This window comes from Caretta caretta, chromosome 24 (assembly GCF_965140235.1).
Source record: "Caretta caretta isolate rCarCar2 chromosome 24, rCarCar1.hap1, whole genome shotgun sequence".
Taxonomy (NCBI): Eukaryota; Metazoa; Chordata; order Testudines; family Cheloniidae; genus Caretta; species Caretta caretta.
In genome coordinates this window covers 4602003-4719258 of record NC_134229.1, presented here as the reverse complement: position 1 = coordinate 4719258, position 117256 = coordinate 4602003, and the positions used below count along the sequence as shown (strand labels likewise).

General features: G+C 51.9%; 2 protein-coding genes across 6 annotated transcripts; one reads left to right on the top strand and one right to left on the bottom strand.

Moving 5' to 3' along the window:
• Positions 1 to 3417: 3417 nt before the first annotated feature.
• On the bottom strand, positions 3418 to 57828 carry BCAN (brevican). 5 transcript variants are annotated; one of them, XM_048828065.2, is made up of 15 exons: positions 57762 to 57828; positions 57121 to 57261; positions 40716 to 40802; positions 36745 to 37137; positions 34308 to 34482; positions 33180 to 33307; positions 30418 to 30711; positions 26765 to 27187; positions 24030 to 25331; positions 18034 to 18141; positions 15356 to 15514; positions 8440 to 8522; positions 6821 to 6965; positions 5467 to 5649; positions 3418 to 3671 (listed from the first exon to the last, which is right to left on the bottom strand). In XM_048828065.2, exons 3-15 carry the CDS (start codon positions 40792 to 40794, stop codon positions 3655 to 3657), a joined length of 3489 nt encoding a protein of 1162 aa, XP_048684022.2. In that variant the 5' UTR covers positions 40795 to 40802; positions 57121 to 57261; positions 57762 to 57828; the 3' UTR covers positions 3418 to 3654. The 5 variants fall into 5 exon arrangements, with proteins under 5 accessions (XP_048684022.2, XP_048684023.2, XP_048684024.2 ...); XM_048828066.2 differs by lacking the exon at positions 57762 to 57828 and adding an exon at positions 57729 to 57747; XM_048828067.2 differs by lacking the exon at positions 57762 to 57828 and adding an exon at positions 41161 to 41211 and having other exon boundaries at positions 57121 to 57369.
• Positions 57829 to 78612: 20784 nt separating this feature from the next.
• NES (nestin) lies at positions 78613 to 100781 on the top strand. The gene is made up of 4 exons (XM_048828443.2): positions 78613 to 79501; positions 86862 to 86986; positions 92012 to 92085; positions 94452 to 100781. Exons 1-4 carry the CDS (start codon positions 78698 to 78700, stop codon positions 98732 to 98734), a joined length of 5286 nt encoding a protein of 1761 aa, XP_048684400.2. The 5' UTR covers positions 78613 to 78697; the 3' UTR covers positions 98735 to 100781.
• The last annotated feature ends 16475 nt before the right edge of the window (positions 100782 to 117256 follow it).

Sequence of the window (117256 nt, the reverse complement as noted above, 5' to 3'; positions counted from 1 at the left end):
GTTGACTCACTAACTTTGTATGTGGAGGTCCTGGCACCCGGACCGCGGCCCCCGCTCCACCTGTGCGCCACCCTGAGGCCCCGCCCCCGGCTGAATCTCTTCCGGTGAGGCTCCGCCCACTGCTGCGCCCTGAGGCCCCGCCCCCCACTTGGCCTCTTGGCCTCTCCCGCCCTCCCCCCCCCAAGGCCCCACTCCCCCACTCAGCCTCTTTACCCCTGAGCCCCCTGCCTGCTGCTTGCATGGGCAGGAGAGGGCAGAGAGGAGCACCCACCGGCAAAACCCAAAACAGAGGAGCCGCTACCGCGGGGCAAAGGAGGGCTAAGCCCACGAAAAGGGAACGTGTGCTGACGCAGGGGCTCTGGCTTGGGGTCCGCAACGGAAGGCTCTGCAGTCTCCTCCGCTGGGTCCTTTGGTTTAATATCAACCGCAGCGTACGAGGCGGGGTCAGAAAAATAATCCCCGTCGAGCAGGGTGTGTGGCCCCAGCGGCACTTGCCGCCTTGAGCTCCAGGAAAGGTTTTGCTTATGCTGCAGCTGGGGTGCTGGCGGGACCACCCCTTTCAGAGGCAGGGCCCTGCTCCTCCGTCCCCAGCAACGCGGAAGTGAAGGTGAAACACCTGAGAGCCAGGTCTCAGGTAAGCGAACATCAGGTAAGCGCTGGTAGCATAAAGGCGGCTTAAGATGGGTGGAGAAGGCGCCCTTCCTGCGCCTTGCACCCGTCCTGTTCCCAGTGTCGGGAGGCAGATTGGGATGTGGCTGGGCGGATTAGCCAGCGGGCCGATGGGGCCCGTGTCTAGCGGTCCCTGGCCAACTGGAGGGCCCCGGCGCCCCGACCTGCTCCGCCCGGCCGGCTCCCCAGCAGGAGCACCAGGTGGGCGGAGCGGGGCAACCCCCGGTGCCCCGAGCCCATTTCCTTGGCAGGAGGGTGGGGTGGGGGGCCCCCACTTGCTCAGGCCCAGGGACATAGGGAAGCAGAATGTAAGCCCTGAGACTGGAGGCTGAAAAGAATATGGGAAGCCTGGCCCCGCCCTCCCCACGCACCCACTCTGTGCCTGCCCCAAGCCTGGGAAGCATTGCCAGGCTCCAGCAATTTTATCACGAGTCTCATGAGAATTGCTCTGATTTTTCTTAAAGCTCCAGCTCCTGGAGTCTAAGAACCATAGAAATGTCGGGCTGGAAGGGACCTCGAGAGGTCATCTAGTCCAGTCCCCTGCGCTGAGGCAGGGCTAAGTATTATCTAGACCATCCCTGACAGGGGTTTGTCCAACCTGCTCTTAAAAATCCCCAATGTTGGAGATTCCACAACCTCCCTCGGCAACTTATTCCAGTGCTTCACCACCCTGACTGTTAGGAAGCTTTTCCTAATGTCCAATCTAATGTTCATCCCTTGCTGCAATTTAAGCCCATTAGTTCGTGTCCTGTCCTCAGTGGTTAAGGAGAACAATTCAACCTCTCTCTCTCTTGTTGGCTAGAGCTGGGTAGGAACTAGATTTCCCTTTTTTGTGAGAAATTCAACAATGTAGACACTTTTGGGGGGTGGGGGTGTTCCCAAATGGAACAAAAAAAAAGAAATTCAAAAGTTCCCATGAAACCAAATTCAGAAAAATATTAATTAATGTTTTGGTCGATTGAACCATTTCATTCTGATGTTAGCCTTTTTAAGATTTTGGGGCGGGGGGGGGAATTACACACACGGAATTTCATTTCAAAACATCATTTTGAAGCAAAACCAAAAATGTTTTGTTCCCAAAATGTCAAACCAGCATGTTTGGACGTGATCAAAATGCTTCTAAACGTTTCAATTTGAGAAAAGCGGTATTTTTCATCGAAAACCTGTTTTGACCAAAAAATCCCCAACCAGCTCCAATGTTAAAGATCTATTGAGAGCGATATCCCTTACTTTGGGGGAGTTGAGACCTTACATAACAACTTGACAAGGTGCCTTAGAAATAACTAAGGTAGACAGGTCAATCCAGATGTATAGTTCACAGGTGGCTTGTTTCTCTACAATGGGTTTGTCGAAGGCCGGCTGGCCCTTTAATGGGAGAAAGTGCCTGCAATGCAGCAGCCAATTCTGATCTGGTGACTCTGTTATTAGTGATCCCAGCTGTGAAAGAGCCAGGGAGGATTACCTAGAGAGGGACGAGAACCCAGTGTGGGAGAGACCCAGGATAGAGGAGCAGTGCTGAGCCAAAGGAACAATGGAGGAACTCTGCAGGGTCCGAGAGCACGGGTGGAGAGCAGCGAACCCCAGCCTAGCAGGTGAGGGGTAGAAGGATCTTTTCTTTGCATATGGGGTGGCTTCTGTACTGGGGCTTTTGTTAGCCCAGAATGGGACGGAGCTGGAAAGAGGGGACCTGACCGGAGGGCTGGGCCACGGAAGACGCAGCCAGAGACAGGCCAACGCAAAGCCAAAGGAGTGGTCAAGAGGGATGCTGGAGAAGACTCCTGAAACACCCATGTTCCAGCACCGAGAGGCGCTGGAGAGGAAGATCCATGCAAGGCCCCACACGCTACGGCAGTGAGTACAATGGCATATGGGGCTGAAACCCAAATTGCAAACCTCCTCAAACTCCAGGCATATCCCGGTCATATCTGATTCTGGAGCCCGATGTGGGGCCTATCCCTAGTTCAAACAAGCTCCCACAGCTGGGTGAAACCAGGGAATGTCTTTTCCAAGATGGGGAAAATACAAAGGGGTGCATTTTGGAGAGACGTCACTCCTCCCAGATACAGATTTTTTTTTCCATGAAATGGGCTGAAGTTTTTTGCAGCAGGAACCTGAGAAGATTTGGAATTTTGGAGCTACCTTCCATTTGGGAGCAGGTCCCTTCTTCTCTGGAAAAGGGAGCCGGGTTTCAGGTAAATGTGGCCAAGTCAGGTCATTTTTGACCTCACGAAGAAATGCCAGAAAAATAAAAACAAAAAAAGTCCTAAGCTGAAGGAGTTTTGTCTCTTTGTGCAAATATTTCACACACCCCACTCTAAACCCCCTCACATCAATTCACCCAGAACCTGCATGCAATGGAGTTTGGTGCCAAGCAACTTATTGCAGTGACAAATTCCCAGCCTCCTGTCGTCATGTCCTTGGCGGAGGAAATGAGGTCACTTCATTTCATGATGTCACTTCATTTTCCAGGCACGTCCCCCACTTGTTTTCTTCTCACACTTAAGCATTTTGATTCTACAGAGCAAAGCAAGAGATTACAAACACAGAGAGCAGTTAAGGAACAACTTCCTTGTATAAAGGTGCGGGTGGAGGGCACGAATCCACTGGCCAATGGTAGGAGAGAGGTTCACCACACCCATAGTGACATCATGTGGCTCTGCCCATAGGTCGAAGGTCACACGGTCTTTGGCTCCCACATTGATTTCAATTCAGTTTCAATTTCAATAACAAAATACTCCTGACACAAAGTGAAAAGTTACATTTTATGTTGTTCTCGATTTTGTTTTGTTTTTTTAAAGGGAATATTTAGTCATTAGAATTTCTTTATACATACATAAAAAATATGACGGGGAGAAAGGCATCGTTGCTTTTCCTGCTGGTTTTCAGACTGTTTTACAAAAAAATATTCCCAGCTCCCTTTCCATTCAGAACCGGCCCCAGTGCCCTGGGAAGGGATGTCTTCCATCTTGGGTCCATCCTCAGCCATCAAGGGTTTGGTCCAACTTTTCAGAGAGAAATATACAAGGAGCAAAAGCATCAGTCAAATGCCAGCACGTTTGGATTCATAGATTATAAAGCCAAAAGGAACCATTAGATCATCCATTCTCCCCTCCTGTATAACACAGCCGAGAGAATTTCACCCAGTTACTTCCGTATTGAACCCAATAACTTGGGTTTGACTCAAGCATCTTTCAGAAAGGCAACCAGTCTGGATGTGAAGACATCACGAGCTGGAGAAGCGGTTCTCAACCTGCGGCCCGCAGGCCGCTTGCAGCCCAATTAGCACACAGCTGCAGCCCATGTGACATCCTCAGGGCCATACAGATAGTATTGGATGCGGCCACAATGGTAAATAGGTTGAGACCCACTGAGCTAGAGAGTCCACCACTTCCCTTGGTGGTTTATTCCAGTGGTCAGCCACCCTCACTGTTAAAAATATGTGCCTTATTTCTAATTTGAATTTTTCTGGCTTCAACTTCCAGCCATTGGTTCTTGTCCTGCCTTTCTGCACCAGATTAAAAACCCCTTCCGTATCTGCTGTTTTTACAACGTATTTAGGCATTGGAATCTAGTCACCCCTTGCTCTTTTTGGCCAATTAAACAGATTGAGCTCTTTAAATCTCCCACCATAAGATGTCTTTTCCAGCCCTCAAATGAATGTTGTGGCACTTCTCTGCATCCTTTCCAATTTTTCAACTTTTTTTTTTTTTTAAATCATGGATACAGAACTGGGCGCAGCATCCCAGGATTGGTCTCACCAATGCTGTATACACAGGTGAAATCACTCCCCCCACTCCTACTCACTCGTCCCCTTTACACATCCAAGGATTGCATTGCCCTTTTAGCCAACCCATCGCACTGGGAGTTCATTAGTTGCTTGTCCAGCATTATCCCACATCAAGCTCACACGTGCATGTCCTCGAGCTGTCTGTCATGCGCTAGGATTTTCGACGACACACGGATGGGATCAATTATTTGCTATACACATTTTGCTCCGGCTCTCGCAAGTTTCCAGGTATGCTCAAACAGATCACCACATGCAGCCCCAAGGCTTTGCAGTAGCCCTCCCACGTATACGTCACTTCCTGCTCCCCGTTCAGCCAAATATACACCCGGGACTCAGGACACGGCATATTTGCTTGGTTTGGGTTAGCTCACCCATTGCCATAGGGAATTGGACAACTGATCTGTTTAGCCCAATACGCCACCGACGGCCATCTTGTAGCAGACCACGCAAGCTCAGCATCCCACCTCCTCCCAGCGCAGATCAGAGCATTGGTCCATCCCGTTCTGTGTCCAGCCTCCAGCCCAGGACAATAGCTGCTCTTTCATCAGCTGTTGGAAAGCTCCCACAGTGCATCTAATTGACTTTAAGTGACACATGGGAGGCAAATCCCTTCCTGATCCTGCAGGCAATGATGTCACGCTGTAGAACATGGCATCTAATGACCCTTCTTAGTGTCTCACCGTGCCCATCTGGAAACAGCTGGCCCGAACCTGTATTTGTGCACACCCATTGAAATCACCTGACCTTTGGGGGGCACGAGCAATGCAAAAACCCGCCCTCTGCCAGCACTGGTGAAAGGAGCCCGTGTTCCAGCCTATGCAGAACTGTCACCTCGGCTGCTCTTTAGCCAGCTGAGATACTAGGAACCAGACCCTCAACTTGTGTAAAGTGGCACAGATCCATTGGAGTTGAGGGGCCAGATCCCCTGCTGGTCTGAGTCAGCATCATTTCATTGAAATCAAAGGCACGAGGTGGCTAGGGACTCAGCCCTGCGTTTGCCAAGCACTCACTTGGAACGCAGCTGAGCTGCGGCCACTCCCACCGGCCGTCCTCCTGGCACCGAACCACGGGTGAGTGGCGCTGGGTGAAGCCGTCCAGGCATTGATACAGTACAATGGAGTTGATCTCATAGCGCTGCTTTGGTTTGCCAAACCGGTGGGCGTTTGTTATCTCGGGCGGGGAGGTACAAGACACTGGGGGGACGATGGAAAGGGAGACAAAGGGTTAAAGGTCATGCAGGATGTGACACTGTCTTGGCCGGGGTAGACATGATGTAAGCCCCACAAGTACACCCTAGCAAGATGACCCCTCTCCCTTCCCCGCCAAGTAGCCCTTCTGCAAGACGATTCCCCCCTCCATTGCCTCAGGGAACCCAGAGACATTAGAGGTCAGGGGAGGAACCTTTCAAAATTTCACTGAAACTTTTCACCAACATTTCTCATTTCCACCAAAAAAAAAGTGGGGGGGGGGACCTCAGAATTTTAGTCTAAATGTTTGTCATTTTTTTCTTATCCCCTTCTATTTTTCAATCCGATTTAGGGTTTGCATCATTTCCACCCAGTTCTCTTGGTGGTATACATGGAAAAATGTGTCTCCTGCTTTCTTCTTATGTTGCAGTAAAGTCTGGCAGCTCCAGTCATGGCCTCCTGGCTGTACAAACACCGAACCAAAAAACCAGTCCCCACCCCAAAGAGACTGGCTTGATTCTCTGCACCTTGTGCCGTTATCGACCCCAGTGCAAAATGGGTGTAAAATGCTCCCAGGCTGGCTGGTAACATGTTGCACGGATGGAAATTCCTGCAGCAGGTGCAATGCAACAGAGAATCAGGCACCCGAATTAGAAGCTGGTTAGTGTTGCTTTTGTATAGTGCTGCAGGCTAGCACAGGCAGTTGGGGATGTTTTGTGCAAAAGTTACATGAAAACTTTTTGGTTTGTTTTTGTCAAAATGTTTCTACACCATTTGGGGCTCCCCCCCGCCCCGAAAAACCCAAACCTGACAAATGTTCGTTTTCAGCAACCCAACGTTTTTTGAAAAATGCTGAGTTTTCGGCACCCGAAAACCAGAACGCTCCTGCCGTGTGAGCAAAAAGGATCAGTAAAATCAAATCTATTGCCCGACTGGCCACGCTGTTTGGTGGTTTTGTATTTGTTTTTAAGTTACCAAAAACCAACAGAACGTCAGTTTAGGGGATGAAAACCTCAAAAATGGACAATTCCAATGTCTGTTTTGGACACGGGGCCCGTTTTCCATTGAAAAAACCTGTTGAATGTCCAACTGTCCTCCCCACCCGCCCCCGTGCTAACACCTGGGTCTCAGAGCGGAAGGCGGCACCGGTGGAAGATGTGGTACAACTGAGGCTTACCTAGACCCATTTTACAGGTGTAGGACAGGTGGTAGTTGCAAGGCACATCACTCCACTGCCCCCCGTTATGCCACACTATGACCACGCAGTCTTCTCCGGACAGGAAATGGCTGTCGGGCTGCCCATGGTGCCAGTTCTCATAGAGCTGCCAAGAAAAGGAGCATGAGTGAGCTCTGCAGCGGGGAATACACTGCCGAAAAAGCTAGGGCTCCAACACAAAAAGGTCATCCGGATGCCATCAGATATAGGAGACAGGACCGGGCCTGGGGAAATTCATAGATGTATTTATTTTTTTAAGGCCAGAAGTGGCCATTGGGATCATCAAGTCTGACCTCCTGTGTTGCACAGGCCAGAGAATTTCATCTTGTGTTGGATGCATAACTTGTGACTGAGCTAGACGGTGTCTTTTAGCAAGAGGCAGCGAGTCTTGAACTCAAGACCCCAAGTGATGGAGAATCCACTGTGCCACTTAGGAAGCTGTTCCAAGGTCCATTTCACGCGCTGGGTTGGGTTTAGCTAGTCGTAGCATCAGTAGCAACTGTAAAGGATGATAACCTGCAGGCCTGCTCTGGAAAGGATAATAGGACCAACCCAAGGTTACCATGGAAAACCTTCAGGACGTCAGACAGTAACCCTGAAAGTCTCTACCCCCTCCCCTTAGATGCAGCCACCTCTGGGGTGGAAAGTTTAACCGCCCACGGCAACAGAAAGGGAAGAATACTACATCCCCCCTGAAACTGCACAGGGAATTGAAAGAGGTGCAGCAAAAGGGAATTTAATCTGAATTAGCTCCCCCCTCCCTCTGCTTTGGAAAAAATACCACGAGGGCTTAAGGCCAAGAATTCTTGCAAGGTTTCAGCACCCATAATTGGGAGCAGGCTTTCAGCCGGTCTTAGCTCCCATTGAGAGCACACACACACACAGAGCCGTAGGTTGAATCTGATCCCAAGTGTGGGTGCTGAGCACCTGAAGGTCCAGGCCTGGATTCTTTGACAGTCAACGGGATTAAGGCTGAGAAGTGCCTAAATCACTTTTGAAAAACAGGTGCCAGTTCCTAAATCAGTGAAGCGCTGCAATGCTGAATGCAGCGACGCCTAAGTGCCTTTTAATATCCTGGGCCCTGGCCCTGAACAACAAAGGGGCGGGGGCGTTCCTGCAAAGATCCCTGCAGTAGCCCGGTGCCCTCTACCTATGCCCAGCACAGACTCGGAGAAGAAAAACACCTATAACTGAATCACTGATACCAGTGCCTGGGTTTTCATCAGAGGCCTCCCAGCCAAATCACGCGTAGCTTGTCCAAGCTCAAGGTGGTCTGGCACAAGGTTACAGCCTGCCTTCCAGGGCAGTGCTACCATGTAACCAGCAGCCTATCGATGCAAAGTATGATTCAAGTGTCTGATTCATACCCACAGCTGTAGAATATTTTCCGAGTGATTGTGAAGAACAAAAGGCCATTGACAGGGGTTTTCCCCTCGCCCTTTACTGTGTATGATTTGAAATGGCCATGCTAAGCCAGTGTTTGTGTGCCTGGTAAGTCTGTGTCCGGTTAACTGAGCTCTCACACTGACTCAAAGGGGCCTTTGCACTGAAGAGCAGAGCGCTGACCCCCTGTGACTTACCACGGGGCTCCCATCGGACCACTGGAAATCTCCTTCGATGGTTCGATCATTCAGGCCGATCCACTGATATTCCTTGTACTGATCTGGAATCCAAAGGGGGATTGGAATCCAAAGGGTGGTTAGTGCAGGGCGAATTAAACCAACAGGAACCGCCAGATTGGCAGAAGCATGGCCCATCTAGGTCGGTATCCTGTCTCACGTCAGCGGAAGGGGCAAAAATCCCCCAATGGTTAAGGAGGGAATTACCTGGACACAGGGCACCTGACTCTCATCTGTGCCCTGGTGCAGGAGAACTGACTTCCCTGCCAAGACGGCTGGTTATATTTTCAGCCTGTGATTTTCAAGGACACGTATGGGAGGCTGACTGAATTCCTGTGGCATTTAGACAAAAGAGGAAAACTCCCAAGCAACTGCGACCAGCTCTAAGGTCCGAGGTGTTCGTCGTGATTTGGTAGCGTTTGGTAACCCCTGTGCCCTGAGGTAAATGCACAGAGTGCAGGGCAGCCCAGAGTCAAGCTCAAGGTATTTCGTTTAAAGGGGGCTCGTTCTTGGGTCCTTCCAGGAGAGGGCAGCAGAGTCCATCCATTTCCCCATCCTCTCATCCCGCACTCCAAGCTGCAGCCGCTCCCCACCGCCTCTGTGCAGGCCCACTGCTCACACTGCAAGTGACAGCCCTGCCAGGTTAGGGCGGCAACCTTCGGCACACAATCCCCCTTTCCCCTCCCCTGTCTCACACCTTCCCTTCCTCCTGCCCTGGACTGCTTTTTGCCCCACTACGGCATCCGCTTTCTCTCTGATCCTCTGTCCCTTTCTCCCTGTGTCCCACTGTACGGCCTTCTTTCCCTCCCTGGGTTTTTCATGAGTGCTCTTTGTTTTTCTTTAAACTTTAGTATCTATCTATCCATCTATCCCCATACATCCTAGCTAGCTAGCTAGCTATCCTTGAGTTTTCCATGATCATTTACCTCTGTGTCTCGCACCACTTTCAGTGAGGTGAGCCTCCTTCACGCACATGCACGCACCCACGTGAACGTTCGTGCACACCTCAGACAGGTGTGTACACGTGATACGTGCGTGCACCCACACACAGAGCAGCTCTCTCTAATCTGCAGGTTGTTGCTGCCACCACCATGGCTTAGCTAATGCATCAGGGGAGGAAGGCAAGGGAGCGGCGCTCCACACCGGCTGCAAGGAACAGCAGGGAATGCTGCCGGGAGAGGGGAGAAAAGTTCACAGGCTACAGAGGGAGTTCCCTGCTTTGAAACAGGAGTAGATTAAAGTGCGCTAGGGAATTTTCAGTGCACAGCCGCAGGATCCAGACGCACATGTGCGTGGCAGGCGAGAGCGGTGTAGATTTATACCCCATTTTTATCCTGAATTAACTTGTTCATCTAGACAAGCCCTCAGCTTTCACTGAAAAACTAAAAGTAAGTTTCTAACTGTCGTGGTTGCAGAGAAAAGCTCAAAAATGTGTAGGGTCTGTCTACGCTGCGCGGCAAGGCTGGGCTCTGACTCAGGTTTGAACCCAGCCCCGCCCCACCCTCTTCTGTCCACACACAAATCAGTTGACTCAGGTCAGCGAGCACTTGGGGCCTGAGTCCTAGGATCCTGCTAGGGGTTGGGTCAGAGCCTGAGTCCCACTGTGACTTGGGGCCAAGCCCTGTCAGTGTGGATGCAGCTCAAGCCACAGATCTGAGTCAGAAGGTCGGTGTAGTGCAGCGTGGACGCATTAGCCCAGCTGTGAGACCCAGGCCCAGCAATTGTACACCCAGGTTTACAATGCAGTGAGAACGCTCAAGCACACTCTTGGAAACACCGAGTGTACAAACCCAGGTCCCACAGACGTTGGTTTATTTTGTATCTGAGCCCCTGTGCGGAAGACTTGGGAAGCTAGAGAACAGCAAAGGTAAGTTTTATTCCCCTTGCTCCTTCACAGCGCTCAAATGATTGACCAGTATTGGTCTGGTCGAGCCAAGCCTGGCATGGTGAATAGAATTGAAAGAGGTTTGTGGTCAGATCTCAAGATAAATCTCCTACCCACAGGTAGGTTCTGAAGTGTCTTACTGCCCAGAAACATGCCAGACTTTCTTTCTCAATGACACAATCTGTTTTTTCTGGAGCACTCAGGGCTCTGGACCCGAATGCAATAATGACTTCTTGTCCATTTCTTAGCCGAGTCAAGACAGCACCACGACCGCACTCACAAGCATCCGTGGTGACAATCGTTAGCTCTTTTGCGTTTGAGCTGCAAAGAGTCGGGCCGGTGGCAATTGCGGGTTTTGGGTCATTAAAGCTGTTCTTGTGCACTTCATCCCATTCAAGCCATGCATTCGTTTTTAGGCGACAACACAAAGGAACTACTTTCAGAGCAAACTGCCGCACAAACGTTGAATAGTATTCGCACAGTCCCAAGAAGGATCAAAGTTTGTCCTTATTGTCCAACTCTGGTGCTTCGCAAAGGGCTTTCACGCGGTCTGGTTTTGGTTGTAGGCCATTCCAAGAGTTAATATGACCTAGACATGACACTGAGTCAGTACAGAATTGCCTTTTTGTGTGTGTGCGCTGCTAGTAAGTCCATGTTGTTGGAGTTTTTCCAGAACCCTTGTTAGGATGACATCATGTTCAGAATCATCTTTGCCGTACACCACACTGTGCTCTTGAAAGGACACCCGTATCTCTCTAACGATCACATGCATCATTCTCTGGAATACAGATGCTGCAGAGGCTAACCCAAATGGCATCCGTTTGAATTGGAACAAGCCTTCTGGAGTGATGAAAGCTGTGTACATGTGGAATACTTCCACTGAGGGGATCTGGTGGTACACTGAGGATAAATCAAGGGTCATAAAGATTCTTGCTTCCTTCAAGGTGAGCAGCTTTTCACTGACGTTGGTTAGAGGATGACAATCCACCACTCTGTTGGAATTTAGAGCTCTCAAGTCCACACGTGCAGATGGCACCATTAGGTTTCCTTGCAAGAATGATAGGAGAAACCCATTCAGATGAGTCAACCGGTTCAATGATGTCTACTTAGCATAGTTTCAGACAGTCTTGGAATCTTGGAACTGTCATGATGATTTGATCCTGAGCATCTCATCTGTGAAAATGGCAAATTCACAGGTTGCACTCAACTCACATAAGGCAGCCATGCAGTAGTCGATGGGCTCATGAGGCATCTATACACGGGAACAGAACGTGAAGCATCCAGCAGTAACATTGAGTAAAGGATTAAAATGATCCTCCGGGGCGGAGAGAGTCACATTTTGCAGTATGTCAGGAAAAGGAGGAAGATGTTTGAAGATTTGTTGCCCTTTGGGACCAAGGCAATGAAGCAGTAAGTCTTTCTGCTTTTCTGGAGAGTATAGAGAAGTTTCTACAGAAAGCACATAGTTGCTGAAGTAAGACCTCCACTGTTCCCATGGGAGTGACGGATGTCCTGAGGGGAAGGCATGAAGAACAGTGGAAACAGGACATGCGTCATGGTAATAAGTGTGGAAGCAAGTTGGAGGAGTCAGGAAGAAAGGTGGAGAACAATCAGCTGGTAAGATTTTCTGGTCACAGAATTGCTGACTAGCCCTGTAAAAGTCTGTTCGTGGTGCAGCTGAGTACTCGGAACTGCAGGGGAACGTGCCACCTGGAGAAAAGGAGCACGTTGAAAAATAGATAGTGCTCCTTCAAATTTCTCTTCTCAGCAAGCTGCAATTGCCGGCAGCAGCAGGCTTTTAGGCCAGTGTGGAGTTTTCCTGGGAGTAGCAACAGCAGGTAACAGCAGCAAGGATTATGAGGCACTTGGATAGCCCTAAAACAGTTAAATTAGAATAAAAGAGTATAAAAATATTGCTCGGGCATGTAGGAATGATATCAGGAGGGCCAAATCGCACCTGGAGCTGCAGCTAGCAAGAGATGTTAAGAGTAACAAGAAGGGTTTTTTCAGGTATGTTGGCAACAAGAAGAAAGCCAAGGAAAGTGTGGGCCCCTTACTGAATGAGGGAGGCAACCTAGTGACAGAGGATGTGGAAAAAGCTAATGTACTCAATGCTTTTTTTGCCTCTGTTTTCACTAACAAGGTCAGCTCCCAGACTGCTGCGCTGGGCATCACAAAATGGGGAAGAGATGGCCAGCCCTCTGTGGAGATAGAGGTGGTTAGGGACTATTTAGAAAAGCTGGACGTGCACAAGTCCATGGGGCCGGACGAGTTGCATCCGAGAGTGCTGAAGGAATTGGCGGCTGTGATTGCAGAGCCATTGGCCATTATCTTTGAAAACTCGTGGCGAACCGGGGAAGTCCCGGATGACTGGAAAAAGGCTAATGTAGTGCCAATCTTTAAAAAAGGGAAGAAGGAGGATCCTGGGAACTACAGGCCAGTCAGCCTCACCTCAGTCCCTGGAAAAATCATGGAGCAGGTCCTCAAAGAATCAATCCTGAAGCACTTGCATGAGAGGAAAGTGATCAGGAACAGCCAGCATGGATTCACCAAGGGAAGGTCATGCCTGACTAATCTAATCGCCTTTTATGATGAGATTACTGGTTCTGTGGATGAAGGGAAAGCAGTGGATGTATTGTTTCTTGACTTTAGCAAAGCTTTTGACACGGTCTCCCACAGTATTCTTGTCAGCAAGTTAAGGAAGTACGGGCTGGATGAATGCACTATAAGGTGGGTAGAAAGCTGGCTAGATTGTTGGGCTCAACAGGTAGTGATCAATGGCTCCATGTCTAGTTGGCAGCCGGTATCAAGTGGAGTGCCCCAAGGGTCGGTCCTGGGGCCGGTTTTGTTCAATATCTTCATAAATGATCTGGAGGATGGTGTGGATTGCACTCTCAGCAAATTTGCGGATGATACTAAACTGGGAGGAGTGGTAGATACGCTGGAGAGGAGGGATAGGATACAGAAGGACCTAGACAAATTGGAGGATTGGGCCAAAAGAAATCTGATGAGGTTCAATAAGGATAAGTGCAGGGTCCTGCACTTAGGATGGAAGAATCCAATGCACCGCTACAGACTAGGGACCGAATGGCTAGGCAGCAGTTCTGCGGAAAAGGACCTAGGGGTGACAGTGGACGAGAAGCTGGATATGAGTCAGCAGTGTGCCCTTGTTGCCAAGAAGGCCAATGGCATTTTGGGATGTATAAGTAGGGGCATAGCGAGCAGATCGAGGGACGTGATCGTTCCCCTCTATTCGACATTGGTGAGGCCTCATCTGGAGTACTGTGTCCAGTTTTGGGCCCCACACTACAAGAAGGATGTGGATAAATTGGAGAGAGTCCAGCGAAGGGCAACAAAAATGATTAGGGGTCTAGAACACATGAGTTATGAGGAGAGGCTGAGGGAGCTGGGATTGTTTAGCCTGCAGAAGAGAAGAATGAGGGGGGATTTGATAGCTGCTTTCAACTACCTGAAAGGGGGTTCCAAAGAGGATGGCTCTAGACTGTTCTCAATGGTAGCAGATGACAGAACGAGGAGTAATGGTCTCAAGTTGCAGTGGGGGAGGTTTAGATTGGATATTAGGAAAAACTTTTTCACTAAGAGGGTGGTGAAACACTGGAATGCGTTACCTAGGGAGGTGGTAGAATCTCCTTCCTTAGAGGTTTTTAAGGTCAGGCTTGACAAAGCCCTGGCTGGGATGATTTAACTGGGAATTGGTCCTGCTTCGAGCAGGGGGTTGGACTAGATGACCTTCTGGGGTCCCTTCCAACCCTGATATTCTATGATTCTATGAATTTCGGTTTCGCTGGGGGGTTTTAGTGCTCATCACCAATTTGTTTTGTACCTCAACAGCTGTGAGGAAGACTCAGGAAGCTAGATAACCGCAAAGGTAAGGTTTATTCCCCTCGCTTCTTCCCGCAGCTCATATTCTCATTTTTCCTTCTCTTCCTCTCTCTCTCCTTCCCCAACGCCCTCACACTCTCTGCAGTGCATCCTGGGAATTGTAGTTCCTGGACCCAAGGCTACAGAAACTACCTAGGAACAAACTTACAAACACAAATGTGTGTTGCTATCTGCACATAGCTAGTGTGACAGGGCCAGGCCAGATGGCTACAGGAAAGTGCTAGAAGGTAGATACATTAGCCCCAGATTAAGCAGGTCCCTTTTCCCTGAGTAAGATAACAGGGACTATTCCAGAACAATCAGGAACCTGGTAGAACCAATTAAGGCAAGCAGGCTAATCAGGGCACCTGGTTTTAAAAAAAAAGACCTCCCTTCACTTAGAGAGAGGTGGGCAAGGAGCTGGGAGCAAGAGGACGTGCTGCTGGAGGACTGAGGACTTATCAGACATCAGGAAGAAGGTCCTGCCGTGAGCATAAAGAAGGTGCTGGGGGAAGGCCATGGGGAAGTGGCCCAGGGAGTTGTAGCTGTCACGCAGCTATTACAGGAGACATTATAGACAGCTACTATCCACAGGGCCCTTGGCTGGAACCCGGAGTAGAGGATGGGCCCGGGTTCCCCCATCCCCCCATCCACTATTTGACATAGGAGGAGTTGAGCTGGACTGAAAGTCACATCAGAGGGGAAGGTCTAATTTGGAGAGGGATCTGCTCAGTCCTCAACCCACTAGGTGGGATAACAGAGACTGCAGAGATTGTTCTCCCTTTCCCCCATGCTGGCCAGTGATGAGGTGAGCTGAGTGAAAGGCAGGTTTGAGCCTCTAGCAAAAACGGCCAAACTGAGGGCTGCCGGGAACCTCTGAGGTGAGCAAATCCACCAGAAAGCGCAGGATCCACCAAGGCAGAGGAGGAACTTTGTCACACTAGATACAACAGTTTGCAATGCAGTGTGGGCATGTTCCCTAGCCTCTGGAACCTGAAGGCAAATAAAAAGGAGCTCAAAAGTATTTTTTTTTAACTCATGATTTTGAAGCCCCCAGCTCATGATTCTAGGGAGGCCTTGCTCCCGATATTTGAAGGCAATGCCACTTACTGTTGATGAAGTTCTGCTCTTCGGGGGTCATGATGTTGGCCAGGTGGCCACCATAACGCCGGCACTGAGTTTCTGCATCCTCCCAGCTCCTTCGGGTGGCGAAATGTTTATAGCAGGAACCCTGGAAGCTGTCCCAGCCTAGGCTGCACTTCTCCAGATCTGGAGGGAAGGAAAGAGGACAAACAAGAGAGCCAATGAGAGGAGAAAGTGACAAGATGACTGGAGAAGCGAGAGAAACAAGCGTGTCCGTACAGAGACGGATCAGCTACGCCCAGCAACTGTCGCTCATTTCAAAAGAAACATCAAGAGAGAACCTCGTTCCGCAAAAATCCGCTTCCCATAACGTGTTTTGGTTGATAAGGGCCTTGCATTATTATGAACCATGGGCCAAATGCTCAGCTGATGTAAACTGGATGAAGTCAATGGAGCCAGTTTATACAGCTGAGGATCTGGCCCTATATTTTGGTTAGAGTCAGATTCACACCTGGTGTGACTCTGGATCTTCCAGAAATACACCCTGGGGGTCTGGTAGATCACGCATCTCCATCAGTGACTATTGTACAGCTCCCCTTGAGTACAAAGACCTGGTTCTCTCAGTTGCACTATGCGTCCTTTACCCTGCTGGGGCAGCGTAAAGAGGATTTAAAGTGAGCATGACTGTACTTCTCGGCCAGAACTGGGTAAAGGGATGTTAATATAAATGTGCATGAATTCCAGAGTTGTCTCTGAACAGAACCATTCTCCACGCAGCCCACTTTTCTATTGCATTTTATAGGCCTGATTCTCCATTGCTTTGCACCTTGCTCAGTCATTTACACCAGATCAAAATAGCAATGTTTTGCACTCAGATTGCACTGGTTTAAATGACCACCCAAGGTAGAAAGCAATGGAGACACAGGCATTATAGCTCTTATCCGTTCATTGTCTTTCCTTCTTGCTTCCCTCCAACCTTGGGTCTTAGATGATTATTTATTGGATTTTCTTTAACCTTTAACTGGTCTGGTGAGCCTTAATTATTCAAATAGCTTATTCCATCGTGTTATTTCTGGGTACGTTTTGCCCCAGTTCATAGACACCTTAACATTCTTTTAACAGGCTTGCTCCACTTTAGGTGTTTAAGTGTTTGTCACTAGGATTGTGGTTGTGTGTCTTTGTGTCTCTTTGAGAAATGTGGGTCCTACATAGTGTTCATTGGAGAAACTCTGATGGATCCACATTCCATTGTACTATGCCAGTGATACTCGGACTAAGGCTCATGAGCTGCAAGTGGCTCTTCAATGTGTCTCCTGTGGCTCATTGCAGCACGTGATATTAAAACATTGTGGGATTTAATTATTAACCAATCAGGATGCTTTTACTGTTTTAACCAATTGTAGTTGGTAATATAATACTTGATCAGTCATTTTGCTGTGAGAATATTTTATATATATATAAAATATGTAAATGAAACAATGAATTCGCACTACTGGGGCTCTTTTGGGTAATGTTGATCACTGACTTGGCTCCTGAACCACTGAAGTTTGACTATCACTGAACTATGCAGTTCCGTCGAAAGGCGAACACTTTGCAAAACTGGGTCTGTTTACTGGAATTTCGTTTAGGAAGAAAACCGGAGAGAAAAAGTTCTGACAATGTCAGAACATCCCATTTCGATATTTGTGGAACAAAATGTTTCAATTTTTCCTTTAAATTTTTTTTATTTTGTATTATATATTGTAATGGTATTATAATACTATATTGTGTATATGTGTGTGTGTGTATATATATAAAAAATACAAAATTAAATAAAAATCAAAGCAAAACATTTCGATGGACCCAAAACAAAATTATTGTGGACTTTTTCATTGTGGAGAATTTTGAAACGTTTAGGTTTTGCTCCAATTCAGAACAAAGCCATATTTCAAAATCTTGGAATCCTTCACGAAATGGAACTTCCATCCTTCCCATAGCGCTAGTCATTTGTCCCAGGGCGTGAGCTCTGGACACTTTTTATCCTGATTTGTCTCTAGCTGTGTTATTCAGCAGTGAAGCCCTGTAGTCTACAGGAGGGCTCGGGGGGGCCGTATGGAGCCATGCATCTTTGAGCTGAAGCCCCACAAGACGGGTGGTGGCCTACATGAATTGAATTGTTGGGTCGTGATCCAATTGAAAAGATGTCCACATAACAAAAGCACCTTCTTGGCTGGCATTAAATTTGCCCCCTTCTTGGCTTTCTTAGCAGAGAGGTCATGGATAGATGGGGTCAGGTAGACCTGAGGTCCTCTCTCTCTGCTAGCATGAGGTCCCTGCAGCTCTGGGGCTATACAAGGGCTATGTTTTATGCACTGCAGCAGAGTTAGAGTCCACCAGTTCTGCCACTGAACTCCATTGAAATTAAAAACAAGGTCTCATCGTTGGTTTGAAGACCAGGGACTTATTATTATTAAACTGGTGTGTGCGTGCCACTGCCCTCTCCTGGACAGAATCAGAACTACTCAACTGTGTGTCATAGGCCCCTCCACCACTTGAGCTCAGGTGGCTGTTAGAGCTGGAGGATCTGGGTTCTATCCCAGCTGCTGCCCTGAAATTGCCTGTGGCACGCAGGACAATTAGCAGCCTAAGCGGGCTGTGAGTTTGTTCTGTTTCCTCAAAATACAACAGCCTTTCAGGCTGTGTCTGTGGTGCCCGCCTGGACTCACCTGTTTCACAGATGTCTCCTCCATAGCCTGGCAGACATATACAGCTGATGCGGTATTCTTCTTCGCTGCAGGTCCCTCCATTCATACAAGGGTTTGGGATGCAGTCATCTGAAAGCACATTCAAAGAGTGAAGCTGGGAGCTGAGCCCTGGGATCCCAGGTGACATTAATCGTGGGAGCAAATCTGAGCAGCACCCTGAGAGATCGGGCTTGGCTGCAACTGTTCCAGACTTCTCCAGGAGCCAGCAATGGGGTCTCAGAGCCAGCTGCCAGGGAGACAGCAGGCAGCCCTCTCTCCTGCTCATGCCGAATCTGTGAAATGCCCAGAATGCAGTGTAAATCGAGGTGGACTCCAAGCCTCAGATCTGCCAACCCGCAGTTCCCTCTCAAGTGTTGGGAAAGGGCAGGATTCAAACCTCACTGCAAGACCTGAGCATACCCCCTAAAGTTCTGGCTCTGTGTCAGATCTTAAACCAGAGGAGGCCTGCTTTGTCTAGGCCTAAGGCTCGCAAGAGATGCAGAGCAACGAGCCAGTCTTATGGCAGCATGAAGAATCGAATGCCCCAGTCCTCTTGGAGAGCCGAGCGTGACCAGACACCCCCATGTTGGGGGCTCCACTGCGGGTAAAGAAGCAGCACCGGTGTTTAAGGTTCCATCTCATGAAGCTCAGTCATGTTGGGAGACCCACGTGCAGCAGCCCCCCCCAGACGCAGCGAGCCCTCTCGGACACTGTTACAAATGGGGTTCCATCCCACAGAGCCGACGGGACAGACCTGAGTGGTGGTGGCGATTTGACCTTTCAAAGGAACCCTAGAGAAGGTAAGTGCTGGGCAGGGGGTGAGGAGGGGCATTCAATAAAACCCTAATAATTGTCTTTGTGTGAGCTCAGTACTGGCCATTGGATTTGTGGGCCCCGGGGATGGAGTGCTGTAGTGGACTCTAGGGAGAAGGGGGATTCTTTCAGAGCAAGAGGATCTACTGCACGTTCCGTTCGCACTGGGAGGATTGTCTGAGAAGCCATGAGGGGGAGGAGGTGGAGACATGCATCTCAGGAAGGGATTGCTGTCTCCCAAGGAATAGGAATGAGTTCTGGTGGTGGGTCCCCTCCTGCTAGATAGGACTGAGCTAAGAGTCAGACTTATCCGGGGATAGAGAATGGCGTTGGCTGGGAAATACCCGCGGGGGATGGCGGCCTGGGCTAATGATCCAAGCACTCGCCCCCCAGTAAATCTGAGTCCCGTTCTCAGCTCCGCTATTCCCATGCTCTGTAGCCTTGTATTAGTTGAAGTATTCTGTGCTTCAGTTTCCCCGTTTATCAAACAGGGAAGAATTACAGTGATCTCACTAACGGACTTGGAAGGATGTGATTTTTACTGGTGAATGTTGATAAGTGTCAATTGCACCGTAGGCACAGGCAAACCCATGGAAAAATATTTCCATCAATTACAATTGAAATTTACAGCTAGGCAAAGGAAGCAATCGGCAGCTCGAGAACTTCTTAGAGTTCGGTTTAAGGATATGCCCTTTGTATATTTTGGCATGTGATGGTGACAATTTGTGTTATACCGGTTATAAAGCATTAACTTTTTGAATCTGAACATCTCCTGCCATAATCTTTGCCTGATCCCTCCCCCTCTCCCATATTGCCTGACCTTCCCATAATTTCCTGCAACTGTGAAAATGTAAAACAATAAAAATTGTGGGGGAAATGCACAAAATTATGGGGCTTAAGTCACCGGGAAACTTTAAATCGATTAAAAATTGAAAAAATGCTTAAAAATAAACATCAATATTATATAAAAAAAATTAAAATCACATTCCTCCAAGGGGTTAGAGTGTTCACGGCATTCTGAACACGCAGGTGAAGATTTTAATTTGAGTGGCAAATGGGCATCCAAATCTTTTATTTGGCTTTGAAAATTTCACCCCTAACGAACATCAGCAGACAGCATTGTCCAGAGTCGCACTCCTGAGCTCCAATCCCCCTCGCCCGAATCTGCTGTCTTATAGGTAGACTTCAAGCTCTTTGGAGGAAGGACTGTAGTTTTGGTCTGTGTTTGCACAGCACCCAGCACCATAGGGTCTTGGTCCATGATACAAATATGTACTTATCTATCTCCCATCCCCATAGCATCCAAGCATCTCGCTAATCTTTAATGTACTTATCCTCTCTGCTGTCTGGGAGGCAGGGCCGTGCTGTTTTCTCCCTTAGACAGAAAGGGAACTGGGCCCTAGAGAGGCCAGGTGAGTTGCCCAAACTCACAGTGGAAGCCCATGGTAGAGCAGGGACTTGTATGCAGGTCTCCCAAGTGATAGGCGAGGGCCCTTACCACTGCACCATCTTTCCTACGTGGTACTGACACACCAGGCTTTCAAACCAGATTGAGGCTCTCCTCTCCACAGGAAGTCATTGAGGCCGAGAACTGAGAAGGAGTCAAAGAGGTTTGAGAGGTTGATGTGGTTAACAAGAAGATCCAGACATAGAAGAGTAAATGCTAAAAAAACAGAGGTTTGCAATAGATATAAAGTAAAAACCTCCTCAAGGCTTAAGAGGATCTCTGCTAGGGCTTAGGCCGGCTGCCTATCCCGAATCTAGCCACTGCAGGGGTTCTTTTGCATCTTCCTCTGAAGCACCTCTAGTGATCAATACTGGGGACAGGATGCTGCGTGAAGTAATGAAGGACAGTCCCGTGGTTATAGGCTGCTAGGCTGAGACTTAGGAGTCCTGAGTTTCATCCCTTGCTGCAGACTTGATGTGTGATATTAGGCCCAGATCCTCAAACGGATTTTGGTGCCTAACTCCCACTAAAATCAGTGTCCTCTTCCATAAAGACAGTGTCTCTGCCTTTGACCTTGGGTTAGGGATTAAAAAGGGGGAATGCGCAGTGCATACAGTATTTATAATCACGGCAGCGTTTGCTTTAATAAGACCAATAACGGATGCAGGGCTTGGGGAGACCAGACTGGTTCACGTCAGAGTCAGCCCGTGCTTTCTGCTGGGAGCATCGCAAGATTTTGGATCAGTGGGAGTTTCTCAGTGAGGAGATCAGGGCCTCTGTGAGCTTCTTAAAGAGGAAAAGGACCTAGGAGGTCATCCGGTCCCACCCTACCACAGATCATGTGTAAGGATCATTTCCCCATTCTAATCTCAAAGTGCTTTGTCTGGTCCCACCTAAAATGCCCCCATGTGATGGATACCTCCCTTAGGGAGACTGTTCTGCTCTGAGCAACAGGAAACATGTCTTGATCTGCAGCCCAAATTTCTCTTTGTGCCTGGTGAGGCTTCCTTAAAGCCACCCTAAACAATCCCTGTCTCCCGTTGGTCCTGGTCTACACTGCAAATGTTGCTGTTAGCGTAGCTAACGTCATCCGGGGAGGCAGTATTCCTATGTCGGCAGAAGATCTCCTTCTGTCGGGGTACGCGGCACCTTCACTCAGGGCCTATGCACAATTGATCGGACCCTGGAAACCCAGGTCAGCTACCCCAATACAGGGTGCGTTGCACGGCTTAAATTGCACATCTGACTCTACTGCAGCTCCACCAGAGGCTACAATCCCAGAGTCGGCACTCCCTTCGACAGCCTAAGGGATAAGGACAAAGCCTTCTCCGCAGAAGCACAACGCTGAAGCGGGTTCTAACCCACGAAAGCTTACGCCCAAATAAATCTGTTCGTCTCTAAGGTGCCACAAGGACTCCTCGTTATTTTTGCTGATACAGACTAACACGGCTACCACTCGGAAATCTGAGCGCTGACTAGGGTGACCGGATAGCAAGTGTAAAAAATCGGGACAGGAGGTGGGGGAGGTAATAGGTGCCTATATAAGAAAAAGCCCCCAAAATCGGGACAGTCCCTATAAAATCAGGACCTCTGGTCACCCTAGCGCTAACTCATTTCCCTCTCTCCGCCTGCCATCTGAATGAACTGGGCTATATCAGCTGAGCGGAATCAGGCTAGGTCGGTGAGTAGATGGGAGATGTCTGAGGTTGCTGCAGGAGGTTGTGTTTCTGTGACAGCAGAGGGCGCTCTTCCCTATGATTCAGCACTGACCCACAATGCTGTGCTGCCAGAGGCCTTCTCTTTCATCTGAAATGTGACATGGAAGCCTATCATAGAATCATAGGGTTGGAAGGGACCTCAGGAGGTCACCTAGTCCAACCCCCTGCTTGAAGCAGGACCAATCCCCAATTTTTTGCCCCAGATCCCTAAATGGCCCCCTCAAGGATTGAACTCACAACGCTGGGTTTAGCAGGCCAATGCTCAAACCACTGAGCTATCCCTCCCCCTAACCTATTAGGGGTCATAATTGCATTTCATTCTTAATTCACTACTACAATGGTTTGGGCTATTATTTGCAATATACTAGTTTAATTAAGAGTAGCCTTCTTTATTGGATTGTAAGCTCTCTGGCAAGGGACTGGGTCTTTCCTGTGGGTTTGTACCGCTCCTAGCACCAGAGGCCCGATCAGAGTTGGGCAAATGACATTTTTCGGTTCTTGGCCATTCAGAAAAATCGAGGGAAAAATTGGTTCGAATTAAACTGAAAATGAAATTTTTCAAAATGTTGGGCAAATTGAAAAGTTTGAAAAAACTTTGTTTTGGGTCACATGAAACACTTTGTTCAACCTGGAGCAAAATGCACTTGAATTTTGAGCATTTTTAAAGTGTTCTTTAAAAAACTGAAATGTATTTAAAAATTTAAATAATTTAAACAAAGTAGCTCTGAACCAAAAAATCAAAAAGTTTCATTCTGAAACTCGCAGAACGGAACACCTGGGCTTTTTTTCTTTTTTTTTTTTTTTTGCAATTTTGGTTTTCTTTTTTACATGAATTCGCCAGTGTTTTGGTGTGGCTGAACCTGCAGCGTTCAGTGAAAAAAAGTTTTGGATGAAAATTTTCACTCCATTCTTGCCCTGATCCCTGACTGGGGGCCCCCCCAGACACAACTGTAGCTCACTGGTGAACGTAGGTTCCAGGCCCCCCTCTTTGCCAATTCACAGAGGAGATGAATCTGTTGCAGCCCCAGCGAGAGAAGCTGAGCCCAAGCAACAGCAGCTAGAACTAGTCAGGAATTTCTGACGAAATGGTTTTCTCACCAACGCATGCCGATTTGGTCAAAACTGAAACTGTTCACGGGAGAGGGGCAATTTCAGCGAATTTCCGGGCTCAAACCAATGTGGAAAAAGAAACATTCTGTTTCGGCATTTTCTAAAGGAAAAGTTTTGGGGTGGGTTTTTGTTTTTGTTTTTTTCCAGTTCAAGCAACTTGAAAGGTTGAAAAAGGGGTGGTCTATGGTCAAAATCCAAATGAAATATTTCAAAAGTGCTCCAAATGTTTCCATTCACCGAAGCTGAATTTTTTTTCCAGTTTGTCAGTTTGCAAAACTCTTCAAGACACCATCACAATGCAAACAGTAACAAGCTACACCGGCAGAGCTGTGCAAAGGGGCCTCGGGGTAAATGAGAATCAGGCCCACTATACATAAAGGGTTTATAATTTGGCCCACAGTTCTTAGGCCAGGTGTAAAGAGAATTAGTTCATCAGTGGGAAAGACACACCTGCACACACACACACACACACACACACGCACGAGGAAAATTGCAATAAGACACAAGGCAATGGACCAATCAGGACAAAGGGAAGCACAGATCTAGCCAAGGTGGTTTTGTTCTAGAAAGCTTTTAATTCGCTTTATTAGTACCGTTGTTAGTCATAGTACGTTGGGGTTTTTTTTCATCGAAACAGTCGTTAAAAACACTTCATAGAAGTAGCAAGAGATTTAAAGTGCATGCACAGTTGAGACTAATTTGTTTGACAAATATGTGCTTCTCCGGACCCTTAAACTTCCCTGATCCAGCTGAAGAGGGGAGGGGAGAGAAAGACAGACAGACAAATGGAGAGACAGAGGAAAGCACAGTGTGCAAGCGAGGTTTTTAGTGCGAGAGGCCGGTGTATATGGCTGCCCAGAGGGCCAAGGCAGCAGAGCCGTACGGGTTACCTGAAATGTTCACCCCTGCTCCCAGGCTGGCGCTGTCTGTTGGCAGGACGGGGAGAGGGCTGGTGGTGGTCAAAGGGGCGTCTGTGAAAGGGATCCCGTCCAACGCTGGGCCCGATGCTTCTCTGAAGACGTCTGCAGTGGGGGAGGTGAGGCCGTGCTTGGCGCTGGATGAGCATCCTTCCCCTTCTGGTTCTCCAGTACCCGTGGGGGAGATGGCCGCCATTGCTGGGGTCGCGGAGGGAACAGTTTGCTCTTCAATGGCCTTCTCCTCCTCAGATGATTCACCTGACAACGGGCCGCTCGCGTCGGAGTCGGGCGGCTCCACGCTCTTGCGTCCCACCGTCTGGCTGTCGTCCTCTGCTGAAGACTCCCCGCTGGGTGGCAGCATTGTGTGGACCTGGCCTACTTCGGTGTGCGAAATGGTGAGGGCAACCATCGTCCCCTCCGGTCGGGAGGCAGAGCGGATGTCCCCCGTCTGGGAGCGGGGGGTGGCGGGCTGCAGAAGCCAGGTAGAACCCGAGTGCTCCTCGTTCTCCTGGAGGCTGGATGTTCCCATACCAGGGGATGCAGACAGCGGGGTATCCTGAATCGTTGAGGTCCCTTCTGGCCACACTGGGCCAAGAGTCACATCTCCAGACAGCTCTGTATCTTCAGAAGAACCCGGGCGTCTGCCCGGGTCAGGGAAGCGTGTGCTGCTCATCCCGGAAACAAGCCCACTTGGAGGTGTGGCGTAGGTCTGGGCACGTTCCGTAAAGAGCCGCTGACCTGGTTCTTTGAGATCTTCTGCCTTCCACCCCACAGTTGGGGCAGCAGAAGCAGCGACGGTAGGAGAGTGCTCTTGCACCCCAGAGTCCTCCTTGATGCCCCTGGAGCTGGTGGTGCGAGCTAGCTGCTCCAGAGCATCCACCTTCTTCGTGGCAACGACCTCTAGGTCCAGGGATGAACCAGGGATGAAATCCACTCCTAAGCCATCAGCAGAGCTGCCTTCTGCTGTGGGCTCCTCTCTGCGTTCTTGGTGGGAACTGACAGGGACGTGAGACATATTGGGTTTGATTGCATCACCGGATCCGGCTAGTTTCGGTGAGATTTCCGCTGGCGCATTTGTAGGGCTGGCGGTCATGTCTCCACCAGTCATTTCTACCTCTGCGTGGGGGACCATGGACTGGGGCTCTCCTGGAGTCATCTCAGTGGGAAGAACTAGATTCACCCCATCTGATCCCTGGTGGCTGCTGCCTGGAGTCTGCTTCTCTTCAGCAGTCCTCACGTTCTCTCCCTCCAACGGGTCAGTTCCACGTTCTTCCTCTGCAAAATTCAAATGAAAAAGACAGCAATCAAACTACCTCCTGCCTCCTTCAGGACAAACAACCAGAGCTGCTCGGAAACAGGGGTTTTCATCCCCCAGGGAAAACGTCAACATTTCAAATTAAGTTACCATTCCGCAAAAGTTGAAATATTGAAACTTCTCGTGGAATGAAAAGTTTCTAAGCGGAAATGTCGGAGCTAAATATTTCAGCATTTTTAATCAAAATGAAATGATTCAACATGACGAAACCACAGTTTTAATTTCAAACCAATATTTCAGAACACAAATGTCGTCATTGATCATCACGACATCTCTCTAACATTTGTCCTTAAGTTGATCATCCATATTATATCTATCTTAGGTATTTATATTGCCCTCTTACCATTATATCTCAAGCACCTCACAGTCTTCAATGTATTTATCCTTACAACAACCCTGTGAGATAGGGCAATGGTATTATACCCAATTTACAGATGGGAAACCGAGGCACAAGAGGCTAACTGACTTGGCCACGTTTACACAGGAAGTCTGTGCAGAAAAGATAATTTAATGCAGATCTCCTGTATCCCAGGCTAGTGCCCTAACCACTAGACTATCCAGCCTCCTTGTTTTGCTAACTTAACATCAAACTTTACTCCATTTTAACAGTGTTTTTTGTCTGAGAATTATAAACCAGATTCCTCAGCTGGTGTGAACTCCCATTTAAATGAATTGAGTGAGGCCATTTACACGAGGTGAAGAGCTGGTTCCGAGTCCTTTGTTGCCAGAACTACAAAATGAACTGGCTCTGTGCACATTTTACTTTTCATAAATATGTGAATTCCCCTCTCTTTTCACCCCTTTTATTTTATTAAAAGTGGAAGGAAGGAGCCAGCAGCCAAATTGGGTTCTGGATCCAGGTTCTGAACCTGCCATGAATTTCGTGGGATTTCAGCACCAAACCCAACACTAGTTTGAGCTAATGGGACTTTTGCAAATTTTGATTCTTCATTTAATTTCAACTGGGGGAAAAAGAAGTTGAACGTTTCTGACAAATGTTTTTCAGTTTTTTGATCCCCTGGATAGAAAAATGTTGAAACATTTTTTCAAAGTTTCAAAGAAACAGTTTAAAAATCCAAAAATGTTCATTACATTTTGTCTTACTGGTTCTTCAACCAGCTCTCTCCATAAATATTGCCTGTGAAAGTATTTGGAGAGATTCTGACAAGGGGGCCAACTGACACGAGCCACCTGTAGGAGAGACTGGATTAGCCTGTGATTGTCAAAGGTGCCCAACTCTCATTGTAACGTGGGCATCTAAATCCCTTTGGCTTCTTTGACAATACCAGCCCTACGGACTCTGGAGTTTGGGCACATGCTGCGTTTGTGACCCCATTCCAGCCATTGCCCTAAAAACGTTCCCTGATCACACTACAGAGGATTCTCTACCTACCATTCCTGGGTGTCTCTGTGCAATTTCCAATTCTCCCCTTTTCCCCTTCCTCAGCTGGAGGGGCAGGGCTCCCTGGTTTTACATCGCTGCTAATCAGACCTGCCTCGGGACTGGCTTGGCTCTCGGGGAAACGTGATGGCGGGTGAAGTCCTAGATCTGAGGATACGGAGTTATCTAGCAGGGCTTCCCGGGAGATAGGAATTGATGCCTCTTCGGGGGCACTGCTCGGCTTTTGCTGCTCAGCATCACTCATGTCCTGAAAAAGAGGGACGGCGTATATAGCCCCTCTCGACTCATTCTCCACTTCCGCTCTGGGCAGCTGCAGCTCCTCCATCTTGTCTGTCACTGTAACAATCTCCTTGACCCCCTCGGGCTCAGTGGCTCGGTATTTTTCTGGAGACTCCGTGAAAGAGTCTGTCTCTTCTGTGAGCAAAAAGAAAGCGGGAGATTACTGCCTTGGCCTGTCCCCGGGGTGTCAGGCAGCGACACCTTCCAATCAATACCCTTTCAAAGCAGGACTGCCCTCACTCTCCGTCTGAGGCATGGTTCAAGCAGGGCAGAGAAGATGAGCCAGATTCACCCTGGTGAACTCCAGTGACTCCCGTGGAGTTTCCTCAGGGATAAATCCAGCCCATGTCAAGCTTTGGGGCCTGATTCTCATTGACACCGAGGTTCCTTGCAGTGCAAAAGGACCTCCAAATGGGTGTCATGGCATCCAGGTTAAGGGTCCCTTTACACCACCGGAGAAGGGTGTAGAGGGGACCAAGCATAACTGAGAATCAGGCCCTTCGAGTTTATATCCGAGCAAGGCCTGAGAACGCCCTGGCGATTTAGATCCAGTCCCAGCTCCAGAGCTGAACAGTGAAGCTAAATCTTGGCCCGGACGCTCAGCTGGGCCTACCTCCATTAAAGCCACCCAGATTTACACCTGCTGAGGAGCTGGGCCTCCCTGCTTTACAATAAACCAAAGCAAAACTCCCTGGCTCTGACCCGTCCCTCCACCCCCATAACTTCGAGTGAATTCGACCCCACCTCTCAGTCCGAACCTTGCAGCTAAAATGGGTGTCCAGTTGGCATCGATTTTTACACTTGCATCATTTTAGCTCTTCTTTTCTCTGGCCTGAGCTTATTTTATCCCCTTTCTATTTAATTTGTGAGATCCTGAACCAAACAGCTTAAAAGCCCGGGGAGTGTGTAACCCAGCGGGGAACATGTTATAGAGTCAGCCCTGCAGAAATCCAGAGGATATGAGTCTGCTACAGCCCCGTCTACACCAGCTTAGTGCTGTAGCCAAGATGGCGGCCATCCCAAGGGGATTTATGGGTAGCTTCAGAAACTGAAGCCCTGGAATTAGCCACAGCAGAGAGTGTAGGTGGTAAAAGCTTCTTCCATCTCCCCCCAAAGGGGAACTGCGGCCTCTTTAAACACTGCCAACGAGGGGGCTGAAGGGGCCAGGATTCTCAGATTTGGGAGGGGGCCAACTTGAAACCCCATAAGCCCTCTGAAAACCAGGTCCCTTTTGAAGGCCTCTCCTGTTAGGCATCCACAGGAACTAGTTCCTTTTGAAAATTGTGGCCTGTTTCATGATGTGGAGAGCTCCTTGCCCAATGGGACATGGACTCAGACGGGAGCTGGTCAACATGTTTTCTTCAAAGAGTTTTTCTAACTAAAAATGGGCTTTCTAGTCACCAAAAAAAAAGAGAGCAAGAGAGAGAGAAAAATTCTCATGGGAACTTAAGTTTTTCACTAAACAGTTTGAGTTTTCTTGAAAAAAGATTAAAATTTTTTTGTTAATGAGAACCCCCCCAAAAAAGCTTTGGAAGAAAAATATTAACGGAAATGACATTATTAATTTTGGTCAAAATTTGTCACCGGAATGAAAAAAACCTTTCCAGATCCGGACTGAGACCTTCTGAGTTATCACACAGGTGGCTCAGAGGCATCAGCGTGTTACAAGGAGCTTTGGCCATCACTGATCAATCATTGAACCAGCAGCCAAGAGGGGAAAGTGTCCATACTATCCCATTCCCAATCCCCTGAGAAATCCATTCCCAATCCTGCCTGTTTTGTCTCAGAATATTGTCACTCCGGCCCCATGGCTACAAGGAAAGACCCTGCGGCATTTTGCAGTGTTGTTATGTTTAATAATATTTAATAAAATGAAAACAGGCCAGATCTTTATCTGGGGATGATAGTGTAGCTTCAATGAGGCCAACAGAACTATGCCAAATGATGCCAGCTGGGGGTCTGGCCCACTGACTTCAATAGAGTGACACCCATTGACACCAATTGTGATTCCAAAGGAGTGACACTGATTTATACCAACCGGGGTTCTGGCTCTGATATATGTCAGGCAACTAATTTCTGTCTAAACCAGAAAAAGTCTTTCTTTTTTTCTCTCTCTCTCAGCTTCTACTTCTCGCCTCTTAAGCCGAGCTGTTCTGCCCTGCTCTAGCTTCACACACACACGGGCCAGGAGCGTCCTTGTGACAAGGGACAAGCTGTGAAGCAGAGACATTCAGTTCACAGCATTTTTTTCTCTGGCGGGATCCTGTCATTCAGTCTGAATCCACATCTCCTGCAGAAAACCCATCGGGCTGAGTGGCTCCGCGAACCCAGCTCACATGGTACCAGGTGGGTTCGGATGATATCAAAAGCCAGGGTTAGTATCACTGTCCCTAAGGGATTCCTGCCAGAATCCAGAAGCATGCCCAGTCCCCAAGACCTAGGCACCATGCCTAATAACCAACATAAAATAGCCAGCAAGATATATTTTGGGCAACCCCCTTGGCTAAGTCTCAGCGGTCACACAACGCCGTGTTGTGTCCCATGCTGTCATGTAAGGGAAAGTCACGCTGCCCTTCTTACGCAGCACAGTGAAGGACATGCAATAGGAACAGGAGACCAACTGCAGTTCTGTGGCTCTGGACCCTAGGAAGTCAGGGTCTGATTCCCAACTCTGCTACAGACTTGCTTTAAAAAAAAATCTCTGTGTCTCAGTTTCCTTCCTGTAAAGTGAGGGCAATAGGGGTACGGCACTTCAATACCTTCAGTGCAGGTGCCTAGCGCGGATCACCAGGCTGCCGCTGTCTCTGGTGAGGGCAGAACAGGAAACACCCAAAACAGATGGGAATGTGAGAAAACTGAGGCCTATTTGGGGAAACGCCCACCGTGCACTCCTCTTTCAAGGGTGAAATCCAGGCTCCGTTGACTGGAACCAGGATTACGCCCCAAGGGTTTGCTCTCTGGCTACAAGCCCAGGTAAGTAACTGTAAGGTCCATCAACAGCTATTAGCCAAGACGGTCAGGGATGTAACCCCATGCTCCGGGTGTCCCCAAACCTCGGCCAGAAGCTGGAACTGGACGGTGGATCACTCGCTAATTTGCCCTGTTCTGCTCATTCCCTCTGAAGCAGCTGGCGCCGGAAGACAGGGTTCTGGGCTAAACGGACCATTGGTCTGATCCAGTCTGGCCATTCTTATGTAAGGTCGTAATCTGCAGAAGTGCTCAGCGCCCAAAACTTCAGCTGCAGGCAGAGGCAGCTGTGGGAGTTCAGCACCTCTGTAAAATCAGGCCCTCGGCAGCTAAGGACTGAAAGACTGATGGCAGCCTGCGGGCCAATCTCTCTGCGACCCCGGAGACGGGTTCCTTACCTCGAAAGCAGTACACATCGTATCTGCTCTGGGCATTGGGGAATCCAGTCTGGTTCCGGAACTGGAAGACGGTTTTGACTCCCGGCTGGCTCCCTCCGCACCGTTCCCGCGGGGTGACAATGGGGTAGCGGACGCTGCCGTCAGCCAGCCAGCCCGAGCTGCAGTGGTCCAGCCCTTCGTTCCAGGCCGCGTACAGCTGGCCCGGCGTCGCTATCTCCGCTCCCAGATCCTGACAGTGAGCCTTGGCCTCCTCCAGGGTGAATTTGTCTGGGGCGGTCCCCAAAACGAGTTCTCCTGCAATCACAGATGAAGGGGGGAGGAATCAGAGCCCAGAGGGTCTCGGCCAGTCCAGGAAAGAGGGCTCTTTCAGCCTCCCCGACCCTTTCCTATGGCTGCATGACCCACCCCACCCTTCTAATTACAATATCGAACAAACTCCCAGTGGATCCATTAGCTGCCATCTATCTCCAAGCACTATCTAAGACAGGGGTGGGCAAACTACGGCCCATATCCGGCCCATGAGCCATTTTAAGCTGGCCCGCGAGCCGCACCACGCAGCTCGGCCCCGATCCTGCCGGAGTACTGGGTTGGGGCCGCTCCTACGCGCTCCAATGGGAGCTGCAGGGACGGTGCCTGTGGATGGGGCAGCATGGAGACCCGCCTGGCCGTGCCTCTGCAGAGGAGCCGGAAAAGGGACATGCCACTGCTTCCAGGAGCCGCTTGAGGTAAGCGCCGCTTGGAGCCTGCACCTCTGAGCCTCTCCCCATGGCCCACCCCATTCCCCAACCCTGATCCTCCTCCTGCTCTCCAAACCCCTTGATCCCAGCCCAGAGCACCCTCCTGCACCCCAAACCTCTCATCCCCAGCCCCACCTTATAGCCCGCAACGCCAGCTGGAACCTGCACCCCTTCCCGCACCCCTGCCCCAGCCCTGATCCCCCTTCTGGCCTCCAAACCCCTCGATCCCAGCCCAGAGCACCCTCCTGCACCCCAAACTCCTCATCCCCAGCCCCACCCGAGAGCCCGCACCCCAACCCCAATTCTGTGAGCATTCATGGCCCACCATACAATTTCTATTCCCCGATGTGGCCCTCGGGCCAAAAAGTTTGCCCACCCGATCAAAGAGGTAGGTCAGTCGCCTCGTTATGCAGACGGGGAAACTGAGGCACAGCAACCAGCCGCAACCCCACAGCTCAGTGCCGGAGGCTGAACTAGACTGCCGCTCACCGGGTTCCCAGGTAAGTACACTGGCCCCTGCATTATGCTATGGCTGAAGGGCTAGCACTTAGGAATAGCCAGCGGGAAGAGCAAGACTGCACACTCCCACAATTTCCCGCTCACATGGCAGCGAATGTCAATAGCCCATATCACGTAAGTCAGCTCATCCGTGTAGTGACCCATCAGGGCAGGACATGTGACGCTTCACCACCTCTGTGTCATACCTGTGCGGATCAGCTCACCACCAGGATCGTAATGACCCGCCAGAGCAGCCTGGGCGACAGTGCTCTAGGGTCTGACACATGCCAGTCCCCCAGCATAGGACATGTGACAATCCTTCAGGGCAGTGCCGTGATATGTGCAGTGGTTAGGGCATCACCAGTGATCTAATGACACACCAGGGCTAGATATGTGACAGTCCAGCAGGTCAGCACCATGCATGTAATAGTCAGGCAGAGCCATACATGTAATGACACACGAGGGCAGGACATGCAATGATGTCCTAGAAAAGGACATGTGACAATCCACCAGGACAGAACATGCAACCATCCACCAGCCAAGGATATGCAATGACACAGGAGGATATGCACTCAGACTCATATACCCAGGATTTAAGGTTTGTTTCCAGGATATATGTATGTATCTCCCAGCCTCTGGGATGTGTACCAATAATCCAAGCCATTTTCTAGTCTCTAGACATTCACCAACCAAAACTATCTTCCAGAATCCTGACACGCACACCGAATCCAAGCTATGGCGTGAGATGCTTAGCCCTATAACAGAATCTGAGATATTCCACCTGAAGACTAGAATATGCTTTCATAAGGTCAGATAATATGCTCGTAACCTAGGATCATCTATGAGTTTAGGAGGTAAGTGTGGAACAAAGGGCATGGACTTTGTGTTCACAGTCCACCCAAGATCCCAGAATACAAGGCAAAATCCCCAGCATACATTGTACATTCAGGCCTTGGGGCATGGGCCCAGATTTAGGACAGTTTCCCCATTAACTCTAGGCATCTCCCAGACCTTAATCAAGAGATGGACCAGAAAATGGGACACGTGCCCAAAACTTGGGACACTGTATGCGTCTAGACCCTGAACATGTCCCATAACTCCTGGAAACCAGGTTATATAGAGAAAACTCTAGAGTACGTCTGCTTTTGTGCTTTGGTCCCATGTGCTAGATTCTCAACTTGCATCTAGGATGTTTTCCAGTAGCCAGGACTGAGGGCTCAGTTCTGCAATGCGCTTAGCGCCTTCCACACCTGTTGAAGTCAATGGGAGCAAAGGGTGCTCAGCACCTCAGTAGATCAGGTGCATACTGCAGGACATAGAACTTATGTCTGACATGCTTCTTCAAAGCTACTGCAAGGCTTCAGGGCCAAAGCCAAGCCATGTGTGTAGTTTGTTCCTCTGTTGACCTTTACAGGGTTTATTGGACCCTGAACTGGCAGCTGTCAAAGACAGGAAACTGGACTGGATTGATCCAGCATGGGCCATTAAGGCAGATAAGGACGCAATGCACTTTGGTGTCATAATTACCGTGCAGATCTTCAACGTAACAGTATACATCGTACATGTCTTCTGGGTCCACTACTCCATAGTTACGGACCCCTGGCAACCCATCCATGTCTCCATAACAGGCCTCACGAGGGGTGTGGATTGGGTACCTGGAATGAGAAAACAAGAGTACTGATTTTCCACAGAGAGAAAAGGACTGCTGGAGCCAGCCGGTCAGATGCTGTGCTAAACCCTTGGGTGGCTCCCAGCAGAGGGCTTAGGTGACCCTGGCAAAGTAGCCCCACCCCAAGTGGCCACTGATTTTTGGATGCCACTGTTTTCTGGAACACCCCCTTCGTGACCACCCTGGCAGCTTGATTTCCAAAAGCACCTGCAGCTCCAGCTGACTTTGAGGGGAGCCAGCACTTTCTAAAAATCCAAGGTGAGGCAACCAAGACCCCGGCATTCAAAGCCAGTGGCCACATTTGGAAATGTTAGCCCATTTAGGGCCCGTTGATTAGGTGACCAGCAACTCTGCTCTGAAGTTCATTGAAATCAATGGGAGCCTTTCCTTTGACAACCATGGGGTTTCAATCAGGCTCCTAGAGCAGTGGTTTTCAACCTTTCCCTTTCCAGGAATCTCCTCCAAGCCAACCACCTGTCCCATTTAGCTACATGGGAAGAACAGGGTGGTGATGACCTCCTGATGCTTGCTTGCAATCTCTAGGTTAAAGAGATTGAAAACTGTGCCCAAGAGCTCCTCCAAACTCCAGACAGCTTTGGAATCGTTGCAGGTGGAAAATTTCAGCCTGCTCTAATCAGTGTTTAATTTGGAGAAAAGTTCACCAAAGCCATGTACATTGTCTTAGACTGCAAGCTCTTTGGCACGCGGGCCATCTTTTCCTTAGGGATGTGTACAGTGCCTAGCACAATGGGGTCCCAGTCCAGTACTGGGGTCTCAAGGCACTGTTGTAATACATATCATATCATCATCACTGTACAGTGGCATAGGAAGAATTCCATTTTGGTACTGGGGAAGTGGATTGCCCCGTATTGGAACTTATCATTATTCATCTCCTTAATATCCAGTGGCGGTGAGTTCCACAGGTGAACAATGTGTCATGTGAGTTCCGCATCCACCTGAATCTATCCTCTGCGTGAGTTGCCCACCTGACCGTCTGGTCTGCGATCCAGCCCGCGTCGCATTGCTCGTAGCCACTGAAATAGGCGGCGTACAGCTGTTCGGGGGTGGCGATCTGTGCCCCTATCCTGGCGCAGGCCTCCCGAGCCTTGGCAAAGGTGAAGGCGTAGCGCGTGGAGCCCTCCCGATAAAGGAACACCACCCCTAGAGGACAGAGTGTGAAACAGCATCTAAATGTCCTTGCAAACACAGGTCTGGTGGGCCATTAATCCAGGGGGATTAGGGAGGTGCAGTACTGCACACTCACCATCAGCCAGCTACGGTGCTGTCTCAATACATAATGGGGTCACCATGGCAGGCGTTAGACTTGCTGGGGCCCAGGGCCGAAGCTCGAGCTCCACCACCCAGGGCCGAAGCCAAAGCCTGAGACCCGGCACCCGGGGCTGAAGCCTGAGCCCAAGGGCATCAGCCCTGGTTGACCGGGCTCAGACTTTTGGTTTTGGCCACCCTGCCCGGGTCAGTGGAGCTCGGGTGGGGTCAGGCTTCGGTCCCCCCTCCTGGGCTCGTGTAGTAACTTTTGTTGTCAGAAGGGGGGTTGCAGTGCAATGAAGTTTGAGAACCCCTGGTCTAGGCCTTGTACGCCCTGAATGCATTCGCTTGCTGCGTACATCAGTAGCCTGTTATGACAGATCATAGGATCCTATGCAAAATCTTAAGGCCAGAAAGGACCATTTTGATCATCTAGTCTGGTCTTCTGCATAGCACAGGCCTGAGAACTTCATCCTGTGATGCAGACACCACGAGGGGAACTTCTTGTTGAACTAGAGTGCAGCTTTTATCCAGTCTTGATTTAAAGATTTGAAGTGACGGACAGCCCCCCTCCCCGGAGGTCAGTTGTTCCGAAGGCTGATTGCCCCTCGCTGTTAAATATTTGCACCTTATTTCTACCCTGACTCTCTTCATTTTCCAGCCGTTGGGTCCTGACTGTTCTGAAAACATGATCATCCACTCAATGTAGGATGGGGGTGAGAGCAAAGAATCAGGAGAGGGGGGTTCTAAGTCCGGTTCTGCCCCCCAACTTCCTTTGTGGCCTCGGCCACGTAATTTCCCGTCTTTACGTGCCTCAGTTTCCCTGTCTGTCAAATGGAGATGAAAATACCCATCTTTAGGAAGTCCGAGATATCTACATGCAGCATGCTGTATAAGTGCTAACTATTTTTCATAGTTTTGCCCTTTTGTGCAATGATCTTGATGTAAACTAGCACTCACAGTTTCCCTCTGAGCTGGACAAGAATCATTAGTGTCCCCTCCCCCCCTTACAGATAGGGAAACTGAGGCACAAAGAAGGGACGTGATTTGCCCCAAGTGACACAGCAAGTTAGTAACAGAACACAAGAGTCCTGACTCCTGCTTCTAAGCTTTAACTGCAAGACCATGATTTCCCTCCACTAAAGAGCCACTGCAAAATTGCAGAGGAAATCATCCATAAACCAGGCTGCCCATCGCTCCAGTGTAAATTGCATGTCTGGCAATGTCAAGCGAGGAATCAGAGCAGCCGGAAACATTTCTAAAATGAATGGGCGAACTTGGGCTTCCTGCCGGTTTTGCAGAAAGGCAGAAACCAATGAGAAGGGATAGGCAGGCAGGAGAGGAGAGGGTGCGTTGCCAGCTGGACTTTGCAGGGGGCTTTTGCCATAAGCAATACAACCTGTCTCCGGGAGGGGAGGGGGAAGAAACGGGGAATCTTATGAGATTAACACTTGAATATTAGAAGTGTGCAAAGTTAATTGAAACCAGGAGAAATAGCCTACAGAGTGCATTAAGGAAATTGTTTGGTTTTGCCAGGGAAATCCATCAAAGTGAAATAAATAACAGCATATCAGAAACTTCTCTGCAGTCCTGGCAATAAATAAAAGTATTCATCTAATGACACACCACGGTATGACCAGTGTGAGACGTCAGCAGTTACTGAACCCTGGACACAGCACAGCCAACTAGTGCTTGAACAAAAAGAGCAACTCCAAGAAGTGATAGCTGTGGTAGGCTGTTATCCTTTAGTAGTTCAGCCACTAGAGGACGACAGAGTACACGCTGTGTTAGTGGGGGGGTTATGTTCACACATCTCGACGCAAGAGGAAGTGGGGTTAACCCCTCCACGTAGAGTCAAGAGCTGCAGAAAGCTAAGTCAAGCAGGGAATAACAAGATGGAGTAATACGATAATAATACAATATAACAAGGCTACGATAGCATTCGCGAACAGAGACGGGCCTTTTAGCTCATGCGCTAGAGGCTTGTGCGCTTACCACCAGATGTCCCCAGTTCAATCCCCGCCACTGACCGTTCACGCAGTGGGCCTGACTTATACAGGCAGTCAGGCAATCACAATCCCTCCGGGGCTTGTGCCAGACCTTCATCCCGTCCCACCCCCATCCCCGCGACAGATGTCAGGGTTAGGGTGCTGTTACCTTTGACCTTCACCTCCAGCAGGTCATGCCCGTCCTCGATGCCGTGCTGCAAATTACAGCGGTAGATCCCGGAGTCATTGGACCGGAGCTCGCTCATCACCAAAGTGGCGTCAGTGGGCGTGGCCGGGTAGAAGGGCAAGGAGACACGGTAATGGTAGCCTTCGCTCACCTTCACCTTCTGCCCCCGAGCCACCAGGATCTCAGCCTCCTTCCCCTCAGAGATGAAGGTCCATTTGACCCGGGGCGCCCCCAACACCGCCCGGCGCCCCGCTGTACTAGAGGTGGCCAGGGGACGCAGGTAGGTGACGTGGCAGGGAATGGTGAGGGTGCCTGCCAGCACTGCCCGGACTGGCGGGTGTTTGGCAATGGAGACCCTCAGAGCCTTGAGGTCGTCTGCCAGGGAGAGGGAGGAAACAAAAGGTCAGCAGTCATCCAGGAGAACCCAGTTAGTTTTGTGCAGTATAGGGTCCATGACACGCAACTGAGCAGTAACGATTCCATCCAGCAAAGATCACTGGTAACACACACGCACGTGGACACATACACACTTACACCACACAGTGCTTGGCATTTTCAGTCTGTTTGTCCATAAATTGCTGCTTTTCTGTCTCTTCTCAGTAATTTTAACTGCCTGTGATCCCCTCTCCGGACCTGGATTTCAGTGTGACGTCTGTCTGCTTGGACCTTGCGCCGTTTAACGTCACTCTGACAAGAGGGCTGAGCCCAGAGCCCTGATCAGAGCACTGTGAGTGTGTGCAGGGTGTTGGGTGAGCTCCCAGGTAGGGTTAAACTAGCAGTGAAACCATGGACAATCGGGTGAGCAGCTCCAAGTTCAACCCCAGGTTCCCTTATATTATTATTTGTATTACCTTAGCACCTCGTCATTGACCAGGCTGCCAAGTGCTTGGTGCTGTACAAACCCAGGCTTTAACTTGAGCTGCTACCCACGTTGGGAGCTGAGGAGTTCTGTCTCCACTGTTGTTTTAACCCGAGTTAACTAACCCACCTTAAGACCCCACCTGGTGCTGCCGTGCAGGGGTATCTGTAGAGACCTAACTAAAACATGCCCAGGGACAGCTCAGGAAACCTCCCTCTGGGGCAAATTCACCCGGGGTGTGACCCCACAGACTTCATGCGTGGGTTTGGCACCTCTCCCCCCAGGACCCCTGCTTTATTCAGTGACGGGGCTCACTCGGCAAACTGCTATTCCATGCATTGCTTTCTGCTTGCTGTTCACTGCCTGGCCCCAGGCCTTAATTTAATGAATGCTGCTTAATTTAGTGAATGAAACCCTGCTCTGAAGCCAGAAGGGCTAACTTCCTTGTGCTGGGAGGTACAGCGCTCACGCTGTGGCAGCGGGGAAGGGGTTAACAGATGGGTGCTTTACCTCTCCAGCTGGTACTCACTGGCCCATTAACCACAGCTGCAGGCGGGAGGCTGGGTGCTGGAGACGCGAGAGTTGCTCTGAGAAAGAGAATGCAGCCCTGGGAGAGAGACGCCTGCAAGCTGGCCAAGGTAGGACAGGGCCCAGGTGCGGGATTGTAAGAAATGACAGACCCTCGCTGCTTACACAAGGGCTGTGGGCTGGCCCCCTGAGGCAGGGGGTTCCCTTATCACCCTCCCCCACACGTATACCCCCTTGGAGGATGGGACGTGCAAAGCTTTGGCACTAAAGGGGTGCATCCAGACTGAAGACCCGGTATAAGACATTGGTTCAGGTTTTTACCTGGACTCTCCTGTTGACCTGGATGGGGGTTTGGCCGGCTGGGGGACTGGATGGCAAGCTGGAACAGACCCCGCCCTCTCCGAGTGACTGAGCTGTGGCTGACGGGAGGTGATGGAGACAGAGGAGCCCCGAGGAGGCCTGCCAAGCCCAGAACGAACCTGTGACATTTCTTGGGGTCTTTTCCCTGGTGCGCCTCACTGTGGTATCGGGGCACGTGGCAGCTGTTAATGACTTTAGTTTCACAACACCCCCATGTGGGGGCAGGGTGCGATTATCCCCATTTGACAGAGGGGGAACTGCGGCACACAGAGACGAAGCTCAGCCGTAGCTGCTAATTTTGGGTGCCCGATTTGAGGCAGCTGGTGGTGGTTTTCATGCGACTTAGCATCGTGTAGCACTTCACAGGCTCAAAGCCTAGCTCCCACAGAGAACAGCTGTAGCTGCGAGCGTCCGGCACTTCTGCCAGTCGTGCCCTAGGGCCTCAAGACAGGCACCCAGAAAATGAGGAATGCCAATTGCCCCCCCCCACTCCCCAGCTTTGCATCAACAGGGGTCCTACAGACCCCTCTGATATGTCCCTAGAGCACCCTCTATCTTGTGTGCTGATTGAGGAGGGGCCCTGGGGTGGGGGTGGGCGGGGGGGGGAGTATACGATCATGTAATTAAAGATTGTCTCACAATGAAGATGACCATGGGGGACATTTTGCTAGCATTTCCTAACTCTTGCGGGCTTGACTTTGCAAGCTTAGCATGGGCCCAGCAGGGAGGTCATGGAGAGCACAAGGTTGCCTACTCTCAGGTCAGGGGCCTGCCCCACTGCGGCAGCCCAGCTCTGTCATGGCAGGAAAATTCCTGCTTGGCCCCAAGCTCTCGCTCGGAGCCGGCAGAATCTTCAGGAAATTTAGCTCAAATCTAAGACCACCTACTAACGGGCATACTGCTGGAAAGGAGCTGGGGATTCTCGCAGATAGCTGTCTGAATGAGCGGACACCAGGAAACAGTCACGGAAAAGGCTAATATCATTTTGGGGGTGTACAAACAGGTGTCGTCCGTAAGGCAGAGGTCCGTGAGACCTCAGCGGGCATACTGTGCAAAGTTTTAGTGATCAAAGGTTTAGAAAACCTGACCTAGGAGGAAAGACTAAAAAAGCCCTGGGCTTGAGAAAAGCATGCCTGGGAAGGGGGGTGGATAAGTCTTCAAACAAATGAAGGGCTGTTATAAAGAGGACAGGGATAGATTGTTCTCTGTGTCCAGGGACGGCAGGGCAAGAAGCAAGGGGCTTAATCTGTAGCAAGGGAGATTTGGGTGAGACATCAGGAAGAACTTTCTAACTCTAGGGCAGGTAAGCTCTGGAGCAGGCTTGTGGAATCTCCCTCATTGGAGGTTTTTAACAACAGGTTGGACAAACCCCTGTCAGAGCTGGTCTAGGTTTATTCGGTCCTGCCTCAGCGCAGGGGACTGGGCTTGGTGACCTCTCAAGGTCCCTTCCAGCCCATCTTTTCTAAGTCTCTATGTGGCATGTGCAAACTTCCCCTCCTCTCCCACCGAAGACTTGGTCAAATTTGAGTGGATTTTCACAGGGACCGCAAAAGGCAGCTCCCGGATCCAGAGGCCACCCCCCTGTCAAATTTCAAGTCCCTGCTCCAAAGCTGGGGAGTGAGGGGTGGGGGGGCAGGGGCATTAAAGCTTGTCAAAGAAAGGTCACCTGACTTCTGTAATATGGGCCAAAGAACGTCTCTATTCCTGGCCTCACTTTCAGAACTGGTTGCTCTATTTCAGCAAAAATCCCCCCTCCTACCACCCCATAAAATTCAGCCTAAGTCAAACACCTGGCATGGAAAATTTTCAGCCCAGGTGGTTTAAGTTTGGCAAAGTTAAAAACAACTGAAAACAGGGTCTTAGAATGGGAAGTGTTGGGCAACCTTAATAAGAGGCCTGCCTGTAAAAGCGTTACAATAATGCCTAGAGCCCCAAACCAGGATCCAGACTTCATTCTGCTGGGTGCTGCATGTACCCATAGCAGGAGACAGTCCCTGCCTTGAACCCAACTCAACAAGACAGATCCAGGAGAAGTTACTGGCCCAAGGTCAGAGGCACAGCCGGGACTAGACCCCAGGTCCCTGCAGAGGCAGCCCCGTGCCCTAATGCACTCGACCCTACTGCCTCTTGAATCAGCTTTGATCGGATTTCGGCCGCAGCCACCGCAAAGCTGCCTGTTGACTGGCTCGGAGGGTGTCCGACTTACCTGCACTGTCCCCAGAGATAAATGCGTCTGTAAAAGCAAGGCGGGAAAATACCCAGAGCAGCAGCATCATGTTCATCATCGCTCCACCTGGGCGGGAGGAAATATACAAGATGAGTAAGCCCCTTCATTTTTGGTTTAAACCAATTTGTACCGAAAAATTCCCAGGTTTTGCAAAAAGTATTATGCAGTTTTTTACTGATTTTCACCCTACTTTTGTATCATTCAAATATGTAAAAAAATAACTTGTTTTATTAGGAATATACAAAACATTGCATGAGATATCTGTATTAAGTTAATACATTAGTCTGTGTGGATATGCAAAGCTCCCTGTTTATGAAGTAAAGCTCTACGTATTAGTCTAGAAGCTACACACAATAAACACAGGCACGCACACGAGCTCTGAAGCGTGTGCGCATCTGAACAAACTGATGAATCTCACGCTCACCATGTACCCATTTCAAGCTGCTAGCAGATAAGAGTTTAAAGATCTGACACGCTAAAATGGGAAGAAAACGAAAATCTGTATCAGAATACGTTTCAGAACACAGGGAAGTATTTGAAAGTTTAAAAAAAAAATGAGTGTATGCAAATGGTGCGGCCCAATTATTAAATGTAAATATTTATAGGCTAATAGTTCTGAGTCTACAATGGTAACCTCTTGATTCAAATGAAAAGTTTTATTTGGGGATTAGAGAGAGATTGTTTTCTTAAACTCAGCAATGGCCTTGTGTTCTGGGTTCTGTGTTAATTGACGTGGTTGGCTGCAGCATTAACAGAATTCGAGCCATTAATCGGCTGAAAACTCCCCCCCCCCCGTCTTTCCAGCCAACAAAATAAACCCCGATATTTACCCAGAACAATGATTAATCGTTTTTTGCACTGATTTTCACCTGTTTTTGTTGTGGTGGTAATAAAAACAGATAAATTCCTGGGGGGGGGGGGGAATTTTCTGTATCTCTGCTTGTGTGAGATTGTTCTGCAGAACTGAGGCTGTTCACTTAAGTTACCTTCCTTCCATGTCTAGAGTTTCAGAGAGGCTAAGAAATTCATTGCTCAGGGCTGTAGTTACAAACAGCCTTCTTTGCTACACAGCCCCAGTTCATTCCCAGAGCACCGGCCTTTCTGTACACTGAATGAAGCAAGGGTCCTGTAGGGAAATAAATGGGATCTAATTTGCACTAGGAACCTCTTTACCCAACTCTGGCAGAGTAGAGGGGCCTTAAGAGGACATCAATTAGAGTTCAAAGGTCCGTAGGGTAAATGAGAATCTGGGTCTGTAGGCATGATCCAAATCTGAAGGGAGCAATTCTCCGCTGACTTATCCCTGCATAAATCTGGCGATGCGGCCGTAAAACTGGCATCGGCGCTTGCCAAGTTCTGAAACTGTTCCAAAGCTGGTGAGCGTGGTGGGGGGGAGGGCATTTGGATCCAGGAGTTTGGTTCTGGCCCAAGCTAAAATACCACAAGGACTCCTCGTTGTTTTTGCTGATACAGACTAACACGGTTACCACTCTGAAACCTACTCCAGGATGCCTTGCCTTCGGCGACAACCTGAAAGCTCCTGGCTTCATGGGACACTGAAGAAAACCCTTAATATAATGAGAGCAGCGTGGCTGGATTTCAGCTGGGCGTCATTCTGGGTGGCGTTGTGGTTACGAACCCAAGCTGGGTGTTAATAACGTGTGTTTTGCAAGATCCTGTTTGCCCCAGACAGTCTGCTAGACCCACTGGGGTGGGGTTGGGGGCGGAGAGGTCATTGATTAGTTAGAGAAGCTGCAAAAGGATTTCACAGTGGTGTACAAAGATCATGGGGGGAGGCCCAAGATGGCCTTCCTTTGAAATTCTGCTCACGCTGGAGGTTCGCTGCTCACAGGCTGTGAATGCCGAGCGCTGACCAAAGAGCTTATTATATCCCTGGCCGTTTCTCAGTGCTGCTTGGCACAAAGAGACTTCCCCATCTCCCCCACTGCTCCCAATGAATTAATCTCTAAGAAGTTTTCCAAGGGCTGACGCTGACTCTGCCATGTGATTTTCCCCTCTCTGCTGACCGCCAGTGTCCGTCTCGCTGCATCTCTCTCTGCAGCCAGCAGGGAGAGGGAGTCTGGTGCAGCGGTTAGGGCGCTAGCCTGGGAGCCTTGGATTCCATTCCCTGCTGTGCCATGGACTCTTTCCGTGACCTTGGGTAGGTTACTTAGTCTCCCCGAGGAAACTGAGGCACGCTGTACAACGGGAATAACAGCACTACCCTACCTCACAGGCTGTTTGGTGGAACAAGGGCAGATGGCTGTAGTTCAAGGCGGTTTTATCATTTGAATTAGGTTGGAAGGGTTTGATTTTTATAGGCAAATGCCGGTAGATGTCGATTTCGTCGTACGCACACACAAACGGATGATGCTGGAGACTGTCTTTAAGGGTTGGGTTTCCCAGACGGAGACTGGACCATACACTGTGCGGCTCTTGTTACACAGAGTCAGTTGGATGCAGACAGAGAATAAACCAGATTTCTTGTGAGCACGGAGAGATCTCTGAACACCACGCGCCCCTCCCCAGCTTTCCTGTTCCTTTCCAAACTTAGCCATGCTAGAGCCAAGTTGGGGCTTTTGTTGTTCTCTCCGGATGAATTGGAATTCAAGATCACAGCTCTGGAGAGAGAGGGAATAAAAAATACAAAGCCCATCGCTCTGAAGCCAGGGCTGGGATTCAACCCCAGCAGCCGGTAGCTCGTGGGATCAGGCCAGTCCCACCAGGGCTGGTTTGCCTTTAGCCTTTGAAACGAGAAAGCCTTTGTTGGATGATTTCTTTTTTTTCCGTTCCCAGGGCGCCATCGCAGCTTGAGTGATTTGCTCTCAAGACTGCTTCAACCCGAGAAAGCAGGTTCAACCCCCCCCCCCCCCTCACGTCAGGACCACAAGAGATTTGGCCCCTTCCCCATCGCAATGCCCTGGGCCAAGTTAGTGTTGCGTCTTTTGCTTCTCGTTGGCGTCGCCCATTCTGAGTCTCGCTAGAATCAGTGTTTTCCGTAAAGCCCCAGCTCCTGGCAGAACGTGACGATGGGAGAATCTCAGCTGGGTGTTTTGTAATAAGAGTCTAGGGGTCATCTTTGCAAAGAGAACCTTGAAACGTGTGAGCCCCGAGCGCCCAACGGCCCAGAAAGCAAACGAAAGACATCCCCAAATCAGCTTCAAAATCATAAGGATTTTTTTTTTAAATGCCTAAAACCTCCTGGTTTCGGAGGCCTGGCTCCTGCTTCTTGGACATTTAGCGTTGGCCAGGCGGCTCTCCACATGGGCAGGTTATCTACGGTTGCCAGCATTGTATTTCAAAAATAAGGGACTGTTTTCCTAGCACCCCCGCCCTACCCCTCTTCCTGATATTCTGGTTAAGAATAATACTAAGCAGCACTCCTCTGCATTTACCAGGGGCATTTCTTGCTGCTTTTGGTAGCACTCAGCAATTCCCGATCTTGTTTTACAGAGATGGGGGGGGGGAAGGGGCATCTCTTGTAATGAGGGGCTGTCGGCAACCCTAGGCCATCCTCCCCGTGGCAAATCCCAGAGCGGTGTGGCCGCCTGGCAAACCGCGTGCCACCAGGAGCACCACTAGAGGGCTCGGGAACTATTTAAAGCAGCGGCTCTCCACCCGCGGCCCAGCGGTGTGCCTAAAAAAAAAAAATTCAAAATTTGCGGCTCTGGTCTGGCAGGGGGCGGGGCTGGCTGAGGGGGAGACAGCGTCTTGCAGCCTGCACCAGCACTCCTGCCAGCACGGGGCGGGGGAGTGGGTCTGTGGATAGGTTTGCAGGGGGCGCTCTGGGCAGTGAGGGGGTGCAGGGCACCAGGGGTTTGCTGCAGCGGCCCCAGGTTTTAGGTGGGGCTCCGCTCCTGGCCCCCCTTCTCTGCACCTGGCTCCGCTCCTGGCCCCGCTCTGGGCGGGGGCGCTGGGCATAGGGGACTGTGGGCCGTTTTAAGGGGGGACGCTGTGGTTCTCAACCCGCGGCCCATGTACCACACTGCGAGCCGCATACGCGGCCCCCGGTGAGAAACAGGTTGAGAACCACTGATGTAAAGCAACGCCACCTTCTCCCCAAGCAGCACATTTAATCTGGTTGGGGCTCAGTCCCTCTCTTCCCCGGCCTCCCAGGGCCTGTTGTGCGACTCTAGTTAGATGCAACGAATCCTGCATCGTGGCAGGGGGTTAGACCAGATCAGGGGCTCGCAGCCGTTTCCTTTCACAGGCCCCGGCCCCCACCCTACATGCTATAAAAACTCCACGGCCCCGCAGTGCCACACCTGGTTTTCTGCATATAAAAGCCAGGGACGGCATTGGGTGGGTGGGGGGAGGAAGCAGGGCAATTGCCCAGGGCCCCACGCCACAGGGGAACTGCGAAGCTACATTCCTCAGGCTTCGGCTTCAGCCCCGGGTGGCGGGGCTCATGGCCCCGGGCTTCAACCCCACGCGGTGGGACTTCGGCTTTCTGCCCTGAGCCGCAATGAGTCTAACACCGGCCATGCTTGGTGGCCTCCTGAAACCTGCTCGTGGCCCCACAGGGGGCCCTGGGCCCCTGGTTGAGAGCCACTGGCCTAGATGACCCTTGCGGTCCCTTCTAATGCTGTGAGTCTGTGATTGTAACAATAAGCTTTTGAGGTGCTGGGACACTAGGGGAACGGGGGACCCAATAAATATCCTAGACGGATGCTTGCGCACCCCCCTGGCACTGGAGGACTGGATCCAGAGTTTCAGCCTTGGGGGCCCACCTCTCCCATCCCCAGGCGGTGATGGTGGGGCTCCTTCACCAAGGGAAGGTCATGCCTGACTAATCTAATCGCCTTCTATGATGAGATTACTGGTTCTGTGGATGAAGGGAAAGCAGTGGATGTATTGTTTCTTGACTTTAGCAAAGCTTTTGACACGGTCTCCCACAGTATTCTTGTCAGCAAGTTAAGGAAGTATGGGCTGGATGAATGCACTACAAGGTGGGTAGAAAGCTGGCTAGATTGTCGGGCTCAACGGGTAGTGATCAATGGCTCCATGTCTAGTTGGCAGCCGGTATCAAGTGGAGTGCCCCAAGGGTCGGTCCTGGGGCCGGTTTTGTTCAATATCTTCATAAATGATCTGGAGGATGGTGTGGATTGCACTCTCAGCAAATTTGCGGATGATACTAAACTGGGAGGAGTGGTAGATACGCTGGAGGGGAGGGATAGGATACAGAAAGACCTAGACAAATTGGAGGATTGGGCCAAAAGAAATCTGATGAGGTTCAATAAGGATAAGTGCAGGGTCCTGCACTTAGGACGGAAGAACCCAATGCACAGCTACAGACTAGGGACCGAATGGCTAGGCAGCAGTTCTGCGGAAAAGGACCTAGGGGTGACAGTGGACGAGAAGCTGGATATGAGTCAGCAGTGTGCCCTTGTTGCCAAGAAGGCCAATGGCATTTTGGGATGTATAAGTAGGGGCATAGCGAGCAGATCGAGGGACGTGATCGTTCCCCTCTATTCGACATTGGTGAGGCCTCATCTGGAGTACTGTGTCCAGTTTTGGGCCCCACACTTCAAGAAGGAGGTGGATAAATTGGAGAGAGTCCAGCGAAGGGCAACAAAAATGATTAGGGGACTGGAACACATGAGTTATGAGGAGAGGCTGAGGGAGCTGGGATTGTTTAGCCTGCAGAAGAGAAGAATGAGGGGGGATTTGATAGCTGCTTTCAACTACCTGAAAGGGGGTTCCAAAGAGGATGGCTCTAGACTGTTCTCAATGGTAGCAGATGACAGAACGAGGAGTAATGGTCTCAAGTTGCAGTGGGGGAGGTTTAGATTGGATATTAGGAAAAACTTTTTCACTAAGAGGGTGGTGAAACACTGGAATGCGTTGCCTGGGGAGGTGGTAGAATCTCCTTCCTTGGAGGTTTTTAAGGTCAGGCTTGACAAAGCCCTGGCTGGGATGATTTAACTGGGAATTGGTCCTGCTTTGAGCAGGGGGTTGGACTAGATGACCTTCTGGGGTCCCTTCCAACCCTGATATTCTATGATTCTATGATTCCTGGGAACCCCCAGAGCCAGGAGCAGTGCTCTGGGCTGGCTGTATTAGCAGCAGGGTGGGGAAGTTTGAGGGAGCTGGCTGGAGCAGCTGCGTCCCGTTCCCAAGACACACACACACACACACACACACACACGACGCTTGTCGCCGAGGCCGTGATGAAATGCCAGGTCCCCTGGCCAGAAGCAGAGAAGTCTGGCGGCTGCTTGGCCTGTCCTCAGCTTTGCCGTCTCCTCTGAGACCCTCATTTGCTCAGCCCGCCCCCCCGCCGGCTCCCCTGTCCCAGCAGCTTGTCTCCTTGTTGGAAGGTCACCTGCTCTGATCCCCATTCAAGGCCTTCTCAACCCAACCCCCCCCCCCCCCCCCCCGTCATGTGATGATTCGTCATCCCCCATCACAAGGTGCACTGTCAGCCGGCAGGAGGCAAAGGAGACACACAGAGAGGTGGCTTTTCGGGGACTCGGCTGCAGGATGAGTCAGCCGCAGCACATCCTGGGCCCTGGCATCTTTCCCAGAAACAAGGGAAGAGAAGAAATCCTTCCTGTAAAGTCCCGCTTTTGATGTGCATTGCCAGGCACGCCTGCTTTTGCACACATCTGCACCAGCGTGCACAGGCCCCCCCCCATATGCACGTGCATGTGCAAAACCATGCACACGCACACACTCCCCAGGCTCGCACACTGGCAGGCTCCCTGCACGCCCTGGCACATGGCTAATCTCCCCCGTGCTTTTCCCCTCATATAAACACATGCAACTGCTTTCCTGCACACCACCAATGCTCACACGCACCCACACGCATGCAATCCCACGTGCATACCCTTGCCCCAACATGCTTTCCAAGGACAGCGGCTCAGAATGCTCTTGCAAAGGAAAAGCACCTCTCTGCTTTGCAACAGCCAGCCCGTAATTTCCACGCAGCCCACTGAGAGCTCCCATGGTATCTTCCAAGCACGTCTCCCCCCTTCTCTCTACCTTCCGCCTTAAAATTCCAACTGCCCCAGGCAAAGTGGGGGGGCTCTTTTTTTATACGAAGCCACCCGCCTGGGCTGGCAAGGGACAACTCCCTGGCCTAGCGCCTCTCACCAGAATAGACAGTAAAGTCCCGTTTTTAAAACCAAGTCCTCTCGACAGGAACAATCAAAACGTTCCCTTCCGGCCTCATCAAGACGCTTTCGTATTTAAATTTTGTTTGGGGGGGGGGGAATTGTCGCAATCAGCCTGTTTCCCCCGGAAAGCGTCAATTTAGAAGAAAGAGCCTTTTCCAGCGGCGCCTGGTCCAGCTGGAGGATTTTCCACCCGCTCCCCTTGACGGCTGGCAGCAAGCCGCCTGGGCCGGGTAGACGGACGGTTGTTAGCAGGGCACACGCTGGGAAGAACCGTGTGCACGTCGCATCACCGGCAGAGGCTCGGGGTGCGCTCAGGCCCACGCGCTCATCCCCTGGGGTGGGAGGCTCGGGTCCAGCTGCAGCATAGACGTACTGACGCCGGTAGGGGAAGATGCGTTCCGTTCCTACCATGAAGGAGGGACCACAAAGGCGCCCTGTCAGCTGGGGGCTGGGTCCGTTCTCTGTGGCCCATCGAACAATAATAACACCTGGTTCTTAGCGAGTGCTTTTCAGGCACAGCCTCAACATACTTGCCAAAGGAGGTCAGTTTCATTCTTGCCATCTGACAAAGGGGGAAACTGAGGCACAGAATAGGAGCAGGAAGAGCTAGTGAGAGAACCCAGGTCTTCTGTGTCCCTGTCTTGTGCGCTAGCCACTCAGCCATACTGTCTCTCCAGTGCAGCGAGGACTCCTCAGTTCTTCTCTTGAAGCAGAGCTGGGTCTGCTGTCGGTGCAGTGGGAAGGGGATGGGGATGGGGGTGGGGGCAGGGGGGGGCATCCCCTGCTGGAGATGCAGAAAAGGGGGCGCATTGTGATGGACGCACTCGGGAGCCGTCGTGTTGGCAAGAAAAACTTGGCAGCAGCCTAACAGAGTGGAAACGGGAAGAGGGGAGGGTTTCTTCTGGAGTCAGTGACTTAGGGCCTGGTGGGTTACCCCCCAGGGAAGGAGAATGGAGCTCTCTGTTCCAGACTGGGCAAGGGGGTGGGGAGATGGGAAGCGGGTGTCACAAGCCCCCACCCCAGCCCCGGCCGCACACATATTTCTTCCTTCCCCTCTAATTGCATTCAGCAGATGAGAATGACGCTCCCAGGGCTAACGGCTCCGATCCGGCTGGCTCAGGGCCCACGCTTTGAAGGCCAGCAGCTGCCGCTCCGGTTGAGATAGCGGGGGATGCAGCTGAGATCCAGATCTGCAGAGACAGCAAATGGCTTGGCCATGGCAAGACGTCGTGCTCACAAAGGCACGTGGCCTCCAAGAGCCCCTTCCCCCACCCCATGTCCGTCCCCCGGTCATGCCCACGGAGTTGGGCTCCTTGCTCGAGGAACGGGCTGCTCTGCCCAGGGTCTGTGAGAACAATGGAGCAGAGCAGGGCTGATAGTTCGGGCGCAATGAGCTGGAGCCAGTGGGGAGTTTGTGGAAAAGGAATAAATCGAAGGATGGTGCAGGGAGCAGCTGCTCGGCTGAGCGCACTGAGATGAGTTTTCTACTCTGAAATGGAGTCAGGCAGGTAGTGGTGGTCCAGTGGTTAGCACCCAGGCAATGTTACTACTGTAATAGCTAGGTGCTAGGCGCTGTACATATATAGAGCTGGTTCCAGGCCCAAAGAGCTTGCTGCCTACATAGACATAGGGTGGGAGGGATACTGAGGCAGATAGAAGGGAACGAACTTGCCCAGGGTCATGTAGCAAGTCGGGGCAGAGCTGAGAACAGACCCAGGTCTCCTGACTTTCAGTCCCATGATCTTCCCACTAGACCATGCTACCTCACAGTTGGAGAGCAGTGGCCTCATTGTCAGTTAGTCTGTTCAGAGAAGAAGGATGGGGCATAAAGGTGGCTTATGTCCCTGTATGCTGGAGCTCTGCAGGGCTCTGCCTGGACCCTGGTGTCAGCTAGAGCAGCCCAGAGGCTGCTGTAACTTGCACTTTACTTGCCTTGCCCCCCAGGAAGCAGAGAATAGCCACAGTGCAGTGTGCTCTGGCTAAGTTGTCACAAGAGGGGTTTCTTAGGATGGCACTTTGTCCCCTTGCCAAAGCAACACAAAGGGGTCTTGTGTGTAACCGAGGATCAACCCCCTGGATTCTGTCCCTGGGCTCTCTGTGATCTGGAGCACGTTGCTTAGGCTACAGTTCCACCTAATCTGTATTCAGGGACCTACACAGCTGTCTTGTGCTCATGTACAGCTCCTGGCACAAGGGAGTCCCGGTCTGAGTTGGGGGCCCCTGGGTGCTATCGTATTGCAGATCCTAATAGAGTCCAGATTTCCAGGGAATTTGTGAGATCTCCGGCCTGGAAAGGGGCCATTTGCTAGAGAGGGCAGGCTGCTGTCAGCATCCTGGGCTCGCCTTCCCCCTCACCTGGATCTCACCGTGCTGAGTCAGCGCGGCTGGGGCCTCAGGGCTGGGTGCCACGCAGACTCTCTGCCCTTCAGAGGGCTGTGCCAAGAGCCAACGAAGGTGGGGAGGTCAGAACGCAATCTGCAGGAAGGTGGCTTCTAACAGCAGTGTGGGAAGATCCCCCTCACACGCATGTACACACTGATACACACAGTCCTGTACAAACACGAGCATGGCCCCACAAATACCCTGTTCAGCTATATGCACACACCCATATATTTAAGTATGCACACACGCGTACAAATACTTACATACGCATATAAACACACGACCAATCACATACACACACATATATATACCTACGGACATACAAGTGTACACATAGATACATATGGACACAGAGATACACACACACGACGTATACAGACATATACTCAGGTGTACTGTACACAGAGGGTAAGATCCTGCTCTCTTATATCATCTTGCCTAGTGGGTACAGCAGGAGACCTGGGTTCTAATCCTGGCTCTGCCACTGGCCTACTGGGTGACCTCGAGCAAGTTATGTCATCGCCCTGTGCCTCAGTTTCCCTGTCTGTACAGTGGGGATAATGATACAGATCTCCTTTGTAAAGTGCTTTGACATCTATTAATGAGAAATGCTCTAGAAGAGCAAGGGATGATGATTATTACTGTACAGGTTCCCTGCTATGCCAGGCTTCTACCGCCCCAGCCAGTGTGTTAGACCTCGTTCCAGAAATCTTTGAGCGATTTTTCTTTCCTTTTTCTTTCTGCATTGATCCTTTAGTTCAGGGGTCTCAAACATGCAGTTATTTCCTGCGGCCTGCCATAGGCGCCGACTCCACCGACAGCCAAGCTCCCCTCCCACCCCACTTCCCCCTCGCCAAAGCACCACATCCCCGCTCCTCTGCCTACCTCCCAGCGCTTCCCACCGCCAAACAACTGTTTGGCAGCGCTTAGGACTTTCCAGGAGGGAGGGGGGAGGAGTGGGGACATGGCATGCTCAGGGGAGGAGGCGGAGAAGAGGCGGGGCCGGGGTAGGGATTTGGGGAAGGGGTTGGAATAGGGGCAGGGAGGTGGTGGATTTGGGGAGGGGATTTTGGGGAAGGGGTTGGAATGGGGGTGGGGAAGGGATGGGAAGAGGGGGGTAGGGGCAGGGCCTCATGGAAAGGGTGGAGTGGGGGCGGGGCAGGGGGGTGGGCTTTTGTATCTTTGTATGAAAAGGTTTCAGTAATGCAGCCCTCAGGTTGATGTACTAGTCCTTATGTGGCCCTCGTGGTGATTTGAGTTTGAGATCCCTGCTTTAGTTCAAGAGCTTGGTGCATTTTGAAAAACCCACTAGCCCTGGTTTCCCTATCCAAGAGCCCCGGAGCACTACCCACTCACAGCAGAAATGGGTCTTCTTCCTGCCGGGGGAAATGACTACTAAAACAATCTCCCAAATCAGTCCATTAATATGCACTTAGCATCTTCCAAGGACTTGCGAGGACATCCCCACAGCATCCCAGGGAGTTGAAGGAGTATTAGCTCCATTTTGCAGATGAGGAAACTGAGGCACGGGAAGGGACTGTGACTCACCCGTGGTCACAGAGTGACCAGACCAGGAATAGAACCCAGGAGTCCAGGACCCCTGTGCTAACCTTTGGCAGAGTGCAACAGGAGTTTGTTGTATTAACTCCATCAGACGAGGGAGCACATGGTGCAGGGCAGAGCTCTTCTCATATATGTTTTCAGGAGAAGGAGGCTCGGGGCATGCTGGGATAAAAGCAGGGACTGCATCAGACCAGCAGCAACACAGAAAGCTTGAGGTCACAACGGTCATCACTGTTGGGTCTCACAAGCATCTGGGTGCTGAGGAGAGCGATATGCAAGATTGCTGAAATGCAGCCACTTCTGGGATGGGTCACTGTGGCCTCATATAACAGCACCAACTAAACCGTTTAAGGTAGGAAGTGAAGAAGGAAACCACATCCCATTAAAGCCCCTGGCGACATTTAAGCAGGCAGAATATAATTACCCAGACTGGAATTTGGCCAGATATCTGGGCTCATGTTTAAAAACATATTAATATGCTTCCCCTGTCTGTCTCTTTTGGGAACGAAAAAGTGCAGCTTACCCCCTGCAGTGTGTGGTACTTGGTATCAACCAAGCAGTTCAGGAGAGCATTTAAACTATACTCCTCTCTTCTTGCTTTTACTCATCTCAAAGCACTTTACAAATTCTCATTTGACCGTGGTGGAAACTGAGGCACAGAGTGGTTTTGGGGGGATGGGGCGGAGTGAGTTGCCCATGCTCACACAGTGGCAGAGGTAGGATAGAATCCTGACTCCCCGTCTGCTCTAACCACTAGACAACATTCTCCTCCCAGAGCTGGGAAGAGCACCTAGGAGTCCTGACTGTCAGTTCCTCCTGTTCTAACCCCCTAGATCACGTTCCCTAGGAATAGAACCCAGGAGTCCTGATGGCCAGCCTGCCCCAGTCTAACCACTGGACCACGTTCAGTGGAAAGAGAAACCTGGCATCCTGCCTCCCAGTCCTGGGAGGCAACGTTTAGCCCATGCCACCTGCCTTCATGATTCCACTAAGAGGCGGACAGCAAGGTGAAGTCACTTGTAAACCTCCGGAGCGCTTCTGAAGAACGAAACAGCCATAAATAAACATCTAGTCTGAGTAGCGCGGCAAGCGAGATAAGTGTTTCCCGCCCTTCCTGCTGCTTGGCGTAAAGATTCAGGGAGCCCTCTGACAGCAATAAGGGAAAATGACCGGTTCAGATTTTTTGCTTGGGGTTTCTTGGCAGGTTTCAAAGCGCTGGAGAATTGAGATGGAGGAGGAGGAGGAAACTGTGGCCAAAACCAGCGTCTGAGCACAGAGCTTTCAAAAGCAGCCCCGTTGTCTAGCTTCCCTTAAAACCACCAGTGTATTTCGTGCCCATTGCCTGGCCCCGGCCGCCTCCTCCCCTTGCACATTGTAGGTGCAAGAGCCTTCTCCACTGCATCCCGGTGTCCTCTATTTCTCAGCCTTGCCACCTCTGTTCAGATCTTCTTGGCTTGAAAACTGCCTTTCCCCCTTGTCCTTACAGGGGGAGGTGTTGCGGAGGATCAAAGATCTAGGGTTGTGCTGACTCTGCAAGCTTCTAAACCCCCTAGGCAGGTGGCTGGGAGAAACCAACCCCATGGGATCGCTGTCACTTCATGGTGGAAGGTGCTCAGATACTACTGTGACAGGTACGGTACAAGGACCCAGAACCCAGATCCCAGGACCACCCAACACTGTGGGGAAAGTTCTGCTCCAAACTGGCTCTCCCTTGTGGCCCCCCCCTCTGAAGGGCTGAGTTTCCTCCATCTTAACAACATCTCCTTGCAGCAGGCCTGGCAGTGGTGGTTTGTGGCTAGGTCATTGGGAAAGGAGTTGGGACACCTGGGTCCTAGTCCCGGCTTGGCAGCTGACCTGGGGCAAGTCAAGTCTCTGCGTGCCTCAGTTTCCTCTCACCTATTTAGACTGTCAGCGCTGCAGGACCTGGGCTGTCTCTTACTGTGGGGTTGCTGTGCTTAATGTGGTCTGAACAAAATGAGGGATTCAATCCTAAACTGGGAGCGGCAGCTTTAGAAAGAGAGCTTAAATTGCACAACCCAGCTCAGTGTTTAGATTTTGACTGGGGGGGGGATTGACCCCCTCCTTCCACTTTAAATTACTCCTCCCACTTTAAGCACTGTAGCCCAGATCTTCATGTATTTAGGCCCTTCACTCCAGTGGGAGTTAGGTGCCTAAATACCCTTGAGGGTTTGGGCCAGTGTGTCTGCACGCTTGGCCACTGATCTAGGTTGGACCCTCCAGCCTTTTCATAATAATGCTAAAGTAACAGCAAGTATTCTGCGGTGCCTCTGAACTGCCAGTTTAGGGTGGAAACTTTTGCAGCAAGATAAATAGCCATCAATTAGCTGAAACAAAACAAAAAAAAGTGCAATTAAGGGTCTTAATTCCCTCCCCAGCCTGGAAATTGAGGGCTGGTCTCCACTGGGGACGTCCATCAGCATACACCCCTGGTGTAGACAGTGCTAGGTGGACGGAGGAATTCTTCTATCCCCCTGGCTGTCGACTCCTGATAGGAGAACTGCTTACTGGCGTCAGTAGCGTGAGCGTCTACATTGAAGCAGGGCAGCTGTTTAAGTGGAGACGTGCCGTCAGGAACTCCATCCTAATACTGAGGCGTTGGAGCAGAGAGGCCCGATTCTGCCGTGCTCCTCGGCAAAGCTGCCATTGTTTTCAACGGGCTGAGAGTTGGGCAGGGTGAATAAAAATCAATTATTTTAAAAAAAAAAAATAAAAAAAATCGGGTTTTTTTAATTTAAATCGGATTTTTGAGGAAAAACCCTCTCTAAAGATAGATACATTGTCGCTCAAAGATATCTCCTCATGAAATAGGGATTATAAATTCTAATTCTATCGTATGAGATGATATATTCATGTAAAGTTTAAGAAAAGTTTTGTAAAGCAGTTCCAATAGTTAGTTCATGGATTAGGGACCCAGTCTTATGAGGTTCCAGGGGCTTCTGTAGAGATTATTTAGGTGAATCTTTCTCTCTACCCAATGGGACTCAGTGCTCAGTCTAGAAGTTACCATCAGAGATGCTTCGTTTTGCGGTTCTCAACCTGTGGATTTGTGTCTCCAGAGAGAACACGCTTGTTAACAGCCAAAATGTTTTAAAATAAATAAATAATATAGAGAGGTGAGAAATAACAGACCCCAACCCTATTGTCCCTCTGCAAATTTGTGTACACAGAGTCCATCCCTTACCCCGCTCTAAAAGTGCAAAGTTTCAAAAAGTTCAGTGAATAGAAGATTGTTGGGGGCGGAATAGATCTGGACAAGGAGAAGGAGTCTGCAGATAAATGTGAGAAGGGAGGGACAGGCAGTAGAAACAAAAGTGAAACTGTTTGAGCAGCATATTCCAGAATGCTCTTTTATGTAGAAATCCATGATTAAATCGAGTCTCCCTGACTAGTGATTTAAATCAAATCCACCCTGGGGTCGGGTCCGTTAGCTCCACAGGGGCTGTGCGATGGGGCCCTCAGGGCACGGGGCGTATTTGCGGGCTGGTTCCGGCTTGTTGTATCGCAGACAGTAAACGTGCCGTTGCCCTGCATGGGGGCAGGTTAGTCCTGAGCTAGCAGGTGGAGTTTCTGGGGGGTCATTGCAACAGACAAGGTACATGGGGTTGGATACGGCTGGCCTTCCATGCTTCTCCATGGGACCCACTAGGGAATCTGCAAGGCTGGGTTTTGTTGTGCAAACAGATGAACCTGAGTAAGTCCCCACCCCCAGCATTTCCCTGCAAAGCCTTCCTCCAGGAAACACGCTAGGCTCCTGCCGCAGAGGGGCTGCAAAGAGTGTCTTGTCGATTTCCAGGCCGCTAGGCTCCTTCCACCTGACCTGCTGCATAAGGCAGGCTGAAGAACCTCTGCATCAAACCCAGCACCTGAGAGCTGATCCCAAGCAAGCTCTCCAGGCACTGAGCTGCCCTCTTCACCACAGCAGGCGATCACCTCTCAGGCATGGGTGCCTTTAGCCTCACCGCACCCCTGTGGAATAGGGCAGCCCCATTTTATATGGGCGGGAACTGAGGCACAAGGTGGATGGAGTGGATTGTCCAAGGTCACACACAGCAAGAACCCAGGTCTCCTGGATCCCAGCCTCATGCAGGAGCCGCTAGCCCATCCTTCTTACAGGAAAGCCACCTTAGCACATCCCCCCCCCACCCGCCCAATTATTGGCAGTCTCAGCAGAAAGCCCACAGAGCGAGTTACATTCAACCTGCTCCATTAAAGACAGTCTGGCCGGGGCAGAGCTCAACGGCGCATTCGCAGAAGTTTAGCACAAGCTTGCCCTGCCAGTGCCTAGACTGTCCCTGCCCTCTATGTACAAACGGCAAGTGCCAGGCTCCAGGGCTGTTAATGCAGGATGGAACCCGGGCCAGTGGTAAATTCTCTCTTACATGCCACTTTTAAAAAAAAAAAAAAGGAAATAAAAACCATTAAAAGTCCCCCACGCGTTTCCAGGGCTGGAGCCGTGAAGGAGTGAGAGGACGAGAGAGTTTGCACACGCAACACAAGGGAGGAGGCAACCTATTAAAAGGCTTGCTCGCCCACATATACAATTGTTCAGTGCGGCGAGAGAAACCCTGGACCATCGCAGATCCAAGGACAAATCCCCGAGGTAGCCACATGAGGGGCCCCAGCTGAAGTGACAAGCGTCCCCCCCTTGATCCCCTGCCTGCTGCACAGAGCTGAGTGTTGCAAATGGCATATTCACTGCATGTCTTCTCATGCATCAACCGCAACACACACACACACCCCCAACCAAAAACTGTTTGCACTGGAAAATGGCTTTGCCTGTCACACTCTGCAAGAGGCTGAGATCTCAGTGCCAGGCTGAGCTTTTCCTCTGACTTTCTGTCCTCCAAAAAAAGAGAGACTGACCAACAGATCTGTTCGCAAAAAGAACAGCAGGACTTGTGGCACCTTAGAGACGAACCCATTTATTTGAGCATAAGCTGCAGCTCACTTCATCGGATGCATCCGATGCTCATGCTCAAATAAATGGGTTCGTCTCTAAGGTGCCACAAGTCCTGCTGTTCTTTTTGCGGATACAGACTAACAGGGCTGCTCCTCTGAAACCTCTCAATAAATCTATTTGCACTTGGAAAAACAAACCCAAGGGCCAACGTGTGAGTCCTTTATTCACAAGGGGGAGCCCCGTCGCCCCAGGGGAACGCGCCTGGGAGTAGCTTGCTGCTCCGCGATGCGAGGAAAGGATTCACGACCCAGCCCCAAAAGAATCCAGAAGAAACCGAAGAGCCCAGCCTGGATCCCAGCGCAGCAAGGAGGAAGCCGCGAAATCAAAGTCGCTCACTAACCTCTCCTGAGAAGGCAGCCGGCTGCAGGGGTGGAAATTCACGCCAGGCGTGTGGATGCTGATCTTGCGAAGGGGGCTGGAGAGTGGGAACTTCTCCTCCGGAGCTGGGCTGGATCTTGCAGTGGGCCAATGCAGAGGGGAACTGCAGTTATTCCAAAAGAGAGCACAGAAAACGCATACCGCCGGGAGCTCAGACAGCGGGCGAGGCAGGACCCAGGTTGAAACGAGCTCCCCGATGCACAGACACACACACAAAACCTTCCCCCCCCCTCCTTTTATTCTCCCCCCCCCCTTAAAAAAAGAGTGCCAAGAAATCACACAGCTTGGCAAATGTATTTCTAATTCAACGCCGTGCTGGCAAAATTCCCCCCTCCCCTTTGCAACTGGCAAAACCCAGCAGAATATCCCACGGAGAGAGGGGGAAATTGGAGCAGGACAGATTTTTAATCCAATGCACCAAAACTTGCTGATGCCCCTGAGTTGCAACCCAAAGCACAGTGCTTCTGCTTGGAGAAATGCAGGGTCCCCCCCCCCCCCCCCGTCTAGTCCCCTTATCCTGATCGTCCCCTCATTGCACACACACGGGTTTCAATAGACACACGCGGCTACCTGCCGTCTAGCGGCGTGAATGTTAGTTGATACCTTTGTGCATCGTTTCAGATTGCAAGCAGAAATGCACAAACCAGCCCTGCCCTGTCCCTATTTGCGGGGGGGGGGTGCAGTTTGAACCCTGGGCTGAGTTATTTTCAGCCTTTGGCGGAAGGCACAAAGGGGCAGGACAGAGGGCGGCTGCTTTGTAATGTAAATTACCCGGAGTCTTTGTGAGCGTTGGGGGAGCCCGGATGGAGCCGAGTGGCTGGGAAGCTGGTCTCTCTCCCCAACAGAAGTTGGTCCAATAAAAGAAATGACCTCACCCGTCTCGTTTCTCCAATATCCTGGGACCCACACGGCTCCAGCTACACGGCCTAGCATTTGGCAGCAGTTCGCGCCAGAAAAGTTAGCGACAAATCGAGAACCTGGGATGTTTTTTTTTTCCCTGAACGCCGCTTCTTTAATAGCGGGTGGCAACTCCGAGGGGCACCTGGCGTCAGCGGCTCAGGGTGGGGAATGAAATCCTGTTCACTTTGTTATCCTTGTAACCGTCTCGCCTGGGAGTCCCAGTCCTGGCCCAGGACCCCAGGGCGCTCGGTGCTGTACAGACACAGAACAGAAAGACGGTCCCTGCCCCAAAGAGCTTCCAGTCTAAGAGCCCATCTGCATTTGAGCTGGGAGGTGTAATTCCCGGCGCCGATAAACGTATCTGTCCATACGTCTCTATGGTGGCTCAGGCCAGTGGGTCACTGGGTCAGGCAGGTTTGTCTTTGTCTTTGGGGCAGCTAGTCTGAGCAGCCGCCCATCCTGCTGCGGATATGCAAGCAGAGCTAGCATGGGTACGGCCACGCAAGCTGGGAATCACAGCTGCCGGCTCAAATGTAGATGTGCCCAAAGCATACGAGACAACCGATGGGCACAGAGAGCCCGACAGGAAAGTGCAATGGAACAACATCTGTCAGCCTGACTGTTCCCAAGTGCGGTACGTTCCGTGAGGCCACCTGGATGTCTTCAGTTGCAGAAAAGACTAAGTAGCTTTTCCCCCATGAGAACCTGCTTCCTTCCAGGCCTTGAGTGGAACCCTCCGTGCCTCAGTTTACCCATCTGGAAAAAGAGGACGGGGATAAGGACCGAATCAAATCACAAAGGGGTCGTGTTTAAGTGCTTGGAAATCCTGGGTGAGGGGCTAAGAATGGGCACTACACTGTCAGTTTAGCTGCTCGATTGAGTGGGGCCTGATTCTGAACTGACTCCAGTGGGTAAATCGGGCGTTGCTCCATTAGAATCTGTGTGGTTTGGTTGTGCTGGTGAGCAAAGACTCTGTCCTTCCAGTAGACACCGGTTCAAATCCTGGCAAGGCAGAGGAATAAATCTATTTCAGGCAAATTGTTTGCAGTTTGCTGGACACTCACTGAATGAGCATTTTAAAAATCAAGCTCCTGTCTGTCTGCCCTACTTGGGCATTAAGTATTTCAGGGCGTTTCTCCTAAGAGTGGAGTTTTGCCTTCATTATCCTTGGCAGAAATCTCTCCTAACCCGCAATGTTGGTGCTCCGTGCCAACTGGCTGCAGCCTTCCACCCCAGAGCTGGCTGCATGTCAGCAACGGTAGAGCCAAATTCTGCCATTGGTTATACAAAGGCTTTTTCTTTTATGATTACGGTAGCCCCTACAGGCCCCAGCTGGGATCAAGACCCTGCATGCAAACGGGCTGTACGTACACCTGCAGGTCAGTGGCAGAGCCAGAAACAGAACCGAGCTGTCGTGATTTAGTGTCCTAGTCACTGGACCACACTGTCTTTGGAAATGAATTGGATTTCCTGGAAGAAACTAAAGGCATAAATTTGCGCTTAGTTTGTGAAGGCCTTGGGCTCTCTTTGGAGGATAAAAGTTACTCTGAAAGGTCTTATAGCCTGCAAGTAGGATTCAGTGTAGAACTTCGTATTTTATAACTAGATCTCTCTCAAACGTCCCTTACCAGAGGGCAGCAGGAGAGGGGCCTGTTGGATAATGGCTTCATTGAATTTACAGAGAGCAACAGCACCTGAATGGAATGAATCATTTATCACTCTAAGAATTAAGATCTAGTTAACGGTGTTGTCTGAACACTGTGAAACAGCTGCCAGGTTCCACCCCAGAGGTGGTGGCATTTTGGTGCTGGGGAATGATCTCTGTGCACTGTCAAATAGCTGTTACATCCTGCCTCAGAGTGGCAGCATTTCAGAGCTGGGTGAGTGACCCCTGTGCAGGCCATATCAGTACCTTGGATTGATGTCTGTCCCTGAAAGGTAATACAGTGCTATCATCACCATTTTACAGGTGGGGAAACTGAGGCAAAGAGACTAAGTGACTTGCCCGATGTCACCAAGGAAGTCTGTTAGGGAGCAGGGAATGGAACCGAGGTCTGAGCCCACAAGCTAACCAGGCTTCGGCTAGATAGACGCATACAGAGCCTGGAGAGAGGTGACCTTATTGTAAGAAGGGTAGCAGACGGGATGGGACATTGAGCAGCCATCGCTTGACTTGATGGAGCACCTGTGATTTGCCGGAGTCCAGTCCGAACACGTAGGGCATGAATCAACATTACCCTCCAGAGTGAGCAGAGCTGTCTGTTGACGCTCCTGCAACTGTGAAAAAGCCATCTGTGCTGAGTCTGCATGCAAACGGCCAGGAGAAGAGAGACTCCAGTCCAATAGGGAAGCCTGGGCTTTCCTGCTAAAAGAGAGGGGAGATGGAGATTTCCCTGCAGAGTAAAAAATAAACAAGAAAGAAAAATCTGCTTCACCAATAAAACCGCTGGGTTCCACTAGCAGGGTCAAGAGAATGCCCTGATGCACATCCCCGGGGAGGCAATGATATCAGGAGGCAGTGTGGCCTAGTGCGTAGAACACTGCACTGGGACTCGGGAGATCTGGATTCTAGTATCAGCACTGACAGGTTTGGTGACCTCGGGCAAGTCCTTCACCCCTTTGGGCCTCAGTTTGCCTGTCTGTAAAATGGAAATAACAATACCAATCTTCTTTGTAAAGAACTTTGTTGGGTTTTTTTGTCCCCTGTAGATCTCAGTGTATCGGAGCTAGCTATTATATTTCCAAAGACGTAACGGGGCTGTCATTGACCAATGCTGGAATTTCATTAGTTTGTTTTCCCATTTACAGGCTGGGGCACCTTATTTAATGAAACGGCTGGTGCTGTTGCTTCCTCAGGTGTGGGGTGAGGGAGAGGCAAAGGGACATGTCTTCACCACGAGAAAGATTTGTGGGTACCAAGAAAGAGTCTGCTAGCAAGGCTTGTGTGAGAGTGTAAACCCACAGAGAGGCCAGCTCTGGACTCAAAGCAGCGTTCCGGCAGCAGCTGCCGCAATCAGAGGCCTGGGTTCAAACCCCTTAGAGTAAAATAAGCTGAGGTTGTTGAAAATGCTCTGTTGGGAAAAGACGAATTGACAAAATCAGAACTTTGCATGGGACCATGTCGATTTCACTGACATGACTGCAGGAAATGATCAAACGCTCTTCCTTCCAGAACTCGTTGGGGTTTGACTTTGTTATTTGGACTTTTGGGGTATAGTCTCGATTATATTATGTTCTGTTTTCTTCTTCCCCTTTTCCCATTAACTGGGGACGGGGCATTGTGCAAGCATCCGGCACCCAGGCAGTGCTACGGGGACTTACCTGCTGACCACCTTTGATGCAGTCCAGCCACCACTTCCTTGGTCTTCCTCGGGGTCTCTCCTCCCATCCTCTTCTGCCAGGCTGTCTTCACCAGCTCCCCTGCATTCATCTTCCCCAGGCCTCCACACCAGCCCAGTCCTGCTTGCTGGATTTTGTCAGCCACATCACGGACTTTGCTTTGTATCATAGAATCATAGAATCATAGAATATAAGGGTTGGAAGGGACCCCAGAAGGTCATCTAGTCCAACCCCCTGCTCGAAGCAGGACCAATTCCCAGTTAAATCATCCCAGCCAGGGCTTTGTCAAGCCTGACCTTAAAAACCTCTAAGGAAGGAGATTCTACCACCTCCCTAGGTAACGCATTCCAGTGTTTCACCACCCTCTTAGTGAAAAAGTTTTTCCTAATATCCAATCTAAACCTCCCCCACTGCAGCTTGAGACCATTACTCCTCGTTCTGTCATCTGATACCATTGAGAACAGTCTAGAGCCATCCTCTTTGGAACCCCCTTTCAGATAGTTGAAAGCAGCTATCAAATCCCCCCTCATTCTTCTCTTCTGCAGGCTAAACAATCCCAGCTCCCTCAGCCTCTCCTCATAACTCATGTGTTCTAGACCCCTAATCATTTTTGTTGCCCTTCGCTGGACTCTCTCCAATTTATCCACATCCTTCTTGAAGTGTGGGGCCCAAAACTGGACACAGTACTCCAGATGAGGCCTCACCAATGTCGAATAGAGGGGAACGATCACGTCCCTCGATCTGCTCGCTATGCCCCTACTTATACATCCCAAAATGCCATTGGCCTTCTTGGCAACAAGGGCACACTGCTGACTCATATCCAGCTTCTCGTCCACTGTCACCCCTAGGTCCTTTTCCGCAGAACTGCTGCCTAGCCATTCGGTCCCTAGTCTGTAGCTGTGCATTGGGTTCTTCCGTCCTAAGTGCAGGACCCTGCACTTATCCTTATTGAACCTCATCAGATTTCTTTTGGCCCAATCCTCCAATTTGTCTAGGTCCTTCTGTATCCTATCCCTCCCCTCCAGCGTATCTACCACTCCTCCCAGTTTAGTATCATCCGCAAATTTGCTGAGAGTGCAATCCACACCATCCTCCAGATCATTTATGAAGATATTGAACAAAACCGGCCCCAGGACCGACCCTTGGGGCACTCCACTTGATACCGGCTGCCAACTAGACATGGAGCCATTGATCACTACTATCCTCATACTCCCATTTCGAAATCCGTCCCTTTTGTGTGTCTTGTCGTATGCTGTAAAGACATCTCCTCTCAAACCGGCAAGCGTTGAACCCGCTTTCTCCATCGCCCGTGCCCCTATGCCGTACAGCGTGGTGGGGGCCCGTTGTCCTATACAGTGGGGCTTTTTAGTCTCAGTGGCGTACACTCATCATACGCTACCCTTGAGATGTTGTTCTGCCCTCTTCCAGCACTCCCCAATGTGGCCTGTATCTCGCATTCAAGTTCACCATCTTCAGCCATATTTACGTTCTATTATATGTTAGAATATATTATGAACTTACATTGATGTTATATCAAGTATCAGGGGGTAGCTGTGTTAGTCTGTATCCACAAAAACAACATGGAGTCCGGTGGCACTTTAAAGACTAACAGATTTATTTGGGCATAAGCTTTCGTGGGTAAAAAAAACACTTCTTCCACCGGACTCCTTATTGATGTTATATGTAGCATATACACACATTTTTGGCATATTTCACTTTGCGAACAGTTCTGAGATTTCAACCCGATAGGGGGCTCAAACAGATTTTGAAATCTTGGAATTTCCCATGGGATGGAAATTTCATTTTTTATCAAGCCCTAAAAATAAGCCCAGGAGTGTGATTTTGCATCCAGAGCTGCACCGAAGCCCAATTTCCAGCAAACATGTCTTGAACCAAAGTAAATAGCAGCATAACGATTCGACCTATTGGATCAGAGCAATAGTCCATCTTGTCTGGGGTCCTGTCTCCAGTGGTAGCCAGTACCATCTTCTTTGAGGGAAAACTGAAAAAACCCCAGACTGGACAATAGTTAGCCCACAGGGGATGTATCTTCCTGACCCCTGCCAGGGTTTTGCCCTGAAGCATGAGGGTTTGCATCTAGATCTGTGCAAATAATGGATTTTTTGGTTCTCTGGCAATTCCAGACAAAAATTGTTTCAGGTCAAACAGAAAACAAATGTTTTCAAAATTTTTGATTAATCAAAAAGTTTTTTAAAAAAAACCAACCCTGTTTTAGTTCAAATGAAATGTTTTGTTTTGATTTCAACCATTTTATTTGGGTTTTAAAAATAAGATGAAGGGAAAGGTTGAAACAAAAAAGTTGCTTTGAGCCAAAAAATCAAAACATTTCATTTAGAAAATGTTCAAACAAAATGTTTAGATTTTTTCCAAGGGGGGGGGCACTCTTTTTAACCGGAACAATTCAGCGAAACTGACAAGAACTCGCACCATCTTTCTGGTGCTGTCAAATCTGCATTTTATGCCGAAAACAGTTTCGGCCCCAAAATTTCACGGAGCCCGATTTGTATCCCTTGGAAATGTTCGGTCACTCGAATGTGGCTGTGTCTTTTTCCCTGTACAGAACAGGGAAGGCACTGGAAAATCCTGTATCCCAGAGTGGGATATAGTGCTGCCATCTTTCCTTGCCATCTCACCCTTCCCCTTGCCCGACATGAATGAGCCCCTTCCTCTCCTGCAGCCTCTCTCTTTTAGGGCCAAGGATGCTCGGCGTGGGAGCCTAGCTAAACCAGCTCATTTTAAATCTAATTCCGTCCCCACCCTGAGTCAGAGCAAAAGCGACTTAATTGTTTCCTAAACCATCTGAAATAGACGGATGTCTATTCCGGCCTGGAATATTTGCCAGGCCAGCAATTCTACAGGCTCCTTTGGCAGCTCTATCCCATCCCTGCTTTTTTCCCCAGAGTTGGAAGGGTTTTCCTATCATATAACTTAATTGTTGGCCTTCATTTTCATCTGATGATCACTGTACCCTGGGCTCCTGCAGGATCTGCTGATCTCAAAGCGGGGGGAGGGAGAGCTCAGTGGTTTGAGCGTTGGCCTGCTAAACCCAGGGTTGTGAGCTCAATCCTTGAGGGGGCCATTTAGGAAGGATCAGGGGCAGAAATTGGGGACTGCTCCTGCTTTGAGCAGGGGGTTGGACTAGATGACCTCCTGAGGTCCCTTCCAACCCTGATATTCTATGACAAGCATTAAACACCTCAGACAGGTAGGCAAGGGATATATCTGTATATGGGGTCACTTCTCTCCTCCCTGTGTAGGGACGTGCCAGCTGTTTCACAGCACTGCACAGGGATCACTCCAAAAGCACTGAAATGCAGCCACCTCTGGAGTGGAGGGTGGCAGCTGTTTAACATCCTGCAGCAACACCGCACAAGACTTTAGGACAGGAAGTGAGGGAGGAAAATACTGTGTCCAACTGAACCAGACAGGGTGTTTGCAGAATGTGATTCCCCTAATGCAACAGAGCCAGGACGCCACATCGCACAGTCCCATCGTGCCAACAGTGACATGACCACAAGTGGGCAGAGACTTGGGCTTGCATCTTACCTGACATCCAGGCCCCCCCCCAAACTCCACAATGGCCCATTCATTCTGCACCGATTCTCTGCCATCTCCTGAATCAGCAATGACCAGCAGGTCTCCCGTCCAAGCCCTGACCCAACCAGTCTCTGCTCAGCTCATGAGATCACATCCTGAGTCGGTACATTTGTGGCAAAACGCTCAAAGAGGGGAAACCTGAACTGCACGTTCAGCAAGAGATGTGAAACCATAATTGGTAGCAAATGTTCCCCGCTTGGCCTGCGCGCGGCTCTCGGCCTCCGGGCTTTTTTGCTCCTCCGGGGTGAAATTCACCCCTGTGCCGAGAGCAGCTCAAAGGTCAAGCAAAGTGGGTGGCAACGCCCTCCTGAGAATCCCCCTTTCTCGGGGCAGAGCCTCCCTGGCCAGAATGAAGCTGGAGTAAGGTCTTGGCTCCCAGAGCCCGGTGCAGGGAAGTGGATCAGGGACGTGGCTCCAGCACACTGTGCTGTGGCTATTCCCTGTTCCCCAGGGCCCATAAGGAGCAGAATATAAAGTTAGAACATCCCTGAGGCTGCTCTAACTGACACCAGTGGCCAGCCAGGCTCCTGCATGGCCCAGGAACCCAGGGAGTGCAAAGGGGGCTTATCTCCATGCAGGAGAATGGAGTAACTGGGAACCAGGCCCTGTGTCCTGACTGCTGAGCCCCATTGTCCCCCTTCCTTTCCACAGAGCAAACCCTGATGGCCTTGCTCAGCCACAGCCTGGGTAGGGAGCTCAGGATTTGGCCCTGTGTCATGACCATTTGTCTCTATCTTCCTCTGCCCTTTAACGGCTTTCCCATCCAATTCTCCACTCTTTCTACCCCGGCTGCCTGGCTGCGCCACTTGTTCTTCTCTCTCATCACGGGATCATCTCATCCAGCTGCGTCTGATTAGCTTGTCCCATTAGACGTCCCTCCCCCTCCATGCCCGGTCTGCCTGCCTCGTTCCTTTGTTTCTCCTTTACAAGGTCCTCCAGCTCCCCCTTCCCTGGCACAATTGATAGGGCTCCCCGCTCAGGAACAAATCCAGCCCCTCCACCAGGGCCAGACCTTCCACCAGAGGGAGCCCCAGCCAGCTGCCCAGCAGGCCCGATTCTCTTCTGGCAGCACACGGCTCCGAAGCATCGCTGCTGAAATCAACGCATCGAACTGGAGAGAGGTGGCGGTGGGGAGGGAGCAGACTGAAGGACCCAAGTCTGATCTCCCAGGCCTCTGAAATCCAGGCCTATCTTATGCCATTCAGGGGGTCCGTAGCAGCTTGGAAGCATGTGACCCTGGTATTACTGATCCTTGCCCTGCAGCAGGGGGAGAAATCCCAGCATCCTGCATTCAGAATGGTCAGCTGGCTCTTGGGTGAGAAGGCCCACGAGGTTCTGGTTCGACAGGAGAATTCACCAGGCTTTTAAAATAGGGTCGGTAGGGAAGGGGGTGGGTTTAAGCCCCCTTTGCATCCCCTTTGCAGGGCTGCCATGAATCTGGACAGCATTGGACCCGGAGGGAATGATGGAAGGTTCCACCTCGGAGACCATTGGTTACGTCTGTCTCTTTCCCTCTGCGTCCTTTGTTTCTGTCGCGCCTTTGGACTTCACGCTGCTCCAGCTCCCTATCTGTTATCAGGCAGTGTCGGCCTGGCTCTGTGATTGACAAACTCAGAGATTTCCAGCCCAGAAGGAATCACTGTGATCATCTAGTCCAACCACCTGGATGGCACAGGGCAGAGAACTGCCCTGGAATAATCCCTAAGGCAGATCCATTAGAACAACATCTGTCCAGTCTTGATTTAAACATTGCAATGGATGGAGACTCCATTCCCCCCCCCCCCCAGGTAAATGCAGGCCCCCATCAGGGAATCCAGCCCCAGGCTCCTGTTTGAAAGGCAGGAATGCCTCGGGGCTGGGGGCAATACACGGTGGGGCTGGGGGTTGGGTACCAGGGCCGGGTGTATGATCCACTGAGGGCAGCTGATCACTGTAACTAAGGCCAGGTCTGCACTGCAGGCCTATGTCATTATAACCGCGTCGCTCAGGGGTGTGAAACATCCACTCCCCGAAGCGACGGAGTTACGCCGCCCTCAACCCACTGTGCACGCAGCCCTGTCAGCGGGAGTTAAAAATGGAGTTTGTTTAGTCTGGAGAAGAGAAGACGGAGAGGGACCACGGTAACGGTTTTCAAGTACATAAAAGGTTGTAGGAGGAGAGAGGTAAATTGTTCTCCTTAACCTCTGAGGACAGGACAAGAAGCAACGGGCTTAAATTGCAGCAAGGGCAGTTTCGGTGGGACATTAGGAAAAACTCCCTGTCAGGGTGGTGAAGCCCTGGAATAAATTGCCAAGGGAGGTTGTGGAATCGCCATCCTTGGAGATTTTTAAGAGCAGATTGGACAAACCCCTGTCAGGGATGGTCTAGATAATTCTTAGTCCTGCCCTGAGTGCAGGGGACTGGACTAGAAGACCGGGGAGGTGGATTAACTACGCCAACGGGAGAGCTCTCTCCAGTCGGGGTAGGAGCGCTTTCGCTTACGCCCTGCAGTGGCGCAGCTGTGTGGGAGCACATTTAAGGTGTAGATCTGCCCCAGGATTGCTCCTTCAGCTCCACTGCAATCAGGGCTCTGGCTTTACACTGAGATCAGGAGGTTCAAGTCCCAGTGGAGTTATAACGCTGGCACTGAGATCAGTGCCTGTCCCAGTCCCTCTGTTTCCTCCTGCCCGTACTCTCCCCCGTGGACTCTCTTTCCTCAGTTGTAGCTTTCTCTCCCCTGTGGGAGAATTGCGGGAGCAACGCAGTAGCTTGGGTTTGGACTTTTTAAAAGTAAGTCTAGGCACGCTGTGCCTCAGTTTCCCTCTCTCGGGTGCTGTGTGTCTGTCTGCAGAGGGCTTGGAGACCTGGGCTGGGAAGTGCCAGAGATGGACAAAGACATTTTGATATTGACAAGGCCTCACATCGGGGAGCCCTGAAGCAGATGTTTCAGGGAAGCTGCCCCCGTCCCCACCCTTTCCACCAACTCCCTGCCAAGCTGCCCTCTGGGGTTCCCACCACGTCTGTGCCCGCGGCGCCCTGCCCAGCCGACCCTGTGCAGCGAGGCTTCCTCTGAGAAGCAAACATCTCCGCAGCATGGGGCTGTATTGGCCTATGTGACTCCGGACCCCGCTGCGATCCTGGCTGGGACTCAGGGCTGTACAGAGCCCCTGGCACAGGGAAAGGCACTGAAGAAATTCGCTGCCACCAGAAGCCTTCTCCGGTAGCCACATCCCCCTGCTCAGGGCTGCCCCGGAGCTGTTCTGTCCCCAGCCAAGGCTGCAGATGGGCAGGGTCTGTCCCATGCCCCCTCGGCTCACGGCTGAATTGGAGCTTTCACAGAGCAGCTGAAAGGCCCCCCCGCCCCTACTAGGCTGAGATTGCTGGCACAGGAGCCCTTCCTCTCTGTTCACTCGGCCCCTGCTAAGCCCCACGTAGGCAGCACCCACTTCCGGCGCCCATGCCAAGCGCGGCCGCTGGACACTCCGGGCCAGATCCTCGGCTGGCATCAATCAGAACAGCTGCATTGGCTTCACGATGGTGCAGAGCTGCCTCGCCCCAGCTGGGGACCTGGTACATGGGCTCCCATCCAGTAAAGCTGATTTGTGCCACCTGGGGATCTGGCCCATTGAATCCAAAGGAGTGCTGCTGATTTTCACCAGGCGGGGATCTCGCACCATTCAATATCTGGATTCATACGCTGGGCTTGGCCACAGGCTCCCTAGGTGAGCTCGGCCACAGGCTCCCTAGGTGAGCTCAGGCAAGTCTTTGTGCCTCAGTTTCCCCACATAGAAAAAGGGGAGGTTAGGGTTCTGACCCACCTCACTGGCTCAGCTCAGCAATGATTGTGAGGTGCTTTGATCCAGGGGGCAGGTAAGAGCCTGAAGGGACTAGCTTCTACCCGGGGCAGGTTGGGGCTGCGAGCTCAAGGCACTGTTGTGCCCCGCCAGCCCCACCGAGGAGGTTAAGCAGCCTGGATCAGTGCACAGCCATGGTCAAAGGGGGCTGGAGGCTGCTCTGTGTCTGATGGGAACGCGGGCAGGCTGATTAACTTTGCTGCCAGCTGGGGTTTCTGTTTGTTTTAGGAGTGGGGCAGAATGGGGAGTTAAATCCGACCTCCCAGCCCCAGAGTGGAACACGCTCACAGTGCGCTGCTGAGCCCCAGCGTTAAACCAACGCTCTGGGGGGCTGGGACAAAATAGATCCCAGATCCCAGCCCTTGCCTGGGTCAGCCCAGACTCTCAGCCCCTTAGCAAATCCTTCGTAGGTGGAACTGGGGGCCTGAGTCACTCTCTCCTTGCAACTTGGGCCGGGTGTTTTGCGTCTCTGTTCCTGCCCTTGGGATAGGGATGGGCGGGGACAGGGGTGGGCAGGGGGCGACAGGAGCTTGAAGCCATCTGAGCGCTCCCTGGGCCTGAGCCTCCATTACACTAAAACCCCGTTTCTCCATTCTGGCAGTGTGAAGGGGCTGACCCTTTTACTCCCCCTGGGGCATTAACCCCTGGAAAGGAGCCTTGGTGTAACTGAGAACTGGGCCTCCTGTACTCTGCAGCTCTGCAGGGTCCTTCCTGGGTCCGTGGGATAAGGTAGAGCAGCCTCAGAACTGCTCTGATTTATGCTCTGCTTCCCTTTCTGGCCTTTGGGAAGCAGTGACTACCCATAGGGCCATGCGTTCCAGCCATACCCCCAATATGCTTCACACCAGCAGCTGGGAGCAGGGCCCTTAGGCCAGCTCCATGCCCACCAGGGAAACCCTCTGCACAGAGGGGATTCTTGTGCGTGGAAACGGCCTCCTTTAAGGCCCCTTTACACTGTGGAGCAGCATGTAAGAGAATCAGGCCAGCTACCACACTGGGTGTAAAAAGCATTACACCCACCTTGCACTGGTGTAAACAAGGTACAGGCTGATGGAGAATCAGTCCCAGGGGGCCAAATCCAGCCCTGGGGTAAGCAGGGGCATTGGCCACCAGTGCCAGGAGCTGGAGCTGGCCCTGGGTTTCTTCAACAAGCACAGCATCTAAGTGCATGTACTCTCCCCAGGGCATCTGTAACAGGCACTGGACAGGCTCCTGGTCTCCCATGAAGTATCCCTGGCTCTCAGCTTCCCCTGCCACACCCTGTCTGTGGGCTCCCTCCGGGTGGGGAAAGCCCGGGGGGGGGTCTTTTCAGCTGGTGGGGCATTTGTTAGTCTTCCTTTGCTGGCAGGATTTTGGGATCAGCTGGGTCTCTCTCGCCCCCTATCCCAAACGGGGATTTGAACCTCTGTTTAACTCTCTGGCCGGCAAGATCCTGGGTCGTTCTCCTGCAGGGGAATGGCAGAAAGCAAAGTAGGGTGAAAGAAGATGAAAGGGCACAGGAAAGCCGCAAAGGAGGAGAAGAGGCTGGATGGGTACAGCCCTGCTGCCGCTCTGCTAACTCAGCTGTGAGAGTCTAGGGCCTCCTGGTGGCAGAGAGGAATATTTAAGGCCCAATTTCCCCATCGCCTTCTGCCTTGTGCTGTCATTTACGCCCATGCAATGTGAGGGTGTGATGCGCCCCTGAATCGGGGAGGGGGAGGGTTGCATGTGTGTGCGCAGGGTGGATAAAAATAAATGATTTTTTTAAATCAAAAAAGTCGGAATTTTTTAATTTAAATTGGATTTTTTTGATAAAAGGCTTTTTGAGGAAAAAACTTTCTAAAGATAGTTTTAATTAAGATACATTGTAGCTCAAAGATATCTCCTCATGGAATAGGGATTATAAATTCTAATTCTATAGTATGAGACAATATATTCATGTAATGTTTAAGATAAGTTTTGTAAATGAGTTCCAATAGTTAGTTCATGGATTAGGGACCCAATCTTATGGGGTTCCAGGGGCTTCTGTATAGATTATTTAGGTTTCATTTTTAGAAGGGACATACTATACATTTTAAAGTGATTTATTTTGAAAATTTTCAGATTAGTTTTACAGCTATATCAGAAAATGAATGATTGTTTGGTTATTTCATTTACCAAAAATAATTGAAGCAGATATTTATGAAGTCATTGGGAGGTGAACTATCTCCAGTTCAACAGGTCAATCATGAATATTTGGAGGATTTTCTTGCCATGCTGTGTTAGGAGGAGAACATCACCAGACAGATATTTACATTGTTTTATTTAATTAAAACGACAACGTTATGTGTTCTGGATTTTGTTTCTTCAACAGCAAACATAATATTTTAACAAAACTAGCATATGAATGTTTGAAATAGTTTAAAAATTAGGTTTGTCTTTGTTAAAATTGTTTTTAAGTAAAATAGTTAAATGAAATTTTTTTTTTAATGCATGTTATCTCTGGAGACACAAATCCACAGTTTAAGAACTGCAAAACTAAGCATCTCTGATGGTGTCTTCTAGACTGAGCACTGTGTCCCATTGGGTAGAAAGAATCACCGAGAGCCAGTGGCTTTTGAGTTTCTACGTGAGGTCTGGTAGACAAGGCGGCTCTGAGTCCACCATCCCCATCACATCTCTGGCAGCAACCCCCGGGGCACGGAAGGCACATCAGAAGCATCTGTGAACTCTGAGTAATATCAGCCTCCTAGCAGGGCCCTGCCATGCACCTTGGCTTCAGTGACACCGGTCAGGAGTGGCTTAGCACAAGTGTAACTGACCTCGCAAGCTGCAAGTCCCAAGAGCTCCAACCAAGTGCAAAAGTTTGGATCTGAAGAAACACAGGGGCCTAGTTGCACTGTCCCCGGTGCTGGTGTAAACTGGGAGTCATTAATTGACTGGGTGGGAGAGGCAGTGCAGTGTAGTGGATAGAGCACTTACTGGACTGAGACCTGGGTTCCCGTCTTGGCTCCGCCACTGCCCAGCTGGCCTTCCTTGACTCAGTTTCCCCTCCTTGTTTGGCTTGGACTACGCTTTTTAGGACAGAGTTGCTGTGTTTTTGGTAAGGACCTGTCTTGCTAAGAGACACCGAGCACTCTATTGACATCAGTCGTATGAAACGAGGCGCTCAGGCCCGGATCCGCAAACGTATTTAGGTGCCTAACTCCCCTGGGAGCTACATGCCTAAATACCTTGGACAATCTGGCCCACCGTTACCGCAGCGATCAGCTCCTCTCTTTCAATTGTCTGCGTCAATTGCTGCAGTTCCCTCGGAAGGCCTGTCTGTGTTTGCCCCTGTCCTCGGGATCAGCATCCAAAGCTCCGCTCGCCCTTCCAATAAAGCCACATGATGTCAGCCCCAGACAGGGCAGAGGCAGCTGGCCTCTGGGTTACATTCCTTGCTGAATACTTCATAGAGCAAACAGGACTTTTTCTCTGCACCCGCTCGCTGCCATATTCCAGAGTCTGTCCTGCTCCCAAACAAGGCAAGCTGGATCCTCAGCTCGTGTAAACGGGAGTCACTCTGTTCTGATCGATGTCGGGCCCAGCACTGTTGTTACTTGCATGACACTAGCATCCAGAAGCCCTGACTGACATTGCGGGCCTGCTGTCACAGACACCGCGGAAGAGACAGTCCCTGCCCCAACGAGGTTACAATCTGAATAGACAGGACAGATGAAGGAAGGATTATTTCCCACCCCCCCTTTCTACCACTGGAACTCAGGAGATCCGGGTTCAGATCCCGACTCCGCATCAGACTCCTGGTGTGACCTTGGACAAGAGACTTCATCAGCCCTGTGCCTTAGCTGGGGGTGACTCCTATAAGTCATTGAGACGTGGACTTTATCCACCTGTTGTCTCTTGTCTTAGGCGTAGCGTGCAAATCCCTGGGCCCAGGGGATAGCGCACTGGTCTGGGAGCTGGGAAATCTGGGTTCTCTTTCCAACTCTGCCTCTGGGTGACCTGGGGCAAGTCACGCCCCCGCTCGGTGCCTCAGTTTCCCCATCTGTAAAATGGGAACAATCATACTAGCCCTCCTTTGAAAAGTGCTTTGTGATCTATGGAGGAGAAGAGCTGGGGACTGTGGTGATTGTTTCTGTGCAGCACCCAGCCCAAAGGGGTCCTGAGCCAGGCTTGGGGCTCCTTCATTGCCTTGGCCTGGACTTGAACCAGCAGCAAAAAGTACAGTTCCTGGTTGCACATCACCTGGACCAACTAATCTCTCAGCTCACGAGAGCGTCTTGCATTTTGCTTCCACAGTCCCCTCCCCTACCTCCACCTCTATCAACCCCAATTCCTCAGCCATGTTTTTCCCAGCTATAGCCTCCTCCTCGTCTGCACAGACCCATCTCTCGACGTCTGGAGCTCCGGAGATGAATTACAAGCCCTTTGGGCCGGTCAGAGCCATCCGTATCGCTTAATGGCATTTCAATACTGACTCACTGAAATAAACCAGAGATCGGGGCAGCCAGACAGGATGTCTGGCAAAGATTTGGTGGAAATTCAAGGCGCTGGAAGGAGGTTGGTGAGGGACCAGGGGATGCCCAGAGAAGGCTCCTTCTCGAGTGAAGAAAGCGGTGGAGGGAGGATTGCAGGGAGCAGCTTTTGCTGCATTTAAAGCAGAGGATCTTTAAGTAGCACTGCCCAAGCAGGCCCAAAACCAAGGAAGAGGGAGCCCATCCCCGAGGGGCTGGCTTTGTACGTTTCAGAGATGGCTTGTAGGAAGAGAGTAGCCCCAATGCAGTGCACTCCCGCCACACCCCCCATTTCCTCTCCCCTACGCTGGGGGCTGGGTGGGTGCAGGGTAGGGTGACCAGATGTCCCGATTTTATAGGGACAGTCCTGATTTCTGGGTCTTTTTCTCACATAGGCACCTATTACCCCCCACCTCCCGTCCCGAGTTTTGATACTTGCTATCCGGTCAGCCTAGTGCAGGGCTCTGCACCAGCCAGGGAGGACCCCTGCATGGGGCGGGACTCTCAGGGGGGATTGTTTCAGCCCACTTTAAGGCCCCTTGATTGGCCTAAAGGGACGTCGCCGTCAGCTAACGAGGACAAGAAGGATGTCGATAAATGGGAGGGGGCTCAGAGAAGAGCCCCGCGAATGATTAAAAGCTTGGCCTGATCACGAGAGACACAGGGAGCTCCATCTGTTTAGTGTAACGCAGAGACGGTTAAGGGGCTATGGTGGATTTTCCTGCACAGCAATTTTTTAAATCCGGATTGGATGCCTTTGCTGGAAGGTCTGCGCTGGTTCAAACAGGACTGAATTCGGGCACGGTCTCTGGCCGGTGTTATACAGGAGGTCAGACTAGAAAATAAATCGAGCCCAGTGGACTGACGTACATGAGAGGGAGAATGCTATTCCCCACAAAGCCTTTTGGGAAATCTGACTACCTGCCTGTATGTCCTCCTACTCTTCAAGCCAGGAGGAAGAGTCAAACTTTTCTCTGCTGCTTTCCTGAAATTCCATTCGCTTCCCAGGCCGATCTCTTTGGACAGCTCGACAGCAGAAGGCTACTGTGAAGTGGTGGGGGGACGGGACAGGGACCAAAAAAAAAAGAAAAGATGGAAGAACCAGAGAGCGAATGAGGAACTAACAGAGTTAAATGTGTGTCTGCGGGGCGCAAATGCCAAGCAGGGAGACGGGTTGGTAGAATGGCACCGGATGGATAGAACGAGGAGGTTGGGTGAAATTAACAGACGACTAAACGTTAATAATAATCCCTAGCTCTTATATAGCCCTGTTCATCCGTAGATCTCAAAGTCCTTCAGGATCTTTTAATGTATTTATTACATTAGGCAACCTTAGCTCTTAGTGTCTGCAATCAACTCCAAAGGGAAGTGGCAAAGCTTCACGGGTTTAGACCATTTGAAAATTGGACTGGGCAATGCACTGTAAGAAATCACTGATTCTGCTTGCTGCTGCCCTTCCCTGTGCCTCAGTTTCCCCTCCCACCCTGTATCTACACAGGCTGTTCGCTGTTTGGGTCAGGAACTGTCTCTCAGTACATGTATGTGCGGCGCCTAGCACAAGGGGGCCCTGATTGCGGCTGCAGCCTCTAGTTGAATTGTAATGCACGTACATAAATAACGGTCTATAGATGTGACCTAGTGGGAGACCAGGGCGCAAATCCAGATGTTTGAACAGCCCAGGAGGCAGGGGGTGGGCTTGGGCCCCATCCCTTGGTCAAACAAGAGTTGTTTTTTCCTCTCTTTTCTCTAAGTTTTCTGGGGCAAACCCTCTCCAACCTTGATGAGACAAAATGTCCATGAGGTCTCCAAAATGTGATTAAGGGAGGGGAACAGGGTTTTAATTGATGGGTGGGTACCTCCAGCTTCCCTCTACAGTGCTCTGCCTTATCTGTCCCAGCAGAGGGCAGTGTTGATTACCTATGGGAAAGCAACCACTCCATGCCCAGTTATGCTTTTGTTTCCATGTGCAAATTTCTTGTGTTCTTGAATTTTCACTTTGAGGGATTAGCAGATTCAGGATACACCTGACTGTAGGAGATACACCTCCCCAAGTGTTTTGATCACATGATCCCCCTTCTGAAATCCGTACACCGGTGTGATCTTTGCAATGGTCTCTGTTAGATCTGGGAGAGGATTTGGGTTGTTTGGTTCACGTGGAAATGTCTGTTGGTAATTGTAACAAAATCTTCCAGGGTTTCTTGGCAGCACTGAACATTTTTCAACATTGAACAGCAAACAAAAAATGAAAATTCCCTCCCCCCAAGATGAACTGTTTGAAAAACAAAAATGTTTTTGGCAAATGTTTTGCAGTTTTGGGCTGCCCAAAACCAAAATTTCTTCCAGGTTTTCAATGGAAACCCAAAAAGATTTATAGACTCATTTAAGTTCCTGACCAGCTCCACTCGTCTCTGTCTTGGTGCTACCAGCATTGGAAGATCTGGATGGAGAGGAATTTGCAGCTGGATGTTGCTGGGATGCACAGTATGGGGGGACAGGCTTTTACTAGGGATGAGCCCTCTCTGTCTTTTTTGCTGCAGGGGCACCCAAAGTTTGCAACCTAGAGCCATGCCAGCCACTGGCTGGGAGGCCCCAGGTCATGCCTGGTTTGCATGATACGGTGGGGCCCAAGATTCCCTCATCTTTCCTGTGCAGAGACCTCCCCACAAATCCCAAAGCAAGTCGCTTGCAGTGGTTGCAGGTCCCAAGACACAAGGGACCATTTTGATCCCAGCTGAACGATGGACCACCCCTGCGGATTGAGGGTGGCCATGTCGCTGCGGGTCCTGGCGTGCATTGACCCTTTCTGCTGCCATTGGGCTTCCTTGGCTCTCCAGCTATGCCCTGCAGCTTTCCCAGTGGCATCCACCTCCCTTCCCTAGGGAACGCTGTCTGGTGGGCAAGCTCAGCCGCCAACATCAGGTGCTCCCAAGATCACAGTCTGCCAGGCTTTATGGCACATGCCCAGCCTTAGGGCTTCGAAGGCTCCCTGCTTCCCCGGGGGCACTGTGGCCGAGGAGACGGGATTTGAAGAAGCAGGCGGTGGCTGGGAGGGAAAGCGTGGCATGAAGGCCTTGTCAGCCCAGGGTGGGATCTGTGAATGGCCTTAATCCTGCCTGGACGAGAAGAGCGGAGTGGGGATTCTGCCGCAATTGTTGGGGAACGTTTCTCCTTTCTTTCTTCCCCCCAGCCCCCGTAACAATCCCCGCCACTCCCAGTGGTTGTTTCCAAGCAACCCCTTTTGATCTTCTTGTGCCCAGAGACAGGCAAATGTTCTAGGATCCTGACGGCTCAGATCCTTGCCGTTCCCTGTTGTAAGAGGCCTCTGCCGCCCTGGGAAGTGGGGGGCTGACGGGGGGAGGGGCTCTCCACTCCAGAGGCCTCAGGCAGGGCCGGCAATGCTGCAAAGGGGGTAGAGTTTCAGAGGCTCGGAGGAGCAGTTCCGAACTGGCATGGCTCGAAGAGATGCGGAAGCGCAGAGCTGCAAATCCTAGGGCTGACTCAAAGTTCAAAGGGGAAGGGTGCTAAAGAATAGTATCGACCGATCCAGCTTCGCGGCCTTATGAGATGAATTCCCTGTGGCGTTTGCAAGCCGGACTTTTTTTTTTACTTTTTTTTTGTGGCTAGAAGGAATTTTTGTGAGTTTGGGGGGGAAAGAATGTGCAAAGTAATTAGGATACTTAGGGATTTGTGTTTCCAAAGAGCTTTGCAAGTGTGCTCAAGCTTTTCTAGCAGCACACATTGTCTTCCTTTTACAGAGGGGGAAACTGAGGCACAGAAAGGCCAGTAAACTAGTAGCAAAACCAGGAATGGAAACCAGAACAGTGCTCTATCCACTAGGCAGCACTGTCTCCGTAAGAGTATAGATTGGAGCCAAATTAACAAGGATGATCCTGTGCTTAGATCCCTAGCCAGGGGTCTTGGGAGACTTGGGATCCCGTGCACTCCCTGGGTGAGCTTGGGCAAGGCATTTAGTCTTTCCGTACCTCAGTTTCCCCATCTATGCAATCGGGATAACAGCAGTGCCCTGCCTCAGAGCGGCGTTGTGCAGATAAACACCTTACGCATTATGGCAGCGAGGGCCAGATAAGTCGCTGGAATGGAGAGATGAATGGATTAATGGGTAGGCTGGTTGAAATATGAGACTGAAATTTGAAAATAAAATCAGTGAAATCATCAATGAGGTTTTTCCCGGGCAAATGTTTGGGTTTTTTTATTATTTCAAAAAAATAAGTTTAGGAATTAATTGAAAAATTTTTATTTTTTTTTGAAAAAGGGAAACAACTTGGAAAATGGCTCCCAATTTCCTCCCACTTTGTTTTGCCCTGCTCTAATTAGTGGGTATTTTGTGTGTGTGTCTCTCTCTCTCTGTATACACGCATGCGCTACTGTTCTTTCCTCTCCATGTCCAGTGCCCTGTGTGCAATGAGTCTGCTGGATTCTCAGCCCAGTTTCCAGCCTTAAGGATTTTGTGATATGGCCGCCACCTTAGCCCTAACACGTCCACGGAGAACTTCTCCCCTGACTTTTCCCCCTTTAAATCCCCGGGTTGTTACAGTGAAATTAATCTATGTGCAAAGGGCCAGTCCGGGCCTGTGGAACACTAGACCACTAGAATCCAAGCCACTGGGCTTAAATGGGGATTCGGTGGTGTGCACCTCTCACGTCGGCCCCTCTGCAGAGGGGCGAGTTTCAGCTCCTGGCCTCTTGGGAACAATGGACTAAGGACATTGACAAAGGCATGAGTAGCTTATTATGATTATTAGCATTACTGTAGCGTCTCTGATCCGGGCTCCATTGTGCGAGGCACTGTACAGACATATAATGAGCTACCGCCCCTGCCCCAGAGGACTTGCCATCTAAACAGACAAGCCAGTCAAAGGGTGGAAGGGAAAACAGGCAGAGAGAGGGGACTTGCAGGTGTCCAGACTCCCCGCCTGTTGCCTTGTGCACTCTGCCTCTTTTCATATCGATTTCCCGCCACCCTCCAGGCTTTCCTGAGCCTTCTCTCCTACCTGGGGCACCCTGGCAGTTTAAGCAGAGCATGCTTGGGGCATGCTTAAGCCTCTCCATCGGCGGTTAAAGTGTCTCGCTCCAAAGCAGAGTCATGCATCTGGCACCGAAGGGATTTTGCGCCCTCCCCAGCCAGCACTGGCCAACTCGCCTCTCAGAAATCTGCGTGGGCTAAAGCCATCCCAGGCAGCAAAGGGTTAAAGCCCACTTCATGCTCTCACTGACTTTCAGGGGCCTCCCACTCCGCTGCCCTGGAGTATGAATAGCTCTGCTCTGTTCCCTTCCCAGCCACTTGCTCCCTTGCGTTTCCTCTCCGTCCAGCAGACCACGTTCTTGGCAAGCAGCGCCGGGAGTGGACCAGAGCATGGAGGGCTTCCTGGCAGCCCGAGCCCTAGGGGAGGAATCTCTGCAGATGTGGGACCTCAACAAGCGTCTGGAAGCCTACTTGGCCCGGGTCAAGTTCCTGGAAGAGGAGAACGAGCTGCTGAGAGCCGAGATCCTGAGCGTGAAGGACAGACCGGCGGAGAGCTCCTGGAGGTGCAAATACGAGGAGGAGCTGAGCGCCTTGAGGGCGACCTTGGATGATGCCTTCAGGGAGAAGCATGCGGCGGAGCTGACCAGAGACAACCTCTCCGAGGAGATCCAGCATGTGAAAAGCTGCTGCCAGAAGGAGCGGGCGGCCCAGGAAGAAGCTAAGAAGCAGCTGGCCCTGAGCAAGAAGGAGCTGGAGGAGGAGAGACGGGCTCAGATCTGGCTGAGGGAACGAGCCACCCAGCTGGAGAAGGAAGTGGAGGTACTGGTGGAAGTTCACGAGGAGGAGAAAGCTGGGCTGGAGCAGGAGATGGCAAACTTCTCCCAGAGCCTGGAGAACTTCCGTGCCGTGCCGGTGGCTTTCCAGCCCGTGGAGGTGGAGGACTACTCCAAGAGGCTCTCAGAGATCTGGAGGGGAGCGGTGGAGACTTACAAGAGTGAGGTCTCCCAGCTGGAGAGCTCCTTCTGCCAGGCCAAGGAGAATCTCTGGAAGGCGGTGGAAGGCAACCGGCAGAACCAGCTGCATCTGCAGCAACTGGAGAAGGAGCTGGCTGGGCTCAAGGCACGGAAGGGGATGCTGGAGGAGAGTCTCTCCAGGCAGTGGCAGGACCAGAGAGGGGAGGCCGAGAAGTTTCAGGTGGGTCAGGGTTCTTCTTGCAGGCGGGCGTGGGGGTGGGGGAAGGGAGAGCAAACACCCTGCTCTTACAGAGCCATTCGCTCCCTACAGACAGCTTGGTGTGCACAGGACTCCTGGAGTGATCTGGAGTGGTTAGAATCAGGGAGCCTGCGGGTCAGGACTCCTGGGTCCTATCCACATCTCTGGCTGGGAATGTTCTCCAATGGTTAGATCCAGGGGTAGCGGGAGGCAGGACTCCTGGGTCCTATCCCCATCTCTGGGTGGGAATGTTCTCCAATGGTTAGATCCAGTGGCAGCGGGAGGCAGGACTCCTGGGTTCTATTCCTATCTCCAGTAGGGAAAGGGAATGTGCTCTAGTGGTTAGAGCCTGGGGGGACTGGGAGCCAGGACTCCCAGGTTCTATGCCAGGGAGTGTAATTTAATGGTTACATCCAGGAGGAAGTGGGAGGCAGGACTCCTGGGTTCTATCCCCACCTCTGTGTGCCTCACCAGTAAAACCAGCCCCTGTGGATCGGAGCCTTGCACTAGCTTGTGTGTGGGTCAGTGACTAAGGTACAGGCCTGGAGGCCCAGGCTGCCGGGTCCTGCACCTGGCTTTACCTCTGGGTCACTCCCTCTCTGTGCTTCTGCTTCTCCCTCCCTAACAGTGGGACAACGATACTTCCCTCCCTGGGGCTGGGAGAGTCCAATTAACATTCACTGGGTGGCACTGATGGGGCTGGGAATGGGACACAGTCCGTGAACTGGACGTCGGTCGAGCTCTGCGATCAAGAACAAGCGACTAATGCAGCCGGGAATCGGGGCTTTCTTAGTGTGTGACCATGGGACTGTCCGGTGTGGGGGTGAGGGGAAACTCCCATCAACTCCTGGAATCAGAAACAAAAGCGTGTGGCAAGCCCCCGGCCTAGCCCTGGTTTTGCCAGTCTCCATGTATGGAGCATATGTGGATGTTTACCTTAACTACTAAACTGACAGGTACGTTATGCATCTTGCTTTAAAATCTTGGATCACCCACGTTCACAGGGAGTTGGTCCATAAATGAGCCCCTTAGAACTCCTGTACAAATCAGCGTAACTGATGAGTTTATGAACAAAGCTTCTGCTTTGTTCAGTTGTAGATGATCAGTTTACTCCTCCGTCTAGTCCTCGTCATCACAGTATGCAAGTTAGGCTCTCACACTCTGGATAAAACATTACCCCAGTTATTGGGCTTGTCCCTTTCAGAACAAGAGAGAGGATACAAACGCCAGGGACCCGGCATGCCAACTCTGGGGGAAGAGTTTTTCCAAGCGTTCTGAAATGAGAGATGCTTCGATTGCTTAGTGTTGCTGTCTAGAAAAAAAAATTCTTCCCACCGCAAAATCTCTGTGGAACAAAGGCAGCTGCAGTCTGCAGTGAGCATCTCAGATTTCTGGGATATTTTGAGCAGGAGCCAGAATCTGGCTGCTTGGAAAGCAGGAGTAATGCCATTGCGTTTATACCAGTGTAACTAGGATCAGAACCAGGCCCAACATATCAGGTTTGGGATCCAGGAGGTTGGCTGAGCTCCTGTTTCCAAAATTCAGATCTTGGTGCAGATTTCAAACACCTTCAACGTGCAGAGGTGTGTTTGGGCCACGAGGATTTCACGTGGGTTCGTTTCTGGTTTGGAAGTCCAAGGGCCACATTCTGATCTCAAATACACTTGTGCCAATCTTCAGGAACTCTACTAACTTTAATGGAGTTAGGGCCAGATTCTGATCTCAGATACGCTGGTGTAAATCCAGAGTAACCCTGTTGACTTTAAGGGAGTTTCTCCAGATTCACGAGACTGGAATCTGTCCCAGTTTCACAGCCCCAGCTCTTCGATTCTCCGATCTCTCCTGCACCCCCATGGAGAATGCTTCGAAATGAACCCCTGCTGACAGAGGGCAGAGCTCATTTGGAAAAGAGATCAGGTTGCCCGTGGCCTGCATATGCCCCCATCATCTTCTAGTCCCAGTTGTCCTAGCAGCTGTTTGGTTCAGGTAACTGTGGTCAGACAAGGGGAGGGGAAGAAATCTCGCCTGGCTTTGTACCGCGGAACAGCTGCAACAATAATTCAGTGGAGAAGGGATGTCGCTGCGTTTTTATCAGCATGGAAAAGGGTCAAGGAATGCTGTGAAAGTTCAGAGCTAAATATTACTAGGGGCTGCTGATATGAAGAGCCAGGAATTCCCCCCATCCTGCGGCCCTCAGCCTGGTGTGTGAGAGGCTTCAGGGTGGGAGGCTGTTTCATGACGGAGGAATGGGGTTAGAACCATGCCGGGGGAAGCTGACTGGGGTTTTTTTTATAGCCTTCCTCCTGCTGGGATTTTAGTAGCAGATTTCTACCCTACTCACTCTCCCCTCCCCTCTGGGATTGCTGGCTCCCCCAAAACACACCTGAACCCCCACAGCCCGGCTTCATCAGCAACCTAGCACTCCAAGCCGGTTCTTTCTCTTCTCTTTCTTCTCTCACTCTTCTCTTCCACCTTTCTTTTCTCTTCCTTGTTTTTCACTCTCACTCATCTTCCTTCTCTACTTTCTTTCTTTTTCTTTTTTAGGATCTTTCTTTTCTCTTTCTCCTTCCTCCCGCTCTTCTTTTTTTTTTCTTTCTCATTCTTCTCTTCAGCCTTTTTCTCATTCATCCTTCTCTTCTCTTCCTAATCCATGCGTGGAAGAATTTATTTTAGGTGCTTCTAAACCTACTGCTGTAGTATTTTCTAATGCCTCTGAGCAAGAAACCACTGGCTCTCTGGTTTGCCCTGATGCCCATGGGGGAAGATGTCACTCTCAGCGAGATGTTGGTGTCACTGGATCAGGGGGTCCGGCAGCCTTGTTGGTTTCACATTTGGGGCAGAACCTGACTAGACCAGGCAGCATGTCTCTTCCCCTCCCTCCCCCACCCCATTGGATTGGGGAGGAAGAGATCATTAGCGATGAGTTATGGTCCCCTTATTCCTATCCCTCGGGAAGGAAGGGTGAGTGATTATTTCCTGTGTGGGGAAAGGACGGTGAGAAATCTGATAGGAGAACTTGGCTTTGGACCAGCGGCTTGCATGCAAACCACATCCCAGATTGCACAGGCGGGTCCAGTGCAAGCTAAGAGGCACATGGGAAACAGCCATTCGAGACAGAGGAGCTATAAACTGAGCTGGGGAGAGGGCTCGCTGGAGGTGTTTCAGGGCATGGGCTCTGGCAGCTACAGGCATGGGGCCTAGAGGGCTGGTTACAATTGGCACCAAGACACCTGGATTCTACACCCTGCTCTGTCACTGACCTGCTACATCATTGCACCGCTCTGTGCCTCAGTTTCCCCACCCCTTGTCTATGTTCACTGGGAGCTCTTTGGGGCAGGGACTGTCTCTCATGCTGTGTGTATAACCCAGAGCTGGTCCAGACTTTGAAGTTGTTTCCATTTTGCAGGGTTCAAAATGGAAATTTTTTTATTCCCTCTCCCAACAAATTTTTCCAGTGAGACTCTGTGACTTGTCAATGGAACAGGGGGAGGAGAGTGGCAGGAGTGGCAGGGTCGTGTACTGCAAAGGACCCATCCCACCAGAGGACTGGGTGCCAAGACTCCTAGGTTGTATTCCCAGATCTGCCACTAACCATCCTGACCTCAGGCAAGTCACTCCCTCCTCCTGTGCCTCAGTTTCCACATCTGACAAATGGGGATAATGACACCAGCCTCCCTTGAGATCTGCCGGTGCAGCCTCCCCCGTGCTTGATACCAGCGTATATGGCACTGCTGTGAACTCTGGCTTGGCAGCTGTACGCTAGGCTTGCTCTATAAGGACAGCTCCATCGATGGTTCTGACTGGAGGTAGGGCCTTGGGACAGCAGGGAAAGGAAGGGCCTGAAAGCCCAAGTGTGAAAACCTCCAGAGAGAAGGAAGAGAGCCCAGCACTGCGTGAAGGAATGGTGCAGTGGCTGGTGTCCTAACCTGCCATTGGGGAAACCCGGTTTCATTTCCCTGCTCCACTTTCCAGTGTGACCTGGGGTAAGTCATTTAGCCTTGGTGGGTTGGGTGTTCTAAGGTATTTAGGTGCCTAATGGGATTTGCAGATGTGTCTAAGCAGATTAGGCTCTACTGAACTGGGGGGGCCTGGGAGATGATGCATTGGACTGGGACCCAGGAGATCTGGTGGGACACATGGGACTGGTCATGAATATCTTTGTGACATGTATGTATTAAAGCTGCATGAGGAATTATGGATACTCATTGATGTTATGCTTTGAAGTCTGTTGCCAAACACAGGGAAAACCAGGGTTTTTGTCCCAGACAAGAGGGAAGATAGTTCTCTCGTAAGAACATAAGAAGGGCCAGACTGGGTCAGACCAATCGTCTATCTAGCTCAGTGTCCTGTCTGCCGACAGTGGCCAATGCCAGGTGCCCCAGAGGGAATGAACAGAACAGGGCAATTTCGAGTGATCCATCCCCTGTCATCCAGTCCCAGCTTCTGCTAGCTGGAGGTGTATTGACACCTGGAGCATGGGTGCCTCTACGCTAAATTAAGCATTGGGAAACCAACACAAAGCAAACTCCATTTGCATGTAAGTCAACAGAAAAAGCCAGGCTCGACTGGGGGAAGGGATGTGAAATTAGCATGGGCAGACATTGGAGACTAAACGCAATTGGGGTTGTCTTGTCTCTGGGTGGAAACGGTGAGTTTGGGGGAAAGAGAAGCAAAAAGGCACTGGGTTATCCATTTCCCCGAGGCGGAGGGCAGTGAGTCATGAAAAACCTGCTGATTTTCTGTCAAATCAGGATCCAAACTCTGGCTAGAGCAGTTTTCTCACCCTCAAAGTCCTTTTGCAAACGAGCGTAGCTTCCTAACATTACGTTTATCCTCCCAGAAGCTTGTTTTACTTTTGTTTGATTGTCACCAGTTCTGTTTCCACTGGCCTTTCTCCATATCCCTTAACACTGTCTTTGCTAGTAGACTTCTTTGTTTTATCATAAGTAGATCTCAGTGCTGGAATATTAAGCCTAATGTGACTTCTTAGTTGAATCGAACAAGCTGGTGTGGACACTGTCTCTTTGCAGGTTGGTAATGGCTGGCACAGGGCTGAGAAGTTTGTCTGGTGTGACTAACAGACTGGGGTGACAGGGAGTTGTTACCCAGTGGAGCATCAACAAATCTCTCTCCCGCTGAGGCAGGGGGCTTACATGGTGGGGCACTTTGAGAAAGCGTCACCCCTGGGTCCGATTCCTGTCACTGCTGGGGCAAGTCACATCCCTGCTCTGTGCCTCAGTTTCCCCATCTGTAACACGGGGATTGTGCCACTGACCTGCTTTGTAAAGTGCTTTGAGATCTAGGGATGGAGAAGCTCTAATTAGGAGCCAGGGCTTATTGCTATCTTTCGACACCGAAGTCACTTTGGAAATCTGGCTCTCTGCACTTCAGCTTCCCATCTATAAAATGAGAGAATAGCACTTCCCTGCTGCAGAGGGATGAATTCATTCATGATCGTAGATGGCGACTGGGTAAATTACCTGAGAGGGGGATGACCCCCCACAACAGAGATCGGAACTGGAGGAGCCCAGCCCTGGGATGGGGGCGCCTGAGGCACTGGCCTCTGTGTTTCTCCTTACTCCTCACTCCTGTTTCGCTGCGGTCTCCTGCCAGCGTTGCCGCACGCCCGGCGGCCCACTGAGGCATGCGAGGTGCCGAACTGACCTTTTGATCCTTTCACTCTCTGGCTTCTGATTTAGATGCTAATTAGCACTTGGTGGCTACAAAAGACGGTTCCAGCACTCCCCGCCCACCCCCCTCCCCGGACATTGTTCTCCGAGGCCAGGCCGGTGCCCCAAGACTGGGAGAATGCCGTTCCGCACCTTAGGTCCAGCCTTAACCCCTCACATGCCACGGCCCGTGGCTTTTGAGCTTGGCACTCCCTATGTAATAATAAACCCTAGCTCCTTGTGTCTGTAGCTCTCCAAGCTCTTTACACCATGGGTGGGGGCGTAGTATTAGCCTCCCCCATTGTACCGCTGGGGAAACTGAGGCATGGAGGGGCTTAGATGAGGTCCCACTGCAAATCCGCAGCAGAGCAATGGCTAGCTCCCAGTTCTTTGACATCCCAGGCAGATGCCTTATATACTGGAGTACACTGTTTCCTTGTTGGGGTTGTGTGGGGGTGGGGAGATCCCCAGGTATGTCTGCCCTTATCTGGCTTGGGGGTGACGGAGCGTATAAGGCCCGATCCTGGGTGGTGCTAAGAGCTCTCCTGTCCCAGTGACGTGAGCGAGAGTTGAAAGCCACACGGCCCCGAATGGTAGCGTGTCCTTTAATGTCCTTGGTCATGGTCGGTGGTGGGAACCTCAATACCTGGAGAGGATGGAATGGGATGGGCTTGACTCAAGGTGTCAGTCTCTAGGTAACAAAGAGAAGTGGGAGGGGTAATTTGATTACAGTCTGCAGGTACCTACATGGGGAATTAACGGGCTCTTCAATCTGGCAGAGAAAAGTCGAACACAAGCCAATGGCTGGAATTTGAAGCTAGACCAATTCAGACTGGAAATAAGGTGTCAGTTTCTAGCCATGACAGTAATTAACCACGGGAACCATTTATCCCGGGGCGGGGTGGGTTCTCCATCACTGGCGATGTATAACTCAAGATGGGATATTTTTCTAAAAGACCCGCCCTAGGGAATATTTTGGGGCAGGTCTCTGGCCCGAGCTATCCAGGAGGTCAGACGATGAACATAATGGTCCCTTCTGGCTTGGGAATCTAAAACTGGGGGTGGGGCCGGACGGGATCCCTTTACTACCCCTGCAGTGGGGAGGAAGCTGCCAATGGGTCCGCCTGAAATGGGAGAGACGAAGTGGCAGCACCTACCCCCCAAGTCACTGCTGTCTGATGGAGCAGCCCTGCCCATTGTGTTTCACCGCAGCTCCCCCTCCCAGTGCCGGGGGGCCCAGTGCTGAAGATTGAGGGTGCTCAGAGCTAAGCCCCAACGCCGTTGCTAAGTGTATCCTCAAAGCACTGCAAGGAGGATGGGACAGCGGGCGGGGTGCTAGCCTAGTGCCTGGGAGAGCAGGGTGGAAGTCCCTGCTTTGCCACAGACTCCTGGCATGACCTTGGCACTGTTCCTTCGCCTCTATGCACCTCCGTTCCCGTCGGCCCAATGGCGAGAGCAGCCCGGCCCTGCCTCCCAGAGAGGCAAATGTATGTTGCAGACTGGGAGGTGCTCAGGTACCAGCAGAAGGGGAGCTGGGTTAGTTTCTTCTATTCCAATCGAGCAGATCTTCATTAATGGGAGGCTTTGGTCTCGGGAGCTAGTGGGCGCAGTCCCACTGCTGGGATCACCCGCCAGCATCTTGATCTTTGTTCCCTCCTGCTTGTCATTTCTAGCTGGCCCTCGAGTCTCTGGAGCAGGAGAAAGAGGCCCTGGGAGTCCAGATTGCTCACGTCCTGGAGGAGAGACAGCAGCTCATGCACCTGAAAATGTCCCTCGGTCTGGAGGTGGCGACCTACAGGTGAGTCGTTCCCCCTTGGGCCACCGGCAGCGCTCTCCCCTCTGAGTCAGTGCTGGCCGCAGTGCCCCAGCATGGCGCTAGGGGGCACCGTGCTGCAGGGAGCGGGGTGGGTGCGTCAGTAGGGGGCGCTCTCCCCTCTGAATCTCTACTGACCCCTGTGCCCCAGCATGGGAGGTCATTTTGCTTCCAAAGGCTCCGGGTCTGACCCTAGTCACTGGCCCCCAATGTCCCCCCCCACACACACGCACTTTGCGCTTCAGAGGCTAACTCTAGGGGTTGGAGGAGCATTTTGCCCCCACAGGCCACTCAGTCCGTGCTGAGGATGCCAATCTGGAGCCTGTAAGGACCCCTGCACTAGGAAATGGAGCGTTGCCAGCTCCTTTCACCCAAGTGTCAGCTAGCCCTGGCGCGTCAGTCGTCCGCACAGTCTCCCAGCCAACGCTGGGCAACCAGGGCGGAGAGGGTCTTCAGAGAACCCAACTTCTAGGAAAGTGGAGGCTTCTTCACCTCTTGAAATCTTCCCATCTCGGGAAGCTGCTTTAGCCAAACACGAGGTTTTGGGCTCAGGTCAGGGGTAGCTGGGTGAGAGTCTCTGGCCTTAACGTCTACGAACCCATGAAAACCCTCCAGCTCTGAAGAAGCAGAGCCAAGGGGGGAGAGGGGTGCACAGCCCAGCTGGTAATGAGTTGAACCAGCTCTTTGCAAAGAACGGATTTTGGGGCAGGCCAACGCCGGTTTGCTTCACACCTGCTTCCCTCTTGTTTGTGTGTGGCCGAAAGGCAGATGCTGGGCTGTGCCACCTGCTAACGAGGACACGGCTCGTTAACGGGGCCAGCGAGCTCACGAGGCCAGGGCAGCTCAGCGAGGATGCACGTGGAGCAGCAAGTGTTTTCGGCTGCTCTCCACCCCTTCCTGCAGCGGGCCGGGCCAGGCCAGTCAGCTGGTGCCGACCAGGCCGGGTGGCTTCGGGAATCAGCTGGGTGAGGAAGGAAAGGATGGTGGAACAAAGCATCAGAGGCTCCAGGGTGCTGATGGTAGGACAGCCACTGCTCTGCTCCTTCCACCCAACCCTCCTGTGTCCCCGGGTCATGGTCTAGCGCGGTGGTTCTCAACCGGGGGTCCGGGGGCCCCTGGAGGGCCGGGAGCAGGTTTCAGGAGGTCCGCCAAGCAGGACCAGGAAAGCCGAAGCCCCGCCGCATGGGGCTGAAGCAGAGGCCTGAGCAATGTAGCTTCGTGGTGCCCCCTGTGGCATGGGGCCGTGCTTGCTACCCCCCTAACGCCGGCCCTGGCTTTTATATGCCGAAAACCAGTTGTTGTGGCACGGGGGGGCCGTGGAGTTTTTATAGCATGTTGGGGCGGGGCCTCAGAAAGAAACAGGTTAAGGACCCCCTGGTCTAGCAAGCCCTTGGGGGCACTGTCAGCTGTTTATCCACAGGAGGAATGAGGAGGGAGTTAAGTCTCCGGGGCCTGTTCCGCCCTTGATCCGTCTGCTAAGACGAGGCAGCTGGTCAGTGCCAGCTGTGTTAGCCACCCGGACTACTCTCCCCCGGGCAACTGGCCAAAACTAAATGGCTTATGTCGGCCACCAAACAGGAGCAAGTTTCAGCTCTGACCAGAGGTTAAACCCTAATAACAATTCCTAGCCCTTTTCACCTGTAGAAAAGCAGCGTCATTCCCACTTTACAGATGGGGAAGTTAAGCACAGAGAGGGGAGGTGACTTGCCCGTGGTCACCTCGCAGAACAGGGACTAGAATCTACATCCCCTGAGTCCCAGTCCAGTACTCTATCCCATAGGCCGCACTGCCTCCATCTGCCGCATATCCGGATACTGGACGAAGCGTGTTCACACAGGCTGGAGGTGTATGAAAGGGTGGGGCTATGCCAGTGTAACCATGTTGGTAATTTCATGGCATATGTTATACTGAAAAAATGCTCCAGGGTGGAAAATGGGTCAAATTTTCAAAAGCCTGAGTGATTTAGGAACCTCCATCCCATTGATTTTTTTTTTCAAGCTCCCAAGTGCCTAAGGGCTTGTCTACACAGGGGGACTTAGGACGTGCTGACTTGAGCATGACCCGCTGCACGCCCTGAAAGTGCTGTATTTGGGCAGTCCGTACTATGCTTTCAAAGTGTGGTGTTGAGGCCATGTCTACATTACGGGTGCTCTAGTGGCCGGGGCTGATGAGGTGGGAGGAGGAACTATTGTACTGTAACTGGGGTGAAATGGGAGGCGGTGGGGCTCCAGCAAACATGATGTACCAAGGCCCCAAATTTCTCTTGACAGGCCACAGCTGTGCTGTTGTGGCGTAGACGCTTCCTAGATCAAGGAAAACCCTCTTCTGTCGATGTAGGGGATCCATCTCCCCGAGCGGCAGTAACTAGAATCCTGTCAACCTACCTGTGTCCACACTGGGGACTAGGTCAGCTTAACGATGGTGCTCAGGGGGGTGAATTGATCAAACCCCTGAAGATCTACATTTTAAGTGTAGGCCAGGACTGAGTTAGTGCAGATTTAGGCTCCTAAATCACATAGGCCAGGCCTACGCTACAAATATTTACCGGCATAGCTCTATCTGCTGGGGCTGGGGAGACATCTGATCCCGCCTAGCGCAGATGCGGCTATACTGGCAAAGCATAAGAACGACCATACTGGGTCGGACCAAAGGTCCATCTAGCCCAGTATCCTGTCTTCTGACAGTGGCCAAGGCCAGGTGCCCCAGAGGGAATGAACAGAACAGGTAATCATCAAGTGATCCATCCCCTGTCGCTCATTCCCAGCTTCTGGCAAACAGAGGCTAGGGACACCATTCCTGCCCATCCTGGCTAATAGCCATTGATGGATCTATCCTCCATGAATGTATCTAGCTCTTTTTTGAACCCTGTTAGAATCTTGGCCTTCACAACATCCTCTGGCAAGGAGTTCCACAGATTGACTGTGCGTTGGGCGAAAAAGTACATCCTTTTGTTTGTTTTAAACCTGCTGCCTATTAAGCCTTCCAAGGCTTGGTCAACACAGAAATGTTAGGTCGGTATGCCTCCATCAGTGTGAAGAAAACCACACTCCCGACGGTGTTCCTATCCCCATAGAAAAACCCCTTATGTCGGCAGAAGCTGCGTCTACACTACGGAGCTCTGCCAGGCCTTCTTGGTATCTAAAAGTCAAAATAGCGATGGCTCTCGGGGGGGTGAAAAATTCACCTCCTTGGGGGCTGAGGTAAACCAACCTGCTTCTCAGTGTAGACAGGGCTAGGTTGATGGAAGAATTCTTCTGTTGCCCTAGCTACCGCCTCTCAGAGGGCCAGCTTAACTGCATTGACGGAAAAACCCCTTCCGTCGCTATAGCAAGCATCTGACCCACTGTTGCACCCGCAGTGTAGACGTGGCCTGGCCCCGACGTCCTCAGACACCCCTGAGGATTGTACCCGAGGCCTAAAGCTGCCTTCCCTGGAGGGGTGAGACCGTGAAATAAGCCAGGAGTGGCAACTCCCCATGGGTGAGAATGAAGCACGCGCAGATACGGAGCCTCCGTACCTCACAAGAGTTTGGGTGGTTTGGTTTGTTTTTTGAAAAGCCCCTTTTGCAAAGGGATTAAGAAATAAATAAATACATGAAACGTGGCATTTATTGGCCGGTTGCAAAAGGCGCCTTTGACTTTATTGTCCGTTTCTCTGCTCCCTCCTTCCGCAAAGGACATTCCCTGGGAACCTGCTGGCAAGCTGCATTCCTGCCCCCTCCCTTCCCCATCCAGATGGCTCCCAGACAAAAGTCTAGTTGCGGGGGGGGCGGGGGGGGGATTAGCATGAGAATAGTGTCTTCCGTGGAGAGCGGGGAGCCCCTCCAGGACTAGTCATTATGTCACCGAGGGCCTGGGTCTCAAGAATAGGTGGCTCTCCCCTAGTGCTGCGGAGCGGGGCAGGGTTGTGTGTACGGGTGGTATTGTGGGGGGGTGAAAGGGGGCGGGTGAGTGGGGAGGGGGCCGGCGGTTGGAGGAGAGGGGTCTATTTTGCAAAGGAGAAAGGGAGCAATGGAGCGCGCGTTGCAAAGCGCGTCCCTCAGGCAAAGCTGCCGGGTTCAGGGTCCTGTTATGAGCCACGTCCCAGCGCGTAAGGGCCCCCCGTGTTATTGAACGTGGGGGCTGTGACGGTGCTATAGGGGTCACAGCACATCCATCAGCCCTCAGCCTTTGGCTGGGATTGAAGATCTTGGGGGGGGGCAGCAAGAGACCCCCCCATCTGGGCCCGTTCCAGCTAGCAGACAGCATGAGAGGCAGGATGGTCTAGTGGTCAGGGACTCAGACGCCCTGGGGTCAAAGTCTGGCTCTGCCACAAACTCCCCGGGTGACCTTGGGCAAGTCACGTAGCTGCTCTGTGCCTCAGTTTCCCCATGTGTCGCACTGCCCTGCCTCGCTGTGTGGAGGGATGTGAGACTTCAAGTTGCTCTGAGTTTTCATACGTGTCTAAGGCCAGGTCCAATCTGGAAGGCTGTGTCAGTGACGTCAATACGACAGACAGAAGCAGGGCGAAGGCGGACAACCCCTTCCTCGGTTTACTGTTTTTTTTACAACCCCTCCACTTGCTGTAAGGGGAGCGGCTGACCGTCCCCCCGTTACTTTCCCTCGCTGGGCTTCAGTTTCCTCCTTGATGAAACGGAGCAAAACCGGATCCTTTCACCCCATGTCCCTTTCAATTTCAGTGGCAGCTCGTTGTATTCGATTCACCCCCCTGGGATGATTCTTCCGCCTGAGGACGGCTCCGTATTTATTTAGCTGGGTTTGGTTTTTTTCATTACTGCTATTGATCACTTCAGCCCATCGCTGGGTCCTGGGCCAGCCCCGCAGCCCTGCGATGGCTGGAGAGGAGACAGCACCTGCCCCTCCCTGCCCAGCTACAAAGGAGCGTGTCGGGGCACAGCTTATACAGGCCTCTTACAGTGTCTATGTACAACGCCTGGTCTCGCGTTGCGGCTTCAGGGAGCTGCTGTACTCCATCTCCACGAATAATACAGCGTCTGACTGTTCCTTGCAGGACGCTCCTGGAAGCTGAGAGCAGCAGGCTGCAAATGCCTTCAGCAGAGTACAAACTGGTCAATGGGTTCAGAGGTAAGAAGGTTTCCTCCTCCCGCAGCTCCCGTACGCCGACTGGGCTGTGCCTGTTGTGTAGGCCAGCCCTGCCGCACCAAGCCGTGAACCAGAGGCCTCCAGAGCTAGCAGCGTGAGCTGCTGCGGCTTGACCTCGCCGGCCAAGGCTCTGTGGCTACCTCCACGCTGCCATCGAAAGTCCCGTGGCGCCGAATCTCGGAGCCCGGGTCAATCGACTCAGGTTCGCGGCGCTCGGGCTAAAAATTGATTGCATTGGCGACGTTCAGGCCCAGGCTCTGAGCCCCACCCCCCCTCATGGGAACCCCAGAGCCTGGGCTCTCGCCCGAGCCTCCATGTTTCCACTGCAATCTTATAGCCCTGCAGCCCAAGCCCCAGACAGCTGGCCGTGCCGCCGGTCTTTGATTGCAGTGTAGACGTACCCCATAGGTGGCAGCTACGTATCCTCTGTGGATCGGTCGCAGATGGGGGACACACAGTGTACACTGACCAGCTCGGACACGCATGCTTTCCTATTCTGGGGCAGTAGCATCTCATCCCCGAGGAGTGTGAACAAAGCCTGTGGGATTCTCAGAGGAGCCGATTGGGAAGCACCCTTGTAACGTTCCCCCACGGCGGAGGAGACGCAGGGTGGGGGCACAGGGAGTAGAAAGGGGGTCTTCAATTATTTCATCTAGTTCCCCTCCCCCCGCCATTTGTAAAATTGCCAGTCCCCAAGCCTTCAAAACCCAGGAGTCAGGCCTCTCCACGCGCAAAAATCATGAGATTGGCTTAAAATCATGATTATTTTTGGTAAATAATATTTTTGAGGTTCTCTGTATTCTTCTTCTGGATTTTGAGTCGTTAGGGCCCATGTTTCCAAGGTTGTCTCTGCAACTGCAAAGGTTGGAAACTTTTTTTTTCCCGAATGAAAGCTGAGATTCTCACACAATCACAGGACTCCTGAAGCTGGGGCTTTAAGAAAAACACCAGGTATCATAAGATTTGCCATAATATTGCAGGAGTGGTCATCAACCACACCTTAGGTGTTGGGAGATGTAATAGGTGTGGGTTGAATGCTGAAGTACATCGGGTGGAGGATACTAGACAAGGTATTATTATTGTCTGGCTTCCTCTGGAGCCCTGTAATCAGCCCTGTGTTTCTAATTCATTCATTGAACAATCTGCATGAAAAGGCTATTAAGTCTTTGAAGCTAGCGTCTAGGGGAAATACTGCAGTGTAATTCTAAGCACGCAGAGTAGGCATCATTCACATTTTTAAAAGATCTTACGCATTTTTGTTTTCAATTACTATTAAGTAGCAAGTTGCCACTATGCCCATCTGATGTGGAGGAGGACAGAGTCGTCGTCCTTGTGTATTAAAAATATGTGATTTTTAAGTTTTATCCACATATTCTGCTTTAGTTACAGCTGTACCACCTTGTTAAATGTCAATAGGATTGCAAGGGGGGGGGTAGTGTTTGGCTCTCAATCCTCCCATCCCATACCTAATTGCTTGAGTAGCGTTCCTGTGCGCTGTCACACCGCTGTTAGGTTCCACCCCAGAAGTGGCTGCATTCCAATGATGGACGATTCCTGAATTCATAGGGGGCGAAATTCATCCCTGTGCCCAGCATCCAGAACAAGTACTTTGCACCACTTAAGTCCCACTTAAGGCTTCAAAATCATTGAGACTCGCGTGGTGCTGGCCCACTGCTGAGGTGTGAATTTTGTGGGATTGGAGCACCCACAGAAAAAAATTGTGGGTGCTTAGCACCCACCGGTGGGCCCTGCTGATCAGCTCTTCCTCTTCACCTCCCAACGCCTCCCGTCCGCCGCAGATCAGCTGTCCAGGAGAGGGCGGGGGGGGCGGGAAGAGGCGGAGCAAGGGCAGGGCGTGCTTGGGGGAGAGGGTGGAAGGGGGCAGGAAGAGGCGGGGGGAGCAGATCGGGGGCGGGAAGAGGCGGGGCGGGAAGAGGCGGGGGTTGGAGCCTTGGGGAAAGAGGAGGAGTGGGAGGCGGGGTCTGGGGTGGAGTGGGGGTCGAGCACCCCAGGGGAAATCTGAAAGTTAGCGCCTCTGAAAGACGCTAAATAAGAATAATCCCCATGGTATAAGCAGCTGCAATTTTATTGGGGTCATGCATCTGACTGAAGCATCTTTCCAAAAAGAGATGGAGGATACACCACTTCCTTTGGTAGTTTGTTCCAACAGTTAATCACCCTCGCTTCCATGCCTCCTAACCAGAATTTGTCCAGCTTCAGCCTCCAGACTTCAGTTCCCAGTCTACCTCTCCTTGCTAGCTCTTTAGCCGTTGAGTAGCTGATGTTTTCTCCCTGGGGATACTCTTCTGGTTATTTATTCTGCTTGTTTTCCTCTGTGCTCTTTGCAGATGCCAAGCTGGACGTGAGTAACAGCAAACTCCAAGCCATGACGCCTGAGAGCAGGAGACTGGTTTCCTGGGACCACCGACTGAGCCCCACCACCTTCCAGAAGGGAGAGAGCAAGATGCAGATACTGAGGAATCAAATCGATTCCCCCAAGCTGCAAGCTGCCGCCGTGCTGCCCAAGAGTGACGGCCCCGTTGCTAGAGAGTTCCAGAAAATCAACTCAGTCCTTCAGTCCCCACTCCTGAAAAGTGCCCAGGCTGTGAGGGATACCACCACTCTGGGCCATTCAGTCCCCGTCACACTGGGCTCATCCCACGACGGAGAGACGATCAAAGCTGCCGAAGCAGAGACGGTGGCCCACTCTTTGTCCCGGGAGCCATTCGAGAGGCTTGACTCCATGCGCTCCGCCGTGCCGGAGCCACAGCCATTGGGACAGTCCGATTCAGACTCGGAACGCAGGAGCCCGGCAGCAGAAGGTGGAGATCCAACCGCAAGCCAGGTGGAAGGAGGTGACATTGGCCAGGAGGATGAATGTCACGAGGAAGCCAGGAAAGATGTTGAGAAAGATCCCAGTGAAGAACCATCTGGGAAGTTGGCTCCCAAGGATTTGCTCTGTCCCAGCCAGCTGGTCAACGAAGCACTGGAAGATGCACTGAAGGAAGTAATAGATGGTTCCGAACCAGCTGTGGCCTCCAGCCCTCTTCAAGCAGATAAGGCCCCAAATGACGTGCATTCTTATGACTCTGCTCCTCTGGAAGAGGCTTACGGACTAGCTGCTTCTCCCAGCACAGAGGTATGGAAAGAAGGAAAAGAGACGGAGTATGAAGGCCAGATGGAAGCCAGTCATCCAGCAGAGCAGCTCCAGGCAGTCAAAGGCACCGAAGCCACAGATGAAATGGATAGTGGCTTGGAGCCCCATTTTGAAGAGGAGACCAGGGAAGCAGACATGCAGGAGTTCCCGGATGTGAAAAGCTCTGCTCAGCAGAACAGAGAGGAGTCACAGTCAGGGCTAGGTCCTTCCACCAAGCAGAATGAAGAAAGCATCCCTGACATTCTAGTCACGGAGGGAAAGCCTGAAATAGAGACCCGGGAGGAAGTGAAATCTTGCGAGCAGAATGAGAATCAAGAAGAAGAGACACCAGGGTCACAGAGCGCAGACACGTGCGGGGAGACTGATACAGTTTGCAAGAGCACAGAGCGGGGAAGTCCATTAGATGAAGGTGGGCTGGTTTTATCGGGGGCAGAGGGAAAGAGCTGGGAGGCTGGAATAAGTGGCCACAATCACCTACGTCCTGCAGAAGGGAATGTGGAAGAGTTTGACCAAGGTGAAGAAGACCTTGAGGTGGTGAGCACAGAAGCGTTGCATCTGTCAGAAGACGAGGAAAGGCGAGAGCTCTGGAGCCCTTCCAGGGAGAATGAAGAAGACAACTTCCAAGCCGAGATGCTGGAAAGTGAATTTCTGCAGGCGGAAATACAAGCAACTCACGCTTTTCCCATGGAAAGTCACCCAGCTTTGGTCATGGAAAGCCCCCAAGAACAGCATCTTAGTGGCACTGAGCAGGAAAAGTTTGAGCAGCAGGAAATGTCACTTCATGAGACTGATGCCGCAGTAGGAGAGGAAGGGAAGAAAGAGGTGTTCTCCGACCGTGAGCTCTTGAGTACCAAAGAGGCCATCTTTGGGGAGGAGACTGTGTCAAAGGCTGAAGAAAACATCCTGGGGGATGAGACCCTGGACAGAACAAGAGGGGACAGTGAAGGGCACAAGGTAAAGCTGGAAGAGGAAACTTTGGGACGCGAGGATCTCGGCGCAGATGAGAACGCCTTGACACATGAAAACTTAAAGCAGGAGGAAGAAACCTTGGAGAAGGAGGCTGGGGATCTGCAAGAGAACGGCTTTGAACAAGACATTACGCTGGTGCATGAGGATCTGGAGAGTGTTCAGAGACTGGAGTCCTTGGGCAGAGAGGAAGAAGTGGCAGAAGACTGTCAAAGGCACCTGCCAAAGGAGCAGGAAGGGGAGGGTAAGGAAGATGCAGCGGGCTACCCGGAGACAGGGGAAGCTGCTGACATTGCTCTGCAAGAGCCAGCCTGGGCAGACACTTTAATGACCAGCACAGAAGGAACAGAAAATGAACGTGAGCAGGTAAAGAGCAGTTTGGGTGCAGAGATGGAAGAAATAATGGGAGATGCTGAAGATGATGATGCAGGTCACTTTATAGGCAGTGAGCATCCCATGCCACACAATGAAGCAGAGCAGGAGGCCAGCCCCGGCACAGAGCTGATGGAAGAAGACCAGTGCAGCAGCGAAAGAGAGCACGAGGACCTCCAGAGCCAACCTGCCCCGCAGTTTGGAGACTCCCCAAGCCATGAAATCAGCAATGAACTGACCGAGGTGCTGGAGGAGCCTTGGGAGAAGGTATACAATGTGGGTGAAGCTGGGGGAGAACTCTGCGAAGAACCTAGAGGTCCGGAGAACATAAACACGGCCTCCCAGGCACCAGGTGACTCTTCAGAATCTGAGGACTCCCTGGGATCCCTGGAGGATGTCTCCCCCAATGCCTCCCAGAAAATGGAAGGGATGGAGGAGGAATTGGAAAGCGGCAAGAGGATTATGTTGGAGGAAACGCTGCCAGACAGCACACCCCTGCGCTTCTATGAAAAGGAGGTGCTGGCTAAGCCGCCAGGAAGTGACGATGGTGGAGATTCACCACCAGCCCCCGAAAGCTCTGCGGTTTCCCCAGACGACGTAGGACAGCTAGAGAGCCTGGCCACACCCACAAGCTCCCAACAGAAGGAAAGCAATGAGGAGGGTGGATCTGGCCTGGAGTTGGCAAGAACATCAGAGCGCGCGGAGGAAGAAGGAGGTTATTTCATGGTTTCGGCGCCCAGCCAAGAGGCGCCCAGTCTGGAGGAAGCTGAGGTTTCGGAGGACTTCGAAGAAATCAAGGTCAATATATCAAATCTCGCGGGAGACGATCCAGAAATGCTCATGGCGCCAGCTGAAGTGCCGAGGGATGAGAGACTCTTTGAGGCTGAATCGGAGGAGGAGGCAGAAGGAACCATCGAACAGGAGAGCGATGCGGGCAAAGAAAGCGAGGGAGGAGATTTTCCTCCGGAGGAGAGCAAGCCCCACCGCTCCGATTTCACCGAGGAGCCAGAAAAGGAGGATGGTTTCCCAACCAAAGCAAGTGACTGCTGCATCATTGCAGGCGGTACTCAAACGGAGAGCGACAGAATGTTGGATGCTACTGAGCCTGGTGACCTAGACCCTGAAGATGCTCAGAAGGTTTCTACGTTGACCAGCACGGCTGACCTAGGGGAGATTGTGTTGGAAGGGCAATTGCCTCTTAGCCAGAAAGGAAGCCCAGATTCCAGCAGCCCTCTCTCCTCTGAGGATGAGTCACCCAATGTCACCCAGTCCCATCTGGGTTCTGATCCAGAGGCCAGCGGAGGACTTCATCCCAGGCAGCCAAAGGATGCTACAGAGATAAATCAAAGTGGCATGGACCACTCCGTGGAGGCAGTAGCAAAGATTCCGGCAGATGTCATGAAAGACTCGGACATCCTGGAGATTGTGGAGCAAGCTCTGGAGTTTAACCAAGAGCTGATGTTGGGCGCGAGGCTTTCGGAGCTGCATGCTGGAGATGAACAGCAGGCTGCAGGCGGGGTTGACATGTCAGACCAGACCCAAGAGGCTGGGAGAGACGGCGGCATGAGTGAGACAGGGGTTCTGCAGGAGACTCTCCCAGACTCCTCACCGCATGCCAAGGAACTGATGACGTCCAGCCACATTTGGACGGAGAGCAACACCAACGGAGAACTGAATGGGCTGCATGGAGAGCAGATATTGAATGGGATCTCAGACCTGAAGCCACTCACCGATCAGAACGACTGTGCAAAATCCAGAGGGCACGAGGTGAGGTCTTCTGGGGATGAATTCTTTGGGAAGGTCACCATCACCCAGGAATTGCAGGGAGAGGACCCAGAGGCCTTCCCCATCTCGGAAACGATGCTAAGCCAGAGCCTGTTGCAAACGCCAGACTACGAAGAAGGCCATGGAGCTGGAGAAGAACACTCCAAGAAAGGCCAGGTCTCCAATGAAACCGACAACAGCAAATTCACTGACATAATGCAGAGCGCTCACATGCAAAGACAGGACCTTGAGGCTCAGACCATCTCTGTCCCATCCCCTTTTGGAGACGATGTCTTTCACCTGGGACCCAGCCAGCATCTGAAATTCCAGCTCAAAGATGACCAAGAATCGTGGTCTTCAGAAGATGACTGAAGGGGTCCAGGAACACACTGACCACAGACACATCACAGCTGTTACTTCTGCTCAAGTGAAACCATGTAATTGTAGGGCAGATGTGGTATCTTCACCCCAGTCTCCTCTAATAGTTGGCCCCCTTCTAAACTTAAAATAGGCCATTTTCTATTGACAATCGGAAGCAGCATTTAGGAAATTGACCCTTGTAACACTTACCAATTTTTTAATGTTTTTTTTTTTAACACACTTGTTTGGATTTTTGTTTTAAACACTTGAGAATTAAATTCCAGTGTTCTGTAGAATGTAGCAAAGTAGAATCAGGGGCTTGGGGTTCAGCCCTGTCTCCGTGGGGTACACAGTTCACAGAGAGCAACACACAAGCTCTGCACTGCTGTATGCATTGGCTACATCCATTCCCACACCCGGGAAAATTCACCCTCTTGGGTGCAACGCGGAGGCATTTAGGAGTGGGAGGAACACACCCATCATATTTTTTAATTACTTTTTTCATAACAAATACGCATTGGACCTGACTCTCAATTATCCTACGGCCCCTTTACACCACTCGGGCAGTGCGTAACTATAATTCACATCCATGGTAAGGCCCCATTACATGAGCAGGCCTTAGAGTAAATAAGAACCGGGCTCATTTTTCCTCCTCCATGGCTGCTCTAGAATTGTTTAATTTCAGTCTTCTGGTTTGTCTGTTAGCATGTAAATTAAATACCTTTGTAAACAAAGCAATGTCTTTACAAGACCTTCAGTGCCTTTTTTTTTTAAATCTAAATGACTACGGTCCATTGGCTTGTGAGTGGGGAAAATGACCTCGATCCACAGCGAAATACATTCTGACAGCACTTGCAAAGGTTACTGAGTTGCAAAGGCTGAGGTTGCTTTCACACGCCAGGTCTAGAGAACCACCCGCCATACTTTTAGGACAGCGCTCCTCTTAGAGCAATGAAGGTCTCCTCTGAGCTGGGGTTGTCTTGTCTATTTCCAGCATCAGATGTGAAATACACCAGCCAAGAGAGAAATCATCACCCAGAGTAAAAAGGGCTCTATTCTACATGGTCCTTTTTCCCCCTTGAAACATACTACGTCTGAAAGAGTGTTCCCAGGAATCGTGGTTGGGTATTGGCCAAGATAACAATACAGGATACAGCTGAGACAACCACCTGTATCGTTGCCTCTAGTTTTAATGAGGAGGACATCAGGAACTCAGCTAAGCTGGAAGGCAAACTTTTTCCAGGGCATCTTCCTCCCTGTTGTGAACACCTTGCTAGATCTGTCCTGTGTACCTGCACCCCCTACCTGTAGTGATCAGACAGTTATGCCATGTGTGCCTTGTGGGGATGAGAGAGACACTACACGCTGGTTAGGTCTACACATTGACCTGCATATACACAGGGTTAGATCCTCAGCTGGTGTATATCCTACCTCCCTTGAAGTCAATGGGCCAGATCCCCAGTGGGTATATATCAGCACTGCTCCATCAGAGCCTTTGGAGAAATAACCATTTACACCAGCTGAAGATATGGCCCAACACATCCAAAATGGCTCGTTACCTCCCCTCCTGTTGATCTAACAAAGATCCTGGACTAAACAACCTAATCACGTTGATTTAGGGCTAGCTCCCTCTTCCCCACTGACCATGAATGGATGGTGGTCACTCAAATTCTTCACCAAGGGAGGAAATGACTGTTATGGAGTTTGTCTAACTCATTCATTGCTAGTCCTGATCTGAGAAAGAATGAGACTTTCTTTTTTTCTTCGTCCCTGTGCTGAGCTATCACGGAGCATGCAGGGCTGTTGTCGGTTCTGGGACGTATATGAAGATGATACAGTGTAACCCAAAGACGAGTGGACTCCTTTGCAGGCGGGTTGCTTTGAATCCTCGCTGACGGCTTTGAAGCGGACGGCGCCGATCGGCCGCTCCCACCGAGCTTTCTGCTCTGCTGCCGTGTCCTCTCCGCTCGTAACACCAGCTGAGACGTGCCAGATGAGCCGCGCAATGTATTCTGTGCCTCGTCTATCGTTTAATAAAGCAACCGGCTTCCCACCTCGATGGTTCAGTGTCTTGCCCTTTACTTGGCCACCTGTCCCATAAAATTTCAAAGCAATATACCAACCTGCTGAGCTAGTCTGGACACTCCACAGACATTTGTTCCAAGTCACAGAGGCTGAGCCGTGATTGTAAACATTTGTGGTGTGTCTAGATTAGTGGTCTCTCTGGGGCAGAGCCTGGTTTTTTTGTTCTGTGTTTGTGCAGCACCTCGCACCATGGGGTCCTGGGCCACGACTGGGGCCCCCAGGGTACTGGTGCAATACAAGTAAGAAATCCCAATGGGCTAAAGTTGGGTGACTTGGCAATCAATTAGCTGAGTTAAAACAGCAGCAAAAACTCTAGCCTAGACAAACCCTCAGTAAAACTGCGGCCGGCAAAGCGGAGTGAAAGTCACCAATGATTCTGCAGCATCCTCCGGCCCAGCAAGGCTTTCGCTTGAAGTGCAGCTATTCTGTGTGGGCCCGGGGGGAGGAGACGGAAGCGGGATTCCACTCTCTGTGCTCAGAGCCCTGGGAAAAGCTCCATGGAGTTTGAATGGAACGTGGCTAACATCTGGGGGTGAAGTCATCTCTCTCTTTTGATCTTCTGCAAGTGACGGCCTCTTTAAAGAGTCTTAGTAATCCTTCCCCCACCTCCGCTCTCAGAGCGGCCAATGTTTAGCTGCCTTCACCAGCCCATAGACATCTGCTGTGTTTAGGGAGCAGAGACAAAGGGCTGGTTATTGACGTACCTAGAGAATATTCCCACGCTCTCCCTTCGGGGTGCCACCTGTGGACAATTCCAGGACTCAGCTTAATTTCCCAGTGCCCGAGGGATTTTAAGGCAGGCCAAGAGCTGTTCCGGGCATGGGGAGGCTGGAGCAGTAGCAAGATCGTAGAGGGTGCGGCCCAGGCTGCAGTGATCCCACGTGATGCCACCTGGCGCAAGAAACCTGGCACAATGCACCACTGTATGTTTTATTGCAGTGGGCCAATGTCTGAGCAGATTCATGCAGGCGCTGGAGACAGGAGGATTAGATGGATTTCAGAACTGAGCTTATACCTGCTTCAGCTCATTGCGTTGTCCTGAAAGCTGGGGAAACATCCCTGGTACCCAGCCAAGAGGCCTGGGGACACAGAGGGATTGCCCCAATTCTGCCATCAGCATAACTTCACCCAAAGCAGGGCAGGGCTGCTGGGTTGTACTCCTCCATCCAGCTGATGCATGTTACCCCAGCCTCTCCTGGAGTGTCTCCCTTATTTATCTGTCCTCCATCAGCACAGTATCTGACACCTCACAATTTAAATGCATTCACTGGCTCATCCCTGTTTTATAGATGGAGCAATTAAGGCCTAGAGGTCTTCACATGTCTTTAGGCCCCTGATTCCCTTGGGCTGCAGGTGACTTGCCCTAGATCACACAGGAAATGTGTGCTAGAACAGGGACTTGTACCCAGGTATCCCACCTCCTAGGCTGGGGCCCTAGCCACTGGACCATCTTTCCTCCCGCTTAGCCTCACACCTACATATCGATGATGTTCAATTCCCAGCCATCGCCCTGCTTAGGCATCAATCCTTGGAGCGGCCCATTGGGTCGCTCAAGGGGTCAGGAGCGTGGGGCAGGTCCTCAGATCCGGATCTGGCCCTTCCTGGTGTTAACTTCCACCTCTCTTCCCAAGAGAATGAAGCTAATCTGGAATAAGCACACCAACGCATGGAGTTAATCAGGAGTAGCTGCCCTAGTAGACAAGCCTCTAGTGTAGAAGGCAGGCCTCAGTTTCACTACTGTGGAATGGCAATGGTACCTCTCAGAGGTGTGGTCAGGGAATCCTTGGAGGAGGAGCTCAGCTACTCTGTTGATTCCCTCTCCATCCAGAAACCGATGAAGGAGAGCAGCTGGGACTTGCAGCTGCCTCACTGATCCCTGAGCCAAACGGATTCCTGCAGAATCACCCTCGGTGTAATCGAATGCCAAGCCAGGGGAGACTGGCGGGCGGGAGATTCCAAACCCAGCTATTTGTGAGCGCCGCTTGGAAGCGCCAGGGCAGGGTGCCTTTGATTTAGCCATGAGACAGCAGAATGCAGCTGCTTTTTCTACGGATGCCTGACCGGCTGCCTGCAAGATGTGTCATCTGGGATGGGTTGATGCAACTCCCCCAGGAGCGGGGATGTATTTTAAGAGGCAAGAAGATCACTGAGATTCCGCTTTTCCCCTCCCCTCGGCCATCCCCCTGGCAGGAGAGAAGATGCTGCTGGAGCAGAGGGGTAACTAGGTGAGGGTCTCTGGCCTGTGATATACAGGAGGTCAGGCCTGATGATGCGGCCTATGACTCTAAACTCCCTTCTGCCTCCCAGTTGTCCGATCCCTGGGGTACCACCCTCTCAGATGGGCCGTGTGAGCCCGAGGACCAAACAGAACCGGGGTTAGTTGCAGTGTGGTGGGAAATTGACTCGTGCCCTGGTCCTGAAATGCTTTTAGGTGCCGTCAAGGGGCGTTAGGCACCTAAATACCTGGGCAGCATGAGTTGCTCCTCGACGGTCAGCCCTTCTCTGTGCTGTGCCCAGGGGCAACAGGCCCATTTGCTCCTTGGCTCCATTCCTCTCCCGCTGCTCCTCCCATGTTCCCTGCACCATAGTCCCAGAGACTTTGTCCCCGGATGTGGCCTCCACCACTTGCCCCTGGTTTCAGAGTAACAGCCGTGTTAGTCTGTATTCGCAAACCAGCCAGAGGAGGCTATGGCTGGGAGGTGCCACAATCTCCTTGCTGAGGGGAAGGGGGGGGCTCTGAACATCTGAATATCTGCAGCTCCAGCCACCATTATAGGCGCTCAGTGTTTACTACCACGAGCCCCATGGCGAGGCACCTTGCCCCAGAGTCACCCCTAGCCAGAATCTCTGCTCTACCTGGGAGAGGCAGCTTGGGCAGCCCGCAGAACTCCTGGGTTCTATTCCTGGCTTGGCTACTGACTCGCTGGGGGACTCTGGGCCAGTCCCTTTCCCCGCACCCTGCCTCAGTTTCCCTCCGCTGTAAAATGGAGATTGTGATGTTTCCTTCCCCACAGCGGAGGTGGGACGATGGATTTATGAACATCTGAGAAGGGCTCAGATAATGGGGGGTTATATAACCACCCAGGGAGAAAGTGATGGCTCACCGGGAGGAAGGTTTTACTGCTCTTTAATTCTCCCTGGCTCAGCTGACTCTAAGGTCACACAAGGAGTCGGTGGCAGAGCCGGAGAATCGAACTCAGGTGTCCTGCTACCCGGGCCTGCGGCTTGGCCAGCAAACCTTCCCATGTGTCCACGACGAGCATGAGTGGGGATGTCAGCACGGCACATGGCAGCTAGTCTCAGAGCCTGGGTCTGCAGACTCAGGCTAACACTACAGCCCTACAAAATAGCTATGTAGACGGCCAGACTCGGCTCTGAGGCCGGGGACGGGCAGGGTCACAGAGCCCAAGCCGTAACGTCAACATGGCTGTTTATAGCTCCGTAGCACCAGCCTGAGGCTCTCGACCCGGGGTCTCAGGCTTGCTGCCGTGGGCTGTGGCAACGCACCCAGTGCCGGAGAGGAATTGCCCAGGGGAGCAGGCGTTAATGGGGCCCAATGCAGGCTGAGGGGCAGAAGGGGTGCTGTTGCAAGGAAAGAAGTGGCCGCTCCCTGGTGGCAGACGGCCGTGAGCAAAACTCTGCTTTATTTAATGAGGGACGGAGGCAGGACATGGCTCCTCGGGGGCGTCTAGTGACTGGAAATAAATGAGCACGCTGGAGACCAGCTGATGCCCTTTAGTGGCTGCAGGCTAGCGCCTCACATGACATGATATAAATACTTTGGTAACTAGGGGCCTGCTGTGCCCAGTGGAGAGGGGCTGAGATGTGGCTAGAGACCCCCAGGAATTATGCAGGCAGCTCCAGCCAGCCTGCCTCCTTCCCACTGTGCTGCTGCGGAGAGGTCAAAGAAAGCAGTAAGTGCTCAGTGCCCATGAAAAATCAAGCCACCGAGGTGTGGATTTGGATTCTGGTGGCCACCTTTTGGCACCCGCATTTGAAAAATGTTGTCTTCCACTGCCGTGTGCCTCAGTTTCCCCATCTGTGCCATGGGTAGGCGCACAGGACTGGGAGCCAGAACTCCTGGGTTCTGGGTTCAGCTGTGCCACAGACTCCCTCTGTGACCTTTGGTCATGTCACTTTAAAAAAAAAATCCCACTGTGCCTCAGTTTCCCCACCTGCAGAATGAGAGAAACAAACCTTAGACACCCTTTAGCAGAAGGGCCTTTAAAATAGGATTATTATTACCTGTGGCTACCAAGCTGATCTTCAAGGGCTGCTGGAAAACTCCTGCTTGGATGCTTAGAGAGATCTGATTTAACAAGGCCAGCACTTGTGGGCGAGCGAATAGCCATCCCAGCTGTACCTCGAGAGGCAGCGTCTGGCCTACTCACATCCCGAGCTCTTTTCTTTGCGGCGCCAACATCTTGCGCCCTCATTCCGCTGGCCCGTTGGGGCTTGAAATGCCAAGACCAGGATATGGTCCAAGTCAATCGGGCCTTTGTACGTTATCTGCTGAGCCACCACACATAGGCTGTGGGTACCATAAAAATCTGTCCCTGCAAGGGAGAAGAATGGGGGTCTTTGTGCGAGGCAAAGAGAAGAGACAGAGGGCGAGAGGGCTGAGTCACCCGCAGGCCCGATAGTCACCACTGACGCTGCGGCTTTATGGGTACACACTGTCCGTGCACGGATGGGCTGGGCCGGCACCAGAGTCCAGGTCATTGGAGAGGGGCCAGTGTGGGCATAAGTCAGGCTCCTCGCATTTGGGTTGTGAGTTGAAAGCATGTGCCACTGAGTCTGTATGCGCTTTGTACCATGCATCTTCCTGCCCTGTGTGAAACTGGCATAAGTGCTCTGCATCCAGCCTGTTCCCGGCCCCTGGCATAGGGAGCGGATCAGGGTGTGGCCAGAGCGCATTGCCGGGTGGGGGCGGGCTAATCTCTGCTTCTCGGGGAGGCAGATGGGGGTGCGTAGCCAGAGCAAACTGCGTGGTGGCTGTTCTCTGCTTCCCAGAGCCCCTGGGGTGGGCCTGAGGAAATCTGGCCCTGCTACAGCAGTCCTTTAAGTTAGTCCGGCAACGTTCTCATTTTTTGGTAAGAAACCAGAGAAGGGTAGCGCGTGAGCCAGAGAGCTCCGCGTCATTGCCATATGTCCTTCGTAACTATCTGACTAGCCCCTTGCATCCGAGCAACAAATCGCTTTGACATCATGTTTATTATTATGATTAGCATATCATCCCCAGTTTAGTTACAGGGAAATGGAGGCACTCAGGGCTGGAGAGTTGCCCAAGGTCACCCAGCCCTCCAGTGCCAGAGCAGGAGAAAGAACTCTGGAGTCCAGATTGCCAGTGCTTGCCTGCTGTAACCCCTAGACCACATTGCCTACCCAGAGAACCCAGGAGTCTTGACTCCCAGTCCGCTGCTCTAACTGCTGGACCAATTTTTCAGATGAGCATCTCTCCCACCTCTGACCAGAGCCGCTAAATCTGGCATTCTCCAGCCATTGCCCCTGCCCCAGCAGATCCTTCGGCTTGCTTCTCCTTTCCCTAGGCCAGTGCTCCCCCAAGGGGCACAGCCTTGCCCAGGCAATGCATGGCGGCCGTCGGCCCTGGCTGGCTGGCTGCCCATTACCCGGCTGTCTCTCCTCCTCCTTGCCCACGCTCGTAATTTAGTTAGGAGGCAGCGAGAGGCCTAAACCAACAACGGCCCCCGTCCAGCTGTTGTGGGGAAGGCTGGAGTCAAAGTCTGATAAGGGCTAATATTTAGCTGGCCTTCCCAGCCCAGCTGTTTCCTTTTAAGGGCAAATTCACTCTTTGGGATGGTAACCAAATAATAATAATAATCATGGTAAAAAACAAACCCTTGGTCGTTGATTCAGGCAGACGGCCTGCACTGAATCACAAGCTGGCCACAGTCGCTTTTCCAGCTCCTGGCCGGTACACGGACGCCTGAGTGCAGGGAGTCACATCGATGCCTGTTTTCGGGGCCTTGTTTCATGGTGCATCTCATGGAGACGGCGTAGGGTTACCACTGCTGAGATTCAGAAAAAGCCCCCACCTGCCCCACCCCGCAGCTTACCCTTCCCTGATGGCAGGCTTTGGGTCCATCCCGCTTCCCGGGCCGCAGCACCGAGAGGCGAGGCCGTGGTTTCAGCAGATTGAGGGCCTGGCACGCAGGTGCCATGCCAGCCAGGCACCAACCTCCCCGCCATGAGACGTGCGTGCAGTAGTGACTTGAGCTTTACAGAGGGAACATTGGTGTAAAGTGGCGGGGGGGCAAATTGGCACGCGGCACGTTCTCACCGGCACCAGGCTAGGCAGTACAAAAACCAGCCACCCTAGGGCAGCGAGACCTGGCCAGCACTCCGGCAGGGCTGGCAGGCCAAGATTTGCCACAGTGGCTAGTGATTTGGGGCACTTGTGATGCCTTAAAGGCACCTGGCTTTTAGAGGGTTGATGGCTCAGAACTGCCTGAAAACCAGGCCACTTCAAGTTGAGCACCTGAAAATGGAAGGAAAAACCATCTCACCTCTAGTCACTTTCAAAAATCTTGACCCTGCGTCCTACACCCAGCTCTGGGAGGGGAGGGGTGTCCAGTGATTTGAGCCAGGGGACTGGGAGTCTGTATGCCACGGTTCTAGGCCCAGCTCTGGGAGGGGAGTAGGGTCTAGTGGTTTGAGCAGGGGGACTGGCTCGTCTCTGAACCCTCCCTGATTTATCAGCATCCTTCTTGAATTGCGGACGCCAGGACTGGACTCAGGATTCCAACAGCAGCTGCACCAGAGCCAAATACAGCGGTAACGTAACGTCTCTGCTCCTACTCGAGATTCCCCCCGTTTGTACATCCCAGGCTCACACCAGAGCATCGGACTGGGAGCTCATGGTCAGCTGATTATCCACCACGACCCCAAGTCGTTTTCAGCAGAACCTCTGCTTCCCAGGATAGACTTCTCCGTCCTGTGGGTATGGCCCACGTTCTGTGTTCCTCGGTGCGTGATTGTACATGCGGCTGCCTTGGAATGCATATTGTTGGCTTGCGGCCCAGTTTACCAATCGATCCAGATCACGCTGGATCAGCGACCTGTCCTCTTCTTTATTTACCACTCCCCCAATCTTTGTGCCATCTGCATACTTTGTGAGTAATGCTTTTATGCTTTTGGACTGGGACTCAGCAGACACAGGTTCTAGACCCAGCTCTGCCACTGATCTGCTGGGTGACCTTGGGCAAGTCACCTCCCTGCTCTGTGCCTCAGTTTCCCCATAAGTAAAAAGAGGGTGATGATACCGACCTGTTTGTAAAGCGCTTTGAGATCTGCTGACGAAACGTGCTCGATAAGAATGAGGGGGTGATGATTGCTGTTGTTGCTGCATGCTTTCTGTGTGTGAAAGGGTGTGTGGAGGGCCAATCTGAGAACTAACCATGCCCCATGTCTGCCAAACCACACCCCCTTTAGGGCCCTGGAAGCACCAGCTGCTGCAGCAGCCATGCACTCACCGCCCAGCAGACCTCGCTGAATCCCTAGGCTCCACCGCCTTCTGGGGCTGGGTCCATGTGATTCTAGCCCCCAGACATCTTATCTGGCCTTCGCCCTGTGCCAGCCAACCCCGGTGCTGGGATCCCTTTGATTGCCGTTCCCTCTCTCCTGGGAGATGGAGATCTGGTTCCACCATCTGGCCCCACTTGGCCACTTTTGTCACCACTTGGGCAGTGAGGAATGTGTTTAATTTCACCAGGAATTTCTGCCTCTTTTGTTGCTACATTTCTTTGTGCCACCTCCCCCTTCCAGCTCCTTCATGTCACCTCCCTGGCAGGCTTCGAGAGGCAGGGGAGGGGATGCTGCCTTCTGATTTTCCCTAAGCTTTTGTCCTCCGTCCTCCCTGATCCTTCCCTAGTCTTAGGTCTGTTGTTGACTTGGGGCTCGCATACTCCATTGCTTCCGTGGGCCGTGCTGATTGCAAACCCTTTCCATATCCCCCTCTGGGCATCCTTCCATATCCCCCTCAAACTCTCCGTGTGCCCCTCTCCCAGTCCCCTTTATTCCAGGGACTCCCTGCAAGCCCATCTGTAAAATGGGGCTACTGATACTGACCTGCTTAGTAAAGCGCTTTGAGATCTGTTGGTGGGAAGGGCTAGATAAGACCCAACCTGGATACAGCAGCTCCGACCACACCTGACACCAGGCTCCCGACTGTATCAAGGAGACCCTGAAACTAAGTCAAAACACACCCAAAACTTGTAACTGACAAGAAGTCACTGGCCCAAATCTAACTCCCGTCCTTGTAGCCATAATTATCCGGCCTTGTTAAATCTAGTCAGCGGAGCACACGTAATCTAAATTGGGGGACTGTGGGGTCTTTTATGGGGGGGATTGGTATGCGCAAGGCAGAGCTTTGGTGTTGTTCACTGTCCATGCTCATATGCACCCACATTGTGAATATTCTCACACACACACCTTTGCATGCTGGGTATGTAGTCACACCGATCCAACACACGAGCACAATCGCACTGTCACACATGCAGACATACACACGTGCCTTGTCACATGCAAATCCATACACACAAAGCACGGTCACAAACAGTCTCTCGGGCGCTTACGTGCACAAACGCTCCGGCGCATTTGCTCAGACGCCCAGTCTCTCTCACACGTATGCACAAGCCCAGTCACAGAGGCAGTCTCTCTCGTGCGCACACGCAGGCATGCATATGGTGAATATTTTCCAGCACTCTCCCCCTGCATGAAACGAACCAGAACAACACTGGCCCATGCGAGGACACGAAAGAGACCCTCCCCGGGGCCCATCCACCTGGGCAAAGAGAATGGACATCGCTAAAGCGGCAACAATAATTGGGGGGAGGGAGAGCTCAGTGGTTTGAGCATTGGCCTGCTAAACCCAGGGTTGTGAATTCAATCCTTGAGGGGGCCCTTTAGGGATCTGGGGCAAAAATTGGGGATTGGTCCTGCTTTGAGCAGGGGGTTGGACTAGATGACCTCCTGAGGTCCCTTCCAACACTGATATTCTATGATTCTAATTCACACTCCATTTCCTTACTCCGGTTCCACTTTTCGTGGAAGCAAGCCCTTCCCTTAGGCCTGGGCCACACTTAAAAGCTAGATCGACCTAGCTACAGCACTGTGAAAAATGGCACGCCCTGAGCGTAGATGCGGCTACGCCGACAGAATAACCCTGCCATCAAACCAGCGACGGCCCCTCGGGGAGGTGGATTAATGACAGCAATGGGAAAACCCCTTCCAAAGACGTAGGCCGCGTCTACGCTTCGGCACTGCAGTGGCGTGGCTGCCATAACTGCGCCGCTGTCGTGTAGACGTGCCCTTTGGAAGCAAGCTCGGGAGGATAGTGTTGATGCTGCTCCTTTAAGAGGCCACAGACAGCTGCCTCTCTTTGCTCTGTGTCTCCCGGCTGCCCTTTGGCTCCAAGCCAGACAATTAAGGGTTTTGTTTCCTTTAAGGCCGGGCTGAGATGACTGGTTCAATCGAGCCCAGACAAAGCCTCGCCGTGGGGCCAATAGGGAAGGGGAGGGGGGGTAGGACGACCTCAATAGGGTGACCTCACTCTGCACAGCTCCCCATAAGCCTTATAAGGGAAGGACCAAAAAATCTCTCTTATCTCCCACACCGGGCGACCAAAAAAAGCCCCGGTCTCCCTGGGGAGGCTAAATATAAAGTGCCTGGCCCAGGCCCCTTTTGCAACTGAATGAAATTGATTATTATTATTTTTTTTGCATGCATCATGGGTGTATGTCACCGTTCTATTTATTCTCCCGCTCTTTGTCCCCACTCCAAAGACTTCGCTGTGTTCCCAGAGACAATGGAAGGCCCTGGCTGGAACGCGAGGAAATGCGGAGCGCGCTGGCGGCTTCTTGCAGCCCCAAAGGAATGCGGCGAGGGAGAGAATCGATACACATAATAATTTTTAAAAAAAAACTTTTATTTTTTTCCAATTTAGTTGTGTGTGTGTGTGTGTGAGAGAGAGAGAGAGAGAGCATTGGGTGGGGTGGGCATGAGCAATGAGGGTGGAGTCTTGTGGTTAGAGCAGGGGGAGATGGGAATCCAGACGCCTGGGTTCTAGCCCCTGTCTCATGGTTAGAGCGAGGGATCTGGTAGGTAGAAGTCCTGGATGCTGTCCCTGGCTTGGGGAGGGAGTGCGGCCTGGTGGTTGGAGCAGCAGGGGTACTACGAGATGTGCATTCCATTCTTGCTTCTGGCGCTGGCCCACTGCATGACCTCGGGCAAGTTGATTTTTTTCTTTGTGCCTCAGTTTCCCCACCTACAAAACAGAGAGGTGACAGCAGGGGTGCAGGTTGGGAGTTTAAATTCACTGGTGCATCGTTAAGCGGGTGGGGGATCCTGTTATGAAAGGCTCTCAGATGGTCCCCGGGGCCCCAGTGGGTGAAATCCTAACCCCACTAAAAATTCCCATTGACTTCAATGGAGCCAGGATGTCACTGGTCCCTGTCAGTGAGCCCCACAAAAAACAGGCCATTTTCCAGAGGGCTTCCATCATCCCAAGCCTGAGCCTTCCCATCCCCGCAGGCTTGTGTCGCATCCCATCAGGGTGCCGGGTGCCGCCACCCACTAGCAATGCGGGGCAGTGACGTCAACGCACCATGTGAGGACGCAGATCTGCCCCCCGCTTCCCCCGAGCATCCTGGGCCGCCCCATCTCACCGTGATGGTGTCACAGCAGAAGGTGAGCTCATCGAGTGGCCACGCCGTGCTGGGATCTCAGCACGGCCCTGATCCTCTGTGCCAACCCTGTGCTCGGCAGGAAGGGGTTAATGGCAGCCTGTGGGCTCAATCAGCCCCAACCTGCTTCACCTGCCTGGAGAGAGGGGTTAAAAGGGAGTGGGGAAGGGGGGAAGCCCAGGTAATAGGGGCTGGTGGGAGGAGGAGAGGACTTCATGCTAAACCCCTGAAAGAAGGCTTGGCTGGGGCCAGAGGACAGCCAGAGACTGCTGCATGCTAGAGTTTCCTCGGGGCAGGTAGGCTTGACGTGGGACTGTTCTGTGTTCCCTGGAACTGCGGGTTTACCTCTGGGGCTCTGCGGAGGAGTGGGCCCAGGAAGGGCCTGGTGGAAAGGCCTAGAGGCAGACCGACCTTAGCTGGAACCTGGAGTAAAAAGAGGGGCAGGGTCCCGGTCCCCCGCCCAGCCCCCTGACGAAGGGGGCATGGAAGTCAAAGGCTAGAAAGGATGAATGGCTCTGGAGGTGGGCAGGAGATCTGGGGTGACCCTGCTGGGTTATAGACACACAGGACTCAGTTTACCCCAGAAGGGATAGGACTGCAAGCCACCAAGCTGGTGGGTCAAGTCCCACCAACCAGACAACTGCAGGACCAGAGCGGCTGTCAGCGGGGTGGGCGCCTGAGGAGGAGACCCTGCTAGGCCCCACCCTGCCACGAGGGGGCGCACCTGTCGGTGAGTTAGTTTGTCATCCCTCCACTGGGGGCCACCCCATCCTCTTGTATGGGGGTGGCCATAAAGCCGCCCTGCCATGTGTCACTGCATCGCCATGGGATGATGTGGATCTGCCCCCAGCCATCCTGCTTGTCCCAGCCCAGCGCGATCCCATCGTATCGTGTCATGGCGCAAGGTGACCTCATAACCCGGCAATGCCGTGATGTCATCAGCCACTGCATCATCCCCTGATGACATCAATCTGACCCCCGCTCCCCCTCCCGGGCCTGCTTCAGCGGGTGCTCTCAGTTTAGTACAACCCGCACCCCTAAAAATCAGAATGGCTGGCAACGCTGGGGCAGGGGGAGACTCTATCCCACCCAAGCGCTGCGTTCAGAGGTTCCCAGCTAGGTCCTGGCGTTCACCCCTCCCCCAAGCCCCTGCCTCAATGCCGCCCCGGCTGGGCACGTGCCCCCGATGGCCACAGCTGAGAATAACCCAGGTCGGAGCCAGGAAAGGCAGCTCCCCGTGCTCTATAATAAGATCTCCCCTTACTTGGGGGGCTTTCTCAGCAGCAGCAGCTGCTCTGTTAATACTTCTGTTCGGTGCGTCCCCCCACCCCACTCCCACACCACCACCGTCACAGCTGTTGCCAGCACGAGTCTGAAAACAGCAAGCCGGGATTTTCCGGCTCTCACCCCAGAATGCAGCCGGCGGGACCTTTGACCAGAGGCAGATTAAATTTGTCAGCTCGGGGATGGGGGCAGCTGCTGGAATGTCTGTTTGGAGCCATCCATCAGAGGTGGGATGTATCGGGGGGGGGGAACCCAGAGAGCGAAGGGGGGGTTCTGGAATAACCGAGCGGCGTTTCTGGCCAGCGCTGGCTCATGTTACACAAAAACCAGTCACGCCGGCTGCTGCTCTCGCATTCCGAGACGCTGCTGCTGGATTTCGTAGCGCTGGCCCGCGGTGGGATCCCGGCCCCTTAGCCACCCTCCCTCGAGCACCCCAAGAATCTTCTGTTTTGTCCTTCTGCACAACGATCTCATGGTACTTTCTCGACACAAATGATCTAAGCCCAAATGATCTAAGCCCATTTTCCACATGGGGAAACTGAGGCACGGTGCCTTGGCCAAGGTCAGCAGAGTCCGGAATAAAAGCTCAGGTGTCCTGACTCCCAGTGTTGATTTCTAACCACTGAACGGTGCGTCCCCCACTGCAGGTCGCGCTCTGTTGCTGCAGCAGGCCCGTGTGTTTTGGGGGGGGGTCCATGCCGGGGCTGTTTTAAGATCAGATTCGAAGAGCTAGATACAGCTTGGTTCACGGGTGGCTTTGAGGGAGGACGTGTCTACAGGGGCTTGTGAAGGGGATAAACCCGAAGGCAGAGGGGGGGGTTATTTAGGACGGAAGTCAAGGTTGTAATTAAGGGTGTGAGGATGACATTAAGGAAGGGGACAAGAGGCAGCGCGGCCCAGTGGTCGGTGCACTAGGCTGCGAATCAGAAGGTGGTGTTCCCAGCTGCTGTGATTTTTTTGGGGGGGTGAGAGGGGTGAACTCTCTGCCTCTGTTTCCCTTCCTGCCCTTTGTCAGTTAAGGGGATGAGCTCTCCCACGAGGACAATGGATTCGGGCAAGACGTCACTTCATTCCAGTTGCTCCATGCGATCTCCTTTCTTAGGCTGTGCCACACCGAGCACATGGGGCCCTGCTTGCAGATGGAGCCTCGAGGCGCTACCGGCATACAAATAATGACCCTGCCCCCTGCAAACCTCTTCCGTCTAGGAAGAGCTCCTGGTAAGCAGAGGCTGGGATGAGCAAACCCAGCCAGTCTGGCCCTGGCATCCATAAACAGCCATTTCCAAAGCAGTGAACGCCACGGCTGTGGTTGAACTCGGCCGATAACAGCAGAAGGGGCCCCAGGGCTGGGATTAGAGCAACCTGAAGCTTGCTGAGCACAGGAAGAGAAGCCTGGGCCATGGGGGAGAGCAGGGGGTGCAGGGTTGAGGTGCAAGGAAGGCATGGATGGAAGGGAGATAATGGATCAGTGGGAGGGTGAAAGGTGGTGTGTTCCAGAGGCATGGGGTCGGGAGTTGGAGACTAGCTTGACGGCACCAACGAAGCTGGAAAGGAGCCCTACTCCCTATGTGCAATCCCTATATAAACCGCCACCGCGCCCCGCCCCAGCAGTGGCTGCATCTGACCGCCAGGTGAGCGATCCCTGTATAAACCGCCACCGTGCCCCGCCCCAGCAGTGGCTGCTGCAGCTTGGCACCACGATGCAGGTGAGGTGCAGTTTCCCCGGCGCTGTGCGGGCCACTGGCCCCAGGGTGCAATTTTTGTGCATTCCACTTTCCCAAGCAGTTTGCTGCAGCAGCTGCTGCTGATAAACTCCATGAACCAGCGAGGAGGAGAGTGGCCCAGCGCCCTGCAGGTCTCCTCGGCTATTTTGCAGACTACAAGCAGGGGCTGCCAAGAGCCGCTGATCAGAGCCCAGAGGCCCCTTCTCCATCAGCATTGTTCCAGCCTCCCAAACGGTCTCGTTTTAATTAGCGTGTGTGGGGGGCAAAGGAATTACATCATGCGGCTTCCCCTGCCTCCCCCCTACCCTCTTGGCTTGCGGTCAACCACCCTCCCTCAAGCTGGTAATTAACGAGGAAAACAGCAGCTCCCTCCCCTATCCCCTGCCTCCAGTCGGGAGGGAAAGAATGACATCATCCCCTGGCTGCACCAAAGCCCCCTGGAATCCTCCATCATCCTCTTCCTCCCCCCATCCCTGGCTCTTTGTCCTCCTTTCTCAGGCCATTTCTATGGGGCCCAGTGCTTTGGCAGCTCAGAGCTTTTGGGCCTGGCTCTTAGCAACGCGGAGGCCGCTCCGGCAGCTCCAAGGGGCCTCAAAGTGGGTGGAAAGGAGCCCCTGAGAACCCACATGCTGGGCAGGGGGTATCCTTGACCGCTACGGAGTGGGCATAAGGGCCCTGCTCCCAGCTAGCAATGTAGGTGGCGCGTCGGGGGAGTGGCCGGTGGACGCCGCGCTGTGGCTATTCCCAGAGGCCACGTGGAGCAGAGTGTAAGTTAGAGCAGCCCTAGAGCTGCTCTAAATTATCCCAGGGGCTTGGAAAAGTCTGGGCAGACCAAGAGTAGTAGGGCGAGGGAACACCAAAGTGGTTTAAGGTGGCTTAATACAGTTTTTTTCAACTTTTGTCATTTGCCGACCCCTAAAAATGTCAAAGGGAAGTGCAAAAGTGGCTTCAAGCCGCCTTCACCCCCTTGCCCTCCCATCCCATCTGGGAATCGGGCCCTGCCTCTAACTGCTCAGACCAGCCCCTAGCTGGGTGTCCCCAGGGGGAGCGGTGGCCCCTTAGAGCCCCACCCTGCCTCTCACATGTTGTTCTGATCCCGATCAGTGCTCAACTCGGTTGTATTTGTCCAACCTCCATCAGAGTCGCCACAGCTGATCTGGGCCAGCAGGAGAAATGTGGGGGGGTGGGGTATAACAGTACAACTGATGCCTTTTGATTGCTGTTAGGGGAGGAAATCAGATTCAAGACAGACGGCAACGAAGGAGGGCGGGGGGGGGGGAAGGGGAGCAGCGGAGGCAGGTGCAGGAGGCCCGAGTTTGCTGTGCAGGTGTGGCCACAGAGAAGCACCAGGGACCTGACCCACGGCTGCCCTGTGCCCCTGCAGGGCATCAATTCCCCCGCAGCCCTGGCGCAGCAGGGAGCCGTTCCGGAGCGAGAAGCGGGGCCAGCCTGTGCCCCCTGGTTATCCTGCACCACGGCAAAGGCCCACAGGGGCCAATGAAGCAGAAGCCCGGATTAGGGCTTTCGCAGCACTGGCCTCCGGTGCAGGGCGAAGGCTGGATCCTCTCTGCCGGATCTGAGCGGCTTTGAAGTGACCCTGGGGCAGCGTCTGGGTGGCGCACACTGGCGCAGCACCCAAAGAGTTAACCAAACCAAGCTCAGGAGAGGCCAGGCCTTAGACATGAAACTGGCAGGGAGCAGCCCGAGGTTTCTTTGCATGGAACTGACTTCCGTGACCTCCGCAGCATCTGCAGGAGGAAGCCGGGACAAAGCCCCTGCTTTTCCTTCCTCGCCATTCAGCTGTTCTCTGGCCCCGTCTCCTCACAGGTGGCGCAAGATAAATAAGAAGCCCGCCCCTGGCATCTCCCATTGTGGTAGTGGGGACTGTGCTTTTAAGGGCTCAGCAGGATCACTGAGCACCCCCAGACCTCAATGGACCAGTGCATGGAGCTGTCAGTTCCTGAAGATCCAAGTGGGAGCGGGCCATGTTTTTAGTGCAGAAGGTCCCACTGGCGACCCATGGGAGGGGGGTTCCATACCTCAAACCTGTGTGGCTGTAGGATTGCCTTTCTCGGGGGGTGTTTCCCCCAGAGGTTCCCAAAGCACTTCCCACCCAGCGGCCAAACCTCGGCTGCCTTCTATGATTTATCTGAGCACAGATGTAGCCATCGGTACCAGGCAGATGGAGTTCTTTGTACAGCACCTAACACACTGGCCCATGACTGGGGTTCCTAGATGTTCCTGCAATGTGAATCATAAACGTTGCTCAGTTTAGGATGGGAAGTGAAGGCGAGCGCAGTGACTGAGAGCACCCAGGGGAGTAAAGTACAGCAGGCAAGTTTCATTTTGTCAATTCCAGTAGCACCATAGTACAGCTGGGTGCTGCGCAGCTAGAACAAGAGGCAGTCTCCAAAAAGCTCCGTATCTAAACAGACAAGGTAGAGAGGGGAAACTGAGGCACCAAGCAAGGAAGTGACTTGTCCGAGGGCACCCAGCAGATCGGTGGCAAAGATGGAAATAGAACCCAGGTGTCCTGAGCTCCGAGCCAGCTCCCTCTGCTAAAGCACACTGGCCAGAGCCTCAGACACCTAAATACCTTTGGGGATCTGGGAGGCTGCCTCTCATCCAGTGACTCAAGGTTGCGTCTCCAAAACCCCCAAACTCAGCTGCATCTCCAAACCCATGAGTGGAACTGAAGGCAGGGCTGCTGGAAAAATGTGTACAGTGGGGGTGCTGAG

What these genes read in the sequence shown, in the direction of transcription:
- NES (XM_048828443.2), top strand. Translation starts at nt 78,698, where the DNA reads ATGGAGGGCTTCCTGGCAGCCCGAGCCCTAGGGGAGGAATCTCTGCAG. An exon ending in GGGAGGCCGAGAAGTTTCAG is followed by an intron (nt 79,502 to 86,861) that starts GTGGGTCAGGGT and finishes TGTCATTTCTAG; the next exon opens with CTGGCCCTCGAGTCTCTGGA. An exon ending in CTGGAGGTGGCGACCTACAG is followed by an intron (nt 86,987 to 92,011) that starts GTGAGTCGTTCC and finishes TGTTCCTTGCAG; the next exon opens with GACGCTCCTGGAAGCTGAGA.
- BCAN (XM_048828065.2), bottom strand. Translation starts at nt 40,794, where the DNA reads ATGATGAACATGATGCTGCTGCTCTGGGTATTTTCCCGCCTTGCTTTT. An exon ending in CACAGAGACACCCAGGAATG is followed by an intron (nt 25,332 to 26,764) that starts GTAGGTAGAGAA and finishes TGAATTTTGCAG; the next exon opens with AGGAAGAACGTGGAACTGAC. An exon ending in GGTCCGATGGGAGCCCCGTG is followed by an intron (nt 6,966 to 8,439) that starts GTAAGTCACAGG and finishes TTTTCTTGGCAG; the next exon opens with CTCTATGAGAACTGGCACCA.